This window comes from Pelobates fuscus, chromosome 9, assembly GCF_036172605.1.
Source record: "Pelobates fuscus isolate aPelFus1 chromosome 9, aPelFus1.pri, whole genome shotgun sequence".
NCBI classification, from domain to species: domain Eukaryota; kingdom Metazoa; phylum Chordata; class Amphibia; order Anura; family Pelobatidae; genus Pelobates; species Pelobates fuscus.
In genome coordinates this window covers 140,111,386-140,255,564 of record NC_086325.1, presented here as the reverse complement: position 1 = coordinate 140,255,564, position 144,179 = coordinate 140,111,386, and the positions used below count along the sequence as shown (strand labels likewise).

The 144,179-nt window shown below is 42.9% G+C and overlaps 2 protein-coding genes across 2 annotated transcripts; both read right to left on the bottom strand.

The window, feature by feature from the left end:
- Nucleotides 1-30,477: 30,477 nt before the first annotated feature.
- On the bottom strand, nt 30,478-85,971 carry AK1 (adenylate kinase 1). Its single transcript, XM_063432580.1, has 7 exons — nt 85,848-85,971; nt 69,158-69,197; nt 51,021-51,056; nt 50,564-50,727; nt 50,062-50,178; nt 49,114-49,305; nt 30,478-30,664 (listed from the first exon to the last, which is right to left on the bottom strand). The coding sequence occupies exons 2-7, from the start codon at nt 69,162-69,164 to the stop codon at nt 30,596-30,598; spliced, it is 585 nt and encodes a 194-aa protein (XP_063288650.1). The 5' UTR covers nt 69,165-69,197; nt 85,848-85,971; the 3' UTR covers nt 30,478-30,595.
- Nucleotides 85,972-94,391: 8,420 nt separating this feature from the next.
- On the bottom strand, nt 94,392-137,044 carry LOC134573683 (adenylate kinase isoenzyme 5-like). The gene is made up of 8 exons (XM_063433465.1): nt 136,652-137,044; nt 128,006-128,183; nt 124,651-124,815; nt 123,487-123,659; nt 121,577-121,690; nt 121,116-121,307; nt 95,668-95,758; nt 94,392-94,504 (listed from the first exon to the last, which is right to left on the bottom strand). The coding sequence occupies exons 1-8, from the start codon at nt 136,814-136,816 to the stop codon at nt 94,392-94,394; spliced, it is 1,191 nt and encodes a 396-aa protein (XP_063289535.1). The 5' UTR covers nt 136,817-137,044.
- Between the last annotated feature and the right edge of the window lie 7,135 nt (nt 137,045-144,179).

Genomic DNA, 144,179 nt, shown 5'->3' with positions numbered 1-144,179 from the left:
GCCCCAAGACCGAGAAAAAGATTCCAATTATTGAAGAACCAGATGATTAGGAAACTGGCAAGCCTGTGTCTGTAATCCCTGTAATGGCAGCGTCTACAGGGGATAAGGGAGGGCCACTTGCCACAGTGACTTTGCCCATTGAAGACCATCCTACTACATTTCTAGTTGACACAGGTGCAGCCCGTAGTGTTCTACGAGAACAAGACCTGCCAGACCCATCCTTCCTGTCCAGTATTGATGTCTCTTGTGTTGGAGTGGATGGCCAGCCAAGACGTAGCCCTTTAACAACTCCACTACGAGTTGGCTCTAGCCTGCTTGCTCGCTTTGTAGTATCCTCCACATGCCCCATTAACCTGTTAGGTGCTGATGTTCTCTCACGCCTGCAAGCATCCATCACCTTTACCCCGGATGGGCAGGTAGAAATGTTTACACCTCTGTCTGTATCAGACACTTCAGCCCTATGCTCTTTGCCTCTGATGCTGCATATAGAAAAGCCCCGTGAGGAGGCAGCAGAATTAAGGTCCAATTTCCCAGAGGAATTAAAAACACAGGTGCCCGCTAAGTTATGGTCCTCAGGCCCAGAGGACATAGGTCACCTAAATGTTCCCCCTGTGGTGGTAAAGCTTATTTCAGGAGCTAAGTTACCAAGAAAACCACAATATCCATTAAAACCAGCACAGTCTGCTGCAATTTCTGTCCACATCAAGGCACTCTTGGGGAAGGGTGCCCTTGTCAAATGTAAATCTGAATGCAACACCCCGTTATTTCCTGTGAAAAAGAAAACTCCAAAGGGTGAGCCAGAGAAGTACAGGATGGTTCAGGATCTCCGTGCTGTTAATGAAGCTACCGTCCTAGACACCCCTCTTGTACCAAATCCTCATACTCTGCTCTCCGGAGTCCCACCATCTGCAAAATTCTTCACAGTTATTGACCTGGCCAATGCCTTTTTCAGTGTCCCACTGGACCCATCCTGTCAATACCTGTTTGCTTTCACTCATGAAATGCAACAGTATACCTGGACTGTCATGCCCCAAGGGGCACAAAATTCTCCAAGTCAATTTGCTAAGGCCATGGGCACCATCCTTGACCCATGGCAAGCTGAGCACCCAGAAGTTGTCCTACTTCAGTATGTGGATGATCTACTGCTGTGTGGAGATGATATTCCCACTACTGAAAGGTGTTCAATCAGTCTTCTTTCCTATTTGGCAGAACAGGGATGCAAAGCTTCACTCATCAAGCTACAATTCTGTCAATCTTCAGTGATCTTCCTTGGACATTGCCTATCTCAAGGTACCAGACATCTTACTCGGGACCGGGTAAGAGCTGTTCTGGACATTCCACCTCCGAGGACTTCAAAGTCTCTTCATGCCTTCCTAGGCCTCATTTCCTACTGCAGAGCATGGATCCCAGAAGCCTCTCTGCTTATGCAACCTCTCTATGACGCTCTTAAGTCTGACCCGTTTTGTCTGACCAATGACGCCCTGGACAATTTCGATGCTTTAAAACGTGCCATTGCTTCAGCTCCTGCCTTGGGCCTACCTGACTACTCCAAACCTTTCAAATTATTCGTCTCTGAAAGACAAGGCCATGCTACAGGAGTCCTCACCCAAACTAATGACTCAAGAGGCCGCCAGAGGCCTCTTGGATATTTCTCATGTCAACTGGACATTGTGGCCAGAGGGACTCCTTCCTGTCTCAGGGCTGTTTTTGCTGCGAGAGAACTCATAGAAAGAACCTCAGACCTGGTCCTTGGCCACCCTCTGGTTGTTTTGGCCCCTCATGACATTTCTGCCATCATCAACCAAGTCCAGCTCAAGCACGTGTCTCCAGCCAGACATCTGCGCTTACAGTGTCATCTTCTTTTGCCTGACAACATTTCCATACAAAGATGTCAAGTGCTTAATCCGTCCACTCTTCTTCCACTCCCTGAGGGGGGTATCTATTATGGATTTATCACGGATGAAACCTACATTCACCTGCTCTGTGGATGTATCAAGAAAGTCATGCATCCACATTTGACATTTTATGAAGGCGAAAAACCTCTCTGTGAAGGCCCAGATCACGCCTTCTGCACCATGTGGTACAAACCGAACATTACTCCTGAACCTTGCTATGAAGATGAGCTTTACCACCGGACCGATGTAAAGCTCACTGCACAAGACTTCTATTGTGACTCTGAAGGCAATAGCATGGTCTTGATCCAGCTACCTCAACAACTTAACTACCTTTACCGTCATTGGGATACTGCTATCCCACATATTCCTGTTACCAAGTTGAAGACAAGGTCATGGAATGATCTTGGGCCCATGGCAAAACTATGGGCCACCATGAACGAAGAACAGCTACAGGAAAATGGTATTGTCAAATACCCAACAACTGACCTTCTAGAAGCATGGCCACGCCATTTCCTGGAAAAGGAATTCCAAGATCTGGTCATAAAGAATGATTATGACCCAGAAACACCTCATGACTGTTTTGAACAGATGAAAATGGAAACAGTGCACTTACCAACTGTGCATGAGAACCCATTACCAGATCCGGATTTTACCCTGTTTGTGGACGGATCGAGATATGCCGATGAAGGTGGAACATATCACACAGGATATGCCGTAACCACAACAGATGAAGTCATTAAATCATCATCCTTACCGCCAGCAATGTCTGCGCAAGAAGCTGAATTACAGGCTCTGACTTCAGCATGCAAAATTTCCGAAGGAAAACGTGCCAACATCTATACAGATTCAAGATATGCCCTGGGTGTGGCACATGACTTCGGCCTAATTTGGAAGACTAGAGGATTTCTTACCACCGCCGGTACACCAGTCAAACACAGCACTGCAATCAAGGAGCTAATGGATGCCCTCCTACTCCCCAAAGAAGTGGCCGTTTTGAAAGTTAAGGCCCATGGGAAATTGGATACAGATGAAGCAAAGGGCAACCATTTGGCTGATCAAGCTGCTAAGTTAGCGGCCAGGGATCTGCAGGAAGTGGATGAAGAAGTGTCCGGACAAGAAGAAGAAGAAGAAGAAGAAGTCCCTATTTTTGCTTTGCAAACTCTTCCTACTGATTTGCGAATTTTACAAGAACAACAAGCTGCAGTCACTCCTGAGGAAATCCAGAAATGGAAAAAGAAAGGAGCTGTCCAAAAGGACGGAATATATTACAACAACTTCAAATTTTGTCTTCCCAGAAATTTATACCCAGCAGTGGTCCAATGGGCACATGGGCCTGCACACCTGTCAAAAGAACTGATGGCCGCCCTCATACAGAAGTATTATGAAGCACCCGGAATCACAACATTGATAAGCAACTTCTGCAAAGCCTGTGTTATTTGTGCAAAATGCAACCCGGGAAGACCAGTCAAGGTGCCTGCAAAGAACCTGGCAAAGCCCATGTACCCCTTCCAACGAATTCAAATTGACCACATCCAAATGCCCAAGAGTGGGCCCCATGAATATGCACTAGTAATAGTGGACATGTTCTCAGGCTGGCCAGAAGCCTACCCAGTGGCCAATATCACTGCAAAGACAACCGCAAAGCGCCTAATTACAGATATTGTATGCAGATTCGGACTCCCAGAAGTCATTGAGAGTGATCAAGGCCCAGCCTTTACAGCAACTGTGACTAAAGAAATTTGGACTGCTCTAGGGGTGACTCTAGCCTTCCATACCCCTTACCACCCACAAAGTAGTGGTAAAGTGGAGCGCATGAATGGCACTCTAAAAACCAGAATGTTAAAAATGTCACAAGAAACAAAGATGCCCTGGCCAGAAAGCCTACCAATAGCTCTATTCAGTGTTAGGCACACACCTAGAGGGAAGCATTCACTGTCCCCATATGAGGTTCTATTTGGGACAGCACCCAGACTAGGTTGTTATTATCCGCAGCAGTTGCAACTCCAATCAGATGTTTTAGTAGACTATGTAACTGAACTTGCAAATGTCCTAAACAAAATACATGCCCAAGTTTTCTCTTCAATTCCAGATCCCGAATTGGATACAGGTTCCCATAACCTACTCCCCGGAGATTGGGTCCTGGTTAAGAAGTTTGTGCGGAAAAATACCCTAGAACCGAGATTTGACGGTCCATTCCAAGTTCTCCTGATTACCGCAACCTCCGTCAAATTGGCCGGTAGGCCAAATTGGATCCACGCTTCCCACTGCAAGAAATCTCCTGCCCCAGAGGAGGCGAATATCGCACAAACATGTATCTCTGGTACATCTTCCCCTTAATTAGCCTTATGAAGGCCCAGCAAGTAGCCATTACCAAAGACATTAGTGGGTACACCTTCTGGTATAATTCATCATGCACCCAGGTGGCTACTTATACCTTTGACTACTGTGATATTGTAGAATGCCCATTTCCCACACCACAAATCCAGAGCATCTATAGAGATATCCCTCATTCGAAAGACCCATATGTTTGTGTAGTTGACAAGCAATGGGGGCACAATTGTGACCATTGGGGGGCGGCGGGGTGGAATGCCGGGCCTGCCTGGGGTTACAAACCAAAAAGTGCCATAGCTAAAGTAGATGATCGTGGTAGATCGCTTCTCCAGAGAATGACTTTGAGAAAGCCTGGGGGGAGCACACCAATGAAATTAATCCTTAACATTGAGCACCCAAGCCCAACAGATGCAGACCAGTATGTGATGGGAATGTACTGGAAAAGGGGTTCCTACCAGAAATTAGGGCATTTCTACCTCAAAGATATGTGCAACTCTTCTGAGTGGCAAGGGGCCACCCATATGGTCCCTAACCCATTAAAACCCCATATCCAGACCTTTCAGGACATGATGGCCATTGCTAACCCCACTTTTGAAGATACCATGGCCGCTGAAACAGGTTTTAATGATGTAAATTTATGGTTAGAATGGATGAAATATAATGCTAATAAGCATAATAGAACCGCATGTTATGTGTGTGGAGGTGCCCGGCCTCACCTGGGTACCGTACCTTTAATCCTACCCGTAGATATAGAAGAATGTGTTTTAAGCCTTTTTGCCTATCACTATAATTTTAACAGGTCCATATGTATTGCATGGACAAAGGAGTATCCTCTTCTAGCCAAAGACGTCAAACCCCCTGATGGTATTACCGTATATAAAGGTAATTACACTTGCTATGCCATGTACGATGGTATTGGTAAATTTGTAGGTAACTTTTCCAAAGGCTATTGTGCTACATACAGAACTGTCCCTGTACGTTTGCTGCAACATCACACTAGGTCACTAGGGGACATTTATTGGTTGTGTGGGGATTTACAGCTAAGATCCAGAATGGACACAGAATGGTGGGGAGAGTGTACTTTGACTAAGGCCATTATGCCTATACATATTATTTCTGACACACACCTCAACACCCATGAGTTCAGCCACACTAAGGTTAAACGTGACGCCCCAGTGAAAGGAAGTTTTGATCCTCATGTATACATTGATGCCATTGGAGTGCCCAGGGGGGTGCCCAATGAGTTTAAAGCAAGAGATGAGGTTGCTGCAGGATTTGAATCAATTTTTACCATAGTTACCGCAAACAAGAATCTAAATTGGATAAATTACATTTATTATAATCAACAGCGTTTTGTCAATTACACCAGAGACGCCCTCCAGGGGTTGGCCGAACAGTTGCAGGCCACATCCCAAATGACTTTCCAGAATAGAATGGCCCTAGATATGATCTTAGCCGAAAAAGGAGGGGTTTGTAAGATTTTGCCCGACACTATGACATGTTGTACCTACATCCCAGAAAACACAGGCCCTAATGGTAAAGTCACACTAGCTATAGAAAAATTAAATGACCTGTCTGAAGAGTTAAAAAGGAATTCGGGGATAAAAGATCCCTGGGAAAGATGGTTTGGTTGGATGACAGGATGGCAAAAGGCTTTAATACAGATTGGTATGGCTATACTAATTTTTCTTTTTATTTTTGCTCTTCTCTTTTGTTGTGTCCTCCCATGTCTGAGAAAATCCCTCATGAAGACTGTTGACCAAGCAGCACCCACTTTGACCCATCTCGAAGTTGATGACCAAGAATTCCAAGACATCAACTCACCCTGTCTGCCGCTGCAAACATTCCCTTTTATTGATAAAGTGCAGGAATTCTAGGAAGGGACTAGCTCAGGGACAGCATCTGTCAGTGAATGGTAAAGGCCCCATGTGGAGAAGTGGTGGGTTAGCTGCCATGGGATACCCTTGGGTGTGAAGCGTTCGAGAGCCATACTGACGGATGGTTAGCCTATTAGGGTCAGATCTAGGGACAGCCTTGCACTTTGCATTAACACCTAGCTAGCGGCCACGGGGTTTCTGTGCCTTTGGGTTAACACGTCTTCTGATACTAATATAATAAAGTTTTATCTCTTAGAATCTAACATTTCATAGGGGGGACTGATGTGGAATTATTAAAAATCTTTATTGTACTTGTATTGAATTATTGTACTAACTCCATTTTAACTTTATACTGTGACTTCGTCCTCCATTTTGTCCTCCTAACCTGACTTCTTCAATCCTCCATTTTGTCCTCATGACTTAACTTGTTCATTTTAAAACTACATTACGTGACTGAACTTCTCAACCCAATTAATACAGTAGACAAAGACCGTGTTTCCTTCAAGGACAAGTACCAGGAGGTGCTGGCTACTCCTTAAGACTTGCTGGCTACTCCTTAGAGCTTGTAAGATAGTACAGTTTGAAGGCCACAGAACACAGTAGTAATGAAATGTTCTATTCATAAGAGACCTTGCACCTGGACATAAAGCCTGATATCATTGACCGTGTAAAATGACGCTTAGGACCCCTTGTCCCCCACCCGTGTCCAGAATAATCCCACCTCTGATGGGTGGGCACGGGACTAACCTCTTAATTTTACGAACCAATAGGTAAGACACTAACCCCGTCACTTAACAATTAATCCAATTGATGATGTTTATTTGCTGATATTCTAATAATCAATGATGACGCAAAATGCCTCTTAAAAGGGCCTGCGCGCCCGCTTTTTCTTCACTTGCCAATAAACTTTCTCGAAGTTATTTTAACCTGAACCTCGTGTGTCAGACTTAATTACTTCAGCGTATATACGCAATTTAATTTTATTGATTTGGACAGGAACAGATAGACTTTGAACATTTTGGTTTACTTTCAAAAAGTACCATAACAATGCTGCGAGACTAAATATTTGATATCTGGTTCGATTTTCGTAAGGAACAAACGAAGGTCTCTTTCAGTGATATTCAGACGACTTCTCTGTTTGCGCATAATATGATTTCTCATTTGTGCGTCAGCTCATCTCCTCTCCCTCCTCAATTCCCCTCCCCACCTTTTATTCCCCTTTTTTTCTATTTTTTAACCGTCCTTATAGCAATGCCCAGTAGGAAGGCTGAGCTAGGTAGCCCACTTACTATAGTCCACTATAACATACAGACACACACACAGGACACACACACAAAGACACAGACAGGCACACATACAAAGACACAGACAGGCACACATACACACACACACACGTATGTGTGCCTGTCTATGTCTTTGTATGTGTGTGTGTGTCCTGTGTGTGTGTGTGTCCTGTGTGTGTGTGTCTTGTGTGTGTGTGTCCTGTGTGTGTGTGTGTGTGTCTGTATGTGTGTGTCTGTATGTTATAGTGGACTATAGTAAGTGGGCTACCTAGCTCAGCCTTCCTACTGGGCATTGCTATAAGGATGGTTAAAAAATAGAAAAAAGGGGAAAAAAAGTGGGGAGGGGAATTGAGGAGGGAGAGGAGATGAGCTGACGCACAAATGAGAAATCATATTATGCGCAAACAGAGAAGTCGTCTGAATATCACTGAAAGAGACCTTCGTTTGTTCCTTACGAAAATCGAACCAGATATCAAATATTTAGTCTCGCAGCATATACATACAAACAGACAGGCACACATACAAACAGACATGCACACACACATAAGACATACATAGACACACACACATGCAGACACACAAACAATGACACATACATACAAAGACAAGACACACACACACACACAAGACACATACAGACACACATACGACACACACAAGACATGCATACAGACACGCACATATACAGACACACAAGACACACATACATACACACACAAAGACACAGACAGGCACACATACACACAAGACACATACATACAAACAGACACACAGACATGCACACACACATGCAGACATACATAGACACACACACATGCAGACACAAGACACACATACAATGACACATACATACAAAGACAAGACACACATACATACAGACACACACACAAATATATACACAGACAGACACATACACACACACAAGACATACATACAAAGACACACATACAAAGACACATACAGACACACACACACATATATACACAGACAGACACACACACAAGACATACATACAAAGACAAGACACACATACATACAGAGAGACACACACACACATATATACACAGACAGACACATACACACACACAAGACATACATACAAAGACACATACAGACACACACACACACACACATATACACAGACACATACACACACAAGACATACATACAAAGACACATACAGACAGACACACACAAGACATACCTACAAAGACACACACACACATTTCCCTGGGGTCCAGTGGTGGCTCAGGTGGATGGGAGTCAGAGTTCCCACTCTGACTCCCTGGTGTTCCTCCCGCGCGGCTCTCAGTTTTAGCTGGGAGGAGTGACCGGGGAATCACTTCCTCCCAGCTCTGATGTCATCACAGGGGGCCCGGTCGCGCTGTTAAAGCGCCCAGCGCTGACCGGGCCCCCTTACAATCCGCATCCATCGGGTGGCCCTGACAGCATGGGCCACCCGATGGACACTTTGGAAGGCGGCCCCGGCGGTTTACCGGGCGGGCCGGAGCCGCAAATGGTCACAGCGGTACCCAGTCGCACGGGTACCGCCGGCTCGCATCCGCCCGCCCGATCAACCTGGAAATCCCTACCGCCCACCTGGAATCCTGAAACGCCCACTAGTGGGCGGTAGGGACCAGGTTGACGAACCATGCATTAGATGATGCCCTCAGCCGTTGCAATATACAGATGATGTGAAATGGAGACGAAATTCCATCTTTTGCAAATGATTGGCAATTATATCAGGCAAATTAGTCCCTACTTTGCTTCATTTATATCTTTTTACTCAATTTCAAAATTGCAACACTATCTTTTCTAAACAATTCTATGTTTATGGAAAGCACAAAAGTGGTGGAGACTGCTTGAGGTGGTGTCTTCGTCTTCACTGCTGCTTCTCAGTATCTCTTCTTCTAATTCTCCCGAGATGGCTGGGAACTCTCAGTTTAGTAAATAAACCCTTCTAGAACACATTGTTCGTTTTATTCAATAAAAAACAAAGACTTGCTCTGTAATCCGAAAACACTGACACTAATTAAGATTATTGAGCCGAGCACTCATGGGAGATTGATGATTAGCAGCTGGTACAATGCACCCGGCACTGTCAGAACTGGAAGTAGTGTGTGCCAGCATGATAAGGTACATGAGTTTAATCCGTATCATCTAATATTCCAATAAAATACATTAAACATCTCAAAAGCAAGTCTGACAGAACACAGACTCACGGACAACTCCCTGTTCTTGTTTTCTTTATTTCAGGTAAATGAGATAAGAAAGGATATAGCTCATAACTCCCGCATCTGAAAACAGTTCCACTATCTATACATTCATTGTCATATTTCCTGCTATACGCAAAAGGAACATTACAATCTGCGTAATTTATTTAGATTGGTTTGGAATAAGTATAGGGAAACCATAAATAACCGGTTTCTATTATCAAAACATGGTATCCTGCAACAAACAAGCAAAACTTAATTTACTTAATTTACTTAGTTTTGTTTTAAAGGACACTCGAAGCATGGCACTGGATAAAATATGATTTAAACGTCTTTAACTTTCACAGGGGCACTAATAATCAAAGAAAACAAAATTAATAAATAAGAGGAACCAGCCATTAAAAATTATTATATTTATTTAGAAATGCCTCAACTTCATATTCTTGGATACGCTTTTCAAACGATTTAATCATTTTAGATGAATTTTTAAAATTATTTTAAAAAATATATTTTTGAATATGGGGATGGGTGGCCGTCTTTGAGTCCGGAATGGACGTGTGAGTTTTGAGCTCTCTCTAAACGGAGCAAGAAACAGCAAAAAATCAGCTACCTTTAACAAACCAAACATCAAACATGATGGGAACAAAGCCAATAAAGACCCAGGCTAAACTAAATCAATTTTTGCTACCAGACCAGCAAGGTTCATCAAAATTGTGGCATCCTTGCCAGCATCAACACAGTTACGGCACAAAAACAGGCCATGGAGAAGTCCTTAATAGCAGTGGCCTTACTAAACTCGTATGAGTTCGCCTCTAAAATGAAGAGAAAGCTGCAAGACCTGCATAAAGACATCCAAGCAGATGTATCAAGCCTCACCTCGGAACTGATCCAAACAATCAATGATCTGGGTGATCGGACGATTGAACTCGAAAACAAAATGGATGACATGGCTGACTCACAGAATCTTATGAGGGAGAAACAAAAGGAACCATGCAGCACAGCAGTTTCCTTGGAACAGAAATTTGCCGATCTACAAGACAGAAAATGGCGAAATAACGCAAGAATAAAGGTGATACCAGGTAAAATACCACCAGTGAAACTAGAGGTACTTGAAAGGGCACCTACGGACTTTGATATGGAAAACATGGTGAATTTTTAATATTCACAGACTTCCTAAAGGACGTTATGCTCTGGCAATGGTGTCTTGTCAGGATATTTATATCGGCAGACATTTTGTGCTATGATAGAAATTAAAAGTGTATATTGCCAGAGTCACTCAGAACAGAGCAGACTCCATTTTGGATTTCAGGCTAACAAAGATACATGAAATTTCTATCCTTTCTGTAACACTAACCACTTAGCCGGAGCTAAGGAATGTATTATATAAACAAGTAAAGTGATACAATGAGGCAGGGGGATGGATGCTATGTCTAGATGTTAATGGAATAGTAATAATTCTAAACCCAGACATTAGTGACAGAGAAGATTAAATAATTTAATTTTAATTTCTAAATTAACAAGATCCCATTGTAAGTTAGGGGTCAATTTTAGTTTACAACTGTCATTTTAGAAATTACAGCAGGAATTGTCGACACACTGTCTGGAGAAAACCCAAAGAAACTATTTGAACTGACAAGTAAACTTAAGTTATGGCAGCCATAAAGATAAGCCAAATTACGTCAAAATCGTCATCAGGAAAAGTTAACTGTTTCCTGGATAGGAAAGTTTAGGCGATACTGCCCTCTATGGACCAAATACCTAAATTTCTATATGCAGGGTGACACCACCTTCAATTTCCTATTGGCTTATCAAGTAATGACGAACAGAAAGTCTGGCCCTTTAAAAATCAGGATCATAGGCTAAGTAAAAAGGAAGCAAGCGGGTCAGAGGAAGCAAAGGAGTCAGTTGGAGTTTGGGCTTTCAGATTCGGGCATGCAGAGAGAGGCCTATGACAGACATTCACTCTGAGGCTAACACTCAAGCAACACTCGCATACTTCCATGCAATCACTCATACAACCAATCCTGGGACTACCTACTCATCTGATGAGAACATCTACTTAACTGGTAATTATGCTGGTTTTATTTAATTAATCTAAATTAATTAAAAATCTAATAGCATGATATATGACTGGATAAATCACGGTCAGATTTCGATAATTAGAAATCTTAGTTAACTAAAGAATATATAGTTATAAACATTCCATTCTGCAGGTGGAATCAGGAATAATTATATATATTAATGTGATTTATCACATGTTAGCATACCGTTATTTTTATCCAGGTGTATTGATTTGCTCTAAAATAAGATAAGATATCTTTTTAGGCAAATTAAAATTTGGCTTATAGAATATGGTAGATTACTCTTATTGGATGGTTCCAGGAAATGATTAATGAGCTGGTTTAAATGTTATTTTAATTAAAATTACATGAGAATAGGTATTATATGCCTAGGAGGATCTAGCCAGCATTGAAAGGGTTATTAGTTAACTGTTAGCCAAAGTTTTATGGCCTTTCGCTGTGCTGCGTGAAAGACTTTCTTTCTCTGTGAAGCCCCTCATAAATCTTGTCTTGACAATTGCTGTGTTAAATATCTCATTCTTCAACCTGCCAGAACAGCAAGGAATTTACCAGAGCATTATGGCACAATACACATTTTCACAGATTGATCTCATAACACCATGAAATGGTGCAGAGACCTCAGACCAGTCACTATAATCCTTTATGAAAACAAGAAACTGTAGAGATGGGGTTTCCTCAATAAAATTATAATACTCAGGAATGGATCTACCAAAACAATAACTGAACAGGATGAAGGAAAGAAGCTACTGTCACTGTATGACATTCTCCTGCAATTGAAAGCATCTCCCTGAAGTGCAGAAGGGACCAAACCTACAAGGAAATGGACAAAGCAGCCTCAATGCCCAAAATATCTTCTCCTCGAAGGTTACCAGGAAAGCACATATGGTGCTCAATTATGTAACTATATAACTAATTGCTTTTTCAGTTTTATATTTTGCCATATCTCAATAAATTCATGTTGGGAATTATTTGGGTTTAATATGCATTGATGTTCATTCTCTGATGGGTTGCTCTTAGGGGAGCTCTATTGTTTTTTCACTACCCTCGAACATTCTGTGGGTTTCACAAATCTGCCGAAATTACGGGTGAACCAAAGCTGACAACCACTCTGTATTATACCTCATTTGGGTTATGTAATTGTTTAATTATGTTCATGTTTACGTTAATTTTCATTCTTTCTAATAAGACCTTCAGGCAGGTATAGATAGGTATACATGGGGCCTGGGCATCCTTGGCCTTCCCAGCATAAACTGCAAAACAAATCACAGCTCAGATATATATGAAATGATGGGAGAAACACAGGGAACAACAGATCTCCCGGTATTTATTGCCTGACACCTCCATAATTGCAGTGTATGACAAATGGCAGTAAAAATGTTGTTACTCAATATAAAAGGACATCATTCAGCCCAAAAATGCAGATTTCTATGGGAAGAACATATTAGTCTCCTGAAGGCAAATAATATTTGACGTTTGCCTCACTTTGCCAGAGGGAGGACACCTAGATTCCAATGTACCCTTACATTTATCATGCACATAATACTACTAAGATCAGGGGCCCTTTAATAATTTTGCACAAGTGTCCACAGTGCAATATTCACTCTGTCATCAATGACACCAGGGGCAGATGCAATATAATGATTGGGTCCATCAGAGGATAAGAGATAGTATTACTAAATATATACCTACCAAATGAGGACCCTCTTCTGGTACTTAAAGGGACACTATAGTCACCCAGACCACTTCAGCTCAATGAAGTGGTCTGGGTGCCAGGTCCCCCAGGTTTTAACCCTTCACATGTAAACATAGCAGTTTCAGAGAAACTGCTATGTTTACATTTGGGGTTAATCCAACCTCTAGTGGCTGTCTTCCGGACAGCCGCTAGAGGCGCTTCTGTGACGCTGGGTATGAAATTCGCATCCAGTATTTAATACCATTCTTAGTAAAATATCTTCAGCTTAGCCCACATACTGTATAGTATGTGGAGATTTGACCTTGTTATTCAACCCAGAGGTGAATTCTAACACCAGCTCATCAAGCTAAGATAGTGAAAAGGCTAAGTATGAAATTTAGACTGTTGATGCATGAAAATCACCTATATGATGTATGACAGATGTCGGATCCAACAGCAAGCTAATATTCGTACTACTCCATGTACACAACAAATATAGTCGTATAGATAATTTTTTTTTTTTTACAAATAAGCAAATCCTTAATAAGGCGAAACATATGTCCTATGGGACTTTTACATGGTCAGGTTACTGAGAAAAGGTGATGTAGGGAAGCAGTGCCTTCACGCCCTTCAGTAATGTCCTCAAATCCAATTGAGTATAGGGTAATATGAAATGATAAGAAGACAATAAAACAAAATCTAGTGCAGTATTTTCATTGCTGGTGATATTAGATGAAAATAAAGAAACACACTTACAATTTTTTGGAGCTTAAAATCACCTACAGATGGATTCGCTTGGACGGTATGACCCCGTCTATGGATATGCTGGTATAGGTCCTGGTCCTCGGTTAGGAGATATCCTCAGGCCTAGCAGCGGTGGGCAGCAATTACAAGTTACTGGGGATGTTTTCTTTCAGTGTTTTGTATTTCAGCAGCACAGGTACCCCAGCAGAGAAATATAAAAACAGAAAATAGTTTTCTCTGATAATGTATGTAATGTGACTTTAAAATGGCATTTAGTAAAAAAATTACCTTAAAAATCATACCGTCCAAGCCAATACATCTGGAGCTGATTTTAAGCTCCAGAAAATTGTAAGTGTATTTCTTTCTTTTCATCTAATATCACCAGCATTGAAAATACTGCACTAGATTTCATTTTATTGTCTTCTTATCATTTCATGTCACCCTATACTCAATTGGATTTTGAGGAAATTACTGAAGGCGCTGCTTCCCTACATCACCTTTTCACATTTATCTACAGCCAGAAGGAAGAGACTCTGGTTTGGGAAGTCCGAGCACCCATTGCACAAGCGCTAGAAATCCAATTTCTTCTATCCATATGGTCAGATTACTGCCTGCTGATACATTAGATACAAATAGGACCTTCAACCCCTATATTCAATAAATAGCTTTTTTTTTTTTTTTTTTTTTTTATTCTTTATTTTTGTTGTGCAGAAAAATTTGACAGACATGTCTGCAGTGCCACAATAGTAGTAGCAGGCAAGATTAGGCGAACAAAAGATGAAGTTGCACATTTTGCTAAAGTAACATATTAATACAAATTATGTTGTTAGGTGATTAAAATTCAAGAACAGTATAAAATTACAAACGGTTTTATAACCTAGCGTCTTCGTGGTGTACAGCAAGAGAACTACACGTGTAAATAATAAGTCGGAGTGTTGCAATGTGAAAATAATAAGTCAAGGGTAAAAAGGTCGTTGTAGTATGAGCTCGGACTGTGTCACTCGTAGTTTGGCTTGGGGGCCGCTCTGGAGTGGAGGGGAGCAGGGAGGCTGTCTGGCTTTTCGTGGTTAGTGTTTTGTTGTCCTCTGGGGTGTATGTTAGGTCAGTGTGGTTATCAAAGTATGGTCCCCATCTATGTGGTCGTTGGTCAGGACTCCCCGCTGCGTAAGCCGATGAGGCTCCATGTCTCTGAGTAAAGGTATGGAAGGCATGGAAGGGTCAATAAATTGCTTTTAAAGGACTTTCTCCTGCAAACCAGTGAAACAAAACAATACTTAGAGACTAAAGTTGAAACATACTTTGGAGAAAACAAAAATCCAGACACCTCCACAGGAGCATCCCTTTGGTTGGCCCATAAGGCCATTATAAGGGACAAGATCATAGCATATGCATAAAAAATGGCAGACTATGACAAACCTAACCGCAAAACTACAAACACTAGAGACTCTACATAAAACCAAGCCCAGCTAACAGATACAACAATCAATCTGCAAGATACACCTAGAACACACAGGATTTATTCAGAGAAAACTAAAATCTACATTTTATTCGGTGAGCAATAAAGCAAGTAAAATGCTATTTAAAACTCAATAAACTAAGTAAACAAACTGCAGCGGGAACAATACCATACTTTGTTGACGACACAGGATGAACAAACTTAAACCCACAGGCCATAGCTAATATGTGCGCAAAATTTTACGGTGCCTTAAAATAATTTAGGAAAATGTGAGGCAACTCATCAACCTCAAGCAACGGAGATAGGTTTGTTTTTAAATACATTACAGCCACCCAAAATTACACCCTCTCAAGCAGAGATGCTAACGGCTCCAATTACAAGACTTTAAAGCACTAGGACTGTTACTGATATTTGTTATTCATATAGCAAACCGGCAATTAGTTTACTTTGTTCTGTTTCATTTAATCTGGTCTTTAAAGTCACAATTTGATTGTGGCTTAACCGAGCACTTCAACTGTGGACCGGCTATTGGTGTACCTTCTTCTGCTCCTGTTTGTTTTAGCATACAATATTGTATATTCCACTAATGTGTACTTCTGATTTTTCAGAGCAATCACTGCCCATAGTTTCTTTGTAACAGGACCTAATTCTGGTTTCGGGATCCTGGTTGTGGTACCCTATCATCTTCCTATGGGCTTGTTGATACCCATGTGGTAACGGGAGGAGGCTGTGACTGGGCAGTTGCTGTGTATTGGAAGGGGTGACTCTAGAAGGTTTTAGCCAACAATACATGGGAAACCTTCAGATGGATCCTAATGAAGGGGGGGTAGACCCTCCTCTCCTCTGCTTTTATAATTGTCTTGTAAAACGTCTTGTTGTGTATCATTTTAAACTCTATCCCTGACATGGCTCCCTGACCTTTGCAAGCAGTGTCTTTGGAGAGTCCACCCATAATTGAGCACATCGGTCATCTTCACCATATTTGGTGAGATATCTCTTTGATATCCTTTGCTAACTGTTACAGCCACACTTGTTGAATATTATCAATGACCTGATATGATTTGTAACCAAGAGGGCTGCACTCACCTGAACATGCATACGTTATAGGGTGCTGCTGGGGCCAATTTATAAAACATACAAAATCCAGAGCACTCGCTCATTCGCTAAACAGCAATTCCATGTCTCACAGAATGTAATAGTTTTATTTAAAAACACCTCACCTAGGCAAAAAAATAAAGGAAGTTTAGTTTCGGTACATGATCATGCATTTCATAAGCCTGCCACAACGTCAATGTACCCCATTCTTGGCAGGCCCTATCCTAGCAACCAAATGTTTTCTCTTATGAGAGTAATCTACTTACTTGGGAAATGCTTCCTCCTGGGGCCCTCTGCAGGTCAAGGCTATTACATCCTGTAAGACTTGAAATTGCTGTATAGTGAATGAGTGATTGCGCTGGGTTTTGTATGTTGTATAAATTGGCCTCAGCAGCACCCTATAACACATGCATGTTCAGGTGAGTGCAGCCCTCTTGGTTTCATTTATACATTTGGGAGTCCAGGCCAACTCCTTGGTTTTGCACCCCTACCTGTCACAGGATCCTCAATCTAGGGCCCCTATTTAGCCTTGACCTAGCAAAATTCCAGGAGGAAGAATTTCCAAAGTAAGTGGATTACTGCTACAGTAGAACCTGACGAGAATGGGGTAGAATGGGATAAAGATCTTGTATTCCACTAATAGTTTCACCAACTACTCAAACCACCCCAAACTACTCTGCAAAATGCTATTTAGATGGCACTTGACATCATAGACACTTTCTCTCTTTTTCTGGTAATGCCAGGAATTGTTGGAGGGAAGGTGGTATGGAGGGATCATACCCTCTCATTTGGAGGGGATGTCCAAAAATTACTCCAATATGGAGGGAGTTACATCAAGATATACATGAACAAGAAAAAGTAACTATCACATTCCAACCAGAGTGCGCCCTCTTGGGCTTATATCCGAAACGTATAGGAATGGCCCAAGGTGAAATGATATCTATTATTATTTTGAACATTAAAAACACTAATAGCATGGAACTGGAAATCCAAAGACACAGCTTACACAAGTTTTCCCACATTCAAAACAAATTGAATATTACTTTCATTTGGTCAATGGTTTGGAGACATACGGGCCATGTGGGGGACTGAAGGAGGATACACTGAAGTACTGATCTAGATAATACTTAGAAAGGTTTGCAGGAAAGCGTTGGGATCGACACCACATGGTGCTATATACTGTTTAATGAAAAAAGAGAAATTTGTTACTCATATGGTTAATGTTTCTATTTCTTACTATGTTTTATTTTTTTTTAACTTTTCTTGGTACATGGAGAACTGAAATTGCAGTGTGTGTACAATACTTGTTAGGTGAAACCTCATCTATGATTGTCCACATGTCACTATAATAAAATATATATTTTCTTTATATTGTGGCATTTTAGCTTTTTAAAAAGGCATTGTGTCCTACTTGTAAGGAGCTGTGCAATTAATTATTTAATTTTCTACAATTCAGATTTTTTTTTAGCAAATAAAGGTCAATCAGTTGGGGTCTGAAAAAGGATGTGACTTCCTCAATTAAATATTATTTGTGGTCTGAAAAAGATCTCTTGTCTGTTGCCTTTGCAAGCCCTCCCCTTCTAACCTTGCCCAGATCTCGAGCAGTGAATGAAGCAACAGTCCTGGACACCCCTATTGTGCCAAACCCACACACTCTGCTCTCTGGGGTCCCACCTTCTGCAAAATACTTCACAGTCATTGATCTGGCCAATGCCTTCTTCAGTGTACCCCTGGATCCAATCTGTCAGTACCTATTTGCTTTCACACATGACAAACAACAGTATACATGGACTGTCATGCCCCAAGGGGCACAAAATTCTCCAAGTCAATTTGCAAAGGCCATGTGTTCTATTCTTGATCCATGGCAGTCTGACCATCCAGAGGTGGTCCTGCTCCAGTATGTGGATGATTTGCTGCTCTGTGGTGATGACATACCTACAACAGAAGAATGCTCAATTAATCTCCTTTGCTATTTAGCAGAACAAGGATGCAAAGCTTCACTTCTCAAGCTACAATTCTGTCAACCTACAGTTATCTTCTTTGGCCATTGTCTATCTCAGGGTACTAGACATCTCACTCGTGACCGAGTCAGAGCAGTACTGGATATTCCACCCCCAAGGACTTCAAAATCTCTACATGCCTTCTTAGGCCTCATTTCCTACTGCAGAGCATGGATCCCAGAAGCCTCTCTACTCATGCAACCACTCTATGATGCACTCAAGTCAGACCCATTCTGCCTGACCATTGAAGCACATGACAACTTCTGTACACTAAAACGTGTCATTGCATCTGCTCCTGCTCTTGGCCTACCAGACTATACCAAACCCTTCAAATTATTTGTCTCTGAAAGACAAGGCCATGCTACAGGAGTCCTTACCCAAACACATGAATCAAAAGGCCGTCAAAGGCCTATTGGATTTTTCTCCTGCCAGCTGGATATTGTGGCCAGAGGGACCCCTTCTTGCCTTCGGGCCGTTTTTGCAGCCAGGGAACTAATTGAAAGAACTGCAGACCTAGTCCTTGGCCACCCTCTAGTTGTCTTGGCTCCTCATTTCTGCCATCATCAACCAAATACAACTCAAGCATGTCTCTCCTGCAAGACACCTCCGTCTTCAATGTCATCTCCTTTTACCTGACAACATTACCATACAAAGATGTCAGGTTCTCAATCCGTCCACTCTTCTCCCACTACCTGAGGGGGGTATCTACTATGGGTTTATCATGGATGAAACCTACATTTTCCTTCTTGCTGGCACCATCAAGAGAATGCATCCTGATTTATCCTTTCATGACGGACAAACACCTCTCTGTGAGGGAGCAGGATATGCCTTCTGTACCATGTGGTACAAGCCAAACATCACTCCTGAACCTTGCTATGAAGATGAGCTCTATCATCAGGTGGAGGTGAAACTTACTGCACAAGACTTCTACTGTGACTCTGAAGGCAACAGCATGGTCTTGATTCATCTACCTTCAGAACTCAAATACTTGTATAGTCATTGGGACATTGCCATCCCACATGTCCCTGTCACCAAGTTGAAAACAAGATCATGGAGTGATCTTGGGCCCATGGCAAAATTATGGGCCACCATGAATGAATCACAGCTACAGGAAAATGGCATTGTCAAATACCCAACAATTGACCATCTGGAAGCATGGCCACGCCACTTCCTGGAAAATGAATTTCAAGATCAGGTCATAGTGAATGACTATGACCCAGAGACACCTCATGACTGTTTTGAACAGATGAAAATGGAGACAATGCATCTACCAACCGTGCATGAGGATCCATTAGTAGATCCTGATCTCACTCTGTTTGTGGACGGTTCAAGGTATGCCGATGAAGAAGGAAAATACCACACAGGATATGCCGTAACCACAACAGATGAAGTTATCAAGTCATCATCTTTACCACCAACAATGTCTGCACAAGAAGCTGAATTGCAAGCCCTGACTTCAGCATGCAAGATCTCAGAAGGAAAACGTGCCAACATCTACACAGATTCAAGATATGCTCTGGGCGTGGCACATGACTTCGGACTAATTTGGAAAACAAGAGGATTTCTTACCACTGCCGGTACGCCAGTCAAACACAGTTCTGCAATTAAGGAACTAATGGATGCCCTCCTACTCCCAGAAGAAGTGGCCATTTTGAAAGTAAAGGCACATGGGAAACTGGATAAAGATGAAGCAAAGGGCAACCACTTGGCTGATCAGGCTGCTAAGCAAGCAGCAAGAAAATTGCAGGAAGTGGATGAAGAAGTGTCCGGACACGAAGAAATTCCTATTTTTACCTTGCAGACTCTTCCTACTGACTTAAGAATCCTACGGGAACAGCAAGCTACAACTGCCCCTGAAGAAATACAGAAATGGAAGAAGAAAGGAGCAGTCCTAAAGGATGGGGTGTACTACAACAACTTTAGATTCTGTCTCCCTAAGAATTTATATCCAGCAGTTGTCCAATGGACACATGGACCTGCACATCTGTCAAAAGACTTAATGGCTGCCCTCATACAAAAGTATTATGAAGCACCTGGAATTACAACACTGGTCAACAACTTCTGCAAGGCCTGTGTCATTTGCGCAAAATGCAACCCAGGAAAACCAACCAAAGTGCCCTTGAAGCACCTGGCTAAACCAATATACCCATTCCAGAGAATTCAGATTGACCACATACAAATGCCCAAGAGTGGGCCTCATGAATATGCACTAGTAATAGTGGACATGTTTTCAGGTTGGCCAGAAGCCTATCCAGTAACCAACATCACTGCCAAAAAAACAGCAAGACGTCTGCTCACAGAAATTGTATGTAGATTTGGACTACCAGAAGTTATTGAGAGTGACCAGGTCCCAGCCTTTACAGCAACAGCGACTAAAGAAATTTGGACTGCTCTGGGAGTGACCCTAGCTTTTCACACCCCTTACCACCCACAAAGTAGTGGCAAAGTGGAACGCATGAATGGCACCCTAAAAGCCAGAATGCTAAAAATGTCACAAGAAACAAAGATGCCCTGGCCAGAAAGCTTGTCAATAGCTTTATTCAGCGTTAGACACACACCTAGACGGAAGCACTCACTATCCCCATATGAGATTCTATTTGGGACTGCACCCAGACTAGGTTGTTATTACCCTCAACAGCTACAGCTTCAAACTGATGTTTTGGTAGATTATGTAACTGAACTTGCAAGTGCTTTGAACAAAATACATGCCCAAGTTTTCTCTTCAATTCCAGATCCCGATTTTGATACGGGTACCCACAACCTGCTTCCCGGAGATTGGGTTCTGGTCAAGAGATTTGTGCGGAAACACACCCTGGAACCAAGATTTGACGGACCATTCCAAGTTCTCCTGATCACTTCAACCTCCGTCAAGTTGGCTGGCAGGCCACATTGGATCCACGCTTCCCATTGCAAGAAGACTCCTGCACCAGAGGAAGCAGATACCGCACAACCATGTACCTCTGGTGCATCATCTCCTTAATTAGCCTAATTAAGGCCCAACAAGTAGCCATTACTAAAGATGCCAGTGGGTATACCTTCTAGTACAATTCCTCATGTACCCGTGTGGCTACATACACTTTTGACTACTGTGACATTGTAGACTGCCCATTTCCTACGTCACAAATTCAAACTATCTATAGAGATATCCCTCATGTAAAGGACCCCTATGTTTGTGTAGTTGACAAACAATGGGGGCATAACTGTAACCATTGGGGGGCTGCAGGGTGGAATGCTGTGCCTGCCTGGGGTTACAAACCCAAAAGTGCCTTATCTAAGGTAGATGATCACGGTAGATCCCTCCTCCAAAGAATGACTCTAAGGAAGCCTGGAGGAGGTACACCCATGAAATTAATCCTAAACACAGAGCATCCCAGTCCAACGGATGCAGACCAATATTTAATGGGAATGTACTGGAAGAAAGGTTCCTATAACAAATTGGGGCACTTCTACCTAAAATATATGTGCCACTCCCCAGAGTGGCAAGGGGCCACCCACATGGTCTCAAATCCATTAAAACCACACATCCAGTCCTTTAAAGACATGATGGCCATTGCTAACCCCACCTTTGAAGATACTATGGCCGCTGAAACAGGTTTTAATGATGTTAATTTATGGTTAGAATGGATGAAATACAATGCCAACAAACATAACAGAACCGCATGCTATGTGTGTGGTGGTGCCCGGCCTCACCTTGGCACCGTTCCTTTGGCCTTGCCAGTAGATATAGAAGAATGCGTTCTGAGTCTTTTTGCCTACCACTACAACTTTAATAGGTCCCTCTGCAAAGCATGGACAGTAGAATACCCTCTCCTAACCAAGGATGTCAAACCCCCAGATGGTGTTTACAAGGGAAACTACACCTGTTATGCCAATTATGATGGAATTGGTAAGTTCTTGGGTAACTTCTCCAAAGGGTATTGTGTCACTTACAGAACTGTCCCTATGCACCTGTTACAATTCCATACTAGGTCATTAGGGGATATTTACTGGTTGTGTGGGGATTTACAGCTAAGATCCAGGATGGACAAGGAATGGTGGGGGGAGTGTACTTTGGCTAGAGCCATCATGCCTATACATATTATCTCTGACACACACCCTGACATACATGAGTCCATACACACACCAGCCAAGGTTAAGCGTGAAGCCCCAGTAAGAGGCAGTTTTGACCCCCACATTTACATTGATGCCATTGGGGTGCCTAGGGGGGTGCCTAATGAATTTAAAGCAAGAGATGAAGTTGCTGCAGGGTTTGAATCACTCTTTACCATAGTTACTGCAAACAAGAATTTAAATTGGATCAATTACATTTATTACAACCAACAACACTTTGTCAACCACACCAGAGATGCCCTCCAGGGTTTAGCCGAACAATTGCAGGCCACATCCCAAATGTCCTTCCAGAACAGAATGGCCTTAGACATGTTTCTAGCTGAAAAGGGGGGTGTATGTAAAATACTGCCCGACACCATGACCTGTTGTACATACATCCCAGAAAACACAGGTCCTAATGGTAAAGTCACCATGGCCATAGAGAAACTAAATAAGCTCTCTGAAGAGTTAAAAAGGAATTCTGGGATAAAAGATCCCTGGGAAAGATGGTTTGGTTGGATGACAGATTGGCAAAAAGCTTTAATGCATATTGGTAGGGCATTACTAATTTTTGTTTTTATTTTCGCTCTTCTCGTTTGTTGTGTCCTCCCCTGTCTAAGAAAATTCCTGCTGAAGACTGTAGACCAAGCGGCACCAACCTTTGCACATCTGACAGTTGATGACCAAGATTTCCAAGATTTCAACTCACCCTGTATACCGCTGCAAACTATCCCTTTTACTGATAAAGTGCAAGAGTTTTAGGTAGGGAACCAGCTTAGGGACAGCGTCCGTCTCTATGGAACTGACTGCCGTGCGGAGATGTGGTGGACAAGCCACCGCGGGATACCAGTGGAGTGAAGAGATTTCCTGACCGTATTGACGGATGTGCTGCAGCCTATTAGGGAAAGGAAGGGACAGAATTGCACTTTGCAATAACACCTAGCTAGGGGTCACGGGGTTTCTGTGCCTTTGGGCTAACACGTCTTCTGGTATTAACAAATAAAGTTTATCTTTTTTAGAGTCTAACATTTCATAGGGGGGACTGATGTAGAATTATTAAAAAACCTTTATTAAACCTTTATTAAATTTTTGCACTAACTCCATTTAACTTCATTATATGACAGATTTTCCTAACAGCATTTAGAATATTAGAAAGAGAATGTATTGTATGTATTTTCTAGAAGGATATGACTAACACCGGAATTATCAAGTTCCTGTAACATGAAACAAAGTATACCATAGCTAGCCCATGAGAAACTGCTCTAATGAAATGTTCTTTCATAAAAAAGGCCCTGAACCTGACCCCGAGTCTGACATCACTAACTACCCAAAATGACGCCCCAAGCCCCCTCCCATCGAGTAAAGCCTCGTGCTGAGTAAGATGGCGCCTGAGCCAACTGTCCACACCCGTGTCCAAGATGACGCCACCTCTCGGTGGGAGGACACTTAGCCAGCCACTTAGTACTTGAGCCAATTAATAATATTGATGGGTGGACATTGACATAGCCACTTAACACCTAATCCAATTAATGATGTTTATTTGTTGTTATCTTGATATTCAATGATGATGTAATATTGCTCTTATAAGGGTCTGCGAGCCCGCTTTTTAACCAGATGCCATTAAATTTTCTCGAAGTGCTTTTAACCTGAACTCCGTGTGTCAGTGTGAATTTACTTCTGCGTATACGCAATTTAATCATCTCAGATTTGGACAGGAACAGATAGACATTTAAACATATTTGTTTATTTTAAAATAATCTATATCAATATAGCTGTCCAATCATAGACTTCCCAATGCAGCTCAATGAGAAGTGTTTGCAAAGCAGATGTTCTGAGCAATTGCTGCCTCTTGAGTTTAGTTCCCCTGAGCTAACTAAACCAGGAAGTAACAGAACCTGTTGTCTGATTGACAGCCAAGGGGCGTCACAAGTTTAATTTATAATATTGCCAGTTTTTTATTGAAATCTGCACTTTTTATGAAATTTATAAAAGAGGACAAACTCTACACACATAAAGCTTTTCAGTAAGCTAAAGTAATTTAGGGGTCCAGAGTGTCCCTTTAATGATTGACGTAACTGGTTTGCAACGCAGTTAACCAGACAGTGTCCCAGACAGAAGGGGAAAAAACAAAAAACGGTCTCTTCATTAGAAGAAGCAGATGTTTAAAAAAAACTTTTAAAAAATAACTTTTTGTCTCTTTAACATTGTCTGTTCTAAAATAACAATAAATAAACACCATACCTGGTAATCGTCCAACATGAGTCACGCTGAGCGATTGGAAAACATAACATTTTGATTTTCCACATATGTTATGGCTATAAAATGTCATTCAGAATAGTGATGGAAATTTCAGGAATGTTTAATAATTCTAATAAGTATAACAAAGCACAAAACTGCGGAATCGGGAAACGACCAATGCAGCCAACAGCTAAAACTGGACTTTTTAGTAAATTATAAAAAAAAAATGTTAAAAAAAAATGAAGAGATTCATGGTCAATTATTGTGTGTATGTCTTGTTTACTAAGACAACCATTTTGTTCTGGTAAGCTATGGGAATAAAAAAAAAATCATATATAAAAAAAAAATATATATATAATGAAAAAGAAATCTGCTGTAAGCGCACTGATTTTTAAAATGATTTTCGGAGGCTGAAATTACTCTAACCACTGCGACCACTTCATCTTGCTCATGTGGTTATGGAGCAAGGACTTTGTCAGTTCAACGTTCCTGCTCCCAACGCTGTGAGTTATGAAATATTTAGCAAGTTTTTTCCTCCTGTCAGTCAGCTGGAAACGTTAGCTTCTGGCTCAATCATTTTTTTCCGAATTTAGTTTGTTACATTTGTACAACTTGAGTTGAGCTGTCTTTGTTTCCAGGAAAGATAATTGAGCCGAGGACCACGCACACAAAGGCTGCAGAGAGTTTAAGGGTTACTCCAACCACCATGAGCACTTCAGAGATTTGATGCCTGAAACACTGCACGTTCAGAGTTAATTTCATTTCTGTGCTGGGGACTGGTTGCACCCCTAGCAAACACGTGACTTAGGCCGTGCTGGGAACAGCTATTTAAAAAGGCATTTGCATGAATATAACAAGATCATGTTGTAAGCAAGGTTAAATCCCTTCTAACTCCAGGAAACCCAAATATCAATAGATACCTGGGGCTCCCCTCTGTCCGCTGGGGACATTTTTAGTGCCCCAAGACTTTTTAATGTGCTGCATGCAGAGCTGACATACAGTAGCTCTACTACAGAAATGTGCTCTTTACTAGCACACGTTTTATGCAACACCATACAGTCAGAACATATTGGTTTACGGACTGTCTGGATGTTGAACTTGACCAGGAAACGATGTTGAACTTGTATTTTTCTAAAATGGCCTTTCTTTGGGACTAATATATAAAGAAGACTAAAGTTTCTATGTAAGCTACAAGGTCACATGATAAGCAGTAGCCAATCAGAATAGAGAATTCCTACACTCCCATGAGGTCCCCATTATTTTTCTTCCCCTGGAGGGAAATGACCTCGGTATATTAGTTCCTGATATTCTAGAAAGCTAACTCCAATAAAATTATGTCAAGGTTCTTTATACGCGGTACACCTGTGAGTTCATGCAGCCTAATTTATGGGTAAGCATTCTCCATAAATATGAGTATTTAAATTTTATTTTAATTGCATCATTTGTATTAATACTACCGAGGGGAAGGTTTATTTTGGTATTCAGCAAGTCCTGGGCATCATTGCATGGTTGGCATTGGGCTGCGTGTTGACACCAATCCCCAGGGGAAGTTAATCTAACGCCTAGTATTCCCCAGGTAAGTTGGGAATCATTTTTAGATATGGTGTTAGTAATGTGAATGAATTATGAAATTCCAAAGGTGTTGCTGGGACAGCGACTTTGGGGGCTGAAGACCCAGGTGTGATCTCTACAGTTTGTGAAGGGTCTGGGGGATATTAGCTCAAGTGCCTTTGTGGGTCTGGAGGTTTCCCTAAAAGTCCCAGGCTTGTAATTGACTTTTCTTGGAACAACAGCAGCTTCTCTATTTTATCAGACATTCAGGGTTATTAACATATTTTTGAAACCAAAAAAGAAAAGGATCAAAAAGGAGAATAAAAAAAACACATTGTTACAAATCTAGCCTTGAATAGAGGTGTCTCCTGCATCCAGTGTTTCAGCTGACGGATAAATACTTTGTGTCCATAAATATCACCGTTCACATGAGAACCCACTCCATGATGAAAGTGGCCAACACATCTTTGTAAAAGAACAATACTTAGTTTTTATTTTGATCCCAAATAAAAGTACACACACAGGAACATCATACGTGTAGATGAAAGCCAGCGGGCAGATCTCCAAAAAAGCTTGACACGTTTCATGCCCCAAAGGGGACTTACTCATAACTCGGGACTTTGCAACATTGTGTATTGTCTGTTGTCATGTGAAAGGGGTAGTGATACATATGCTGGAAATATAACTGCCTATAAATCAGTGATATTGGTACTTCTATACAATTTGTAAAATATATATATATAAAAATATAAAAGAATAGTTATATTTGTTTTATATAAATATGTACAGCACTAACACAACAGTATATGATTATCTTTTATTGTAACCTTGCTTGGGCATCACCCTTTTCAACTTCTGTTTCCTGTTTTGTTAGAATTCATTGTTTATCTTGGTTTATCTACTAAACAACACTGCAGAATATGTTGGTGCCATATAAATAATTTAATTGTAGCAGTACTGTACTGTAAGGAATAATTGGTCATCTATTGAGATAAAGAGATGACACTTACAGATGTCCAAAGGATAAGAAATTGAATTTACTTGCGCTATCAAATTCAACAAGTTACCATACAAAGGTTTGTTTGTTTTTTTCTACTAATGCAGGATAGATATCCAAGGATATAGTTGTAAATTGGACACTCCAAGCACCATAACCAATATAGCCTCCCTGTATTGGTTACGGTGCCAGGACAGCCCTCGCACCCTCCAAGAGTAAGTGGTCAAACCATTCTAAGCATACCTATGTCCTACCAGTCACCCACCGCCTCCTCCCCTCTGCCAATAAGTTTGCAGTTAGCATCACTGTGCCAAGCCCGCATTGTCAGCCGAGCGACAGAGGCAAGAGCTACTGGCAGCAGTGGAGGTGGTGGTATGCACCTGGCACAACCCACGTAAGTTGTCAAACCATTGCTAAACTGTTTTACTACTTACTCTTTGAGGGAGTCAGGGCACTCCTAGCACTATAACCATTACACTTCCATTTAGTAATTTATTACAGGACCAGGAAGATATCTAATTGCGATTTTGGAGTTTACAATACATTTTTTTTTATTTTTAGTGGGTAACTGAAATTAAATTCAGATTCCATCGCCTCTTTTTAAACGAGCAGCGTGTACACAGGATTGCAAAATTTTAAACTTCACGGAATCGTTTTTTCTGTGCCTGATTTACTTTGTCACTCAGCATTCATGTCATCTATATTTATATTTAGAATTGCACTAACCTTAGTACTGTTGAAGATATGGGACATTACATCAGCCTGCTCACCAAATCTTTCACAGAGTATCCTACACGGTATCTGTAAATTGGTGTGTGATTTGCTGGTGGGTCTTGGGAGAACAGTTTATTACGAGTTCTCACCACATGTTAAGTCAGCTATGTGGTTTACAGGTTGCAAGCTTGTTAATAGGTAAGTTGACTCATTACAAATCCCAGGGCCCCCTATCCAGCTCTGTGCTGAACCCCCCTTTCCTACCCCCTCCTATTCCTAACCCTTCCTTCTTCTTTACTCAGACAGGTCATCACCTGACCGATAAAATTCTTGAGAGGTGGACATCATACAGGCAACTTATGACCCAAGATGACAGTAGGTGGACACATGGAACTGGGACTGCAGGTGGTTTACCACAGACGAGGATAGGGCACCCCAGTCGATGGCTAACAACCGCCATGCACATGGCCCCAAATAGGCTCGCACCCACCGTGACACACTTTATTCAAGAACTTCCTCCTCCATGAATAACTGTATATTCCTGGAATACCTAGCGGAACCTATGTCTCACCAATGTTACCAATGCTGATTCTATCATGGTCAAACTACTGCTTATGTTTTTTTTTGTAAGCCACTGTATATGTCACTGTCTACCACTCAAACACAAATAAAGAATATATAAAAAAAAAATCCCAGGGCCCACACCTATATATTGTGCCATGTTCCTTTCTGTAACTTCCGTTGGGTACTTATTCCACACTTGAACCATTGATTGTAAAGCGTTGAGGAATAAGTTGTCACTATAAATGCCAAAAATAATTATGGACATTCTGTGGACACGTATGAAAATACATTCTGTGGGGCTGTATTAGAATGACTTCCTTGTTAGTTGACAAGTTACATACAGAGAGACAAATGGTGTATTTGTTGTGCCTCCAATTCTCAGAGACAACCAACTGTTTCAGTACTATTTCAACATCTCATACCATTGGCTGCTTCTGAGCATAACTCCTGTGATCACCAGGGTTTTGGTGACCCATGTCGAGCAATGGTCTGCCATAAACATTGTGAGACAACACATACAACAAATCTAACGCCTACTGAACCAGAACCACTGCTAGGTGAAAGTTAAGCAGCATTGTATGGAATTCATAAGGGTCTATTTTTAAATTCTGGCCTTGAGGTACCTTGTCTCTCCATTTCTGATGGGATCCTAATTTCCGAAGTTAAATAATAAACCAAAACATAGACTGGATTATTCACTATACGGAAAATTGACAAAGCACTGTAGACCAAATTAGCTGAATAGGAAATGATATAGTTTAGTTAGGAACAGTAACAGTATTGAATACCCAGCTCTTCTTAGTGTTTCATTTATTGACCAGGGAACATCTTGCATGAGTTAAAATGCTGGAGATTCTTGAACAAATAAAGCTTTTACACGTTGGGTTTGATGGCAGATGGGCATCAAGGTCTGTGTGCTGGAAGAAACAAGAATTGTTTGTAGCCCATAATTAGGTCAAAATAATCTCAGTTTATTAACGTTTGTTGCTGCCAGAATTGCAGTCAACTGGAAATGAAGCAGAATGAGTTTTGCTTTTTAACTGATTTTCAATAGCACTCTCTGCTGCAAATATGTGGCAAGTTGTTCCATACTGGAAATGTCTCAAAAGATAATGCAGATTCCCGCCTATTCGTCTTCCTTTCTACCAGTCCCTACACCCTGTTTCTTCATATCAAGGTCAAAGGTGGCCTTGCAGCTTTTTGCAAGGATACACAATAAACTCTGGAGGAAATATCAAACTGTGTGCTTCAAGGTTAACCCCTCGACCAAGAGCATCAAGGATCTTATGATCCTGTCATTTTGACTAAAGCCACGCGAACAAATAAACGGACCACTCTTGGTCTCCGAGTGACACATTCTTCAAAAGAGATTTTCCTGTTCTAGAAAGGAATGTCTTCAGATTAGGGGGAGGAAAAAAATAAAAAAAATAATAAGAGGACACGTCAGGAGCCAAGATATGAGACCTTGAATGTTTCCTTGAAAATAGTTTACTGTTCAAGAAAACAGGAAGAGAGCGAGGATATCGGTACTCTCGGGAGAGACAGAGGGGGATCAGGGTTAAACTTGCACCTTCCTCCAGGATGGAGGATAAATTCTTTAGCGTTTTTTGAAGGATGGAGTGACGTCAGAGCCCAGTCATAGGCAGACAGGAATGAGATTAGGAGAGACATAAAGCATTGGTGTTTCACATCAGTTTAATGAGCATTATTGAAATTGGGGTTCTTTTGGATGGTTGGACAAGGTTGGGTGTATATGGACTTAAATAAGGCAAATGTTGTTGGTTTTCTTGTCTCATCATTTAAGGGCGTCTAGTGCTCCGCTGACTTGCGCGAAGACGTCATCCACACTGCCCTCTGCGTTAATCTGTAGAAGAGAAAAAGAATACACTTTACTTTTCGTTCTTTTCACCTTATGCTGCTCTTGATTTATTTATATGTCAGATATTGAAGATACAACATTACGTACCTTCACCTGCCTATAAAATAACGCCAACAATTCACCTATTGAACTACTAGATGAAAATAGCATACCATATACAGTGCCCCCCCACCCCCCACTTCACTTTTTACCTATTTTGTTACATTACAGCCTTAAGTTCAATGTTTTATTAATCTGAATTTTATGTGATGGGTCAGAACACAATAGTCTAAGTTGGTGAAGTGAAATGAGAAAAATATATACATAAAACTATTTTTTAGAAATAGAATACAGAAAATTGGCATGTGCGTATGTATTCACCCCCTTTGTTATGAAGCCTTGAAGTCAGACTTAAAGATTGCTGTTCACAAGCGCAAACCATCCAACTTGAAGGAGCTGGAGCAGTTTTGCAAGGAGGAATGGGCAAAAATCCCAGTGGTAGGTTGTGGCAAGTTCATAGAGACTTATCCAAAGCATACTTGGAGCTGTGATTTCCGCAAAAGGTGGCTCTATACAGTTTTGACTTCAGGGGGTGAATAGTTATGCACATTGACTTTTTCTGTTATTTTGTCATATTTGTTGTTTGCTTCACAATAAAAAAAAAAAAACATCTTCAAAAATGTGGGCATGTTCTGTAAATTAAATGTTGCAAATCCTCAAACAAGCCATGTTAATTCCAGGTTGAGTGGCAACAAAACACGAAAAATGCCACGAGGGTGAATACTTTTGCAAGGCACTGTAGCTGTACTCACCAAATATTATTTGACAGATTCTTTATATTAATTACAAAATTTTAAACCTCTAACGACAAAATATAGATAACATACAGAAATCCAAATTATAGTTGCTAGAATAAACACCATATAATCAACATTACACAAAAAGCAAATTATGCAGTGGATTGGGATTTGTATAAATGTGTGTACCATGTTACCAGGGTAACGTGAGCGCCCATGCTATCTGCAGTGGTACTCTATGTGATGCAACTGCGATCTAAGGGATAGGTAGAGCTTAAGAATTGGATTTCAATGTTGCTTTAGTTGTTGTCTAGATCTTCTCCTTACTGGAGTTGTCAAACATTGGTACACAGCAGCTTTTGGACTACAATGTCCATAATTCTCTTCCATCCAAATGGATTGTGCGTGTTGTAGGACAACAATAGTTGGGCAGGGTCAAAGTTCACCACCCCAGTTTTGTATTTTGATTCCTCATCTGACTGTTCATAGTGAAATCTTCTAAGTCAAAATGTCTGATGGATCAATTACGAGATCAATAAAACACAGCAACATTTTATTATCTCACCCCATGCTACTTACCCACTGGGTATATTATGAAGACCCATTTATTTATTTCTAGTGCACTTGAATTATTTTGCAGTTGTGCACACAACTCCTAGGGTTATCCACTAAAGTGAGACCTATTGTGAATTTAGACATGGTTATTCACTGAGGTGTGAATTGTTAGGAATGTAACGTGAATTTTAGAAGAATTTCACATTTTGCACCAAAATATCACCTGCTATGTGTTTATGTGGTCAGTTGTGAATACAGAAGAAGGCTCTGGTTCCACTCTGCCCATAATACAGAGGTTTATGGACTCGGCTCTCCACCTTTGGGGCTTTCTCTCCACCGTTCCTCTATCTAAACCTTTTCAGGGTATCCCATTGCTATTCTTCCATACTTCATACTGCATTTCCCCTAACTCTACAAGTTCTTACGAGTTCCTACATCTCCCTGTCCCATATTGTTTTTCTTCTCATTCCCACTTCTTTCTAGAATTTGATTTTTGCAGAGACCATTTTCTCTCTCTTTTTTTTTTTTAAATTCTTTATTTTAATTTTTAATGCAGAGAAGTAAAGACCGGCCATTTATTTATTTATTACTGGTATTTATCATCCAAACATCATCCAGACCAGACTACGTGTTTTGCTGCAATAGGGTTCACATGCTGCACAACTGACTATACTACTGAATTTCGACTGTCGAATAAGCATGTCCTCTGTTTGTGTTATGTACTATGCTTTTCTGCCTATGGTTGGCACACACTCAATAAAACAGAATTACAAAAAAAAGAAAGGATAAGGAAGAAAAAAAAAAAAAAAAGGAGAACGAGGGTCTGATTCTTGAGGAGTTGAATCCTTGGGAAACCTCATTCTAGCATGTGACTCAAGAACGGTCCAGAGGGATTTCGGAATCATTTAGGACCCAAGGATCCTAAATCGTATAATAATTCTACAGTTTCGTGCAGCTTGGCTGTCAATTTTGTACCATCTTAAAATACTTTTTACTGTAATTGAGGGAAAGTTTGGCGTTGAACCTTTCTAATTCCCAATGGTACAAAGGTGGGCAGCAGCGTGGAGACCCCCAATGGCTGTGAAGATATTTTTCTGTTCCAGCAGCACCACAGAGACTGCATAGAGTCAGCAGGAACTACTACAGTTCCCAAATAACAAAATAACTAAGGCTTCAGGGTCATCCAACTACTGCTTCTTCCAAGTCTCAGGCTTTCACCTCTCTCTGGGATAACAACAGGCTGGAAAAGACTGCAAATCTTCAATGCTGGATGTTCTCATTGGCTTCAATCAAAAAAGCATCTGAATGTTGCTGTGTTGTTGAGGACCACTAAATGGTGCTTTATTCCAAAAAATAGCAATAATGTTCGTTTTTTATTGGGCACTAATCATCAAGGTGGTCCAAACTTGTATTTACCCTCATATTCAATGAAAAGTTACATACAGCAGCACACTCCACACACGTTGCATACAACCAGCACATACCACACACATTACAGAGAGGCATCACAGAGAGGCAGCACACACATGTCACATACAGCCAGCACATACACACAGGGCTGCAAACTCCTGGCTCCTCTGCAAACCCCCAGCACGGTTTCCACCAGCGCTGGGAGGATGTTATCTGACATCACAGGAGAGGCAGGCAGACAGTGCGGTCCATTAGGGGGCGCTGTCTGTTAGAGTACCGAAATGCGGTGTGTTCCACGTTGTGCCCCATTGCTCAACCCCTTTATAGGAGTACTGACTGTCACCTCTGATGGAGACTCAGACAAAACGGTCTCGCAAATGTAAAATTTGAAGAAATAAAAAGCTACAAAAATTTTTACAGTTCAACTATCTATTTTGCCTTAATAATTGATATTCCCTAAATCTGGGTTGGAGAATTTTACCAAAGCAGCTATTTTCGCATACATTTTCCAATTCACTTTACAACCCGCTAGAATTCGCCGTTTTCTGAAAGAAACCCTTTTGATTTTACTTTTTCTAGCTGTTTAGCTCAAACAATGTAAAGATAAAATTTTGTGAGCACAGTGAAAGCGAAATCTGTCATATATTTGGCGTGACACAGTCCTTCTCACCATTCTGCATTTGCTACAGCAAGGCGTCAAGAATAATCGCAATTAAAGACGCTTCATAACTGTCTTTGTTTCTGGTATCATGGTGCACATGCCCCAGGAGGGAGATAAGATGGAATAACTTGCTACACACGTCTAGCCGTATGTGCTAGTGTTGGCTGATGGTTCCATAGTGTCTTACGTTATCACATTTCCTGGATTATGGAATGGCTCCATACTCCTGTCTTTTTGCTTTGACATATGGCTGTGCTTCAAAATTCTTGACCTTTTGTGATCTTTATTGTTTATGACACTATTCATATAATAATATTTGAATCCTTTCTTCTTCTCTCATTTTTTTAAATGGGTTTAAAGGGATACTATAGTGCCAGGAATACAAAGCTGTATATTTGGCACTACCGTTGCCTCTGCCTCCCCCTCCCTCGCTCCCCTCTTCCCCCAGCGTTAAATAAAGGGTTAAAAACCCTTTATTTACTTACCTTACCCCAATGCCCATGTCCCTCGGCGCTGGGTTGACTCTCCGCCTCCTCCAACGTCCAGCGACAAGCGGCCGCTAAAACAAAAGCGCAGCAGATCCAAAGCATAGCGTGAGGACGTCGGGGAGGCAGCCACTGGAGGCAGACTTAGTGCTGCAATGTAAACATTGCCATTTCTCTGGAACTACAATGTTTAACATTGCAGCACTAAGTGCAAAAGGGACACAGCACCCAGACCACTTCAATGAGCTGACGTGGTCTGGGTGCAGATAGTGTCCCTTTAATGACAAAGTTATTTAATCATATATCAGTTATATTTCTGATAACAGAAATTCAGAAATTAAAAAGAACAATTTATTTTGTTATATATATATATATAGTTTATAAATGGTTCTGTTTTCAGTTATGTTCGTGTTGTTTTTTATCTTTTTTTTTTCAATGCTAAGAAGAAAAAAAAAAACATTATTGTTGCTTCAAAGATTGACATGAAAAACAACCCTCCACGGAACTCTTCAGGATGTTCCACAGACTATTACACCAAGGCTGCCCTGCTGTTGACGCAATTCCTTCTGCTGAGCAATGACAGGAATTCCAACTGTTATTCTCCCACAAGATTCACCACATGAGGGCGCTGATCATCCCACCTGGTTTTTCCATACTTCTCTTGACTCCAACATATTGCTTGCCTTACTAGTTTTTTTTTTTTTGATACATTAAGAAATGCACTATATTTCATATGGAATAAACTACCTACGGTATGTACCGCCCCATCCTCCTGGCTTCTCATAGAACCAGCGGGTCCAATGGTCTCACTGTTGGTAAAAGTCATGGACTCTTCAATTATAAAGGGATGTATATGTGCATCCTTTCTTGAAACAACAGGAGTAACATGTTGGTGTACTATCCAGGTACCACCCTTATTTAGGTTCTGGAAAAGTGGTCACAATCGTTCTAGGAAGTTGTCTTGATTTATTTATTTTAATGATATAACCAAGTCCACATCATGGGACTAAGAATGACCTGTTCTATGGCACATATGATCTGTAACGGATCACCTGGCACCCCGACTGGGCACCTCCGTTGATGAATGCTCCTAGTGCTTCCTGAGGGCTCCAAGCACTCCACTTGGCTCCAAGCACTCCACTTGACACCATAAGCACTGCAGACCCCACATACCGCTGCAGCTTGGTTGGGGTCTCACCGTCTCCTACCCACCCTGGACCTACGACAAAGCTCCAGGCTCCAGTGGGTGAACCTCTCTTACTTCAGAGAGCGAAGCAGGCACAAGCTCTTAAAAGAGCTTAGTGATTATAGCCAGGGGAGTATACAGCGTATAGACAAGGCTCTATGTTGAGGGTAAAACAGGAACTCAGCAGTCTGAGGGTTTATTGGCACTTATATACAAGTTTTCCCACAAGGTTACCACCCACGTGGACCTTGTGGTACACAGGACACAAAGTTGTAAAAACCAATCAGGACAGACTTGTACATTTAAACACTCCCAAATACTGCACACAATCCCTCCCCTCTGCCTGTGATATAATTACTGAACACAATGGACTAACTTAATTATCACAGGCAGGAAAATATAGAGTTTTATACAATATTCATAACTTCCAAACTATACATGCAATTTCCACAAGAGTTACATTTTCTGAACCGGCATAATCTGTGAACAAACATATTTAAAAATCATCTGAATTGGTTCAAAAGATAGATGGAAGTCCTATTTGACCGACCGACGACCACCACTGGGTGCATTCGACTAAACAAGATGGCCGCTGCCACGTGTTCGACTATACGAACAGCGACCACCCAGCCGTTCAACAATTTGCTTGCGGTTAACCACCAGCCTGGGGGGTAAATTGGCCGCACACTCCACATACAGGTGGTCCGGGTGTTCGGTAGTTTGTTCGGTAAATTCCATTTACCGAACCACATAGCAAAGAGACACGAACAAGTCTTTTTACAAGGGGAAAACAAGGTTTTAACACAGGGGCCATAATCACAAGGCAAGAGGCTGGCAAGCAGGCCTCTCCAAGCACAAGTGGCAAAGGGCACTTTGTCACATGATCCTTCTTTCAACTGCCTTTGACCAATGACCATGGTATATTACAAAGTCGGCTATAGACCTAGCATGGTGTAAGAGACCAAGATTTGAAAAGATCTCATCTTCTGTGCTGGAAGACACATTGGAGATGATGATTGGTTTGTTCGATTCAGCAACTGATCTCTCAGCAATGGAGTGCCCCAAAGCTTTTTGTTTCCACAGCTATTTTTTAATGAATAGGTCAAATCCTTAGAAGAACTTATGGATTGGATTTCCATAGATACAGTAGTAGAATTGGTGACGGTCAGATGTACGGTTTCTTCTCTAATGATCTGACAACCACAGACATTGCCAAATGATCAGGAGAAGACGGACATCCTGAATGTAGGCCTCAAACTTTATCTGGATATGTGGAAGAACCTGCCCGATCCTCTCCTACCAACAGCCTTGTCAGTGGTAAAAAAAATATATGAAAATGTTAGACAGGAGCCTGACATGTGCATTTGAGATGAGTGTCCATGTCTCAGCTTCTATTAAATTACTAAAACATTGTTGCAATGAGGACTGCACATTTTTGTCATGACCAGACCTGCAATCACTGGTAAATTAAGCTTAATAAACCTAAAAGTTGGTTATACAGCACTACCTTTGTAGATGTGAATAAACTGCTTCAGGTGGAGCAACTATGTTGCCCAGGCAGTCCCCGCATGTTACAGTTATACTGAGGGGGGTACCAGGTTCCCGAAAAACCCAGAACTTAAACTTGAAGGACAACTTGATGACCCACTGCACTGACAGAGAAAGATATGTCATGACTTATCCGCACCTTTGTAGGTTATGTCCCCTCCTCTCTAACAATGAATAGTGTGCTGCTGATGCTCTGAGATCACAATGAAAGCATAGCCATGGTACCTAACTCATAGAGTGATGTGCATTCATGTTCGGTACCCTAGCACTGCTTCCTTACAGTCACCTGGAGGGCATCACCCACACCCCCTATACTTCTAATCTCCCATTGTATAATACGTAGCAGCTGCCTGATTTATAATGAAAAAGAAAAAAAAAACTCTAATACTCATTTGCCTCTCCACTCCACCAGCTGTTGGGATCCCCATCCAGGGCTTTAGCCCCCAAAGATCCCCCCTAACACAGTCAATGGATACACACCATCACTCTACAAATTGCATTGGTTTCCAGTGAGGTTTTGATTGTGATTATCGTATCAGACAGAGTGACTCTCCTACCAGATACCATCGTCAGCACCCCTCCATGGGCCTACATTTATCCACATTACTCTGGATGATAAAGCCTTCTCATTTACTACTGTCCAGATTTGGAATTCTGTAACACCCAGATGTTCAGACAGCCACCAGTTTCTCTTAGTTCAGGGTAAAATTCAAGGTACATTTGATTTTTGTTAGGATTTTTTTAATTTCCCCTAAATTGTTCTCCTCTAGTGTTGATGTTAATTATGTGACAATATTTTGGTCCAGTCTAGCTACCTCACACAAGTTAGTAAAATGCTTCCTTTGGTAGGTTAAATATAAACATAAAGTATGATTGATTTTCTTCATTTTTTCGATACTTTTGTCATCTTGGGTCACTTCAAAACACAACAAATTAACAAGTTTGGGGTTTCACTTGCCATTAAAGTCCACGTTGACTTGTCTATGACAAACAAGATAACTACCTACTGAAATCAATATGTAAGTATTAGAACAAACTCACTGGAAATCCACCAAAACAAAATCACAAGAATACAATGTAAAACGTGATAGTGCATCTAAGTTTAGTTCCCTGGCTTTTTTATGAGACACATTTCTATTTAACCTTCTGGTCAGCTGTCCGATGTCTCTTAATACAAGGTTTAAAAGTGTGTCTATAGTAACCATGGGTTATGTACATTTCTAATCACACTTTCTTTTGTTTTCCTTCAGTGTTGTTATATATACACCCAACTGAGACATTCTCCTGCTCCTAACTTTAGATATAATGCTGATTTTGTATGCATTGTTCACTTTATGAGTGTTCCAACACTGAAATAGTTCTGAATGGGATATTTATAACAACCACACACCCAGCACTTTCAATGCAAACTGAAAGATGTGCTTGTCATACAAATTCCATTCTTAACTGTTACTTTACTAAGTCACTAGCAAAAATCTGCTTAGAGTGAACATGTCTTATGTGTACCTTGCTGATTTGAGTTATTATCTGCTATAACAGTTATTTGGAATATAAAAGGACATTATAGTCACCAAGACCACTTCAGCTCAATGAAGTGGTCTGGGTACCAGGTCCCCCAGGTTTTAACCCTTCAGATGTAAACATAGCAGTTTCAGGGAAACTGCTATGTTTACATTGCAGGGTTAATCCAGCCTCTAGTGGCTGTCTTCCTGACAGCCGCTAGAGGCGCTTCTGTGACGCTGGATGCGAAAATTGCATTCAGCGTGCAGAACGTCCATACGAAAGCATTGAGAAAAGCTTTCCTTTGGACTGTTTGAATGTGCGCGCGGCTCTTGCCGCGCCTGCGCATTCCGCTCCTCACGGGAGCCGATGTCTGAGTGGGAGCAGAGGTCACCAGCGCCGTGGGAGCCCAGCGCTGGATTAAAGTAAGTAACTGAAGGGGTTTTAACCCTTTTAGCGCCAAGGGAGGGGGGCCCTGAGGGTGGGGATCACCCAAGGCTTGTTTTACTGACACTTTACAAGTTTGTTTTACTGACACTATAGTGATCCTTTAAATAGATTGGTTTTGTCCAAAAAAATTGAAAAAATAAATAAAAATAAAAAAACACATTTAGGGCTATCCACTAAATTGAGAATGTAGGTCGAAATTTGTAGGTCAAATCTGAAAGATTTTAAAACTTGACTACGGTTCCTCTTTAACTGTTTTTGTCTAACGAGCATTTCTAGACTTGTGCTCCAATCCCTATCAGCTGTCCTGGTATAATCACATGCCTGTCAATCTATGGACCAACAAATTAAAGCATTTGGATTTGATTAACAAAGATTTGTTCGTCCATGTAACATACCTCCCAAAATTTTAAATGGATGTTTTCATTTCAGGGGTGGGAGCGTGGATGGGACCAGGGACGGAACTGTTCTCAAAAATTTTAGATGACTTGCTAATAATTTATGCAGCTAAAATGTAATTTAGCACAAAAACAATGTACGGTATCTTATTTGAACAGACGGATTTCTAAACCCATTTATTTTAGTTTAAAGACACATTACTGTGAGTATTATTGCTATGGACCTCTGGTATACACTACACTCATACACACCAACAACATGGATCTCCTACAAAAGCAGTACATTGGGATTGAAAAGAGAGACATAGGGATTTGAGCCCAAAATAGGGCCACTCGGGAAGTATGATGTATTAACAGGCATTGTTCAGTGCTGGTGGAATTGATTTGTGCACAAGCCTAGTGATGTCTCCAGAATGTCTGGCTTAATTTCAGCAAATCTCTATCATTATTCAGACAGGCCTTATTAAGGAGTATCTTGGTTAATTTATTATATGTCATGAAGAAAAATCACCCGAAAACTGTTCCTCGTCAATTGTCTTCAATAGCTTGTTCAGTTAATAAAGTCACTCAATGTGTGCTGTTATGTTTGCCTCCAAGGAGTTCTAATCAGTTCTATATCTTAACCGTATCAGACATATTGTGTGTTCTGCACCCCCTTTTTAAGAGAGAAGAGAGAAGTGCTTGTGTTGAAGCTTTACTATTTTCCTATTGTGGGACAATTCATTGTGGGGGTCCCAAAGACCTAGACATGTTTATTAACCCCTTTTATTTGCCAAAGATAAAAGATAAGTTAAACAGCTAGCAAGCTGAGCCCCCAATGCAGTAAACTTGCCAAATCTTTCCATTTCCATTTAGCAATACACGCTAGCTAACCTGCACCTATTTCTGATATATCACTGACACCTAGTGGTCCCAGGATAGACTACACTAGTCTTTGGAAGCAATGTTTCAGACTGACTGAGGGGGACTATTGCTAAATATGAACATGTTGTCGCTAAGCCTTTGGGAAATATGATAGAGGGATCCATCATTAATATAAAAAAAAATTTTCGGGTGACCCTCTGCTTGTTCGTCTTACTACCTCTCCTTTCCACATCTCCCTCAGTATGGAGGTCTAGCAGAAATTGAGATAACACAGATGTATCTTTAAGAAGTTCCAAGGGCGTCAGGCTCTATTACCGAGCCTCCTTGTTGGCTTAGGGACTAAGACTACTCAGGGCTTCCGCAGCAGCACCTACCCCTATCTGGCTCTCCTTTAAGGATGCCTGTATATACCCGACACAACTAACTCGGGCTATGTGGGTGGGCGCCCCGACTATTATTAAAAGGCCGATCTTACAATGTACAAAAACATTACTGCAGGCATGGAGGACATGGGCCTCAACCATAATGGACCCTAGGGAACTAATCAGGCTTGCCCCAATAACAGCACTGCAAGCCCATTCTCTCGACCTAGACACCCACGGATGGCAGGCGAAGGGCATCATGAGGGTAGACAACCTGTTCACGGGAGACACGCTGAAACCATTCCCGACTCTGCGTGAAGAATTCTCCCTCTCCCCTAGAGACCTATTCCTATACCTGAGGGTCAAAAACATTCTACAGACCAAAAAACAGAGGGTTGGGACTACACAAAAGCTCACAACCCACAGCCCACAATACCTGCTGACCTCCCGCACTGTCAAGCCCCTCTCACTCTGTTATAACGCCCTGTGGGAAGATGCTACCCCACACAAGATCCAGTATATGACACAGTGGGAGAGAGATATAGGAAGGGACCTCACTCTACAACAATGGCACAATGCCATTTCCATTACCAAGAAAGCATCAAGCAGCCTCTCCATGTGGGAAGCATATAGTAAAATCATAATGTGATGGTACTTGGTACCTATGAGATTGGCCAAGATTTGTTGGAGATGCGAAAACGCCCAGGGTACCCTACTGCATGTCTTTTGGGAATGCCAAGATATTAAACCGCTCTGGTTAGGCTTGCAAGCTTTGATCGGCAGGCTAACCCACACTTCCCTTCCACTGTCACCCGAGGGATATCTGTTACACATTTTGCCCACTTTATATCAGAAAAACCACACGCCCCTGATCGTAAACCTACTAACTGTCACTAAGATGGCTGTAGCCTTTCATTGGAAGAATAAATTGAACCCCTCCCTGGAGGAGATCTCAAAGAGACTAGACAATGTCTGTTTATATGAGCGTATGGCTCTAAAGATGAATGGGAAAGTGCAGCAGCATGAGGTGCTGTGGCATGATTGGCTCACGCACCGAGGGACACCCACAGCAGGCCTGGCCCAACAGCCACAACCATAATACACAAGTCTATAAACGCAATGAGCACACTCCCCTGCTCAACCTCCAATATAATACCCAGGAATCCCAGATCAAAGTTCTAAGTTTGGGTGATTTTAACTCCCCTTTGTTCCCTCTCCCTCATTCTATGATTACCTGCCAGATGTGGGACAAACTCTTGTTAGGCCATGCACTAGATACACAAAAGTGCCATGGCGACTAAACTGGTAGCTAAAATCTGACTCACGAAGGTCACACAATGCACTCACAGCCCGGATTCACACCGAGCAACAGCACAGCATGAAGCCCATGGAACAACGCAGTAGGAGGAGTGGGCCTTGACAGAGCCAGGAAGTGGGCAGGTGCTAGTGTTTGGGGGTTGGATTAGTTTAATGGAGCTTGGGGGCGGAGACAGGGAGTATAAAGAACAGCCATTTTAGAATAGGGGCCATTTTAATCAGAGCCTTTCTTACCTGTAAATTGTGTCAGGTCGGCGAGGTTCTTTTTCTTTGTCGTTTCTGCAGGATTATGGCGTCGCTAGATGAGATTCTGGATGGTGTTCGGGCAGCGGTGAAGGACAGAGGACTGGATTGGCTTCATCAGCAGTTGGGGACTGCCGGGCCTGCTCCTGCGGTACCGGCCCGTCGACCGGCAAGGAGGACGAGACCACCTCAGCGTTTGAGCCCGGGCGCTGGGCCTGCAGCGCGGCGGCGGAGGAGCCCTTCAGCGGGAAGTGGGGTGACCGACGGTCTGGGTGAGCCCCGGTCAACAGAGCCAGGCAGGCGCACGGCTCGCTCCGGTGGGCGCGGCAGCGGCCTGGCGAGGACGGCCGCGCAGCGCATGGTGGCGGATGGATCTAAGCCACGCGGTTCCGCGGCTGGCAGGAGGAACGGTCCGGGCGGATCTCGGAAGACGGCCGGGACGGAGGCCAGGCTGGCTGGGAGACATGTGAGCGGCGGCACAAAGCGGACACATCCCGGTGAGTCAGCCACTAGTGCGAATGCTGGGGGGCAGGGGTGTGATGGTGATGGCGGATGTATGACGGCCCCTCAAGCTGTGGGGGGAGGCCAGGACAGCAGTGTGAGGGCAGGGACGTCGCAGGCTGAGGCAGGTCAGGGAGACAGAGGCAGGGACAAGGGGACCTCACAAGAAGCGAGTAGGTCTGGGCACACGGCAGGCTGCCAGGATAGCGGAGATGAATCGGACATGGGGCAGACGGCCGAGGAGAGGCCAGGCTCGGCACTGACAGTTGAGGGACAGGGTGCTCAAACTGTTAAGCTGGTTAGGGATGTCAGCGGTAGGCGGGAGGGCCCATCTGGCCGCTCCCAGGGTCAGCTTCATGACAGGGAGGCCTCAGGGAGTGAGTGGAGAGCAGAACGACGCTTCTCTGGCGTCAGGCGCAGCGTTTCGAAGAGCAGAGCAAGGAGTTCAGGGAGCAGGGAAGGATCACCTGCGCGGAGCGGGTGCAGCTTAGCAGGCTCATGTTGCAGGAGGCGTGATTCCAGGGATAGCATGAGGAGGAGTCAGCGGAGAAGATCGGGTTCGCCGGGAGAGAGGCTCAGTGATCGGTGGAGGGGATCATCTCGTGAGGGCAGTCGCCCTGCGAGACGCAGCGTTGCGGAGGAGGATTGGGAGGAACGTAGGGAGGAAAGGCGGGTGAGGAAGGTTCAGGACAGACTACCCAGATTTCCTTCTCCCTACAGGTCTCGGAGCAATACCCCTACGGTCTCGAGGCGAGTCCAGGCAGATGGGAGTCGGCGACAACGGGATTCTCCGGTGCCTGAAAAGGTGGACGGAAGGACAGCGCCTCTGCAGCCAGTTACGGCCAGAGGTTCGAGTGGTGAGTTCTCACACACACGACACCCAGGACAGTTGTTAAATGATTTAAGAACATTCTTAGATTCTTGGTCTGGGAAAGAGGGGTCGCCTGCGCAGTTCGGGAAGGTGTGGGCACGTGAGAGTAGCCGGGACATAGCTACAGGGCTCGGGGTTACACAGCTGTCCGTGCATGGCGGAGGTGAGTCCGGAGCCGGGGCTGATTTGTCTGGGTTGGAAGGAGGGGGCGAAGAGCGGGAGGTAGGTGATGTCCCGGATGCGGCGCGGCAGAATGTGCACGTGTCCTTCGCGGGCCCCCTCGGATGTCATTTAAAAATGGAAGTGAAGGAGAAGATATGGAAAGGTGAGTTTGTGGAGATATTTTCCCTCCTTCCCCTAGAGGAGTTTTTAGACTTGAAGGAGGAGGATAAGAAGGATGCTAAAAAGGAGGAAGAGGAGAAAAGGCGGAGGTATCGCAAGATACCTAAGACCTTTGGGAATTGGTTGAGGGCCTTCTGCATTCTAGCTAGCGTAATCGGGGAGAAGGCGCCGGGGCGTTGCTCAGAACTATTTTGTTATTTGGACGGGATAGGCGACGCGTACCGAACCTACGGAGGTTTGGCTTGGTGGAGGTACGACGAACAATTTCGTCAGCGGCTGGCAGCGAATGCGAGCATGCGGTGGGACCAAATGGACCTGCCGTTATGGATGCGCCTTATGATGGCCCAGAAGGCGGCGCCCTTTCCTGGGGCAGCCGGCACGGCCTCAGGGGCCGGGTCGGCTGGGCAAAAGAAAGGTTTCTGTTGGATGTTCAACGAAGGACATTGCAAATGGGGAAATAATTGCAGGTTCCGGCACGAATGCTCAGGCTGCGGGGGGTCCCACGGTGTCAACCGTTGTTTCAAAAAGGGTAAGTCTGGCGGGGGAAGCGGGCCCGCAGGGGCGGCAGCCACCGCAGCTCCCGTTGGGAGCGTCTCCGGTGAAAATAGACGCGATGTTGCCTTGGCTAAGGCGATACGTTAACAAGGAAGATGCTATTTTCTTGTGGCGGGGTTTTCGGGAAGGGTTCTTTATTCCCTACGTAGTTAGGGGACCTGGTACGTTATGTGGGAATCTTAAGTCAGTGCGGGAACACCCAGAGGTGGTGAGGGACAAGCTAAGTAAGGAAGTGCAACTGGGGAGGATGGCAGGGCCGTTCTCGGCACCGCCATTGCCCGATTTGCGAATATCCCCGTTGGGCGTGGTCCCCAAGAAGGAGGCAGGCAAATTCAGGTTGATTCACCATTTATCGTACCCAAAAGGGGCTTCGGTGAATGATGACATCGACACGGCTCTTAGCTCCGTCTCTTATACGTCATTTGACAAGGCAGTCGAGTTGGTTCGGAGGCTGGGGCATGGTGCACTGATGGCAAAGGTGGATGTGGAAGCGGCATTTCGACTGCTCCCGATACACCCGGACTGCCATCATCTGCTCGGGTGTTGTTTTGAAGGGGAATATTTTGTTGATCTGTGCCTGCCTATGGGGTGTTCGATCTCGTGCGCCTATTTCGAGAAGTTTAGTACCTTCTTGGAGTGGGTTGTGCGGACGGAATCGGCAGAGGGTGCGGTGGTGCATTACCTAGATGATTTTCTTTGCGTGGGCCCGAGGGATTCGGACCGCTGTAAACAGATATTGGACGTGTTTCAGTGGGTGGCGCATAAAGTAGGGGTCCCCTTGGCGGAGGACAAGACGGTGGGGCCTACGACGTGCCTTAGTTTTTTGGGCTTAGAAATTGACTCCTGTAAATGGGAATGCAGGTTACCGGGGGACAAATTGTCACGGCTGCGGGAGCTAGTGGCCACGGTAGGGAGGGCCAAGAAAGTGACACTGCGAGGGCTCCAATCGCTGGTGGGGAGCCTTAATTTCGCGTGCCGGGTCATACCCATGGGGAGGGTTTTCTGTAGGCGCCTCGCGCAAGCTACGAGTAAGGTGCGGCTGCCGTCGCATTACATTAGGGTTTCGGCGGATATGAAGGCAGATTTAATGGTGTGGGACCGGTTCTTGCAGGATTTTAACGGAACGGTGATTTTTCGAGAGCCGGCGGCATCGGGGGAGGTTGTTGGTTTATACACCGACGCTTCTGGCAGCGTAGGCTTTGGGGCTTACCTGGGGGGTCACTGGTGCGCTGAGCCATGGCCGGAGGCCTGGAGGCAAAGCTCGCTGATTAAAAATCTGGCGTTTCTGGAGCTATTCCCGGTAGTGGTAGCGGTGAGTTTGTGGGGACGGGTGTTATCCAACAAGCATATTATATTTCACTCAGATAACATGGCGGTCGTACAGGCGATCAATAGTTTGTCGGCGTCGTCCCCCCCTGTTTTGTGTTTGCTGCGGCGTTTTGTCCTTCTTTGTATGTCTTCTAATTTGGTGTTTAGGGCTAGGCACATCCCTGGTATGTTGAATGTGGTAGCTGATGCGCTTTCTCGTTTTCAGTGGGAACGATTTCGGGAAGCGGCGCCGGAAGCTTTGGCACAGGGGCAGGCTTGCCCTGGCGAGATGTGGCAGCTCGGGACCGCATGCTTGGGGAGTGTATAAAGAATTCTCTTGCGCCGAGCACGTGGTCTGGCTATGTCAAGGTGTGGAAAGAATGGGACGAGGCGGTACAGCAGGTAGGGGGTGACAGTTCGCAAGGGCAGAGGGTGGACGTGCTGTTGTGGGTACTGTGTCGCTTGTTTGCTAAACAAGCGTCGCCGGCCGTGATAGATAGGTGCATGTCCGCCATGGCGTTTTTGTTCAAGTTCAACGGGGGGAGGACATTACGAAGAATTTTCTAATACGCCAGGCTTTGAAGGGCTTTAAGAAGGGTAAGAAGCTCGCGGACCCGAGGCGACCGGTGTCGTTTTCGGTTTTGCAAAACCTGTTAAGTGTGTTGATTGATTTGTGTAATTCCCCTTTCGAAGTGACACTATTTTCCGGGGCGTTTGTCTGGGCGTTTTTTGGGGCTTTTCGCATTAGTGAGCTGGTGAGTGCCAACAAGTTGGGGAACGGCGGTTTAATGTTCAAGGACGTGGTCGTGGGTATTGATCAGGTGCAGATATGGCTGCGCCGGTCTAAAACGGACGTGTACGGCAAGGGCCGTGCGGTGGTACTGTATGAGTTGCCAGGATCAGAGTGGCAAAAGGTACTGTGAGGTGCGGCCAGAAGGTAAGAGTTGTTTCTTTTTACACGCCGATGGTTCAGCGTTGTCGAGATTTCAGTTTCTGCGGATTTTTCGAATGGGTCTGCAGAGAATGGGTTTAGAGCCGAGTCAATTTGGGACGCACTCCTTTCGCATTGGGGCAGCGACGGAAGCTGCGCGTTTAGGTCTGGGGGACGAGAAGATCAAGCAAATTGGGAGGTGGGAGTCCGTGCGATTCCGCTCGTATGTAAGGCCTGATATGTTGGTGTAATTGCTAGGGTGCAAGTATCTGGGGATGGGGACGTTGCCTTTTTCTGCCACTAACTTTGTCTCTTTTCAGGTTTGAAAGTTTGGTTGCTGGGCCACTCGTATGTGTACTGGGCGGAGAAGAGGGCCGCAGTTCGCAGAAGCGGATCACAGCTGGGCTTTCCTTTGGAACGAGTGACTCTATGTTGGTTTGGTTTCAGGGGGGCAAGTTGGCAGAGTTTGTGTAAATTCTTGTTTCAGAAAGTGGTTGGAGGGTCGGTCCCGGATGTGGTATTGATTCATGGAGGAGGGAACGACCTAGGTGGGATTCCACAAAGGGAATTGGTGAGAAGGATGAAAAGGGATGTAGATCGGCTGAGGGAGCTGGTTCCTGGCGTGGTGGTGGTGTGGTCTGAAATGGTGCCACGTTTTGCGTGGCGGCACGCCAGGGACCCGGCTGCAATAGCTCGATCGAGGGGTAAGGTGAATAAGATGATGTCAGTTTTCATTAGACGTTCTGGGGGCGTAGTGGTGCGTCACAGAGAGTTGGAGGGCATGTTACCTGGGTATTTCAGGAGGGACGGTGTACACCTGTCAGATGTGGGGAACGATTTGTTGAACCTTGGGTTCCACGAAGGTATTGAGCAGGCCCTGTTTAGGTGTGGTGGGGGTCGCACATGCGCTTAAGGAGGTCAAGCCATGTGCTGTGGCGGAACAGGGCATAGTAGAAATTGGAATTTGGCGTAGAGTTTGGACTGGACAGGCCGAGGTGTAGGCCTGATGGAATTAAGGACTGGTTGGTTCTAGCTCTTCGGTGGCGACGAACCTGTGGGTGTAGGGGTGTCTGAGGTACACCCCTACAGTTAACAATATGATGTGGGGCCTCTTTGGTAGGCCGTGTTTCAAGTGAATTGTTATTTGTTATATATTGTTCAATTGGTGGGGTCATTGTCAGGGGTACTGTGTGGGGGGTATAGTAAGTTAATGTATAGTTGGACAATGACCCCAAATTATGTTAATTTATGATAATTTAATTAATAATTTAATTAATAAAAGCTGTGGACTTTATACTCCAACAGAATTAACTGTGTCCGTGTCTTATTCAGTTTAAGGTTATAGTACATACGAATATCGTCTGTACAAAGGTTTATATAAGAATTTAGCACATGCCGAATAACGTCTGTGCAAATGTCAAGTAAATACATGTCACCGTATTGTATGCTCCTACTGTAATGACCTGAAAATGTGTTGCCCTACATATGGCTGTAATTCAAGCAAAGTCAACAATGTTCAATGCTGATATTATTGTTTGTATGACAACCTTGACAAAACAAAATAAAAATAAATATGTTTAAAAAAAAAAGAAGTTCCAAGGGGGCTGTGAGTAGGGCCACTGGTATACTACATTGTACGGTGAAATCCTTAGTCAATACAATCGCTGCATTGAAGAGGAGAAATACATGCAACACAACAAAGCATACAACTCTATAACTGCACCATTTTTTCAGTCTCTGCATAGAAGAGAGACTCGAGCCAAAGGTTGTTATTCCATCACTCTATCAGTGGCCACCTGGATGGATGTTCACAAAAGGCCATACCTTTGCATAGATGTTTTTTTATTTTTTTTTTATTACCATGCCACCGGCTAACTGCTCTCTGCAGCATATATGCCAGGGATAGACAACCTTCAGCACTCCAGATGTTGTAGACTACACCCCCCGATGTTTTGTCGGCATTAAGTCTATAAAAGCATTAAGGGAGATGTAGTCCACAACATCTGGAGTGGAGAAGGTTGCCTACCCTTGAGATAAATTACATTTTGGCCTGTTGATGAGACCCATACAGGTGTAAAGAACATTGGTGTAGTCAACAGCATTTCCTGAAATAATTTAATACTATAGAGATATAATATGAAATCCACTGTATTGTCTAGCCTTGGGATAAGTACCTTTCGTACAATGCCTCTTCCTTCATACATGGCGATGACTGGTTCTGTGGCTTTATAATAGGTCTCTAGCCTCTTTTTGATGGTCTCCTCGTTGTCGTCTGCCCGGCCGCTGGTCTCACCACGTTTCAGTAACCGTTTAACCATTGTGTCTGCGCCAGCATCGATGTAGAGCAGCAGTGATGGGGCACCAATCTACAGAAATATTGTTTACAAAATATAGTTACTTTCCAAATCAATAGTCATACTTTAAGTATAGCTTACATGAAATTCAGACGGTCGATCATATTTAAAGTCAGCAATGAATATGAACAACCAGCAAAGCAACGTGTAATCCTAAATAATTCCCTTTATGTTCCTTCAGAGTTTAGTACATGGTAATAAGTTGTACAAATGAATGGTTATGGTATGTTTAAGTTTTTATGCTGTGACCTTTTACACCTTTAAATGCCTAATATATTGCATACCCCTGAATAATTAATTTTGTGAATAGGTTCCTATAATTAGCAATAATACAATCTTGACAAAGAAGGTGAGTAGATATCAAGACAAGTTGAAATACGAAAACCAATTTCCCAGAGAAACCCTGGTTGGATGTCATTGTCAAGGGCAACATCCGGCACTCCAGATGTTGTAAACTACATCTCCCATGATGCTGGGAAAGCATCAGGGCAGATGTGGTCCACAACATCTGGAGTTCCAAAGATTTTCTACCCTGGTCATAGACTGATCAAAGTGTTCCACTTTAAAAATTCATTTTACTTCCAGTAAAATAAGTGTAAAATATTAGAAAAAGCACATCTAGAGCTGTCGTTTGCACTAATAAAGGATATCCACTTCTTACATCTAGAAGTAAGGTCACACTATTCGACCACAAATATACAAACATTTCTAATAATCATGAGAACAGGAAGTCTCACGGAAAAAGTTGTCAAACTGCACATTACTCACTTTCTTCTCAAATTCTACTCCTTGTTTGACCTCACGAGGATACCCATCGATAAGAAATCCTTTTGACACGTCGGCTTTTGCAATCATGGCGTCTCGTAACATGTCCAGCACTGTGTCCTGTGGACGGAACAAACATCTTCACATTTTGCTCACTGCAGTACAACAAACACTTTAGCAGACAAATTGGGTAATTGTTTAATTTTCGTCTTTTATATTTTCTGGTTTGTAGCCTTTATGTGGCAAGGTCACTGGACGCCATAGGTCGGTGTTTATAAAATCCGTAAATAAAACAGATGATCAGTTACTGAGAAACAGACAACTCCCAAAAACAACAATATATGAACTAAGCTGACTTTCAAAAGGGCAGTTATGTCTTGAACCAGAACCATTGAATTGGATTTCTATTGTATGTTAACATACATGAGATATATTTGTTACAGATTTGCTTTATGAAGCCCTGTATTTTCAAGGAAAAATATCTTAAGACCCTTAAATGACTTACCAGTGGTACCAGCTCTCCTTTCTCCATGATGGCAGATAAGGTCTTCCCTCTTTCTGTGCCAGAGGAAACCTCAGCCCTGAGTAGGTCACCGGTAGACAGATGGGTATAACCATATTTCGTTACAATCCTTTCACACTGTGTCCCTTTGCCTGAACCCGGTCCTCCTACAAGCAATAACGAAGTACAAAGTAATTAGAAACACTGATGTGAACGTCAAGCATATATTCAGGAAGGAAAACATAAATCAGAGAGGATTAATACTATTTACTGATCATACGATTCCCTATATATGGGAATAACAGGAATAACAGGAATATGGCTATATGTGACATATGTCTCCAAAATATGATTTCAAACGTTTAGATAAATCCATGTGTCCAGTCTGGCTCCGCAACAACATTTACCCTTTTAAAAGGTGCCAGTTTGCAGTGACGGATTTTACTAATGAAATACTCACCGACAACGAATATGATTTTGCTGTTCTTTAGTTTTTCTGAGGAAGAAACAAAAACAACATAATAAAATTAATAGAAATCACAGACAAGTGACACGAACACACAGATTATTACATTGTTCATAATAGCGGATGAACGTAACTTCTAACAAGGTGATAACATGTATTGTTACATACAGTGACATATTAACATATAGCTCTAATCCACAAAAATTAACACAAAACAGAAATAATAAGTAATAATCATGCACAAACTATAGACAGCATATTCAGTAAACGTCTGACATAAACCTTGCACAGACAGGGCTGGATTAACATAGGGGCTGATAGAGCTGCAGCTAGAGGCCCATGTCCATGGAAAAGGCCCATTGTTTAAAAAAAAAAAAAAAGTGTCTTTTTTGTTTGTTTGTTTTTTTTTTTTTTTTTTTTTAATTCTTTATTTATTACAAGGTTGCAACACCATATACAACAGTAGTAAAAGTGTACATACAAAGAACTTAACATTTTCAGGCATCAGCGAAGATAGGAATATGGCAAAAAAACAACAAAAAATAAGCAGTCAGTAATGGTGAGTATGGTGAGCGAACATCTGCTATGAAGGTTCATATTTAGAGATGGTGTTTCACCTAATTTTAAAATATAAGTATATATAAAACAAAAAGAAAAGAGAAAAAAGAACATTTGACTGGCAATATCACGTGGGTCATGTTAAGCAGAGGAGTACTGTCACAGTTTCATTAGATTCAAGGCATATGTAGGTATATTCCCCTCCTCCAGCCTTGAGCGTGTGTTTGTGTTTGTTTGTTTTTTATGTATGTAGAGGAAAAAACTTGTGTGGACTGGCTGACAATGAAATTAGTTAAAGGGAATCTCCAGTGCCAGGAAAATAATCTGTTTTCCTGGCACTGGAGGGTCCCTCTCCCTCCCACCCACCAATCCCCAGTTACTGAAGGGGTGAAAACCCCTTCAGTCACTTACCTGAGGCAGCGAAGATGTCCCTCGTCGCTGTCTCCTCCTCCGCGCCGCTCCTCCTCTGCATTGCGTCGGCCGGTGGGCGAGACTGATCCCGCCTACCGGCCGAGGCAATGCCGCGCATGAGCGCTCCCCATAGGAAAGCATTGAGAAATAATTTCAATGCTTTCCTATGGGGAAATGAGCAACGCTGAAGGTCCTCACACAGCGTGAGGACGTCCAGCGACGCTCCAGCACAGGTTTCCTGTGCTATGAAGGAGGAAGTGACCTCTAGTGGCTGTCTACTAGACAGCCACTAGAGGTGGAGTTAACCCTGCAAGGTAATTATTGCAGTTTATAAAAAACTGCAATAATTACACTTGCAGGGTTAGGAGTAGTGGGAGTTGGCACCCAGACCACTCCAATGGGCAGAAGCGGTCTGGGTGCCTGGAGTGTCCCTTTGAGGTAAAGCTGACTTTACACATTACTGCTTCAGTCTCTAACACTGATGCATGTTCATTTTCTTCTTCACTCACTACATCCACCTTTTCACTGTCCCAGACTGTATAACAGACGCTTCTGCCTGCTAGTAAGAAGGTTAAGAGAGGAGTGGACAAGTGAGTGCTAGGGGGCAGTCCTTAGAAAGCGTGGAGGAAGCGCATCAATAGATCATGGCTTTTGGGGCATGTTTGCCCCTTTGGGCGGTTCTGGTTACGTGACTCGCGTCAGTTCGCTACTCTTTTACCCCGACATTCTGCTCTACCAGACCTGCTGATAGGGAATATGGATTTATGTGAAAGCGAGAGAATGGCATAGCGTATGCGTTTTCGTATAGCTATATCCTGTGAGTTTTCCTCCAGCACCACCTCCACCAGATACACAACGCCTGGGAGGTATGACTTTTAGTGTATTCTGTCCATAAGATTTTGTAATTAGGCCCATCATAATTGTCAGCACCAGGCCCAATGGGCTCTTAATATAGGCCTCTGCACAGCAAATCTCAAATACATATGCAATTATAAAAAAATAAAATAAACAACAACAAACAAAAATAGTTTGCCCTTTTAGATATATACAACTCTATATGTAGATGTATGTTACTCAGTGAATGATAACTTAATAAAAAACATTAAAAAAAATAAAATAGCTCTTAATCTCATCAACTGCACCAAAATCGGAATAAAAAATTCCAGATTATAAAAGTGTTGTGTGCCAGTCAATCTGCACGTACATCAGAAGCCATAATTACATAGAAGTATTCCAAGGCCTGTCATTATTCTGCTAATTGCCCTTCAGATGCCGCTGGCTGTTTTATACGGTAATTGTATACAATATTGTAATTGGTTGGAATATAGCCATCCATGAAGCGCCATATAAAATCTATTTACTTTTACTGCAATACTGCACAGTGGGTAAAAATAAATAGGGGTAATTGAGACAAAACAATATTACATGGGGGCGGGGCCTGACTGCGAAGGGGAGCAGACGCATGTCGCTGCTGCTCCCGCTAATCAACTCGCCTAAAGCCGATTATCGATCACCGGAGGCAGTAAACTGGAGTCCCGGTGCTCCCAAGCGTTAGGGGACATCGAGACCAACATGATGACACCACGCAAGTGGTTCTGTGTTCCGGACCCGACCCACGCAAGTTTGCGGCCTACAAGCATGGTAGCGGTGGGAGAGACGGCCGCTCCCCCACTGCAGACACACACGGCAAGGCAAAGCTGGAAACCCCGTTCCCCCCCAATGGACCGGTGGGGGTTATCCCGGTCCCCACCGAAGCGACACACATGGCTATGCGGAAGGCATCTACCCACTCGGGCTTGGGCTCCGGACGCACCGGGCCTAGCAACTCTGCAGAAGTCCCTAGCCTTGATTTAATATTCCAACAATTCATGGAAAAGCTGGACAGAATCTTTGCAGCACCCCAAGTACACAACGTAGGTACAGAATGTGGGCTGGGGAAACAGGGACGGAAAGGGCCTACTACGGGCACCATATACCCTTCAGCGCTAAAATCTAGCACCGACCGCCCTCCCGGGCCGGGGGTCACCAGGAGGCTAACTCCACAGCATCAGCCACATCGCCGGAAGCCTAACCGCCGCTGGCGGCGACGAACCACCGGGGCTATCCGAAGCGCCCTCACAGGGAAGAACTCGGCCCCTTGTGGCACCCGAGTTCGTGGAATCAGGATGCAGACCCCACACGGAGCCCGGGGCCAAGGGGAGACCCGACCGCCCCCACACCCCCCCCGCACTCAACGCACACAGCCCCACACCGGCAGCAGACACGGATGGAGGTTCTCGTCGGGAACTGCCGGAGAGGGCGACTCACCAAGGCATCATTCCGACCACGATACCTGGCCCGTCCAGCCAGCACTCAGAGCCGGCATAGGCTGAGCATACCGAACTGTATGTACGATACTCCTGCTAACCTCACAGTGGAGGCAAGACTGGACTCTGTCGGACAATTTATCATTTAACAACTCGTTAGCAGTATAGTGCTTAAGCATGCAGTATTTGCCTTCCTTTGAATATTACTAAAAGATACTCACTGCTCACAATGCTAATGAGTCTTAAGCTCCCGTTTACAAGTATATAATACCTAGACTAGACCTCCAGCTAAGACTAACTAAATTTGTATACCAATAATACTTCTAGTATATAGCCTGTCCCACCTGTTAAATGACACATGCGACCACAACAGCTTTAGGTCACCTTCTCTATTTGTTCAGCTTGAATGTCTAGGCCTCTCCTTATACTTTGTCGATGTACATAAACTTGTGTAGCAGTGTTCCATGCCTGATCAGCCTGACACCAGCTCAGAATACCTGTTTAGCCAGGTCGTGGGCCCCATAGCCTGTTTATCTCTCTGTTATTTCCATGCCACACTAAGCATAGATTGTATACCGTATGTTAATCATCAGTTATACGCTTGTTTCTTTTACTTTATCGCTGACGGTATCACCGTATAGTCTAAAGCTACCTTTCTCGTTACTACTTTACGCAGGATCTTAACTATTTGGAAAGCGTACTTAATAAAAAATAATGAGGCTCCCGATCGTAGGAGATGTACTACTGTGTTACAATGATCCCACTATGTACTTTTACTATGCATCCCCTCCTCTTCATTCTGTATCCCATTTAACCCCTGCCTCAATAAAAGAAAGATTGACAAAAAAAAAACAATATTACATTGTACAGAATGTTAACTGGGACTGCAAAAAAATCACCAAAATCACCAAAAAACTACAACTTCAAATGTGTATTCACCAGAACATCAAAACCCAATACATATACCTAGAACACCAATATGGTATATCATCAGGGCCCCAAAATGCCATTTCCATAACACTGACATCCAGTATCGCCACAGTTTACTAATATACCCATATCAACAGAACCCCAAAATTTATATACGGTCACACCGGACCATATAGCCAAAATCTCATGTTACTAGTTTTACAAAGCTCCTAAATCCCACATGCAGAACATACATATTATTATTATTATTTTATTATTTATATAGCGCCATCAGATTCCGTCGCGCTGTACAATGGGAACACACAGGCGTGTGCCACTCTCTCGATAAGTAAGCTGTATCCTGCAAACTACTGAACTATACACCCCACACAAGGCCATTGCCAACACAGTATATCCTGCCAATATTTACATATCTAGGGATCTACAACACACGAGGATAACAACAACGGGATTACTGAACTAAAGCAGGAATTGTCGGGAATTCAAAGTTAATTTACAATTTTTGGGCTACTACGACTGTCAAAGTGGAAGCACAGTGGGGTTCAGAGATTTGGTTTTTAACTTGGTCTGAAGTGTGAAATTCATGTTAAATTCTCAGCAATTCTAACTATCGGGAGTAAACTCTTTAAGTGCTGGACTGGCGTAAACCCTGTCCGTGCGTCCTTTTAGATGCTGGCTATTTCCAGACGTTAGTTACCTAGCTCTGCCGTCTTCTGGCTGCGACCGCCGCATGCTATGCACTTAGCGTTTGAGCATCCCATGTCTGTCCCTCTTAGTGAAGTCTCGGATCAGTTCTGTGCGCTCTAGCAAAGCTGTTATCAGTGGCACTCTCTCTACCAAACCCTCCAATTAGATCTCTCTCATGCCAGGCTTAGACACTACCCTGTCTTGCTTAGCCCTCTCTTCAAACACTGAAAAAATGGCGTTTCTTAACCTCCTTTAAAAGAAAACGAAAAGTTATTTGTCTCTCTGCTGTTCCCTCTGTCTGCTCCTGGCTCTTCCCCTTTTCATCTGGTCAGTTGTGCTCAGCCCATTGCCTTGGCAACATCTGCTACTACTTCATAATGACTGCACAGTAACCCAGGGCGCTGGGCAGTAAACAATCCCTGCAGCAGGCAGTACAACCAGTCACACCTCTCACAACACAAACTGTTTGTACTGCTCTACTGTCAACACTTTCCCTGACATTTCAATGAATGCCGGAATAAAGTTATTCTCATGTCTCTGGTACTATAACTTGTCAGAGACAAATATTTAAAATAAAATAAATAAATAAAAACTAAACCTTCGGGACAGAGGTGGCAAAGCCTCATGGGAGTTGTAGTACTAGTAAGAGTATAGATAAAACTTTTGGCCACCTCTACTTCATGCTCTAAGCCTCAATGTATGACTGCTTGTTTATGGGCTCATTGTATTGTACAGCGCTACGGAACCTGTTGGATCCTTAAAAATAATTATCATTTAAAACATGTGCTCCTGCATACACTTTGAGCATATGATGGATTAATAACTACTTATTATAAGAGATTTCTGGCCATAGTGGACACTCTAGGACTTGTGGACTCGATTTTGTGTGACCCTCAGCCAATGCAAACTGCTAGCTGAGGATACTGGGTAATGCAGTTCAATGACAGTAAGAATGCCAAGGGTTGCCCATCTTGCTTGTAGCCACATGCAGACTTAAAGGAATCATATGTCAGGAGCTGCAGGGTGGAGATGAACCAATTTGCTGCATACGGTTCTATTTAACCAAAGCTTATCTATAAATAGGGCTTGCTTGGTTTTAGGGAGGAGATGCGGTCTCTCTGCTGTTACTTGAGCTAACTCTTAAAATAAATTCTCAAATTTAACACTAAATGGTAGAGAACAGAAAACGGAGTTAGAAAATACAGGCTAAAATAGTTTATTTGGAAAAATCCTCCAGATTGGCTTTAGTAACAGGTCCGTGTTTTTTTTGTTTTTTATAGCCTTAATTTTGCTCTGTAGTTTTCAGCTCACTGCATTTCGATGTTAATGAATGGACCCATGTATGTCAGAGAGTTATGCTTTGGGCACTCTTATTAAATGAAGTTTGCCTTGTTTGCAATAAGCAGGACTGTGGAATGGTAGGGCCGCCTCTAGGTGTTCAAGCTGACTGTGCCCATCGTCTGGAGGCTGCAACTCCACGCTGCAAGCCTGTTTAAAACAAACTAAACACTATATGTAAATCACAGGGTGCAAAGGCAGTGATAGTGCCTCCAACCCATCCCTTAGTGGTCCTCTTCCCTGTCCATTAGTGTTCCTCTCCCTTCCCCTCTATGTCCCTTAGTGTTCCTCTCCCCTCCCTTCCCTGTCCCTTTAGGTTTCATCTCCCCTCCTCCTTGGTGTTTCTCCCCCACCCCCCTCAGTGGTACTCTTCTGTCCCTTAGTGTTCCACTCCCCTACCCTCCATGTCCCTCAGTGTTCCTCTCCCCTCCATGTCCCTTAGTGTTTCTCTCTCCCCCACCCTGTCCCTTAGTGTTCCTCTTTCCCCCACCCTGTCCCTTAGTGTTCCTCTCCCCTCCAGCTGGGTACAGGAAACAGAAGCTCCTGTACCACGGTCCGCTCCACACGGCCATGCTACACTGAGTGACAGGTAGGAGGGAGTGCTGTGCGCTTCCCTCCTGCCGGTCATTCTTATCTAGCGCTGTGGTGGAATCTCGGTAAAAATAAATTTAGTAGGCCGAGATTACCACGTGGCATGTGTACGTGCATATGCTGACGTATCGATCAGTTGGTTGCACGAGGCAAGATACGATCAGTAGTGTACGGAGCATGTGCAAGAATACAGGATATAGTATTCCCCCTCCTCCATTGTGCTGGACAAGCCATGCGGTCAAACAGGAAGTTAATTCTTATTTGTATTGATTGGTTAAGAGAATGTGCGGGTGGAGCTTAATATGGGAGGAGTTATATGCCTATATAAGGAGCCTGCACTATTGTCCGGGGCTCAGAATTTGCTGTATTTTGGTGACGCTAGTCCCTCTGAGTCCCGATCGGTGATCCAATAAAGAATCTCTTCCTTCCTGAAGAAACCTGTGTCCATCTCTCTGTGCTTGGCTTCCGTCAGTTTCTCCGGTATCATTTGGTGCATTGGCCGGGAAGCTCATCGTTCAACGGTAGCTGAGAGGCAGAGGCGTGAGACGGTCTATCTTTGCCCACGTTCTCTACGGCTGCACCCCTGAACTTCTGCGTGGACCTCCCTTCGTCTCGGCGCCACTGGTCTGTTGTCCAGGAGATCATCGGCCTCTACGTGAGAAGTGCTGGGGTGTCCCCGTCGATGAGTGTGAACTCAGGTTCAGGAACGAGGAGGTAAGACAACTGCTGTTTTAGACGGCAGGACCCGCTAGGGGTATACCGATTGTGCGGTAGGCCCAAAGGGGTTTTTGAATCTGTATCTGCCCCCTCTGTCGGAGGGAAGGAGCGAAGGCGCACCGCTCGATCGAACGCTCTTTAGTCAGACCGTTTGATTCTGTTAGTCAGGCAGGGCGCTCTGGTGTAAAATAAGCCCTAGCCGGACACCGGTGTCTTGTCTAGACTAGCGTTCTAGGGTGTATATTTTGTTCGCTAGGTCGGAGGGACCGGGAGACTAAGCGGCGTCTGTGTAAATTCGGTTCGCTAGTTCTCATCCTATCTGGGCTAAGTGGGAAGGCGTGTAAATTTGGAACCCACTAGACTTTTGATAGTACGACTAAGAGGCGTCTGTGTAAATTCGGTCCTCTAGCTCGTTGTATAGTGCGACTAAGAGGCGTCTGTGTAAATTCGGTCCTCTAGCTCGCTATATATGTGGTGATTGGGCAGTGTGGCTAACCAAAACGTATGTAGATTGTTTTTAGGTAGTCCATTCAAGGTACTGGCCAATAGTTTAGTTGGGAATTGTAAATGTGTTAACGATTGTTTTAGTAAAGTGTATATCTTGTTAGATAGCGCGAGCTCAGTCGTCTAGCGAGAGTGTTAATAGTGTGTTGCTGTATCATAGTGCACGGTACCATAACCCTGTATATTTACTGACATTGCATAATAAGTACTAATCATTGTCGTCCATTGCATGTTTAACACCATAACCACTAATAATTGTATTGTGACCTTAACTTGTGCTTTGACCTATGCTAACCGTACTGTAACCGCTATTTGTAAAAGACGATGTTACTGGGGTGTGTTATAGACGGGTAATTCATATATAGAGAATTATAGCGTGGGTGACTGTATAGTTACGCCAAAGGGCATAATATTGATTATATAGTGACTGGTGTAGCAGCTGTGTGTGTACGGGAATTCCCTGAGTGTTTATTGTGTTATTGTGTACGTTTCACTTGGTAACCGTACCACGTGGTGCTGTTGCCAAAGGAAACGGGTGTGACTGTTGAATAGTACGCGTGTATAGTAATCGTTGTCAACGACGTTCCATTGTTAAAAATGGGTGCGTCGCAGTCAACGATTCCGGATCCCTTAGGATGTATGGTTAAGAATTTTAAAAAGGGATTCAAAACCTGTGATTTTGGGGTTAAGATGTCTTCTGTGCGTTTAGTTACTTTGTGCACTAGGGAGTGGCCTACTTTGGTTGCGGCATGGCCGCCACGTGGCAGTTTGGATCTAACTCTGGTACAGCGCTTACACGTGGCTGTATCAGGTAGGCCTGAACTTTACGGCCAGTTTCCTTATATTGACTGTTGGAGACAGGCCGTAAATGACTCGCCAAAATGGCTCCAGACATGCCACGAGGAGCAGTGTCGCCTCATGGTAGCTAGGACTTGTTCGTCCACTAGGACTGGTGTTAGGCCCATTTTGGACACGCCCCCTGAGTCCGAGATCCCTTTGCCGCCCCCTTACTTTCCGTTAAGAGGAAGTGACGCAAACGCAGGAAGTCCTGCACCCCTCCCCTCATTACCCTCATCCACTTCCGCTTCCTCCTCCAGTACAGGATCCACCCCCCCTCGTACTAAATCTCCCCTTCCGGAACCAGAACCCACCCCCATTAGAAACGAATATCCTGATTTGGCGCCACTTCAGACTTCCGGTCAAGCTTCATCTAGCTCGGCTCGAAGTGTTCTATTTACGACCTTTTCCCAAAACCAACCTCCCACATCCCCATACCCTATCTCTCCCCGACCGGAAACCATGACTGACGCTTCCCTACGTAGCCCCATCCAAACCCGACAGTTGACTGGTGCCCAACAATTGGGCACAGTTGACTGGTGCCCAATCCCGGGTCAGCTTATATCGATGCCGCAGGTCAAATGGCACACGCTGACCCAGTCTTCGTATATGTCCCATTTACCACTACCGACCTTTTAAACTGGAAGACCCATAATTCCTCGTATACTGAGAAACCACAAGCTATGACTGATCTGTTCACCTCAATAGTACAGACGCATAATCCGACATGGGCTGATTGCCAGCAGTTACTAATGACTTTATTTAACAATGAGGAAAGGACAAGAATAAATCAAGCAGCCATTAAAGCATTAGAAGATAGAGCCCGTGCTTTGAACCAAGCTAATCCAGCAGCATGGGCCGCAACACACTATCCCAATACCGATCCCGATTGGAACGTAAATGGTGCTGATATGGTTCAACTCAGAGCCTATAGAGACGCTATAATTGCTGGCATGAAAGCAGGAGGAAAGAAAGCCATTAACATGTCGAAGACAGTTGAGGTGATTCAGAAAAGCGATGAAGCACCCAGTGTCTTTTATGACCGATTATTGGAGGCATACCGCTTGTATACCCCCTTTAATCCGGAAGACGCAGACAATTCCCGAATGGTTAACTCCGCCTTTGTCAGCCAAGCATACGGAGATATTAAGCGCAAGCTACAAAAGTTAGAAGGGTTTGCAGGTATGTCCATCACCCAACTAATGGAGGTAGCAAATAAGGTCTATATGAACAGGGATACAGAAAGTAAGAAAGAGGAGGAGCGCAAGATGCGTAAAAAGGCTGATATGCTAGCGGTAGCGATCGCAGGCGTAGATAGACGGGGCCCAGATAGAGGCGATAGTAAGTGGAATGAGGAACCTCTAAGTAGAAATCAGTGCGCTTACTGTAGGGAAGAAGGGCATTGGAGAAATGAGTGTCCGCGAAGAGAACAGTCTGAGAAAGACAGACCTAGGACAGGTTATGGAAATTTTAGAGGCAGAGCGAGAGGTAGAGGAGGCCCCGGAGGGAGTAATGGTTATAGAGGGAGTAATGGGAACAGAGGAAGTGTTAGGGAAGATAGATATATTCCAGCAGCGCAAAGGTCCCGCGATAGAGAGGGTAGGGACTTCGTAGGATTGGCTGACACGGTCATGGAGGACTATTGATACCGACCGGGCTCCATCCCCCTTGGTCGAGCGGAGCCTATGGTCGATGTATCAATAGGGGGGAAAAGGAGTGCGTTCATGATCGACACTGGTGCTGAACATTCAGTGGTGACTAATCTAGTTGCTCCTCCATCTGGAAGGACTATTACTGTGATAGGAGCAACTGGAAGAAGTGCTGAAAGACCGGTTCTTAAAAGTCGACTCTGTACATTGGGAGGCCACGTAGTAAAACACCAATTCCTTTATATGCCTGAATGTCCAGTCCAATTGCTGGGACGTGATATGCTATCAAAATTACAAGCGCAGATTACGTTCCTACCAAATGGAACAACATCTTTAAAGTTTAATGGACCTTCAGGTATTATGACTTTATCCGTACCAAAGGAAGAAGAGTGGCGACTTTATACAGTCTTGACTAGCCAAAACCCTAGGAGTGATGAGACATTGTTTAACATACCAGGAGTTTGGGCAGAGAACAACCCACCAGGACTGGCCCGCAATATTCCACCTATAAAAATTGAACTGAAACTTGGGGTTTATCCAGTGAGCCTAAGACAATACCACATCCCACAGAAGGCTAAGAAGAACATCCAATCCTATCTGGATAAGTTCATACGGTATGGTATCCTAAAATTCTGTACTTCCCCCTGGAACACCCCATTGCTGCCTGTTCAAAAGCCCGGTACAGATGAGTATCGACCTGTACAGGACTTAAGAGCAGTCAATGATGCGGTTGTTAGTATACATCCAGTTGTACCCAATCCATATAACCTGCTTGCTTTAATTCCGGGCGGGGCTACTTACTTCACAGTCTTAGATCTCAAAGATGCCTTCTTTTGCCTCCGAATTGCCGCAGAAAGTCAATGTATTTTCGCTTTCCAATGGGAGAACGCTGTAACGGGCTCAAAACGCCAAATGACTTGGACAAGACTGCCCCAAGGGTTTAAAAATTCACCTACCCTATTTGGTTCAGCCCTAAGTCAAGATTTATTGGATTTCGAGTCTATCCCAGGAGAATGTGTATTGTTACAATATGTAGATGACTTGTTGATAGCAGCAGTTACAAAAGAAAAATGTCAGCAAGCAACGCACGATCTACTACATATTCTCTGGAAGGCAGGATACAAGGTGTCTAGAAAGAAGGCTCAGTTGTGTTTGCCAACTGTCAAGTATCTGGGATTCCATATCTCTGAAGGTCAAAGGATTATGGGGCCAGAGAGAAAAGAAGCTGTCTGCCAAATACCAATACCCAAGAATAGAAGACAAGTGCGAGAATTCTTGGGGGCAGCGGGCTTCTGTAGGATATGGATTCCCAGCTATGCGATACTAGCAAAACCTCTGTACGCAGCCATCAAAGGTACAGAGCACGACCCCTTCTTATGGACCCAAGAACAGCAAACGGCATTTGAAGATGTGAAGAAGGCTTTGATGAGTGCCCCAGCATTAGGTCTACCTGATCACACACGACCATTCTACTTATATGTACACGAGCAAAGAAGAATGGCTGTGGGAGTATTGACACAGTACTTGGGATCATGGCAAAGACCTGTTGCCTACATGTCTAAGCAATTGGATGCAGTGGCCAGCGGACTTCCACCTTGTCTAAGAGCCGTAGCTGCAGCCGCCCTGCTAGTAGCTGAAGCCGATAAACTCACTCTGGGTCAAGAACTTTATGTACGAGTTCCACATGCAGTACAGACGTTGTTGGATTACAAAGGAAATCATTGGTTTAGTAACAGCCGTATGACCAAGTATCAAGCAATGTTGTGTGAAAACCCAAGAGTGCATTTAGAGACTGTAAACACCTTAAATCCAGCTACCCTTTTGCCACAACCTACTGAAAGTCAACATGATTGTTTGGAAGTAATGGATGAAGTATTCTCAAGTAGACCAGATCTTCGTGATTTTCCCATCCAGAACCCCGATGTTCAATATTATACCGACGGCAGTAGTTATGTGAAAGAAGGGATCCGCTATGCAGGATATGCAGTAACAACAATAGACAAGGTGATAGAAGCTCGGCCATTGGCAAAAGGAACATCAGCACAAAAGGCAGAATTAATAGCACTAACACGAGCGTTACAATTGGCTGAAGGTTTAAGAGTAAATATCTATACGGACTCTAAGTATGCGTTTTTAACCACTCATGCCCACGGAGCTCTGTATAAAGAAAGAGGACTACTGAATTCAGAAGGCAAAGAAATCAAGTACGCAGCTGAAATCCTACAACTATTGGAAGCAGTGTGGGAGCCGAAAGAAGTCGGTATTATACATTGTCGAGCGCATCTGAGAGGAGATGGTGATGTAACTAAGGGAAATCGGATGGCAGATAGTGCAGCTAAGCGTGCTGCTGAATCAGGAAGACAGGAGTATGTGGGGCATATAGCTGCTCTAATACCAACCCCACTGTCTCAATGGACTCCAGTTTATACAACTCAAGAAGAGGAGTGGTTAAAGACTGAACCGGGAAAGTATTTGGAGAACAAGTGGTATCAGCTAGAAGATGGAAGAATAGTTATACCAGCATCGCTAGCGGTAGAAATTGTCCAAAATTATCATAACGGGACACATTCTGGGAGAGACAGTACTGAAGAATCTCTCCGGAAACATTTCTACATACCAAGATTGTCCAATTTGACTCAGGCCATTGTACGCAGATGTGTAACGTGTGCTAAGAATAATGCAAGACAAGGACCAGTAAAGCCACCAGGAGTCCAGTTTATGGGGGGACTCCCCATGTCCGATCTACAAATAGACTTTACAGTGATGCCTAAATCGGGTGGACATCGTTACCTGCTGGTAATTGTGTGCACCTATTCAGGCTGGGTAGAAGCATGTCCTACTCGTACAGAGAAAGCAGGAGAAGTTGTGAGATTCCTGCTACGAGAAATAATACCCCGATATGGACTACCCTGTTCTATAGGATCGGACAATGGTCCAGCTTTTGTTCACCAGTGCCTACAACAACTGACTCATATGCTTGGTATAAAGTGGAGGCTTCATACTGCATATAGACCCCAGAGTTCTGGTAAGGTAGAGAGAATGAATAGAACTATTAAGAACCAGTTGGCTAAAATGTGTCAGGAAACCCAACTTAAGTGGAACGTTCTCTTACCTATAGCTCTATTGCGAATCCGCAGTACCCCTACCAGAAGGATGGGCCTCTCTCCTTTTGAAATTATGTATGGGCGACCACCTCCCGTACTTGGTAACTTAAGGGGGGATTTGAGTCAGTTGGGAGAAGGAATTACCCGGCAGCAGGTTGTAGAGTTGGGTAAGACTATGGAGGAGGTACAGAAATGGGTACAAGATAGATTACCTGTGAATATTTATCCCCCTGTTCATAATTATCATCCAGGAGACCAAGTGTGGATTAAAGAGTGGAATAATGTACCGTTAGGGCCCAAGTGGAGAGGTCCTTATGTTGTTCTTTTGTCTACCCCTACAGCGATAAAAGTAGCAGAAGTGACTCCGTGGATACATCACTCCAGGGTTAAACCAGCAGCAGTCGATTCTTGGCAAGTTACAGCAGATCCAGAGAATCCCTGCAAGATCCGGTTGAAACGCACTACTCAGTCGGAGTAACGAGGAATTATTGTGGATTACAAATTTTATTGTTACAGGTGTAAGTGAGAAGGCCATAATAAAGCCTGTCCTCTTACCATCACATAGTGTATAAGCCAGGAAAGTCCCGAAGGGACACCTGTGAAGACGAGCAGAACTCCATTCCCTGCAGCCCTCACATCCTGGAAGCTGAGGTTCCATCGCACGGACGAAGACTGAGGATGACGGCGAAAGATGTGCTTTTGATTGTGTTTATTTACATGTGTTTTTATATTCAGGAAGGTAGAGGTACCGACACTCCTAGCTGTGAGGTATGCATTAAGACTACGAGAACAGGTAACCATATTTCCCAAACCCTAATTTGGCATTCACAATACGAATGTAAAGGAGATGTATCAAGATGTAGATACTTAAATATAGACTATAGTGTATGCCATTTAGGAGTAGGAGAACCTAAGTGCTTCAGTCCGGAGTATCAGCCTCGTACAATTTGGTTGACTCTCAGGAATGGAGATCCTCAGGGGACCCTAATTAATAAGACGGTGTTAGAATCCGTATATTCTTCAGGTGTTCTGCTATTTGATGCATGTAAGGCGATATCAAGTGGTAGAAAGCCGTGGAATGTATGTGGGGATCTTAGATGGGAGAGGACGTATGGATCTAACGATAAATATATTTGTCCCAGTAGTAAAAATAAATATGTGAGTCCTAGATGCCCAAATAAAGACTATAACTTTTGCCCATATTGGTCTTGTGTGGGGTGGGCGACTTGGGGACAGACAGTAGATAAAGACATGATAGTGACTAAGTTGCCGACTAGCCCATATTGTAAGTCTATGGAATGCAACCCAGTCCATATACTTATTAATAATCCCGACAAGTTCCTAGATAAGTATGGCAATTTATTTGGGTTTCAGATATACGGGACGGGTTTAGATCCTGGGACATTATTGTTTATAGGGATAGAGACTGATACGGTATCCTCCCAGACTCATCAAGTATACCACTCCTTTTATGAAGAGATGAGTATAGATAATAAGATCCCCCATAGCGCTAAGAACCTGTTCATTGACCTAGCTGAAAGTATTGCCGGTAGTCTTAATGTTACCAACTGCTATGTGTGTGGAGGTACTAACATGGGAGACCAATGGCCTTGGGAAGCAAAGGAGGTAATGTCCGGTTCTGAGGCAGTTGACCAACTAATATCTGCACCAGCCGATTATCATTTGAGTGTTAGAGGTAAATCTGAGTGGAGATTAAAGACCTCCATCATAGGTTATGTTTGCATAGCAAGGAAAGGAATAATGTATAATACTTCTGTAGGAGAATTAACTTGTCTAGGGCAAAAAGCTTATGATGATGATACAAAGAATACAACTTGGTGGTCGGCTTCAAATGTCTCAGAACCATCTAACCCGTTTGCTAGATACGCCAATTTAAAGGATGTGTGGTTTGATTTATCCATCACATCTACCTGGAGAGCCCCAGCAAATTTGTACTGGATCTGTGGTAAGAAAGCCTATTCGGAGCTGCCACAGGACTGGGAAGGGGCATGTGTGTTGGGTATGCTCAAACCATCCTTCTTCTTGTTACCGATTGAAACAGGTGAGACTTTAGGTGTTAAAGTGTATGATGTGAATCATAGGAAGAAAAGGGGACCCTTAGAGATAGGTACCTGGGAAGATAATGAATGGCCTCCCCAGCGTATCATAGATTATTATGGGCCAGCCACGTGGGCTGAGGATGGTACCTTTGGTTATAGAACCCCTATTTATATGCTCAACCGTATTATAAGATTACAGGCGGTGGTTGAGATTATCACTAATGAAACATCACAAGCGCTCAATCTCCTAGTGAAACATAATACCAGGATGAGGACAGCAGTATACCAGAATAGATTAGCCTTGGATTACCTTTTGGCAGTAGAGGGAGGTGTATGTGGGAAGTTTAACCTAAGCAATTGCTGTCTTCAAATAGATGATGAAGGGCAAGCAATAGCTGAGCTTACTAGCCATATGGTTAAACTAGCGCATGTGCCTACTCAGGTATGGAAAGGGTACAATCCAAGTAGTTGGTTTGGTAGCTGGTATGAGTGGTTTGGAGGGCTTAAGGCAGTGGTAGGTGGAGTCCTACTGATTTTACTGTTGTGTCTACTCCTGCCGTGTCTTATACCCTTAGTAGTTAGGTCTGTGCAAAGCCTGATAGGAAGTATAGCAGAGAGGAAGGCTGCTGCACAGATAATGGCGATATATAAATATAAGGCTCTAGATCAGGGAGAACCACTGCAGGAAGATGAATGTTGAAGATTCACATCATAAGATAAGTCTGGTCTGGTTCAAGGTAACTTGCGGTGTAAGCAAAACCAAGGTTATGTGATGCCTCAAGTAATTGTAAAATATCAAGAGGCATCAAAGGGGGGAATGTGGTGGAATCTCGGTAAAAATAAATTTAGTAGGCCGAGATTACCACGTGGCATGTGTACGTGCATATGCTGACGTATCGATCAGTTGGTTGCACGAGGCAAGATACGATCAGTAGTGTACGGAGCATGTGCAAGAATACAGGATATAGTATTCCCCCTCCTCCATTGTGCTGGACAAGCCATGCGGTCATACAGGAAGTTAATTCTTATTTGTATTGATTGGTTAAGAGAATGTGCGGGTGGAGCTTAATATGGGAGGAGTTATATGCCTATATAAGGAGCCTGCACTATTGTCCGGGGCTCAGAATTTGCTGTATTTTGGTGACGCTAGTCCCTCTGAGTCCCGATCGGTGATCCAATAAAGAATCTCTTCCTTCCTGAAGAAACCTGTGTCCATCTCTCTGTGCTTGGCTTCCGTCAGTTTCTCCGGTATCAGCGCCCCCTGGGCGGTGCGTCCTGTGCCGCCTTATGGACACGCCAGCCCTGTGCCTGGGAGTGTGTGTTTATGCATTTCTTACTGAGTGTGTCTGTGTCTCTGGCATTGTGTACATGTGTTTACGCTTTAGAGTGTGTGTGCAGTTCTGACGGACTGTCTCTGGCATTGTGTACTTGTGTATGTGCGTGAACATCCTTGTGTGTGAATGTGTGTCTCGCAGAGTAGGTGTGTGTGGTAGTTACTTGCATTGTGTGGAATTGAGTCTACTTGTGGTCTTTGTGGGTTGTGTTTATGGTGAGGCTGAGTTTCTTGTGTGGGAGGTAACAGTGTATGACAATGACAATCTTCAGGGGGTGAGTGTGACAGGGTGAAGAGAGGTGAGTGTAACAGTGTGATGAGCGTGAGTGACAGGGTTAGAGAGGGTGAGTTGGGAGGGTGGGTGAGTGTTACAGGGTTAGCATGGCCCTCTGTGAGCGCAAATGCCGGGAGTCACTTAAAGAGCACTGGATCCATGAGGGACCGCAATAAGACCACGGACCACAAGAGAAACATTTTTAAAGGGCTGTGCAGGGAGATCTTTTGATTTCTCTGCCGGCTTGAGTGCGGCTTGTTCAGAGCCTACATGGCCGCCTGATCACTTTATTGGTAATCCTGAACTTTGGTATGCTACCTGTCAACAACTCATCTATTTATCCAGATAGACTATTTTTGAATAAAATTTGCTCTGCCTCCTGTTGGTTAAAGGAAAATGACACAGATATTTTCTGACCAATAGGAACTTTCAGAATTAGAAATATCTGCTGAATGGTGTTTCTATCACAGCTGTTAAAATACTCTATTTATAAAATGCCAGGACATTCCGAGCTCAAACTTCATTCTGTTCGAAAAGAAAAGCTGCAGTAAAATTATCATTTTTTCTTCAAAAAAAAATAAAATAAAATAAAAAAAAACAGACAGGGCCCACGTTACCAATCTTTATCTACGCAAAATAAAAAATACGTTTCTAAAGTAGAAAGTATTTTTCTCCATATATGATTCTTCACCTTGGGCTACAACGTTACTCCTCTTCACATTTAATTTGGGTGGAGAACAGCTTTTAAACTCATTTGCACTAGAAGCAGCCATACAAACGAAAGCAGCACAGACAGATAGTCAGAGACAGGAAGCAGTGTCTACAGTCTTACCTGCCATTTCTGTTGGTTCTGGGGAGAATACAGTCTCTGGCTGCAGATAGAAAAAGATATGATCAGAACGAATCAATCATGATCAGGAGAATAATCATTCTGGTTTTAAACTGCGTGATCTATGTGCCTCTCCATCCAAATAAAGATGATAAATCACTGGATTCTAACTGACTTAAGCAGAACAAGCACATCTCTATAAATAACTCCATTTATTGTGTGAAACTCACCTGTAACTGGTATTAATTGTTTCTTCATGCGATGCTCTATTTTCTTTATAATGTATATTAAAGATTTAGCAATTTTAATCACAATCTCGTTCAGTCCTGGCACAGTCAAGGCACAGATTGCTAACGAGGAGGAGAAATATAAATTTGTTTCTGTTTTCTTCTCCTCCTCCACTTAAATGGCTCCGTCCTGGCCACTGATTATCTCCATATCTTTGAAGATATTTGATGCAAAATGTGACTGAAGGATGCAAAAGGTGTGGCAGAGGAGAACTGAGGAGAAGAATTACTAGTGACATCATGTTCATGTGACAGTAATAATACTATGACCCTACTGAATACGATGACAGTATACTCCTGCCCTCGCGGAGATTATCCACTAAATTTTCCAGGAAATATTATTTCTAATCACTTCATACAATGTGTGCCTTATATATTGTACACCAGGACAAGATCTGGGATACAACAACCTATGATGAAATTCTACATCCACACTGGTATTCGCTATAAAAGTGTATGAGACAACATTCTTAAAATTGTAGTAAACGCTGACTTGCACATTTCAGGATAAAATAGTTGGAGGATTTTTCCACATCCACTATTTGGGCCTAAATTTGTAGAAATTATGACAAATCCCAAATGTGAATTATCACATTAACATAAAAGGGTACTTTTATAATGGTCCTATTAGCACATGTTTTTGATTTTACAAAGATGGTGCAAAGACAGAAACAGACAGAAACAACAACAGACACACAAACACAGAGAGAATAAAGAGAAATTTATAGATACAAAGAAAGGACTTTGCATCACTTAAACACATCCGTTAACATCCACAGGAATAAACCTAGGTGGCTATATTACACAGACAAACAGACAGATGATAGACAGACAGACCGATAGACAAACAGACGATAGACAGACATATGAGTTACTTCTGAACAGAAAGGCTTTCACTTATACCGTAATTAATAAATATGTAAATAAACAGGCAGGAATGTATGTAATTGCAGAATATAAGGTATAAAAATACGCTAATACATACAGAAGGATGCCAAATGACCACAGTGAATGTCAGTGGGCAGGACACATGTTCACCTCACACAGAGCATCTCCGTCACCGACAGGTGAGAGAGAACAGTCTATAGATGGTACTTAAGCAGCAGTAACCATGACAACCTCTGCCAAATTGTTCAGGTGACAAACAGCAAAGGGAAGGAGAGATACAGTAACGGGAGGTGGGTAACCAGATGCAGCATGACGCAGGATGGGATGGGATGGAGCCAGAGGAATTCTTAACCCCTTCGTATCTATGATATATTTCACAGATGGCTTTGAGCTACTCTTTCACATAAGCCATAAAGATATGGCACTCAGCCTTCATACAATGTTAAGGAATGACAGCACAAGTAACACTTCAAATTACATCAACAGAACTATCTCTGGTAAGATAAACAAGATAAACAATTTGCTGGTACAAATACCCTCCAAATAATTTAACAAAAAGTGGAATTTCAATCTATTACTAGCCACGTAAAGCCTTTTCCACTTTTCCACCATTTCTCGCTCCGACAGAGAGATAGTAACCATATTTACTAATCAGATCTTCCCCGCTTGTCAGGTCGGACATTAGGAGAGGGTGGTGTGTATGGGGGCATGGGCAATCTGTGGCCACATCTGGGTTGCAATAAGCATCACAGATGGCCAGGTGCCCAGCTGTTAAGGCAGTGTGTCATCCTGGCACGCAGGTCAGCCAATGATGGCTTCCCATTCGCCGAACAATGCTGAAGTGCTATGGGTATAAGAGCCCAGAATTTCATTCCACCTGCAGTTTGAGTATGTTTAAACTTACATTCACACACTCACACTGCAATTTACAGTAGTTCGCTCCACACAGGGTCACAGGTGGCAGGTAATTGTCAGAACTATTCGAAAAGTGTGCATCACACTAGGTCAGTGGTTCCAAAACCAGTCCTCATGGCCCACCAACAATCCTGGATTTATGTATTTCCTTGTTTCATTCCAATGGAGATATTTCTCTGTTTCATGCTAATGGACAAAATCTGGACTGTTGATGGGTCTTGTCGATTGGTTTGGAAAACACTGCCCTAGAGCGTTGTGCAATTTGACCACCATACCTCAAAGTATCACAATTCTGGTTGGGTTCTTCCTAATTGGACCCCATGTCCCACCATGCCAGTTTACTGCTCTTTTTTAAACACACTTATAACACAATCTATACACAATTACATATTCCATTTAACCACTGTGTCCCACCATGTTGAACATGTGCGTATGTTAGATGAGCATACTCTGTTCCACTCCAATTTCTGTATCCCAGGGTCATACTTCTTAACAAGGGAGATGTTCTTTCAATGAAAAGTGCTACATTAGTTTGCTTTTCCCTGCATTTTATGGCAAACATGGGTTGCAATTCTACAGGCATTAAAACAACTTTAGCTTAATGAAGTAGTTTGGGTGTATAGATCATACCCCTGAAGTCTCACTGTTCTATTCTCTGCTATTTAGGAGTTAGATTTATTTATGCAACCCTAGCCACAGCTCCCCTGAATGTGACTTTCACAGCCTGCAGTAAAAAAAGGTTTCATTTTCAATCGGATGTTAACTTGCTTTAGTAGTTTTTACCTGTTGTTCTGTAAATTAAAACCGAGTCACACACAGGAGGGTCCTGCATGGTCTAAAGGTTATTGACAGAACAGGAGATAATACATTATACATTAAACAGAGTATGCAATAAAGGACGTTTAAACATTAGATCTCACTTTACAGGAAGTGTTTAGGAAGGCTGTGCAAGTCACAGGGAGGTGTGACTAGGGCTGTATAAACAAAGTTAATTCCTAAATAGCAGAGAATTGAGCTGACCACAGAGGTACAATATATATACCATAACTGTTTAATTCAGCTAATATTGTTTTGGTAACTATAGTGCACCTTTAAGTTTCATCTAAGCATTTTCTAAAAAAAATCCAAGAAGTCAAGAAAAGCACATATAATCTTTTAGGACAAATAAATCAGAAATTTGCGCCTATTTGTCCATGCAGTTATCACTACCTGTTTCCTCTAAACTGCAGAGCTTCTAAGCGCAGCACAGTACAGAAACAGCTTAGAGTAACGACTTCCATGTATCTATCAGAACACGTTTAATTTTGCTATTTCATGTAAAAGCCATTTCTATTAAGGCATTACGCACCCCTTAGGAAGCATTATCTAATTAGAATGTACACAAAACGAATGATTAGCGTGCACTTACAATGTCAGCAATCTAATTAACAATAAATTAATCTGTAGAACAGCAGTATTTAGATTTTGTCTGACGGTGGGTGCATTTTCCATTTTCACACAGGGCGCCAGTTAGTCCCGGGTTTTTCTTCAATTTAGAACTAATTTTATAATCCTTGAGAATAACTGTCATTTTGCTACCAGCTGGATTCTATTGCCCTTGACAAATATCACTGTACAATGTCCCGTATTTACCTTACACACATCAAGAATAATACACTAAACACTGAAATGTAGTAAATTAAAACCTATTTGCAAAACAACTGTTATTATAGCCAGGATTTGATTATAGTTGCAGATTTTTTCCAAATCAGCCTTTTTACCCTAAATTTTGAAATGCAGTTGCAAAACGATTCAGTGCTTAGTGAATGAATTCTTTGTCTCCACAGTGCAGGGACGCAGAATTATCTGGGTTTTCACTAAAGTGAGAATTCATTGTGAATTTGAAGTCCGTTTCAATTCAAGGGAAAACTAGCTGATCTGGAAACATGGCCTCAAATTTTAAATTTATTTCAAATGCACTTTGAATTTCCACTTCAGTGACAAACATTCTTCCTAAAATAATTATAATCAAAATCTGTATCATTCATATAGTAGAATTAAAATGTTATATATTTATGTTTGTATTGTTAGCCTTTATAGAATTCCCCTTTGCCCTCCTGTTGGAGAGATTAAAGGGTGCCATATTCTATATTTATTAGACATCTGCACCAGTGAAATTTTCCTTTCGTGCAAATGATTTCGTACTGAATAAAAATTTCATTCGCCAATCCCGAATTTCGTCCGTAAACCATTTGTTTTACGAACGAAATTCGTTAAAAAATAATTTGTTTTTCATCCATTAGGATGAAAACAGCACTGCGCATGCGCCCCAAAAAAAAAGAGAAAAGCAAGGAGGGAGCCGGCAGCGCTACCAGCTCCCTCCTTGTAATATAAACCATTCCACCCCACCGCTCCCACACTAAAACCTATGGGGATCACTATTACCCCCATATTAATAAAAGGGAGGTTAAATCCTCCCGTATGCCCCTACTCAAGGCATGCTGCGAGTAGGGGCATGTCGCTTAAGCTATTGCTGCCCAGTCTCTAGTGCAAGAAGGGTGGACCTAGCAGAGGATAAATCCTCCCGCATGCCTCTACCCGTGCCAGGTCCCCCCATGTAGTAGGGGCATGTTGCCTAAACAGCGAGTAGGGGCATCTGGGAGGATCTTAAAGGCTCCCCGTACTAGAAGCTCTGCAAATGGGATAAGTTATAGAAAAGTTGATGAGCATCAAAACTAGCTGAGATACTTCCTGGTTTGGCAAATGTTCCCTGCAGAAGCTGCAAATAATTTAGATTTTGCATCAAATATAACTTATTTTATTGTGTTTTTTCCTTGCATAGGTTTATGATGCATCACGTATAAGGGATTAAAAAAAGACTATCAGCTCCTGCCTGGAATTTCTTCTTAATTTTGAATTACTTCCAGGTACAGTGAAAGCTCACTGCAGAAGCTGCTAATATTTGAGATTTTGCATCAAATGCAGGAACTTCCAATTTAACTTTTTTTGTGGATGATTTGTAAAGTACCATGTATGATGGATTGAATAAAAGAATAGATCGGCTCCATCCTAATTTCCTTTCGCTTTGCTTGCTGCTCAGGACAGGAATGTGTCTATCCTAAACGTTAATGGACTTTACCACCTCTGCTGGAACGCCCTTCCATACATCTACAACAAAAATATACTTTCTAATAATTACCATACTGACATCCTCAGCCAATATCCCACTTGCCCTCCTCTATATAACATAAAACCCTCTATAACTGAAAGTTAATTTATAACGCTTAAAATGATAGATTTAGATTGGGTCGTTGTCTACAGTAAAGCTCAGTTCCCCTCTGTGCCCTCCAGTGTTAAGATTCCATTGAACTATAAAGCTCAGTAAAGCCACAGATCCTACCTTGAAGTCTTCGTTGTTTTCTCTGGCTTACTTTCCCTGCTATGAGCTCCTGTTGGCAATACGATCAGTCCGTAATGCACTTTCTATCTATATTTAATGAGATGAAAGTGTAAACCGAATTTCTGAAAACTCTGACATCAGAGTTGCCATCTCGATTTCTACTAAAATATATCTCTCCAGAATCTTAGTCCTCTTGATATCTACGAAAAGGTTAGTGGAATCCTATACCATTCACCTCCAAAGCAATAAGGAACATAACAATTATCTCTTTCCTCTAGAGCATCAAACTCTGTAACGAAGCACTATACTAGTGGTTCTTAACACTCTGGGTCTCGGTCTGAAACGCCTTTTCCTACGCCATTTCTGTTTCTCCTTATTGGCTGAAACAAGGTATCATTCATCAGGTCACAGGCAAACGCTCAAGATAAAATGTTTAGTGTAACAGCATTGTATTGCCCAGTACAATGGAATGGAAACACTGCCAAATTAAGGAAGAGAGTGTTGTTGGTGTTTAACAAAATTTATTGTCACACATACTATTTTGTTGTGGGCTTGACCAAAAAGTAACGCTTACGAAGTATGGTGTGGGGAGGTGCCAGAACCGTCATTTAATGTAGACCTGAAAAGGGCAAACCAGTTTAATTAATTGATAGGACAGTTGCAGGGATGGAATCGGGGGGTGAGGATCACATTACTGTTGTGCTCTGTAAAGCAGCCCCTGGTCCCACCCACAAATACAGGCTAATTACATCGGCCTTATACTTAAAGAATTGGTTACTGAGCTAACTTTGCAATGGAAAAACGCATCTTGGAGCTAAATCCATCTACGTACACAGCAGGTGCGGATCCAGAACCTAATCTCGGGAGGGGCACTGGTACACAACCATGCGCATTAGAACACTGACTAAAAGCTGTGCATTTAAAACTCTAAATTTTAAATGAGGACATTTAAATTACGGTGACATGTTGTGAAGCATTGTGGGATAACAGGTGCATAGGCTAAGAATTTACACATTAGATTGGATTAGATTGGGTTGTATGGGTACGATATATTAAGCAATTAATAGTTGAAAAGATTTCACTCTGATAAAAATGACTTGTTATTTGAAGCACAATGTTGAAGCTGGTAAATAGGCTCCAATGAAGAACACAGGCATTTTGCCAATTACTAAACATTTATTAAAACCTCTCCTAAATGTAAGACTTTTAAAAGATATGTTTCATTAGTCCAGAGAAAAGAGCTCTTTTTCGTGTGTATAAATATATATTGCTGTTTAGTGGATAGGGGAGTGTGCTAGATCTTGTGTATTGTGTGTATATATATATATATATATATATGTTTGGAACAAATCCTCCATGCAAATCATACAGATAGCAAAGGTCAATGCAAGATTCTATTATTATACAGAGAGGGGGATCTGCGGGTATGTGTGAGGGGTAAATAAGGGGTTAGGGAGTTCCCAGCATGCATTGCTAGCCAAAGGCTATCCTTTGAACTCAGACTAAATGCAGTTGTGGGCAGAATGTAGGGTCCTGACATTTACACCTGCTCTTTTTCAGTGTACCCGCTGCTATATACACACACAGGGCGATATTTAATCCTGCAACCTCACGCACACCGCACAATAAATCATATAGGCTATCCCGGCTAAGCAGCCACCATCGTTACCCCATGTGCTCTTCCCAGCACTTCCACTAATGATGTATAACAGGTCTAGCTCGGAAAACCTAATTTAATTTCTCATGCCTGCATTCTGCGGCTGCGTGTACAGCAATGGTCACCTAGCTTTGCAGACACAAAAGATTTTCGATAACATATTTGTACTACCAGGGACGAATTTACCCTCTCTGTTGCCCTAAGGCCAGTTTCTTCAATGCGTCCCAGCTTGTCTTATACGTGAAGCGTAGTATATGTGATTGGATGGATGAATGTGAGTAGTTTGGAGTATTACGGGATGGTAATAATTATTAGGTGGGTGGTTGGATGGCAGTAATTGTAAGAAGGGCTGGGGTAGGTGACATGTTATGTGGCTAAGTTTAAGAATGTGAGAGGTTGAGTGGGTATGACTGGGAGGTGAGATGGGACTATCTGACTGGGTGGATAGGGGACATGATCAGTTCAGAGAATGTGGCTGGTTGGCTGGCTGAATGGCAATGTGTACGTAGGAATATGGTAGCGCTAAGGGGTGGGCAATATCAGTGGAGGTGGACATGAGTAATGTGCAGAGACAGAAGGGACCTGTAAACCTGTAAAATTGCTGCTGAAATTACTTCATAAATAAAGTCTCTATTATCAAGAGGAACATGGAAACACAAAGTAAGGTCATAATAGCAGAGCTCAAAAAAATACTTATAGGGACACTATAGTCACCCAGACCACTTCAGCTCAATAAAGTGGTCTGGGTGCAATGTCCCTCAGGTTTTAACCCTTTAGATGCAAACATAGCAGTTTCAGAGAAACTGCTATGTTTACATTTGGGGTTAAGCCAGTCTGTAGTGGCTGTCTTCTGGATAGCCACTAGAGGCACATCTGCAAGGCTGGAGCCATATTATGCCTCCATCACGCAGAGCGTCCATAGGAAAGCATTCAGAAATGCTTTCCTATTGACAGCTTGAAAGCACGCGCGGCACTTGCCGCGCATGTGCATTCGGATCCTGTGACGTTGGACGGCTCTGCTGACGTTGGCGGGGGAGGAGAGGTCACCAGCGCAGAGGGAGCCCGGCGCTGGAATAAGGTAAGCTGCTGAAGGCGCCATGGGAGGGGGACCCTGAGGGTGGGGGCACCCTCAGGGCACTATAGTGTCAAGAAAACCGCTTTGTTTTCCTGACACTAGAGTGATCCTTTAAATTGGCTACTTTTTCTAGTTTTCTATTCAGGTTTTACATCTTCCCGTCCATTAGTCCACTATTCAAATTTTAGTGAATAAACTTCAGTGTTATTTGTGATTTTGTATCCAGGGGCATAGTGGTTATAGTCCCAGTAGTTCCTTGCCACCATCCCATGTTAAGTAGTCAAACTGTTTTAGTAAAGTTTGACAACTTACCTGGGATCTCCCAGACACCTGCACTATACTGCACCACACTATAACTACTTTAAGGAGCTGAAGCAGTTACAGTGCCTACAATGTCCCTTTAACCCCTTAAGGACCAAACTTATGAAATAAAAGGGAATCATAACATGTCATGTGTCCTTAAAGGGTTAATAGACAGCTGTGATATCACGCTGATTAATTTAGAAAGCACTACATTTAAAGGGACTGCATCAAGATTTTTTACATTTCACATTTACATTATTGTTTAATACATTCTTTTTATTTGCATATATTGGTTTTGGGAAACACAACTCAATTTGAATGTTTCAATATAAGTATATTGTACATATTTTGTTTTAGCAACATAAATCAACAGACACAATCTAAAAGAATGTTTCTGATACCCTGCATTTTGTGCCTGGTGAAATTATTACAGATGAATGGAAATTTAAGGTGATATTAGAGAAGAAAGACCTCAGGAGTCTGCAAAATGTCAGCGTCCATAAAGTTTTCTCAGTCAAAAGATTTGCAGAGCATCATGGGAGTTTTAGTTCTGTAAGATGGCAAAGCTTTTCATATCAGGAATACTTTATGGCTTTCTAATTAATGATACAATATTTTAACTTTATTTAATGATGCAAAATCTATTTAAAGGTTTCCTCAACTTAAAGTAATTGCAATATATTGGTTTGATCTACCATACAAGCTCTGCTGCTAAAAGGATTGTTTATGTTTGCGCACAAATCTAGCTAATAAATCTGATTACTGGCTTAATAGTCTGTAAAACACAAACATATTATACAGTGCTGGGCAAAGGGGCATTTATAAATTAGTGTTGAATGATTGAAGTCATCCCCTGTCTGTAAAATGTGCATGTGTTACTGGGAGAAGGGTATGGGGGGTGGAGAGGGTCTCGCAGCTGCTCAATACACACCAAGAACCTTTGCTCTCTGTCACCTATCCAACCTTATAAAGGTCACATTACACCCTGTCTGCAAGTCCCTTCCTAATAAGGTCATGATGTCATCAGTTCCCATCCCGTTATAGGATCTATGTATGGATCAGTCATGGTATCCGTCAATCTAAGTGTACAAACAGGCGTCTTTGAGCAATGCATGTCCAGACGTTAGTACAACTTAATATAATTAATAATTAAAATAGAATTAATTAATATTAACTGTCCTGTAAACAAGCAGGTTATGTTTATAGAATCCTGTACTGCATGTTGCATCAGTGATGATGTCATCAGTATAATTCCTCGTAATTAATGGATTATACTGCATAGGTCACCACTGTGCAGTCTGGGGAGCCTAATCTCAAGCAGAACCAAGAGATTAGTGGGGCTTCTTTACTTCCTGAGCTTAAATGAATGGCAGCAGCTGAAATAGTTTACGCCTGGGACTTCATTTTGATCTTTCCGCTGTTTAGTAGATAACTTACTCAAAATGAATGGATCTGAAGCCAATTGATTAATTATAGATCTATTAGCTTTGTGTTGTGGAAATTCAGACACTTCCAAATTGGGCCAAATTTCGGACAAAACTTGAATTGTTACAAAAAGGATTAAACAAGTCTGCTCCCTACACTACCCGTAGCCCAACAACTTAAAGGACCACTATAGGCACCCAGACCACTTCAGCTCAATGAAGTGGTCTGGGTGCCAGGTCCCCCTAGTTTTAACCCTGCAGCTGAAATGTTTATATTGAAGGGTTAATCCAGCCTCTAGTGGCTGTCTTACGGACAGCCCCTAAAGGCCGCTTCCGGGATTCTCAGTGTGAAAATTGCATCAAACTCACGCAGCATGAATTCATATCCCCATAGGAAAGCACTGAGTAATGCTTTCATATGGGTGGTTTGAATGTGCGCGCGGCTCTGGCCGGGCATGCTGACGTCACTCGGGAGCTGACGTCAGCAGGGGAGGAGAGGTACCCAGCGCTGAGGGAGCCCGGCACTGGATTAAGGTAAGTGTCTGAAGGGGTTTTAACCCCATCAGCCCAGCGGGAGGGGGGCCACGAGGGAGGGACACACACCTAATAACCCTATAGTGCCAGGGAAACAGATTTGTTTTCCAGGCACTGTAGTGCTCCTTTAACACTAACCCTAGTCCTAACACTGACCCTAGGATAAAAATATCACGTAATATAAAAGAAACATAACAGTGTGAGTGTGTATTAGGATGAAAAAACCCACCCCAGGCTTATGGAAACATTTACAAACCACTGGACCTTAATGTCCAAAGGCATTATTTTACCATAATACATGCTTCACACACAGTATTTAAGAATCTGTGAAATACAAAAAAATATAATTTGCCTAATTTTATATTTCAATTAAATGTTAAATCTTTACAATTATTCTGGACAGAACACATAAGTAAATAGGTTAATACATGCAAAATAAGTAGCTTTCAGAGAGGCTTACTACAATGACCTTACATCCATTCGGTTTGATGGTCTGGTTGGGAACCACTGCTCTAGAATCCAAGCTTATTTGAGCAGGGCCTCAACACCCTCTGTTCCTGTGAATACCGCTCGTCTTGTTCTCTGTTAGTCATAGTCAACCTATTGTACAGCGCTACGGAATTTGTTGGCGCTTTGTAAATAATAATTATAATGCTCTGCAATTGTCACCTCTATAAGGTCAATGTGCAGTCTGTATCACACCTGTGAATTATTTAGTTCTAGAAGTGGCAGTGAAGACACCTAGGAGGGGAAACGTGTTATCTAAAGGTGCTCGCATATAATGTCAATTTATCATATGGGACTTAATTAACGTTTACCGCTCAATAGATATGAGTATCTCACGTGAGCTGATCTTCCTGCCAGTAGCTCCTGTAGCAAATTAATAGGAGCACTGTATAATACAAAGGGCTTTTTCTACCAATCAGTAGCAATGTAACTATAGTAGCAATAGTAGCTACGGCAGTCTGGCTAATGTCGAGTACGTTTTCTACTGCTGGCTAATCATAACAGAAAAGAACAGTTGGTATATGTCAAAGCAAAACAGGTGATGTTCTGGATCAGATTGTTACATAAGGAGCAGTTACCATGGAAACCAATAGAATGTCTATAAATGTACAATTTGCTCCAGAATACCTTCAGATAAATATGGCCTTATCTAACCGTTATTATAAGGTGGATTAGTGGCTATCTGCACTAGGCACCACCACATAATTTCACTGACATGGATAAGGTACCTGGAGTGTTCTGGCACCGTCCCACTGTCCACTGCCAACATTGAATAAAGGCCCAGTGGGAGCTCATGGCTCTGCCACTGGAGAGTAGAGGTTTCTTTGCATTAACCATGCCACGTCATACCAGCCATGGGTGGTAGGGGTTGGCAGAGAGATCTCTCACAGCCTGTCATTATCGCCCATCAATACTCTGGCTGCTGCGGAAGCATTCATCGGAGCAATATACAGGGGCAGGGCTGTGGCTGCAAAGGGACCCTCAATCAGTGTTTAAAATGCTTGAAAACTATTGAACAATAAACACCATCACTATCATCAATTCAATGAGCTAAAGTGGTTAGAGTGCCTGTCCCTTTAAGTGACAGCGTAGTTCAGCAAATGGAATAATTAGCAATCACTCCAATTAGGAAAGTCTGCATTGTCATATTGACATGATAGGGGAGGTTGATTAGAAGTAAAATAGAAATAAGTTTCATTCTACACATATCAATAAACTCCAGTACTGAAAAGGTTAAATATAGTGTGACTTCAGCATTACAGGAAACAAATAAATATGTTCTCAATGTCTTGGGTGCCACAGGGGAGAGATGAATGTAGTCCCTGAAGTATAGAAATATGGTAAACTTGTACAGCTTCGGAATCGAAAAACTAAATGGCAGCACAGTTCAGCGTTAGCTAATTCGGTGGATAGGTCATTAGACCTAAAGCTGTGTTGAATATGGAATATGGGTAAAGAGATTATCATTACAACACTGTCAACCCCATGTAAATCCTATCGGACAAAACACAGTTCTTGTTTTTTTAGCCAAATCTTTTTTTCTGTGCACAGATGTATCACAGAATTTACATGTGATTTTACATCTGCAAATAATTTCTCAATGTAAATTACATGTGATTTGGATGCAATCACTATATCCATGAAGTGCCTTTTATTTAAGAACAAATGTGAATTTCGCTTTGTGCATTTTAAGAGGTTTCTGCTCAGGATGGCCATGACTTTTGAGTGAATTTTACATGGCATTTTCTCACTCACACAGAGCAGCTTCACCAATGTGGATAGTACTACGGGCATAGCGCTCGTTCTCAATGTCATCCGTGACTGATGGTTTCTGCCAAGTGCAGAAACGCAGTAACACATTAAGTAACACACAGTAGTTTGTGTGGTGGCTTTACACCACTTGTGCATGCTTTTTGCTACTGAGAGTTGTCTGTGGAAGCTTTGGTGTTATTTGCAAGTATGTAGCGTTTTTTTGAACAAAAATAATGCAACCCACACATTTTTTTTTAGAAGAAATGATGCGGAAGACGCATTTTTCACAGATATTGCTAGGAACGGGATAAAACTGGGTGTACCATACCATTTTGCATACATGCAAAAAGCATGTACTTAAGTTTTGTGTGATGTGTTTGTGCTGCCGCTTGACGTAATGTGGTGTGTCTGTGTTTAGTTTCCTCTTCCCTGTGACTGGTTTTATAAAGACCGTAAGGCCTGGAAAATAAAGGGTTAGATCAAGCTGGGAGTGTGACGTTTCTTATAGTGTTGATACTGAAAGTACAGAGTTTACTACAATCATCTGTTTCCTCCTCTGTCTGTACCTTTCCCCTACTCCGCAGCACCGTTCAAACACTCCCTGTACCTTTCACCTCTACTGCACCATTAAATCCATTGCTCATACTTTCATTTCCTATCCTGCGCTGTTCTATTCACTTCCTGTACTTTCCCCTTTTTCTACTGCAACAATCATCCACTTTCCATTGTCCTTACTTTACTACACCATTCAGTTCATACTTTGCATCTTTCCCTGACAATACTGTACTATTAACTTTCCCTTCCGGATGTTTCCTCATTAGTGCAATCCTGTTTACTTCCTGCACCTTTCCTCTACTCTACTGTACCACTCAGGTAATTTCCTGTATATTGCACCTTCTTCACCTGCACCATGCAACTCATTTGTGTAACTTTTCCCTAGTCTTCCCTACATTCCCTATACGCAAATTGTCCTTTCTTTCTTAATGTTATATTATTCAGGAAATGTTTGCCTTAAATCACCAAATACATTGTATTGATAAAGTAGGACAGACAGACAGACAAATATAGAAATAGATATAGACAGAGAGAGAGAGAGAGACAGATATACACAGAGAGACAGAGAGAGAGACAGACAGAAAGACAGATAGATAGATTCTGCTAAATTAAAAACACAGATACATTGAAATCCTAAAATTAGATGATGCCAGTTGGAATGTATGTTGGATATACTGCAATGTACAGATAATCACTGCAAGATCTAGCCTGGTGTAATTAGATTTAACAAAACCCTGGAGAATGTTCAGCAACTCGTAAATGGGATTTAAGGTATGCTTCCAGCACAGCAGTAATGCTTCCAGCACAGCAGTAATTTAAGAGTTGCAGGTCTGAGTAAAGCTTCATATTAAACCCTTAATACTGGCATGATCTGTGGTCACTGGACAGTATCAGAACACCTGATCAAAGCCTTTTACTGTCATACACATGTTATCCACATACAGTATACAAACTACTGAACATTTAATAAAGTTGTGGTTAAGGTTAGTATCCCATATATTTGTGAAAAATTATATTTCTAATAGGGCTAAATCTAGTTCAATAGCATCCAGTGTGCCAAAGTTAGCCATTACTAAACTAAAATGTGATATGGCGGGTATTCTATATTTCCTACCTGTTCTATGTTAAATGTTGTATATATTGTGTATTAATATTGTTTTTGTATTTTATTGTACCCTATTGTAACAATGCAATGTTTTGTGGACCCAGGACATACTTGAAAACAAGAGAAATCTCAATGTATCTTTCCTGGTAAAATATTTTATAAATAAAATAATATTGACTTGAGACGCACTTCACTTGGTCCTCCTAAAAAGCAGGTTTAAGGAATTAAGAATGGACCTCTCACTGGTGCTAACTGAAGCTCAGCCTGGGGTTTGCACGGTGGCAGAGTGTATAGAAAGCAATTACCATAACACTTTGGTAGCAGGGATGGCATCATCGGGCCATGTGTGCTTGGGCATCTACAGAGACATACCATAGGGCATGCATGCCCTGGGCATTCCTTCAACAGCGATACAGGTTCTCATGCAACACTGCAGGGGTCACATTATTTTACATGGTAAGCTCTGACTGTGCCAGGACAGGTAGGCGCACAATGTTAATTAATACAAAAAAACCTTGGGATTTAAAAAATAAATAAATAAAAACACAATTAATAGCTAACACTTAGGTATTGGTTTGTGCAAAAATTGAACAAGTGACAGTTCCAATTACGGGAACTGAAACACACAAAACCAAAACAAAATCTAATTTTATAGGAGAGCTGTCACTTATCTGGAATTTACAACATTAATGGGTCAATCTTAGTACCATATCCACTGAGTACTACAGTGGTTATGGTGTCAGGAATCCTGAGAGAGTACTCCCAGGTAGGAATGAAACTGTTTTTGTCCTCTGTTTGGACAGTATTCAAAGGCCAAGAGCATCACTAGAACTTAATGTTTAGTGAATGACTACAATATGTAGATAAAGGTTTCACAGGGTTATTCACAAACAAGGGTATTCAGTAAACGGCAAACTGTAGTAGATTAAGATCCAAATAGTGCTATAAGCAAAAATAACAGATTTGGAAACTCTAACTCAGCTAACGGCTCATCTTGGCCACTCCAGCCTTAAAGGACCACTATAGTGCCAGGAAAGCATACTCGTTTGCCTGGCACTATAGTGCCCTGAGGGTGCCCCCACAATTGATACAACAAATAAACATAAATATTTTATAAAGAAAACAGATTTTGTGCAGTTAAATATTTGAGAAGTGACACCTCCTTCTCCATCACTATGTCCATTCAAAGACGGGAATGTCAACTGCCATGTTGGTGGTCTAGAAAGGAACTTGAAAACTCTGTCCAACCCTACAAACCTTTGCATTAAGGTCTCTGTCAGCATTTTCCGAAACACTAATGGGTGTATTAGTATAACGTAATAAAGTATGTGTCCGAAAACAGTAGAGAAGAGGACTGTACCTCCATAACCACCCATGAAAAAGGGGTCCAAAGAATGCAGAATGTATGTTTCTCTTTCCAGTACTTGTGGCTTGGTCACAACTGAATATCCTAATGCTAAACCATGTTAGACTCTCCTTGCCAAAAGGAAAATGCTTTAGACATTAATATGAAAACAACAGAAAATACAAAAAACTATAGAGGATTGTGTCCATGAATTGCAACCATCTCACCTTAGTACATCTGCCCCCTTTACCGACATATAACCACAAACTTACATAGTCTTCCATTAAGTCTAACCTTAGCACAAGGATATGAAATAGAAAAAAAAATTGCCTCAAAGGGGTAGGAGTTAAGTACAGGACTCCAAAGGCAATCAGCTCTTTAGGTCAACATTTGCGGTGCCAAATTAAATTGGTATGGTACTTTTGGCACTTTCAAAACTATTTATTTACTTATTTTTTGGCGAATTCTAGGAAATTAACGTACGTTGCCCTCGAATCACCAATCTTAGTTGTCTATACCAAAAATGTATCTTTTCATTCTAACATGAAACCACTTCCCCCCTAACCTTCATGGATGCTTCTTTTCTCTACATTCCCTTCCTAAATGTCTGTTGTCCAACCCTATTAGCGAATCGTTATTCTGAATTGAACGTGATTAATTATGGTCCATTTCAACCGGTCAATGCTTGTGTGCAGAAAACTGAATGCCTATACCAAGCAGAGCATGACTGAGACCAACAGGTGGTGGATCTCCAGAATACACAACGTCTACTTTTAACTCATGCACTTATTAACAGGACTGTACTACGAATTCTATTTGCAGCCAGTGTGGGTTGTAGCTCAATAATTGCATTAAAAAGGAATCTAAGGCCAGGTTAATACATAACATGAAACAGCAAGTCATATTTTGGTTCCAGCAAAATAAAATGCAACCACTGACTGCCTGGGATTGCTGTCTCTGTACTGACCTGTCAGTGCTTATGCAGGGGGAGACAGCAATGGTCAGAGAGAGGAGAGGGCTTGGTATCTTCAGGCAGCTGCCCTGGGTATTTCTGCCTCTATATATAGCTGTATGGAGCAGTGCATGCTGGGAGAAGGATTTCTCTACATATCACAGACTGTAAAGGACAGAAGCCTTCCAAGATGTGACCTGCATATTAATGTGAGCGTAGGCACGAGGGAGGGGAGAGAGGAGGAGAGAAAGAATAAGTAGTGAGCCTCAGATAGGAGAAGGAGCCGAGCTGCTGAGCAATATATTAACCCATTTACTGTATATACGAGAGCGTACAATGTATACGCATACTGATAATAATTATCAGTTGTTACATTGTGTAACCCAACCTTACTACACATTTATTTATCATTATAATCATTATTATAGATTTTTTCTCCTGCATATTCAGCATTAGCGTTCAGTGAACTTTATCCTGCCAGTGCAGAACTATGTAAACAAGGTATACAATTTGTGTCTCTAAAAACGGTCTGTCTGCATAATACAGAGTAACAAGGATCTCTCTATATAATGCGTAGGAACATACCGGTAATCATATTGTCTGAATCTGTCTATGTATTGCAGGAATACATGGATCTGTAAATGAACTGCAGGTTAGCATATCTGTATGGTGCAGAGTAGCATGCTGGTGAATGAACTGCAAACTAGCATGAATCTGTGCTGCCGAATAGCCTGAATCTGTCTGTGTACTGCCGAATATACACTGAAGAGCAATCTGAATCTGTCTATACACTGCAGAGCAATTTGAATCTGTCTATATACTATGGAGCAATCTGAATCTGTCTATACACTGCAGAGGAATCTGAATCTGTCTATACACTGCAGAGCAATCTGAATCTGTCTATATACTACGGAGCAATCTGAATCTGTCTTTACACTGCAGAGCAATCTGAATCTGTCTATACACTGCAGAGCAGTTTGAATCTGTCTATATACTGCAGAGCAATCTAAATCTGTCTATACACTCCAGAGCAGTTTGAATCTGTCTATATACTGCAGAGCAATCTGAATCTGTCTATATGCTGCAGAGCAGTTTGAATCTGTCTATATGCTGCAGAGCAATCTGAATCTGTCTATACACTGCAGAGCCGTTTGAATCTGTCTATAAACTGCAGAGCAATCTGAATCTGTCTATATACTGCAGAGCAGTATCTATCTGTCTATGCACTGAAGAATACACTGTATTTACCGCAGAGCAATGCAGGTCTCTATATACTGTAGAGTAGCATGGGTCAGTTTTCATAATGCAGAGTAACACTGATTTTTCAATACGTATTATATCAAAGTAATAACAGGAAGGATACAATTAGCTATTACTAGTTGTTACCCAACTCAATGGTCATTTTGTTTATTAACTTCAGATAAATGTAAGTTTGAGGACGTTTTCAGCCTTGCAGCTAATTGTTCCCGGCCAGATGATAGTAGCAAAGGGACTGTCACTACTGTTAGCAACATAGAAAGGGTTCCAGGTATATTTTCTCATTTTGCTCTCATCAGCAGGTTAGAAATGTCACATTTACTTGAAGCCTTAATAGAGATGTATGTATACTTCTAATTAAATTGACTTATTTTATTAATTGCCCGATGGGAATACGCATTCTAAAGCTCTCCTGCAACTGTCATCAAAACAAAACACTAAACCCTCGATGAACACTATCCTAGCAACCTACCTTTCTACATGAACCCTTACCTTTTGTGTCGCTATACCCCACTCCCTCTAGCATGTAAGCTCATTGAGCGGGGCCCTCAACCCCTCTGTTCCTGTGCGTCAAACCTGTCTGGTTACAAATACTTGTCTGTTAGTCCACCCATTGAACAGAGCTGAAGAATTTGTTTGCGCTTTATAAATAATATAATAATAATACTAACACATATTAAAAAAAATAAAAATTAGGACTGACTGAATTCAGCATTGAACAGCCCTAAAGTCATTGTGTCTGAGGCACACCTGGAGGTGAATTAAGGCACTATGCAATGGCAGATTGCTTTAGACAGAGGTAATACAGTCTAAGACAGGTCTTTCAGAGAAATGACTTACAGTTGAATAGAATAGCGCACTGAACTAATGTAACAATTGGCGAGCCAACTGTTTAAAGGATGTGGGGTATAATTACACAAGAGAAGAAGATAAAAACAAGATGCGAAGAAGCTTTATCAACATCAGACATTCACAAAGCTTTTTATCTAAACTGTCTGGGTTGTTTTATAACTATGCTGGAGATGTTAATTAAAGGAACGTATATTATTTTTAACGTTAGATGTGTTGCTTTCCCCGTTTAGATTACTGGATCCCCCTCTTTTAAAGGACCACTAAGTGCACTAGAATCGTTTTCAAGGCAACAACCGATTGAAACTTGGTCATGTGACCGAAATCTTGTTCGTTGTAAAGCATTCCATTCCATTCTTTCCTAGGCAAAGTATTTGATTGGTTGCACGCTCGGTGCTCCCTGCGCATGCACTTCACGTCTCCCAATGATTCTCTTTGAGAAGCATTCGATTGGACCATTGGCAAGACGTCGATGCCTCCCCTGGTGGTGGAGTGGGCAGTAGCACTTAGTGAGTCTCTGTGTCAAAAAAAGGTAAGTAAACCTTTATTTTTTACTATTTTTATTGCAATTTTTGGGGTGCCTACAATCTCAATTTGGACTGGGGCACTATATCGTTAGGAATACAGGTTTTTTTTTTTCTTTAATTCTTTATTTAAGAGTACAGGCAGACAGAAATGCTTTCAGTAGAGGATTACAATGCATATGCGTAAATGTACAATTGTTCAATAGTAGAGAATACTGTAATATTGTTTCAACAGTTGTATTACAATGCAATAAACAAGCATATGTCTAGCTTACACTTTGTTCCTGGTACTTCAATGCAAAAACATATACGTGCAATTTACTGTATACCATCTTGGTTAATTCATTCTCGTGACTCCAAAATTTACATTGTCCCAACAGAACAAACAAAAAAAATAAAACTAAAATAGAGAGGAGAAAAAAAAAAAAAAGACAGAATAAAGGGAATTGGTGTCTTTGCAGGGGGAAGGGGAAAGATTTTATATCAGATAAATATCATACTATATATTCCTCCCATGGTTGCCATTCTTTAATAAATGCAGGCTCTGTGTTGCGTACCTGAGCTGTCAACTAGGAATACAGGTTTGTATTTCTAATGCAACGTAAACTCCACTGCCCAAATAATATTAATAATAAATTATAATAATAATACAAAAAATAAATCACAGTTTAGTGGATTATAGTAATAGTCTTTGCAAGGTAGGTGCTCTGGGCACTTGTCTGCTTTTTGAATATAGCTCCATTGAGCTAATCACACCAGGAAGTAACATGACCTGTTGTCTGCTTGAAAGCCAGGGAGTGTGACCAGTATCATTTATAAAAGTTTTATTTCTATTGAAATCTGCACTTTCTGTAAAATGAAAAAAAGAGGACAAACTCTTGACATATAAAGCTTTTCAGCAAGGGGTGAATGTGGAGCTAGATGCCCAAAAGACAGGGCTAAGCACAACTTAAAAGAGCTCCAGAGACGAGACAGCCAGGTACTGCGTTACCTCTTAGGAGGAGATGCAGTGTTTGCAGCTTGAGACAGTTAAGACTGAATAAAACAAAAGATAACAGTAATAATAACAGCACAAATCAAAAAGGAAACTTCGAACTGCACTGTAGTATTACAATCCCTGTGTAAATCAAGTCCCTGATGTTGGGATTGGGTTAGGAGCAGGGAGAGGAGGGACAGTGGTAGCTAGGTCCGATGAAGGCACCTGTAGACCCAAGGCCTGAAGTAGAGCTGATGATTCGGCCGTAGTGGAGATTTTATGTACTGTCCCTTTGTGTGTTACCACAAGGAATCTTGGTGACATCCACTGGTATTCCAATCCGGAGACTCTCAGTCGGCTGGTGACTGGGTGTAAAGATCGTCTCCATTGCAAGGTGGTCAGGGTTAAGTCTTGGTAAAATGTGAGGTAAGAACCTTCAATTAAGAGTGGCGTCTTGCCTCTCAGGGCCATCAGTAGGATTCTCTTGTCGTGATACCATGAACAGCGGACAATAGCATCCCGAGTCATAGATGTAGAAGCCCCCCGAAAAGTCCTGTTTGGTGACAGGTTCAGACCTTCCGTGGGTATCCAATGGTGTATGCTCCTGTCTTGGGTACCGCTTTGATGAGTCGGTTGGTGAGTAATCCAGATGGGCCTCCAAGGCCGCATGGCCCTCTGGCGCTACCCTTTTGGGTTGTGGCAGTCGCTGGAGCATGTCTCCGATATCCTTCAACCCCGATAGCAATTAAAGTTGGGAAACGCTAGTTCTTCCGTGCCATGTCGGATTGGAGCATTGGCTGTGGCGTGCTGCGCGCGGATCCTAACTCAGGAGTTCCGGCAGGAATCAGGCCGTTGAGTACAGTCGCCAAATCGAGGCCCAGAGGTGGGTAGTAGGCCCCAGATCTGCATATTTTTCCTCTTTGACTTAGGAGTGTGTAAAAATGACATATGTTGTTGGGGTTTGTAAGTGTAAAGACAGGCGATCAGCTCTTATATGCTCGATGAGGCTCCCCAAAAAACAAGCTTTAGCGGGAGAATATTACTGAGCGAGGTCAAATGGCGTCTGCTCCCTGTCAAGGTCAGGCTCTGCCTCCTAATAAACATTATTTTGTGTCATCTGCATTATTTTATTTAAATACAGATTAATCCTGTGTCACCTTAATTTTATGAATTTCATAATTGATTCAATGCTTTCCTATGAAGAAGCTCTAATGTGCGTGCACTTTTTTATCAAGATTACTAAAATGATTATACTTTACATGTAAGATCTACTTTAAAATGTATATCCTTCAACACCCTCTGTTCCTGTCCGTCCAACTTGTCTTGTTACAAATACGTGTCTGTTAGTCCACCCATTGTACAGCGCTCGCTACAGAATTTATTGTTGCTTTAATAATAATAATAATAATAATATAAAATATATAAGTAAATGCAGCGTTACCTACTGAAACACTGCATGTACAGGCTCCTTGCACCATGACCACTTCAAAAAAACTGAAGTGGCCCTGGTGCTTGGACTAACCGTTTAAAGGGGACATTCAATGCCCTATAACCATTTCATCTCATTGAATTTGCTATAGTGTTAAACAATTCTAAAACCGTTTAAACATGTGATGATGATCCCTGGCTACTCACACCCTGGTCCCCACTGGAGGTATTGCTAAAGCAGAGAATACACACTTTCCAAGCCATATCAATTCATACCAGCAATGGTAAGCTGTGATAGGCTGAAAGCGGGAAACTGAGACTCGCAACCAATAAACATGCTCATTGCTGCTCAGGCCAATGCTTCCTCATTGCCTAATGCAGCACAGAGATAATTATGCTGGGGACTCTTGTTTAGTATTAGAGCATTCAAAAAACATTTTACGCTGAATGGAAGGATAGCGCCAGGAATCTCCAGGCACTATAACCACTGCAATGCACCTAGTCCTAGAGTGTCCCTTTAATTTTTTTCTCAATTACATATGTAACAGGCAGGACTGATTACAGTTTCCATGTGCCAGGGCGTAGTATGGCAGAACCCCCTGTCCTGGATGAAGACATACTCTGTTCTTACCGAGCATCTGTTTAGAACATATTTTATAGCAGAAATGTCATACATTCTGTGCGTGTGACAGCTTTTCCAAGCAGAAATAATCTGATTGAAGCTCTAGATTTAAATTATAATTATTAAAAAAATACATTTGCAACCAGCCATCAGAGGGTAGCTGGCAGCTTTGTTGAATAGAACAGATAAATCCATTGTTCAGAAAAAAAACCCATCAAATAAGATTTATCGGCACCATTAGCAACTCTGTTTCTTATTCAAATGTAGCAGATTCAGAGTATCGAAATCCTTGCTTTTAGGAAAATCTCAAATTTTACCAGCATCGACAGTTACACAACATGTTAATTCTTTCCTTCAGTTATACCTGGGAACTCTCCACACTTTCAACCCAGAACGTCCATGTTTAACTGTAAACCAAAACAACAATAGACAGTTGGGCTAACTACACCTTAAAATCTTGTGTAATTCATATAAAATGATTATTTATTACTGGTCTTTATAACACTCCAACATATTCTGTAGCGCAGTACAATTGGGGGTGGGGGGTGAGGGGGGTGGACAAAACAGTACATTATACACAGACCAGTACAAAATGAAAAAGCTGAGCTGAGTTCTAGCAAATGTTATGTAGAAAAGCTACGGGTGACTTATTTAAACTGAAAACAATAATACAGACGAGGGATGATGTAGGGAAAAGTCATTGATATAGACTTTGTTAACTAACTAAGCTCATGGCATTGTGATTCAATTATTTTATATTTCTTTTGGCCTCAACTTAATATTGTTGGATGAGGTTTACAAATTACTTAATATTTTTGGATACACTTTTATGTTTTTTTTTTTTGTTTTTTTTTTTAATTCTTTATTTTTATCGTGCATAGTTTAGACAAGGTACATTTATGCCGGCCAGTGCCACAACAGCATTCTGCCAGGATTTACACGTACATACAAAGACTGAATGCGGCATGAATAGATGGGTGCACATTTTGTATATTTAAGACGAATCAAGCTTGTAAAACAGGCATATAGAATAGGCTTATAGTACTGGCTTATAGTACAGGCTTAGAAAACAGGCTTATATAGCAGGCTTGTAAAACAGGCTAATAAAACAGGCTTAGATGATTTATCTGATTTATCTAGGGCAGTGCAAGTTATTAAAGTTATGCACATAAAAAAGATGAGTCCATCTTTTCGCTTGTTGAGAGTGGTGAGTGTGTAGATTTCCTTGCTGCTGCCCATTCCTCAACGGGAGCTAGTTGGAGTGCAGGAGTGTCTGTCTGGGCGGCCGAGTCGGCAGTGTCGCGTGGTGGGGGTCGGGAAGCAGGCTCTGGCTGTCGCCGCGAAGTCCGGGATTCCAGCACGCTTGGGGTCGGTAAGTTTAGGTGCGGTTGTGTTGGGGAGCCCCTTTGCCTCACCTCCGTCCGTGCTTCCCCGATAGTTTCAGGCAGCTGAGCCTTCATAGTTTCAGACTTTGCCGCCATTTCGGTTTTGCCCGCCATTGTCGCCATTTTGGAGATGGAGGGTCTACCTCGCTGCAGGCGCCTGGGGTTGCGGGAACAGTCTCCTGGGACCGGGATGACTCTCACCGGTCCAAAGGGGGGGGAATACGGGGCCCCTACCACGTGGCAGCAGAGATCCGAGAGGAAACCGCAGGGCAGGATAGCGAGGTGGCGGCCGTCCACCTCACTCACCGCCCGGGTAGGCCCCAGATATGGCGGTGCCGAGGTGCCTTTTCCGAGGGCAAATCGCTTGTAGGCAGGTTGGCATCAGCACCAGCCCCTCCTTGCCCGCAGGACCGTTGCTTCCAGACTGCAGATAAGTGGTTTTACAAGCCTTAAGGTCGTTTAACTGCAGGAGCTCGCCTTGTGTGCAACCTCTCAGCATGGCGGTCAGGCCCCGCCCCCACACTTTTATGTTTTAAACATTTTTATTAGATTTTTTTTTCAGTCAACAGCGATGCACTATGTACGCTAGCAAAATGAGAACAATACAGTACAGCACAAGAGACATGACATAATGAAATCAAAGATCACGTCATACTACACGAATACATCAGAGTATATATCATACAAGCACTTATAAAGCATATGGGGGTAATTCTACAAAAGATAAAAATATATTATATTTTGTTTGTACATGTTTTGTAATACTGTTTAGATATTTTTTTAGGTTGTGATTGTCACTTTACACACATACAAGCACTTATAAAGGCAAGTTATGAGTAAAGGATCCAATAGGTGTCACTATAAAATATAAAAAAACTAACTACAATCTAAAACAAGATATGTCGATCATTACGTCCGTAGGGGAGACAAGACGACGGGTGCGGGAGAGAAACCAACGACAATAAGGCAGTGGAATAAATATCAAGGTCCCGGGAATAAGGATCAGTGAGCTCCAGACCTACACACAAACTTAGAAAACAATCAGAGGTTTATTAAACAGCTACCATTCCGTTCACTTGAAAGTATTTCGAATTTTACGTTTAACAGACATTTCTAGCAAATTAATAGAAGGTTGCCATGATTTGAAGAAATGTTTAGTCAATTCATCATTTTATTTTTCAATTAATTTATTTATTTTAATGGAGAGATCAAATAGACCGTCTCAGTGAGAGAGAGCTGAATGGGGCTCTCTTAAGACACACGAATGTCTCTCGCTAAGGTCTATTTGCAGTTATAATTCACAGGCTCACAGCTGCTATTACCCTGTATTCTGAGCACTTATGCTACGGAAATATATCTACTGCTAAGCTCTGCTAGATATACAAATATAGAGAGTCATGCTGTGTGATATCATTAATGTCAAAGAGTGTTATGTTGTATTCTTTATCCCACACACATTTTTACATACAAAATAACAGATATTGACATGTAAGTATTTATGCTGCTGCCTGACGCCCCCTAGCGGGATGTGAGAGGAATGGCAGTTACCTGTTCTGTCACATTTGTAGCTTTTTTGTCCTTCCTGTGGTCCTTGCTAGAAGACGAGGCACGGAAAGCCTGCTGCGAGAAATCTGGAGCACGGAGGGAATGGCAGAGGGAGGAAAGAGGGGGAAAAAAAGGTCAATAAATAAAGCATGATGTCCTAAGGAAAGGACATTCATTTCTAGTCCCCATAGATGACAGTGTAAATGGATTTTCCACGTAATCTCTAGTGGTTACAGCTTCTCCATCATCAGACATTTTAGTTCGTAACATTATCAGGGTTATTCACTAACGTGAGAAAAGAAAGTGAATTCAAAGTGAATTTTAAATTTAAGGGCAGAGTAGCCCTTAAATTTGAAAATCTTTTGTAATTATCTCTTTTTTAAATACCGTATATATATATATATATAGAGCACACATAATGCGAGGGTCAATTCACTACACCCTGAATTGTAAAGAATTGAATACGAAATTGCTAAATTTATGCAAAAAGTGTTTTTTTTTTTTTTTAACAAATCCTCCAATTCGGCAATAGTCAAAACGTAGGTATTTCAGGCTTTAAATGTGAATAGATGGAGATATTTTTTTCCAGGTTTTTCTCCAAATCTATACATTTGCTAGCGAAACTTCTAGCACAACATATAGATGGAATTTCAAGCTCATTTAAAAGAGCTACAGTTGTTTTAACCATGACAGTTTCACTTTAAATGTGAAATTAAATTTGAATTCTTACTTAAGTTAAAAAAAAAAACCTTCATTCAGCAAGTCAATTGGCTAGCACTTTTTATTTTTTATATTATCTATATAGTTATCACCATAAAGATCTATGCACTTTTTCACATTAAGCTTTTCAGCAAGCTAACGTGCTCTAGGGGTCTATAGTGTCCTTTAACCCCTTAAGGACCAAACTTCTGGAATAAAAGGGAATCATGACATGTCACACATGTCATGTGTCTTTAAGGGGTTAAAGTTATAAAATTGCAGGTTTTGATTGGCAGACAAATGCACTGATTCTGTAGCTTTTTATAGTGAAGGTATCTAAGGAGTTCAATTTATGGAAATGACGATTTAATAAAAAAATGTTCTAAAACTGCAGCAAAAAATATATTTATATATATAAATAGTTTCAAATTGTGGTTTTCTAGATCAACAACAGAAACAGATCTGAAAGTCTGAACTAAATATATTTGAGCATTTTTTTTTTTTTTACCTATATTACTATATATCTAAGTAACCTGTTAGCATAGCTCACCTTGTAGTCCCATGCACTCTGGGAAGAGAAGGCCTTGCACGGCACAGCATATATCTTCAAAAATACAATTCTCTTCTCTGTCCGCATCAAACTGTTGGGAAAAGTACAAAGAAGATCATTGATTTAAGGGGTCACAAAATCTCAATGCTTTGAACTGAACGATAGATTTCTCATTTATGATCCCTGAGTGCTCTCTGTGTGGTCCCCGTGCTCTTAGCGTAGCGTGAGCCCATATAGTGATGCACTCACACTATGCTTTTTGGGAACAATTCCCTGGTGTTCCAAAAAGGGGGACATCAGGGAACAAATCTGGGATGGCAGGAGAGGACACTAAAATCAGGACTGTCAAGCCAAAATCAGAATGCCTGTCTTAGTGAATAACTCTGGAAGCTTGGAATTATTACATTTCTGGATATTTTCTAACAATTCCCATCTAAGTACATAGCCTTGTCTTTATATAAAATAGTGTAGCTTGAGAATATGAGATGTGTATGTAAAAGGCCTGGGACACAGCTCCTTTTATTGACCTTAGAGGGCTGTATTTTACTGAATTGGTTTAGTGTATCAGAAAAGGCTTGTTCCTAAATATTATGTGAATTAATATAATCTGACTCAGGGCACTATTTCTGTTCATGGCTGGATTAGCTATAAGGCCACCGAGGACACAGGTAGGAGAGGGGCCGCGCAGCCGGTGGGGAGAGCACGGAGCCAGCCCATTCTCCTGCCGAAAGGCCAAGACGACAGGGGAAATCTTCTTGTCCGGAGTGGAGGCAGACAGCAACATCTTCCACCGGATCACCAGGGATCAGAATCCAAGGTAAGCCTCAGGAGGGAAAGGAATAAACATCAGTTTTTTTTGTTTTTTTTTATTCAAATTTTTTTTGTAATAAAGTCAATATCTACCCCCACTACAGCTAATAACCCCACATTATCACCCCTACACTCCATTATTGCCTCTATCTCCAACTCAGCCACTAACCAACTCACTGTAGTCCCTATCCCTCCACTACAACCACTATCCCTCATAGACCCAATCTCGCACTACAGACCCCCCAATACAGCCTTCACCACCTTACTACAGTTCTCTGTCCCCCCACTTCAGCCCCTATACCCCTACTATAGCTTGTACCCCCTACTATAGCCCCTATCCCCACACTATGACCCCTATATCACCCATTACAGACCCTATATCCACACTTCAACCCCTTTCTCCCCCTCAACACACACTCCAGCCCCTATAATCTACACTACAACCACCCAAATCTCCCTACATACACTCTAAAGCCCCAATTTTCTTCTATATCCCCAAAATAAACCCTAGTGTCTCTATCCCCCAATAATCACCAATAAACATACACACTACAGCCCCTATCCACATCCAGCCCTATTTACATTCACAAACACATACTACAATGCAAACAGACCCCCACACACATTACACAATGAGCAGTGTTTCCTTTACATGCACAACCCCACAAGCAGCAACTCTAAAAACAAGCAACACTACAAGCATCACAAATGCAACACAAGCAACAGCCACCCACATACACGCAACACCACAAGCAGCACATACATACACACACCCTCTCCCAGCACTTATCATCCAGCCACCCACCTAGTTACGGTACATTCAATCATACCCCAAACTAGTCAGATTAATGCATCCTTTCTATACCCCAAACCTTTGCATATACTTATATTTATCAGGGGGCGGGGAAGCGCATTGAGGAAACTGGCCTTGAGGCAGCAAGGAGGGTAAATCCAGCCCTGTTTCTATTAAAGTATTAATGGACATTTCACAGAACAAAAAACAGCTGTTTTGCTTTTCTTAAAAGCCTTGACAAATTTGATTGTTGTTTAGAGTAATTTTGACTTTTTGTGCATATTAACACCCACTAGCAGTCATCTGTTCTGTGACAATAAATAAAATACTTGCTGAATTTGTATACACTACGGTCACTGTACTTCCTACTCTTTTCTTGCTATTCTTATTGGGGGTGGTTGCTCTGAAGATTACTTATTAAACCAAAAAGAAAATATAACTGTTAAATAAAATCAGAACTGCTAGCTATTCAGTTTATCTGATGCGTGATGCATTGTAAACATAGAAAGCACGTTGAGGCTTTAAACATAGTAATCTAGGTTGAATAAAAACTTCATGACTAATAATGCCACATAATTGCGGCAACATTTATTCTTGATTTTATCATGGCAATCAGACTTCTCTATGGATCAACAACCCACATACATATTAATTATATCCCCGAATATTGTGTTTTTACATAAAAACATCCAGGCCAACCTCTTTATGTAGAGAATTCCACATCTTAATTGATTTTACTGTAAAGGATCATTTCCTCTACTGTAAAAATGCCATTCTACCGGTTTCAATTGATGACCTCTTGTCTGTTGTTTATTTCTGCTAATGAACAGGTTACATATATCATTTTGTACTGACCCTGTATACATTTATACAGTGCTATAATATCCCATGTGAGGCGCCTCCTTTTTTTTTTTTAGAAAACAAATGCAGTTTTTCTAGCTTTTGTGCACAACTAATGTTATCCATTCCCCATGTTAATTTTGTAGCTCACCTCTGCACATTTTCTAGTTCTGTCTTTAAAATGGAAGCTCAAAATGACATCACATACTCAAGGTGGAGTTTTACCATTGATTTATAAAGAGGAAAACTTATATTTTGATCATGTGCATCCATAACCCTTTCTACAAATAATAGCATGTTATTAGCCTTTCCAAAGGCAGACCAGCATTGCACACTGTTGCCTAATTTATTATCTATAATTGTTCCCTAATCCTTTTCATTTCATGTTATCTCTTAAAGTATAAATTGATTGTGGGTTCCTTATTCCAAAGTGCATGACTTTACATTTTTTCTGTTTTGAAACTCATCTGCCTGTGGCCTATAAGGCTTATTAACATTTCTGGCAGCATATGGCTTTACAGCAGGTATTACCATAAGGAAAATCATGCATTCCCATTTTGGTCAGCACCTTGGACAGGAGCAGATCACTATTGGCATTCACTTGTGGTTCAATGTGCTGGACTGGTAACTCCGCCCATTGGACCACCAATTTGCAATTAGAATTCTCCGTTGGCTCTCACACATCTCATACATTGTCTCTCCTCCACTGAATTGATGCATAAACAGTGGCAGGAACTACCGCCGGTGCAACTGGTGCAGATACACCGGGGCCTGCACCCTGAGATGGTCCATCAGTAGCCCCAAGCAGTTAGGGTCAACCGATTGGTATTTCTGAAAAGGGGCTCGGTCTTGTGCCACGAACCTCTAAGAGCCTATCACTCTTCTCTGTAACTCTGTCCTCTTGTGGTTTTCATCTTATCTCTCCTTTTCTAATGATACCTCCTCACCTCGTCCTGTCTCGGTTGGAGTTCCCCAAGGATCCGTCCTTGGTTCCCTTCTATTTTCTCTTTATACAGCCTCTCTTGGCAAACGTATTACCTCTTTTGGATTCCACTACCACCTGTACGCTGATGACACCCAGATATATCTCTCCTCCCCGGACCTCTCCCCTGCCGTCCTGCAACGTGTCACTGCTTGCCTTTCTTTCATCTCTGACTGGATGTCCTCGCGCTTTCTGAAACTCAATCTCTCTAAAACTGAGCTCCTTGTCTTTCCTCCTCCTAATACTGATCCTCCTCTTTCGCTCTCCCTTCAAATTAGTGATAGCCACATAAGTCCACCCTTGCAAGCGCGCTGTCTTGGTGTCATACTTGATTCTGGCCTCACCTTTGAGCCTCACATTCAGTATGTTGCCAAATCCTGTAGATTCCATCTTAAAAACATAGCCCTCATCTGCCCCTTTTTTACGCAAGACGCTACCAAGGAGCTTGTCCATGCTCTAGTACTTTCACGCATGGATTATTGTAACCCTCTCCTAATTGGTCTTCCCAAATGCCATATTGCACCGCTACAATCTGTAATGAATGCTACCGCCAGACTGATTTTCCTCTCTAGTCGGTCCTCTCACACCTCACTCCTCTGTCAGTCCTTACATTGGCTTCCTGTATTCTATAGGAGTCAATTCAAGGTACTAACCCATACCTATAAAGCACTGAACAATTCTAGTCCCTCTTATATGTCTTCACAGATCCATAGGTAAGCCCCTTTCGGTCTCTCTGCTCTGCCTGTGACTTTCTCCTGTCGTACCCGTACAGCCAACTCATGCTTGCAGGACTTCTCGTGGGCGGCTCCCTTCCTATGGAATAGCCTGCCTACTGCCATCAGACTCTCCCCTAGTCTTCAATCATTTAAGAAGCGCCTTAAACCCCATCTCTTTAGGAAAGCTTATGGCCTCCCAGAGTAACCTCTACCTTACATACCTGTCTCTTGCTCTCTTCTAAAGTGCAGCACTACAGTCTCTCCTCCAGCTCTGCTTCACTCCTTCCTTATTTGATTGCTATTTACTGTCCTAATGGGTTTTATACCCCCCTCCTATAGACTGTAAGCTCGTTTGAGCAGGGTCCTCTTCAACCTATCGTTTCTGTAGGTTTTCTTGTAATTGTCCTATTTATAGTTACATCCCCCCTCTCATAATATTGTAAAGCGCTACGGAATATGTTGGCGCTATATAAATGGCAATAATAATAATAAGAGCCTGGCCGGGTCCCTTTCACATTGGCATGCTGGGAGGAAGTGAGATCAGATTAACTCCTGCAAGCTACAGGAAGAGCCGCATGGGAGGGAGAGAAGCCACAACAGCAGTGGGAGGAGGCAGCACAAGAGGAGGGGGAGAGGCCCAGCTCCAGACCCACACTCCCATCCGACTGAGCTAGGAGCAGGACTTCAGGTAAGCCATAAACATTCTGACACATATGTGTGTATGTATTTGGGTCAGTGAGTGTATGTGTGTGCCAGTTATGTGTCATGGTGTTTGTATGTGTCAGTGTGTGTATCTATGTGTATGACAGTGTGTATCTGTGTGTGTGTGTGTCTGTGTTTATATGTGTGTGTATCTGTAAGTGTGTGTGTGTGTGTGTGTAAATGTGTATGTTTATCGGTGTTAGTATGTATGTATGTTGCCATGTATGTGTGTATATGCATACATCCCAGAAATCCAACACCAACACAACATGCAAACACACCCCTACAACGCAAACATTGAAAACACACCCCTGTATTAAAACACCTAAATTATATACAAACACCCCTTCATTCACATACCAACATTAAACACAAATGTACACCTTCATTTAAAAGCAAACACTACATACAAACACACCCCTGCATTGAAACGCAAACATTAGACAAAAGCACACCACCGCATTCCAATGGCACCAGTATATACAATTACACCTATACATGCACACATGTACAAAACATGCTTACACTCAAACACACAAACATTGCTTACAAATAAAACCCTGCAAAGATGGACAAATGGTAGATCTTCAGCTGGCATAGCACTGTAGGAGTTGTACGACAGATAGGTATCTACCCTTTGCCCACCCTTTCGCTAGTAGAGGGCCCAATAACATTTCTAGCAACAGGACCCGCTCTAAATTAGTCCCGCCACAGCATAAACACAAAATAATGAATTGGGATGAGTGTTAATGGATATTTGCTAATTGATCAGTTCTCATCATCATATGCAATGAGTAAAAGTGCTGATTGGGGATACACTACTTTTCCAACATATCTGCGAGAGTTTATAGGAAAAGGTAAAACCTCATAGTCTATAACAGATAAGCCTCTAATAGTAAACAAATAAAACTATATATCTCAGCTACTGTCTGAAAGGCACAAACAGGGCACCTTATGCAAATCAGCTTGCTTGTGTCACTATCCTCTTCTACAATATAACGTTTTTCTCTTCTTCACAGGTTTGCTAGCATTTAATCCCATATTTCCAAGTTGAGTTGAGTAACTATTGATGTTAAAGGGTATAAACTCACTAGCAATCAACAAAAGCAAGGCGGATTCTAAAGTATTCTTTCCCAAGGACATCCTTTCCATTAAATATGTTTGGCCTTGCCTGGGAAGGGCGCATGGCTTTTAGCTTTTCTTTTTTTAATCAGAATTTATTTGGTTTTGATGCCTGAGGCCATGCAAGGTTCGTTTGAAGCTACTTCAAAAAGCAGTCTCTCTATTTCAATCCTATGGAGTTCCTGGTCTTTCTCTTTTGCCCTCCCAATTGTTGGGTATAAAGAGCCATGACACTATTGCAGTTCATGTGCCACTGTGCCACCATCTTTTTTATCCCACATCACTGTCACAACAGTAGTATCCACTCCATTACATCCTTCCCCAATCGAAACAAAGGGAGGAATCATTGCTCTCCAACATTTTATAATTCCCTACATTCAGGCGAGTGTTGGCCTGTGTCAGGGTACCTGTCGTCTCTACCTCTGAGGAGGTGAGACACTTGGACGTTCTTCCTCCCAAAAGGGTTGAATCATTCCTCGCGGTTCTCCCGGTCGTTTACACGCCGGCCGCGAGGTATCCACTTCCTTTTATGATGCGGCGCTCAGTAGCCGACGGCATGACGACAACCCGTCCCGACCTGTCAATCAAGTCCTGAGCACGAATGAGGACTCGTCGGGGGCGTGATTACCTATCTGGAACCAGGGTATAAAGTAGGGCTTTCTACATTTGTTCATTGCCCTGTCGTGGTTCTAGCTTGTCTAGTCACTCAGTGCTCTTGTTATATTCTGTCTCTTTGGTTTTGACCCGGCTTGTTTGTTATACCTCGCTTACCTCTATTACCCTTGACTCGGCTTGTCTCTCGCTTACCTGCTCTCTCGTTCCTTCGACCTCGGCTTGTCTCTAGACCATTCTTTACTTTCACCTACGTTAGTCCGGCCATTCTAAGGTCCGGTATACGTACCTATTACCTGTTTGTACTCTGCGTGTTGGATCCCTGTCCCGATCCTGACATTACGACAGGGCCATGGATCCTGCAGGTACAAACACTCAGGTTGGTTCTTCCGACTCTAGGTTTGACGCCATGGATCACAGAATGGACCAGATGGCTCTAGCGCTGCAGGCCTTATTATCTCGTTCTAGTAATCCACCAGAGGAGATGCGAGCTACGTCCATCTCTCCTGTAAGTTCAGGTCTAGAAGTAGCCACTGTAGGTGCTTCTTCCCGTATTACCCCTCCTGTACGTTATGGGGGTTCCCCGGAGAAGTGTCGTGGTTTCTTAAACCAAATTGGTATTCATTTTGAATTACAACCCCGCTCCTACCCTACAGATAGGGCGAAGGTTGGATTCATTATCACTCTACTCATTGATAAAGCTCTGAGATGGGCCAATCCTCTGTGGGAGAATGATAACCCGTTAGTCTATAATTATAATGCTTTTGTCGCTGCTTTTAGAAGAACTTTTGACCCTCCAGGTAGAAGGGTCAATGCAGCTAGATTACTGTTGCGCCTTAGACAAGATAACCGAACCCTTGTGGATTATGCACTAGAGTTCAGGTCATTGGCGGCAGAAGTTAAGTGGAATGAACAGGCTTATATAGACGTATTTTTAAACGGATTATCAGATGTAATTCTAGACGAGGTTGCTACTAGAGAGCTCCCTGAAAATTTAGAGGATTTAATTTCTTTCATTTCTCGTATTGATGAACGTTTAAGAGAGAGACAGAACACTCGAGATAGTACTCGTAGATCTTCCTTTAAACTTGCTCCCTTATTTCAAAATTCTCAATCCACAATTCCAGTTTTTTCAGAACCTATGCAGATAGGCAATACTCGCCTCTCAGAAGAGGAGAGACAGTACAGGAGAAGGGAGGGGTTGTGTATGTATTGTGGAGTAAGAGGGCATCTACGCCTAAATTGTCCTAATCGCCCGGGAAACGCTTGCACCTAAGTTTCTCTAGAGGACAGGCCTTGGGTGTTTCTATTTTGTCCTCTATACACAATTATAAAGAGCACAGACTTTTGCTACCTGTTTCTTTAGCTTGGGAGAAGGGAGTACTAAAAACTATGGCATTGATAGATTCCGGAGCTGCTGAGAGCTTTATCGACCAAGTTTTTGTTACTAAACACTCTATCCCATCCCAGCTAAGGGACACTCCTTTGGCCGTTGAGGCTATTGATGGTAGACCATTGTCTGAACCTGTTATTTCTCGTGAGACCATACCTGTTAACTTGACTGTTGGTATCTTACACGAGGAGGTTATATCTCTTATGCTTATCTCGTCTCCTTCTGTTCCTATAGTCCTGGGGTATCCATGGTTAAAGAAATATAACCCTATTATTGATTGGGAACTAGGGGAGATAACCTCATGGGGTCAGGGTTGCCAGAGCAGTTGCTTACAGAAAGTCTCACCACTTTGCTTAGTTAATACACCGGTTAATTCTACCCAGTCTACAGATATGCAAATACCGCCCCTGTACCTGGATTTAAGGGCAGTTTTTGACAAGAAGAATGCTGATACTTTACCTCCACACAGGTCTTTTGATTGTAAGATTAACCTTCTACCTGGTACTATGCCTCCGAGGGGCAATGTATATCCTTTATCCACTAAAGAGAACTTAGTCTTAGAGGAGTATATCCGTGAGAACCTAGACAAAGGATTCATTAGGAGATCCTCCTCCCCTGCCGGGGCAGGTTTTTTTTTTGTGAATAAGAAGGATGGCACGTTAAGACCTTGCATTGATTATCGAGGTTTGAATAAAATAACTATTAGAAATGCATACCCGATTCCTCTGATTACTGAGCTCTTTGATCGTTTAAAGGGTTCCAAGATTTTCACCAAGTTAGATCTCAGAGGGGCGTATAACTTGGTGAGAATTCAGCAGGGAGACGAGTGGAAAACAGCGTTCAATACCCGTTATGGGCATTATGAGTACACGGTAATGCCCTTTGGGCTTTGTAATGCACCGGCTGTATTTCAGGATCTGATCAATGAAGTTCTTAGGGAATTTCAACATGATTGTGTTATTGTATATTTGGATGATATACTAATACACTCTAGAGAAATTGAGACCCACCACAGACAAGTCAGAAGGGTATTGCGCAAACTTCTACAACATGGGTTGTACTGCAAATTGGAGAAATGTAGTTTTGACCAATCTCAGATAAACTTTCTTGGTTACGTGATTTCTGGGGAAGGCTTTAAGATGGATCCGGATAAACTCCAATCTGTTTTAGATTGGCCATTACCCAGGGGTCTCAAGGCCATTCAGAGGTTTATTGGATTCTCCAATTATTATAGGCGCTTCATTAAAGGATACTCTTCTATTATTGCTCCTATTACTAATATGACCAAACAGGGGGTTGACACTAAGAATTGGTCTACTGAAGCTCTCGTTGCTTTCAAAACACTCAAGGAACTTTTTGCTTCTGCACCAATTTTAGTTCACCCCGATACGACTTTGCCTTTTCTACTCGAAGTAGATGCCTCAGAGACAGGTATAGGTGCTATCTTGTCTCAAAGGTTAGGTGTGGATAAACCGTTACATCCATGTGGTTTTTTTTCCAAGAAATTATCTGGGCCTGAAAGCAGATATGACATCGGTGACAGGGAACTACTAGCTGTTATCATGGCTTTGAAGGAGTGGAGACATTTATTGGAAGGGACTTTACATCCTGTTACTATTTTGACGGATCACAAGAACTTGTCCTATATTGGGGAGGCTAAACGCTTGTCCGCCAGGCAAGCTCGTTGGTCCTTGTTCCTCACTCATTTCAATTACGTGCTCACTTATAGACCTGGTTCTAAGAACTCTAAGGCCGATGCTTTGTCTCGCCAACATGAGCCTTCTACTATATCTGAGACGGTTTTGTCTTCTATAGTTCCCAGGTGTAATATTATCGCCAACACGAGCCTCAGGATTCATTCTCCGTTGCTTGCCGAGATCATGAAGTTACAACATCTGGCTCCTAGACAGGGTCCCGGGGCACGGTATTTTGTTCCTCCTGAACTACAACGGGAACTATTAGAATGCTTTCACAACAGTAAGGTGGCTGGGCATCCTGGCATTCGCAAGACGTGTTCCCTAATATCTAAAGATTTCTGGTGGCCTTCATTACGTAAAGATATTAGGGATTTTGTTGAAGCATGTGAGGTCTGTATGAAGACTAAACGACCTCAGACACTTCCATGTGGGTTTTTGCATCCCTTGGAAATCCCCAAGAAACCATGGACCTGTTTGGCCATGGACTTCATTGTAGATTTACCTGTTTCTAAAAAACAGACTGTGATTCTCACGGTGGTTGACAGGTTTACTAAGATGGCACATTTCGTGCCCTTACCTAAACTTCCATCTTCCCCTGAATTGGCTGAGATATTCGCAAGAGAGATTTTTCGGTTACATGGGATACCTTCCGAAATTGTTTCCGATAGAGGTTCCCAATTTATTTCCCGTTTTTGGAAATCATTCTGTTCTCAAATGGGTATCAAATTGAATTTCTCTTCTGCCTATCATCCTCAGTCTAACGGAGCTGCTGAACGCACCAACCAAAAGATTGAACAATATTTGCGTTGTTTTGTTTCCGAACACCAGGACGATTGGGTTGGTCTGATTCCTTGGGCAGAGTTTGCACACAACAATCTCGTTTGTGATTCTACTCGTTCTAGCCCCTTTTTCATGAATTATGGCTTTCATCCTTCCATTCTTCCCTCGGTTTCTCCTTCCCAAGGGGTACCGTCGGTTGATGTTCATGTTGCCAATTTGAGGAAGTTGTGGGATCAGACTCGACAAATTCTTCTGCATAACTCTATGTTGTTCAAGAAACACGCTGATAAGCATAGAAGGGCGGCTCCAGTCTTTGTTCCAGGTGATAGAGTATGGTTGAGTACCAAAAACATTCGCTTAAAGGTTCCTTCTATGAAGTTCGCTCCTCGTTACATTGGTCCTTACAAGGTTCTGACTCGAATTAACCCAGTTGCGTATCGTCTGGCTCTTCCATCTGCCTTACGCATTCCTAACTCCTTTCATGTTTCCTTGTTGAAACCTCTAGTATGTAACAAGTTTTCCTCCACTGTATCCTCCCCTCGCCCTGTTCAGGTTGAGGGACAGGAGGAATATGAAATTAACTCCATCATCGATTCTCGAATCTCTAGGGGGAAGTTACAATATCTGGACCTGAGGAGAGGTCTTGGGTACCTCAGGAGGATGTGCATGCGCCTCGCCTCCGCAGGGCTTTTCACTTCCGTTTTCCATCTCGTCCCGGTTCCTTCCGCCCGGTGGGCGTTTCTGAGAGGGGGGGTACTGTCAGGGTACCTGTCGTCTCTACCTCTGAGGAGGTGAGACACTTGGACGTTCTTCCTCCCAAAAGGGTTGAATCACTCATTCCTCGCGGTTCTCCCGGTCGTTTACACGCCGGCCGCGAGGTATCCACTTCCTTTTATGACGCGGCGCTCAGTAGCCGACGGCATGACGACAACCCGTCCCGACCTGTCAATCAAGTCCTGAGCACGAATGAGGACTCGTCGGGGGCGTGATTACCTATCTGGAACCAGGGTATAAAGTAGGGCTTTCTACATTTGTTCATTGCCCTGTCGTGGTTCTAGCTTGTCTAGTCACTCAGTGCTCTTGTTATATTCTGTCTCTTTGGTTTTGACCCGGCTTGTTTGTTATACCTCGCTTACCTCTATTACCCTTGACTCGGCTTGTCTCTCACTTACCTGCTCTCTCGTTCCTTCGACCTCGGCTTGTCTCTAGACCATTCTTTACTTTCACCTATGTTAGTCCGGCCATTCTAAGGTCCGGTATACGTACCTATTACCTGTTTGTACTCTGCGTGTTGGATCCCTGTCCCGATCCTGACAGCCTGACAGGCAAGCACAAACTAATGATCTTTTTTGAAATGAAAGTCAGATATCAGTGTGACTGGTCTTACTCACAAAGAGCATTGGATTTGACAGACGGAGGTTGCCAGAGTTTCAATGCGTGACATGAAATATCTTTCTTCAAAGTCCATGTGTCATGTCTCGATGGGACACAGTCTCCATTTCCTATTACTTCATTGCCATTAATGACAGCTGCCATGAATGTCATGAGCACTATCCCATCTCACCCTACGGTCACTTGTACACCTCTCCAGGGACATCATACAGAATTATAGTCTGGCAGTCTTATTAGTACCAGATACTGCAGTCCACTGGAAATGTCCCAGTGGATCAGTCCAGTTCTGGAGAATACTGAAATCACAGACTAGTATCGCACGCACATAGCCACACAGTACTGGGCTGGCAAAGGCTCTAAACTACTACTACCTGCTTCTACACTCCATTAGTAATGTACCATCAGACTTCCCATCACATATTTAGGTGCTTTAATTCACAGAAATGTTTTGCCATGCTCCAATCTACAACCCCTGTGTTGTGAACCATTGCCAGTCCCCATGCCAACATGGCCCTGGTTGCTTACCTATGTGAATTTCCAATAACACGATATACATATACTCCCTCATATACAGACGTTTGCTTACATGCACCCATTACACTGACATTGGCCTGGATATTTTTTCTTCCTTTTCCTCTAGCTTAGACAAATGTTTCCAGGAAAATGGATCTACTAAATTCTCATTTATACACAGAAGTAGCACCATACAGGGAGTGCAGAATTATTAGGCAAATGAGTATTTTGACCACATCATCCTCTTTATGCATGTTGTCTTACTCCAAGCTGTATAGGCTCGAAAGCCTACTACCAATTAAGCATATTAGGTGATGTGCATCGCTGTAATGAGAAGGGGTGTGGTCTAATGACATCAACACCCTATATCAGGTGTGCATAATTATTAGGCAACTTCCTTTCCTTTGGCAAAATGGGTCAAAAGAAGGACTTGACAGGCTCAGAAAAGTCAAAAATAGTGAGATATCTTGCAGAGGGATGCAGCACTCTTAAAATTGCAAAGCTTCTGAAGCGTGATCATCGAACAATCAAGCGTTTCATTCAAAATAGTCAACAGGGTCGCAAGAAGCGTGTGGAAAAACCAAGGCGCAAAATAACTGCCCATGAACTGAGAAAAGTAAAGCGTGCAGCTGCCAAGATGCCACTTGCCACCAAATTGGCCATATTTCAGAGCTGCAACATCACTGGAGAGCCCAAAAGCACAAGGTGTGCAATACTCAGAGACATGGCCAAGGTAAGAAAGGCTGAAAGACGACCACCACTGAACAAGACACACAAGCTGAAACGTCAAGACTGGGCCAAGAAATATCTCAAGACTGATTTTTCTAAGGTTTTATGGACTGATGAAATGAGAGTGAGTCTTGATGGGCCAGATGGATGGACCCGTGGCTGGATTGGTAAAGGGCAGAGAGCTCCAGTCCGACTCAGACGCCAGCAAGGTGGAGGTGGAGTACTGGTTTGGGCTGGTATCATCAAAGATGAGCTTGTGGGGCCTTTTCGGGTTGAGGATGGAGTCAAGCTCAACTCCCAGTCCTACTGCCAGTTTCTGGAAGACACCTTCTTCAAGCAGTGGTACAGGAAGAAGTCTGCATCCTTCAAGAAAAACATGATTTTCATGCAGGACAATGCTCCATCACACGCGTCCAAGTACTCCACAGCGTGGCTGGCAAGAAAGGGATATAAAAGAAGAAAATCTAATGACATGGCCTCCTTGTTCACCTGATCTGAACCCCATTGAGAACCTGTGGTCCATCATCAAATGTGAGATTTACAAGGAGGGAAAACAGTACACCTCTCTGAACAGTGTCTGGGAGGCTGTGGTTGCTGCTGCACGCAATGTTGATGGTGAACAGATCAAAACACTGACAGAATCCATGGATGGCAGGCTTTTGAGTGTCCTTGCAAAGAAAGGTGGCTATATTGGTCACTGATTTGTTTTTGTTATGTTTTTGAATGTCAGAAATGTATATTTGTGAATGTTGAGATGTTATATTGGTTTCACTGGTAAAAATAAATAATTGAAATGGGTATATATTTGTTTTTTGTTAAGTTGCCTAATAATTATGCACAGTAATAGTCACCTGCACACACAGATATCCCCCTAAAATAGCTAAAACTAAAAACAAACTAAAAACTACTTCCAAAAATATTCAGCTTTGATATTAATGAGTTTTTTGGGTTCATTGAGAACATGGTTGTTGTTCAATAATAAAATTAATCCTCAAAAATACAACTTGCCTAATAATTCTGCACTCCCTGTATATTTAACATTACGAGGCGATATCAGAAGATGGGTGGAAAGTGATTGGTGCACAGGTGACATGATTTACCTATGTAATGTAAAATCTCCATCTCCCATACACCAAAAATCTTGTTGTAACCCTTAAAAATCTGCAGTCGATTCTATGCACGCTTTTTTTTTCTTATGATGTCCCTGAGTCAGCCAAATCTAAACTTTAAAATGGAAGAGCCTTGAAACTGTTTGTACCACCTAAACAAATGACAACTACAATGACCTGATATAAATAGCTTGATGGGAAGGAATAAAAAAGTATTATATTTTAAGTAGTACAGCTGCAGAATGAATCATGACTTAGCATTTAACGCCTTCATTAGGTTTGAAAAATGACTTGCCTCTGCAACATATTATTCTTTGGGAAAAAAATATATAACCAATAATTATTTTTTTTCTGACAAGCACGTTCAGCTTCCCACGTCTGATATTGCTTTTGGGTGTCTGTGCACAGTAAGCCATAAAGAGGACATTCATTAGAAAGCCTGTGCTGAACTACCAACAATATAAGACCCATTAAATTGGGTAATAATTATATCTATACCCCAGGCCATAGTTCAAATTGACGGAAAATCTAATATAATAGTATCTGTTCTGTAATATAAGACGGTAATCTCTGATTAACCCTGATGTAACTCAGATGTATCTTCAGCTGGTAGCGTTAAAACTCATCCAGAACATAGGTAGGCAGGCAAAACTATCTGTCCCCCTCCTCCCCCCGCCACAGGCATGACTGTATGAAAGAAGTCAGTGTTAGGACCCGCTTAGGGGGGTCTGCCTTGACGTTGGCAGGCGGGCATTCCCTCCAATGGCCATTGGAGCAACTAAATGACCTCCATTTGTCTAAATATACATAGGGATTAAGGAGAAAGCGCAGGTAACGTTTTTCTTTTCTTTGGTTTTTACTATATATTTGTCACGACAGTGACCCCTTCTCGCAGAGTGTAACCTAACTATAGAACGTATACCGGACCTTAGAATGGCCGGACTCACGTTAGAGTAGTCAAATGGGATAGCCAGAGGTCAAGGGATAACAGAAGACGGGATAACGATAAGCAAGCCAAAGTACAGGGAACCAGAGAGTAGAGTAGTCGAATAGAGAAGCCAAAAGTCAAATACCAGGGTAGAATACAAATATCACAGAAAGTAGCACTAGGGGAACCAGCAAGAACCACACTAGGGCGTCTTACTGCTGTCAGGGCAGCCCTTTTATAGTGTGGTGTGTGTAGCCTTAAAACCACGCCCCCAAAAGGTCCGGGGGCGTGGCCGCGTCAGGACCTTGTCGGCTTCAAGCCGACGGCAGTGGCGCGCATGCGCCGAACCTAGAAATTCCGAGCTGAGTGAGCGCCCGGCGTCAGAAGTGCCTTGCCGCTCAGTGAAGAAGGATGCTGTGCTGCGTGGGTCCGAGGAGGTCAGGTAAGGTATCGTGACAGTACCCCCCCCACAAGGACCGCCCTCAGGGCGGTTAGAACGCCTCCTTCCAAACAAACGAACCAGGCGAGGGGCGTGAACATCAGAAGCGTCCACCCACGAACGATCCTCAAGACCATAACCCTTCCAGTCTAAAAGGTATTGAAGTTTACCCCTAGAAAAACGAGAACCCAAAATAGACCTCACTTCATATTCGTTTTGTCCCTCCACAACTTCAGGAAGAGGTACTACGAGTAAACCGATTACAAATTAATGGCTTGAGAAGTGAGACATGAAACGAATTCGGTATTTTCATATTAGAGGGTAAACGAAGACTGTAACAAACAGGGTTGACACGTTTGAGAACCTGAAACGGGCCAATGAATCTGGGAGCAAATTTCATAGACGGGACCTTAAGTTTAATGTTTCGGGTACTTAACCACACTTTATCCCCGACCATGAACGTGGGGGCAGGTCTCCGATGCCTGTCCGCATTAGCTTTGTACACACTAGCCCTTTGAGTCAAGATTTGTTTAACCCCTAGCCAAGTCTCCCTCATATTCCGGACAGTGTCATCCACACTTGGCACTCCCGTAGAAGGGACGGAACTTGGTAGAGTAGTAGGGTTAAACCCATAATTGATAAAAAAGGGGCTGTGTAAAGTGGAATCATGGACATGATGGTTGTGAGCAAATTCTGCCCATGGTAACAACTCCGCCCAGTCATCTTGATGAACCGAAGTGAAACAGCGGATGTATTGTTCCAGGCATTGGTTCATCCTTTCCGTAACACCATTAGATTGGGGATGATAAGAAGAGGAAAGGTTAAGGTTGATACCCAACTGTCCACAAAACGCTTTCCAGAAACGAGAAATAAATTGAGGGCCCCTATCAGAGACAATATCATGGGGTACCCCATGTAAGTGGACAACCTCCCTTATAAATATAGAAGCCAGTTCAGAAGAGGTAGGTAATTTATAAAGAGGGACCAAATGAGACATCTTGGAGAATCTGTCAATTATCGTTAATATGACAGTGTGGTTCTTAGAAGGAGGTAGGTCTACTACAAAATCCATGGCAATACTCGACCACGGAGTCTCCGGAATAGGCAAGGGCATGAGGAGACCTAAAGGACGACCCTTAGGGGATTTAGTAGCGGAACAAATATCACAAGCAAGGACAAACTCACGAACATCCTTCTTGTAGGAAGGCCACCAGAACCGTTCCACCAGCAATGATGTGGTTTTATGTATCCCTTGATGCCCTGCCATTTTGGAATCATGCATGAGGGATAGTACTCTGTCCCGATAGGCCAATGGCACATATAGTTTTCCTTGTGGAACAGTCAAGGTAGTGCGATCTTGGAACGTAGATAGTTCCTCTATTAATCCCGATGAGACTCTAGCATAGACAGTGGCGACGATACGATTCTTAGGGATTAAAGAGGACATAACTTCGTTGGAGGATGTAAAAGGTTCATGTTGGCGGGATAGGGCATCAGCCTTAATATTTTTTGACCCCGGCCTATATGTAACAATATAATTGAAACGATTGAGATATAGAGACCAACTTACTTGTCTGTCAGACATTTTCTTGGCTTCACTGAAGTAAGAGAGGTTTTTATGGTCTGTAAAAATGGTAACAGGGAGGGGTGACCCTTCAAGCAAGTATCGCCATTCTTTAAGAGCAGAAATAATTGCCAACAACTCTCTCTCCCCTATATCGTATCTTTTCTCAGTTTCTGTTAATTTCTTAGAGAAAAATCCACATGGGTGCAATGGTTGATCATCCGAAGGTCTTTGAGATAGTATCGCTCCTATCCCTGACTCAGATGCATCTACCTCCAGTATAAAAGGATGGGAAGGATCAGGATGCCGTAATACTGGCGCTGAAGAAAAGGCTTCTTTTAATGAATCAAAAGCTCTCTTAGCTTCTGGGCACCATTCCCTGTGATTCCTTCCCTTCTTAGTCATAGCAGTAATAGGGGCTGTTATAGAAGAAAATCCTTTAATGAATTTCCTATAGTAATTGGCAAACCCCAAGAAGCGTTGGATTGCTTTAAGTCCAACTGGTAAGGGCCATTGCTGAATGGCCTCTAACTTTTTCGGCTCCATTTGGAAACCCGTACTAGAAATGATGTATCCCAGGAAATGCACTTCTTCCTTGTGGAATAAACATTTCTCCAATTTACAATAGAGACCATTCTCTAATAACTTTGAAAGAACCAATCTGACATGTTCATAGTGTTCGTTCATGTTTTTAGAGTAAATCAGGATATCATCTAAGTATACTATTACAAACATTTGTAAAAAGTCTCGTAACACATCGTTAATGAAGTCCTGGAAGACTGCTGGGGCGTTGCATAACCCGAAGGGCATAACTCGATACTCATAATGACCATAACGAGTATTAAAAGCAGTCTTCCATTCATGCCCCTCTTTAATTCTGATTAAATTATATGCTCCCCGCAAATCCAGTTTAGAAAAGACAGTAGCTCCTTTCAACCTGTCAAATAGTTCAGTCACTAAGGGGATAGGATAAGCATTACGTATAGTAATCTTATTTAACCCTCTGTAATCAATACAGGGTCTTAAATCCCCCTCTTTCTTAGATACAAAGAAAAACCCAGCGCCCGCAGGCGATGAAGATTTAGTGATAAACCCCTTCTTTAAGTTCTCAGCAATGTATTCCTCCAATACTTTATTCTCGGCTATCGACAGGGGATAAACTGTACCTCGTGGAGGCATAGTGCCGGGCAACAATTCAATAGAACAATCATAGGGACGATGAGGAGGTAATCTTTCTGCCTCTTTAGGTTCAAAGACATCTTTAAGATCAATATATTGGTTGGGTATTTGGGTGGTCAATGGTTCCATAGTAGGTATATTGATCAAACCCACTGGTTTGATCGGAGTAATGCATTTACTGTGACAAGATTCTCCCCATTTAAGAATCTCCCGCTTCTCCCAGTCAATCGAAGGATTATGCTGGGCTAACCAAGGAAACCCAAGTATTACAGAAAAAATAGGGGATGTTATCTGTTGCAGGGTGATAACCTCCCTATGAAGGAGACCTGTAGATAATACTAAGGGAATGGTTTCCTGGGTAATAAGAGGTATCGACAGTGGTCTACCATCTATGGCCTCAACGGCCAAGGGTGCAGATTTTCTTTGGAATGGGAGATTATTTTTCTGCCCGAACAAGTGATCCACAAAATTCTCGGCAGCCCCAGAATCAATTAAAGCAAGGGTGGATACTTTCTTTCCTTCCCATTCTAGAGTAATAGGTAGAAGAAGCCGGAGATCTTTTTTATCATTGAAGGAGGACATACACATAACACCCAAGGCCTGTCCCCCCTGGGGACTTAGGTGCGAGAGTATTCCGGCTGGCTAGGACAATTCACTCGTGTATGTCCCTTCCTGCCACAATATAAACATAAACCTTCCCTCCTACGGTATTGTCTCTCTGTCTCAGACAATCTTGTAACCCCTAATTGCATGGGTTCTGGAGGGGTAACTGTTGGGGTTTCTGACGAGGGATAAGTCAGAGCAAGACGTTCCGGCACCCTCCTAGGTCTCTCTCTGGTATTCTGCCTATACCTAAGGCATTCGTCAATATGAGCCAAATATGTTATCAATTCCTCTAGAGTGTCTGGTAAATCTCTTGTGGCCACTTCATCTAAGATTCTGTCAGACACTCCATTCAGGAACACATCCACGAAAGCTTGTTCGTTCCATCTGACTTCTGCAGCTAAAGTACAGAACTCCAAAGCATAGTCTACTAGAGAAAGGGTACCTTGTCTTAAACGTAACAAGGATTTGGCAGCGTTAGTCTTTCTGCCTGGGGGATCAAAAGTTCTCCTGAAAGCTGCAACAAAGTTTATATAATTAAAGACAATTGGGTTGTCATTTTCCCACAAGGGATTAGCCCAGGTTAAGGCCCTATCTACTAACAGGGTGATAACATACCCAATCTTAGCCCTATCGGTAGGGTACGCTCTAGGATGGAGTTCAAAATAGATGCTTATCTGGTTCAAGAACCCCCTGCATCCCTTAGGATCACCCCCATACCGGAGAGGTGCTGTAGCCTGATTGGAAGTGCCTGTAGGTAGCACTTCCATGGGATGTTCCTGGGGTCTCTGACTAGGAGTCTGCTCCTCCGGCTGGAGATAAGCAGTACGGTTAATTAACGTCTGTACGGCGAGAGCGATCTGGTCCATACGATGGTCCAGTTCCTAAAACCTATTGTCAGTACCAAGCCCAAGAGGGTTAACACCTGCAGGGTCCATGGCCCTAGTGTAATGTCACGACAGTGACCCCTTCTCGCAGAGTGTAACCTAACTATAGAACGTATACCGGACCTTAGAATGGCCGGACTCACGTTAGAGTAGTCAAATGGGATAGCCAGAGGTCAAGGGATAACAGAAGACGGGATAACGATAAGCAAGCCAAAGTACAGGGAACCAGAGAGTAGAGTAGTCGAATAGAGAAGCCAAAAGTCAAATACCAGGGTAGAATACAAATATCACAGAAAGTAGCACTAGGGGAACCAGCAAGAACCACACTAGGGCGTCTTACTGCTGTCAGGGCAGCCCTTTTATAGTGTGGTGTGTGTAGCCTTAAAACCACGCCCCCAAAAGGTCCGGGGGCGTGGCCGCGTCAGGACCTTGTCGGCTTCAAGCCAACGGCAGTGGCGCGCATGCGCCGAACCTAGAAATTCCGAGCTGAGTGAGCGGCCGGCGTCAGAAGTGCCTTGCCGCTCAGTGAAGAAGGATGCTGTGCTGCGTGGGTCCGAGGAGGTCAGGTAAGGTATCGTGACAATATTGGGGCTGATGTGTGTTGTAGTCCTTGCTGCTTAAGCGCAGGACTTCTCTTTTTGTATTTGTATTTACTTTGCATCACACAGCCTGGTTACAATGCTGCTACCCATCCCATGTGTTCCCTATTAAGGGTTAATAAGTATAGGGGTGTATATAAAAAATACCCCTTTCTGTCTCATTAGAGATATCTTTGCCAGAAGCTCAAGGAAGCAGGCTGAAGGGTCAGTGTTAGGACCCGCTTAGGGGGGTCTGCCTTGACGTTGGCAGGCGGGCATTCCCTCCAATGGCCATTGGAGCAACTAAATGACCTCCATTTGTCTAAATATACATAGGGATTAAGGAGAAAGCGCAGGTAACGTTTTTCTTTTCTTTGGTTTTTACTATATATTGGGGCTGATGTGTGTTGTAGTCCTTGCTGCTTAAGCGCAGGACTTCTCTTTTTGTATTTGTATTTACTTTGCATCACACAGCCTGGTTACAATGCTGCTACCCATCCCATGTGTTCCCTATTAAGGGTTAATAAGTATAGGGGTGTATATAAAAAATACCCCTTTCTGTCTCATTAGAGATATCTTTGCCAGAAGCTCAAGGAAGCAGGCTGAAGGGTCAGTGTTAGGACCCGCTTAGGGGGGTCTGCCTTGACGTTGGCAGGCGGGCATTCCCTCCAATGGCCATTGGAGCAACTAAATGACCTCCATTTGTCTAAATATACATAGGGATTAAGGAGAAAGCGCAGATAACGTTTTTCTTTTCTTTGGTTTTTACTATATATTGGGGCTGATGTGTGTTGTAGTCCTTGCTGCTTAAGCGCAGGACTTCTCTTTTTGTATTTGTATTTACTTTGCATCACACAGCCTGGTTACAATGCTGCTACCCATCCCATGTGTTCCCTATTAAGGGTTAATAAGTATAGGGGTGTATATAAAAAATACCCCTTTCTGTCTCATTAGAGATATCTTTGCCAGAAGCTCAAGGAAGCAGGCTGAAGGGTCAGTGTTAGGACCCGCTTAGGGGGGTCTGCCTTGACGTTGGCAGGCGGGCATTCCCTCCAATGGCCATTGGAGCAACTAAATGACCTCCATTTGTCTAAATATACATAGGGATTAAGGAGAAAGCGCAGGTAACATTTTTCTTTTCTTTGGTTTTTACTATATATTGGGGCTGATGTGTGTTGTAGTCCTTGCTGCTTAAGCGCAGGACTTCTCTTTTTGTATTTGTATTTACTTTGCATCACACAGCCTGGTTACAATGCTGCTACCCATCCCATGTGTTCCCTATTAAGGGTTAATAAGTATAGGGGTGTATATACAAAATACCCCTTTCTGTCTCATTAGAGATATCTTTGCCAGAAGCTCAAGGAAGCAGGCTGAAGGGTCAGTGTTAGGACCCGCTTAGGGGGGTCTGCCTTGACGTTGGCAGGCGGGCATTCCCTCCAATGGCCATTGGAGCAACTAAATGACCTCCATTTGTCTAAATATACATAGGGATTAAGGAGAAAGCGCAGGTAACGTTTTTCTTTTCTTTGGTTTTTACTATATATTGGGGCTGATGTGTGTTGTAGTCCTTGCTGCTTAAGCGCAGGACTTCTCTTTTTGTAACTGTATGAAAGAAGACTGACCTGCTGGGTAGGGCTGGGTACACTTCTCAAAACATACAACTGTTTAAACTACTGTATACGAAATATCCTGGCATTAAAAGGGAACTGTAATCGAAAGTACACTGTAGTGGTTATGGTGCTATTAGGAGTGCTTTGACAAAGATTGGGGCTGCCTTGATACTCAAAGCTGCCCCCTCTATAGCCGCATTAATAATGTAAAATTACATTCTCAGTGTGAATCAATCTATTCTGAGTGTATAGGGTCAACCCGCCCAGAGAGCCCTTAATCTAATCACTGCCATCCAGGATGGACATAATTCTGATTCGTTATGTGGAAATTAAATGTCTACATTGTGACTGTGGCTGCAGAGAGCGGCATATTTGGGAGAGTGGGGACAATCACAGAGCTTGCCACAGATCTGCTCCAAAACTGTCTGCTCCAAAAACGACAGAGGGAAACTCCAAATGTGGACCTCCTCTTATTATGACGTTCTTGGACTCCCCTATTCTGGATGGACCAGGAGGTGGAGGTCTTGTCGAGGAATGGAAGGGGAGAGGATATGGAGGTCTTCCTAGGGGACGGGGGTGTCTTCTCATCCCACCCAGTGCACGCTCATTAACTCTTTCCTCAGTTCTCTCTCCTCCACTTTCTGTTCATTCTCAATCGTGTCCTGTCCCTCTCTTCTTTCATCTTTCTCCTCTGTCTTTGAGTTTGAATGATTTGCAGTTTTTCTCTTTCATTCATATTGTCTTATAAATATGCTTCATGTGCGGCTCTTATTATTATTTAGGTTTGAGCAACCTTTCTTACCTGTTCACTATTTTTCAGTGTGATTCTAGGAGGAGAATGTTCATTCACTGTAGTAGAATGTTGTGCTGTTTCAATGTCATTCTAGGTGGAGAATGTCCATTCACTGTAGTAGAATGTTGTGCTTTTTCAGTGTGAATCTAGGAGGAGAATGTTCATTCACTGTAGCACAAGCATGTCAAACCCACGGCCCACAAGGACTGTCTTTGCGGCCCTACGACCACATGCTGGTTTTATAGCAGAGTAGGCACCTGCTTTCCCCACATTGTAGGTGCCTACTCTGCTAACACTTACCCGGCCTGGGAGGGTGGCCAGTGAGGGAGCTCAGTGTTCCTGCTCCTCACTGCTCCCTCGCGCGTGCCGTCTGTAGTGAAGCCTGTTGCCGGAATATGACGTCATATTCCGGCACCACAAACCGCGCAAGGGAGCAGTGAGGAGCAGATAAAAGGACCCACATTGGCTCCAAAAGTTACGGAGCAATAAAGAAAAGTATGTGTAAGTGTGTGTGTGTGTGTCTGTCAGTGAGTATGTGTCTGTGTCAGTGAGTGAGTGTGTGTGTGTCTGTCAGAGTGTGTGTCTGTCAGAGTGTGTGTCTGTTTGTCAGTGAGTATATGTGTCTGTCTGTCAGTGAGTATGTGTGTGTGTCTTTCAGTGAGTATGTGTGTGTCTGTCAGTGTGTGTGTATGTGTATGTCTGTGAGTATGTGTGTGTGTGTGTGAGTATGTGTGTGTGTCTGTCAGTGAGTATGTGTGTATGTCAGTGAGTATGTTTCTGTCTGTCTGTCAGTGAGTGAGTGTGTCTGTCTCTGAGTGTGTGTGTGTCTGTCAGTGAGTATGTGTGTGTGAGTCTGTCAGTGAGTATGTGTGTGTCTGTCAGTGAGTGAATGTGTGTCTGTCAGTAAGTGTGTCTGTCTGTCAGTGAGTGTGTGTGTTTCTGTCAGTGTGTGTGTATGTGTGTGTGTATCTGTCTGTCAGTGAGTATGTGTGTGTGTCTGTGAGTATGTGTGTCTGTCTGTCAGTGAGTATGTGTGTGTCTGTCAGTATTTGTGTGTGTCTGTCAGTCAGTGAGTGTGTGTGTCTGTCAGTTTGTGTGTCTGTCTGTCAGTGTGTGTGTCTGTATGTGTGTGTCTGTCTGTCAGTGAGTATGTGTGTGTGTCAGTTAGTATGTGTGTGTGTCTGTCAGTGAGTATGTGTGTGTGTTTGTCTGTGAGTATGTGTGTGTCTGTCAGTGAGTGTGTGTGTGTGTGTGTGTCTGTGTGTGTGTGTGTGTGTGTCTGTATGTGTGTGTCTGTCAGTCAGTGAGTATGTGTGTGTGTGTATGTGTCTGTCTGTGAGTGTGTGTGTCTGTCAATAAGTATGTGTGTGTCTGTTAGTGAGTATGTGTGTGTCTGTCCATGAGTACTTCTGTGTGTGTCTGTCTGTGAGTGTGTGTGGGTCTGTCTGTAAGTATGTGTGTGTCTGTCAGTGAATATGTGTGTGTGTCTGTCAGTGTGTCTGTCAGTGAGTGTGTGTGTGTGTCAGTGAGTATGTGTGTCTGTCTGTCTGTGAGTGTGTGTGTCTGTCAGTATGTGTGTGCCTCAGTGAGTGTGTGTGTGTGTGTGTGTGTCAGTGAGTATGTGTGTGTCTGTCAGTGAGTATGTGTGTGTGTCTGTCAGTGAATATGTGTGTGTGTGTGTGTCTGTCAGTGTATCTGTCTGTCAGTGAGTATGTGTGTGTGTCTGTCAGTGAGTATGTTTGTTTGTGTCTGTCTGTCAGTGAATATGTGTGTGTGTCAGCGGGAGGATCAGATTTGGCACAGGGTGGTAGAGGGGAGTGCTGTGGTTTAGTAGAGGGGGTGACTGGGATTTAGTAGAGAGGGTGCTGTGGTTTAGTAGAGGAGGGTGACTGGGATTTAGTAGAGGGGGGTGCTGTTTTTTTTTATACTCTAATTTTAAAAAAAAAAAACACGTTTCTATGAAAGTTTTTTAAAATTTATTTTTGTGGCCCACATAAACTTAAACCTTGTTTATGTGGCCCGTGCCAGACTTTGAGTTTGACATGCTTGCTGTAGTAGAATGTTGTGCTTTTTCAGTGTCATTCTAGGTGGAGAATGTCATTCACTGTAGTAGGATGTTGTTTTTATTACAGTGTCATTCTAGGAGGAGACTGTTGTGCTTTTTCAGTGTGATTGTAGGAAGAGAATATTCATTCACAGTATCAGAATATTGTGCTTTTCATTCTAGGGGGAGAATGTTCATTCACTGTAGTAACATACAGTACATTTTGGCAGAATGTTGTGCGGTCTCTATTTAAGTACATGACCAGAAGGTAAATTCATTTGTATAGTCCGTGGGCAAGACAACTAATGATATATATCCACCTACCATAGATTGAAAGCTTGTTTGAGCAGGGCCTTCCTCTCCCCTTTTTCTTATTTTAGAGTTCTGAGTATAAATACTACTACTAATAATAGTTATGACTTCTCAGTGTAAAAGTAGAAGGAGACATTCAAGTTACCGTACTTTGATAGAATGTTGAGTTTAGAGGTAGAAGGTATAATAAATATTTTCCATTCAGCAATTTGGGCCTAAATTGTGAAATTTGGCTGTAAACTCATCGGTCCGTCGCTAAACCTCTTGGTAATTGTGTTCATGCATGTCTGAAATGTAAGTGTACGCTCTAATGTCCCTTACCCTGGCGATGAGCCCCTTGTCCTGGTAATATTTTACAATCAGGGGTAAATTTTGTTTAAAGTTCTCCAGTCTCCTGTCGATGGCGTGAGCATTATCATCTGGCCGCCCTTGCTGAGCAGATCGTCTCTCTAACCTTTGCCGTAAACGCTGGCTCGAGCAGGCCAGGAAAATCACAAGGTCCGGAATACCAATCTGCAGAGAGGCAAAAATCATCAATGAATCACTCAAGGGTTATTTTTTCATATTTATGCTGTGCTGTCTTTTGATTGATATCACTCTATAAAATGCCTGGATCGCAACTGAATTCATTTTCTTCAGTGTAAAATTAGAGCTAATTTGCATAAAATATTGTGCTGTAGGAAGCAGAGAAACCATCTGACTAACGAAAATGTCCTGCAGGGGAATGGAGCGTTCCTTTAAGAATGGTACATCTGGTGAATTTAACAGTGCTTAGGCCATACCTGTTCTTCAAACGTAAATGCTTGTCCTATGTCCCTTGGAAAACCATCCACCACAAAACCACGTGCGTCCTGATGATTTATAAACTGTTGTTTTAACTCCTCAATTGTTGTTTCCTGCAAGATGAAAACATGACATTGAGAACACTCGTAACATAAGATGATGAGATTCCAATGTTAATTGTATTGTTTTCGACTGATGAAGTGCTAACGTACATGATGATGGGTGCAAATACGTGGTGACTAACTGGTTTCCTAATAGATTTTAAGGTGAGTTTTTCGTCAGCTGTTTTTTACCAACAGGTCAAAAAGAGATTTATTCACTAAACAGTTGTGAACATATTTCCGTGTTCGAAGTATAAGACGTGGGGAATTCTAATATGATGTTAGATTGCTTCTTGCCAATCTACATGAGATATCTCTGTGTGTTTTAATGGTCAATTAAAACGCTTTTATTGAACCTGGTAATATTTTTTTCTACTTCACAACAGTGAACTGTAAATTGAAAACTGATTTAAAAAATTGAGGCCCCCAAAAAAGCAAAAATTATCCAACTTTCCTTCAGTCGCAGTTTGGGTATGAATTCTGCAATTAGGTTTTGATTAACAACCATTTACTGTTTAGTAAATAAACCCCTAGCTGTCATAGCAAACAGCATTGAAGATAAAATCTCTCAGAAAAAAACGAATAAGATTTGTTTTGTGCCTTTAGCACACTCCAAGGCTGGCCTATCCGACAATCAGAGTTAATCCGTGGTTGCTGAACCATGTCCTTATTTTTACAATGCCAGGAGATGAACCCAGCTCCTCCAAATTCACACTCGTTTACACCAACACAGTCTATTAACTATTTAATGAGAGATGTAGGGTTTCTACATTCACCATGTTTTTCGGGGGACATATATCTTTAATTCATGCTGATGGTGATCACAGGAAAAGAGTTGGCATGCAGTATGTATCATTTGAGGGAAATCAGTTAATTAATCAAGCTAATGCCTGGATTTCGACTTATTTAACGACTTGAATCAATGCCTTAATACAAACCATAAAGGATGTCTTCCGATGACATGGGATTATAAATAATAAAAAAAATGTTTTTAAATTTGAGACAGCTGGCAGTTAAGTAATAACAGTGTTTCACATACAAATCCTATTTAATAGGGCTTGATCGATGTGCCTACAACAATATTTAATACTGTATAGTGTGCACATGATAACGTTTTAAATTAAGAGATTTTAGCAGGGGAGTGCTGGCAAGGATTGGCCACTGGCACAGGGTCTGTGAGTCTCTGGATCACAGTACTATTCTTCTGTTGATTAAAACCATCAGAATGTGCATTGGAATGCTGGTTGGCAGAGTACTGAAGCAGGGAGGCATCAAGGCCTTTGCTAGCTCAGCACTGTGTGGGTTTGTTCTTCGGCTGGTTGGCAATCTCGTTGCTCTGGTCTGAGCTGGAGCGTCGTAGCTGAGATAATTCCCATGAGACCGCAGTACCTGAGGAGACCAGGCCACCAGACTATGATGACTATGCATGGTGTCCTTGGACATGATGAGATAACACAATGCTCAAGACACTCATCACACATGCTGGTGGCAATGGACTCCTAGGAAGCAGAATTGCATCTCTTAGGTACTCAAAATCTCCGAGAATGCTCCCACATACTGTGCAAGAATAGTAACTACAGCAAGTTCCATATGCCAAATCCATATATTCCATATTCTGAGTACGTAGGACCATCCACAAATAGATCTCTGAGCTTTTCGGGCAAAAACATGCCATGTAAATGACTCTAGAGGCCAAAATTTGCTAGCCCTTCCCTGAACATCAGGATCTTGATAAAATCCTGTTTGAAGACTAGGTGAATTTATGCATTACAGGTGATGTTTGAAAATACTGAAAATAGCACACATACAGGAGGAGCGAGTTCTCCCTTAGAGATAATCTGGGCAATTAATTCCCATTTGCGGTCACTGCTTGCATGGTGGATCAGCTGTTTGCGCAGAATATCGCCAACAGAAATACAGATAAAACCAAAATGTGAGGCCATCTTGGTGCTCTGAGTTCCTTTCCCACTTCCAGGACCACCTGAAACAAAGAAGACAGAAATCGATCAAAACCTTTAACAGGACCAAATGCCACCCAGCCTTAGAACTGGGTGATGTTTTTTTTTTCTCAAGGTCAAAAGTAGGGTTATTCACCAAAGTACAAACTGTTTGAAATCCAAAATAAATTTCAAATATTAGGCCGAAGTAGCCATATTTGAAACATTCTTCAAATCAGATTGTTTTCAGCAGGGCTCTTTTAGTCTAAAATTTTAAACTTTCCTGAATAATCCTGTTTACCTCAAGTTTTGTAGTGTACGATTAGATTGTCATTGTCACACAGAGTGAAAAACATCCCATTTTGATGCTATTTATACCTTCCTAATTGAGCCCTTCTTACTCATGTCTTGGAGATAAAACCACATTTGCCACAATATATTAGAGTTTCTACGAAGACTCATTTTAGATCCACCTAGTTACCACTGCTACACTGGAATTCACGATGGGCTATAAAAGGTCCAATATAGAATTATTTCAGGTTCAACAGGTTTGACAATATCTCCCTTTCAGGGTTTAGCAGTGGGATGGTTCCCTGCAGATGGGTCATAGGCCCTCTGCATCTAGTGTGCGCACATCAATCATAATAAAATATTCTACAGGTGATATCACAGGGTTCTAAACAGGTCTATGAAAACTCCAAGCACATCCGAAAAACTATTCAGAAGCCAAGTTTGGTGCATTTTAGAACATTTGCACCCTAATTCTTTATAGTCAACCTTCTGCTTTTAATCTTTATATGATATCTGTCACCTGCCTTGACCTCAGACTGAACTACTGACCTAGATTCTAGCTCTCTGGCTAGTCCCTTTGATCATTCTCTGCAGATTTCATCAGATACTTTACGGAACCTATTAATGTGTTCTCTCTAACTTCTTTTGTTTGATCATCAAAACTAAGGACAAATAGAAGCAGAATTACTGTGTAGCCCTTTAGATCAATTTGGGACCAGTGAGTACATTCGCTCCCCATCTCACCTATAACAAAGATTATTTTGGGTCTTTCTCTGTTAGGGTCAAATACATCATATTCCTGGATAAGTCCTGAAGACTCTGTCATATCTGAATCACTGTCAATGGAGAATTGTGACTGGATAGGAGGCAGGCGCTCATAACGTCGTATCAATGGGGGAGGAAGGACCTCTGAAATAAAAGGAACCAGAGAAACTGCAACATTATATTACTACATTATTAATTACATTACTACATTACAGTACCAGGGGCTATTTATTTAGGGATGATTTGGGAGATAATCAGAATCACAAGATCTGCCTATTGTCCAAGAACAAAACATGTCATTCATTTCATTCAAAAAGAAAACCAGGCAAAAATGAAAGTGCTAAAATAAAGAAAATTTTAAAAAACAATAGAATTCTGTAAGAACCTTTTTTTTAAAAAAAATTTCTTTATTTAGGACAAGCACCAACAAAGCACTGAATTACAAATCTTTTGAACATTACATATAGTAATAATTTTACAATAATGTAACAGTTGAAAACCAAAAACATATTTACAACAAGATACAACAGTCGAGGACATGTTCGGGTGGACAACATATTTGGACAAAAAAACAAGACAATAGCCCGCTATAGGCAGAACAACACATTGGTCTTCCTTTTCACTAATATGGCGTTCGGGTAGCCGTAGTATTTGTACATAACACTTTGAGCGTCTCCTGGGCAGGGCATTACCATTTGAAGCAGTGACTGTAATAACCTTTTAAACAATATATGGTTTCTTGCAACAGAGGTTTAAAATAAAGCTGGTAAAAGATGCCATCTTACTTTTCAAACGGAATATAGCTTACATTAAAGGGACACTAGGCATCCAGACATCTTCACCTCAATGAAACGGTCTAGGTGCAGTGTCCCTGTCCCCTTAACCCTGCAATGTAAAACATTGCAATTTTAGAGAAACTGCAAGTTTTAAATTGCAGGGTTAAGACAAAATTTAGTGAATGTCTTCCAGATAGCTACTTAAGGTGCTTTCTGGCCTTTCACAGAGTTTAAAGGGACACTATAGTCACCAGAACCAGCTTAATGTAGTTGTTCTGGTGAGTATAATAGCTCCCTTCATGCATTTTCATGTAAACACTGCCTTTTCAGAGAAAAGGCAGTGTTTACATTGCCCTTAGGGACACCTCCAGTGGCCACTCCTTAGATGGCCACTGGAGGGGCTTCCTGGCTCAGGGCTGCACAGTTAGCAGCCCTGACATTCAGAGTACCCACGCTGTGCATGGGGATGCTGAATTTTCCTCATAGAGATGCATTGATTCAATGCATCTCTATGAGGGGGTGCTGATTGGCCAAAACGGCATTTGCCACCCCTCCCTCCTTGCCGATTTTAGCCAATCCAATAATTTGCTAAAAATTGGCAATTTTGATGATGTCAGCGCGGGCAGACCCATGGAGAGCTTAAAATAAGGTGAGTTTTAACCCATTCTGAGGGCCTTAAAGGGGGTGTGGGGGGGCAAGCAACCTAAATGGTGGGATTTCACTATAGGGTCAGGAATACATGTTTGTGTTCCTGACCCTATAGTGATCCTTTAACTTCATGGAACGATGCTGGCCGTCATCATGCAAAGCGCCTTAAAAATTCCCAAAGGAAAACATTGAATTAATGCTTTCATGGGGGGCGGGGCCGGACCGCCGAGCTGGACGGTCGCAGGCAGTAGGAGCTCCTGCTGCCTCAACTTTAAATATGCCGGAAAAACTTAATTTTAGCCAAGAAACGACCGACCACCATCACGCCTCAAAGCAGAGGGCTTGCTGGAGCCAGGGTGAGGCTGGCTTTTTAAGCTACAGTCCCCTGGAGGTGAAGACTGCGATACCCAGGCCTTCTCCCGCGGTGAGTGGAGCGGACGGCCGACGCACCACTATCCCGCCACACAGCACCCAGACTGGGGCTCGAATTTGAGCGGATCCGGCCCTGGTCCCCCCCCCTATGGACCGGGGGGGTGATCCCGGTCCCCACCCGGGGGCATAGCAGCCAGAAAACACAGGCGCCGCGGACACGCTTGAGGGCCCGACCGCACCGCACAAGATGGCGACTGCCAAGTGCACTGAGGGCACTTAACAAGCACGGGCCCAAGAAGCCTGAGATGACGGAGGCCTCACTCTCCCGCAGCTAGCCAAGCGATATCTCACCTGACAGAGCAATAAATCGGAAGACAGACAGCAGCAGAGGCTTACTGGACACGGAGTAGCGGAGACACCAACCTGCAGGGACTCGGCTCCATACCCACGAGTCTGCCGCCAACCGAAGGGAGCCACACGCCAGAAAAAGCAAACCACCCAATGCCGATCCTGAAGACCGCTCCACCCGACTCCCAATAGTGGCAAGCCCAGGCGACACATCTGGAGAGGTACCCCAGCCTGCAAGACTACCAACACTGGGCCGCGCTGAAGGGCTGAAACCAGCACTGGCCGATTAAACGCTCACGGCCACCCATGAAGCAACAGACCCACCATGACAGCGATTCCTGAAGAATATGCCGCTATACGAACTCTTAAACGGACTGGGTGATATTATGATATAAGCTGTCTGTAGATAGCTGCCTGGCTTTAACATATATAACGCTTACATGCTACTCTGACCACAACATACTGTTTACACCTCACTCATCATAACATGTATCATGCTAGCGCTTAGGGCACCCTACCAGTGCAGAAACTGCTAGCCAGCCTGCACTCACACCTCGCCTGCAACAACTATGTTTTAGGCCATACTGTCTATTATGTGAACCCACAAGCTGCCTGTAATTCTAGCACCCTTGCCTCCCCGGGTGAGTCACTAAGGAGCAATCCTGAATAAGCAACATCAGCACGCAGAACACAGCGCCTACACACGTGTACCGCATCTACTTGTTTAAATAATTTTACATATAACTTGTATATCCTGCCTGCATAACTCATATAACCAAACAACTTAATATTGTTGTACATCTTCTTATCAGAACGCGACCTTTTAAAAAAAAAAAAAAATGTGCACATACAAACGCATACCCCAATGTACTTATTGTCTGACCAACACAAGGATTGCCTTTGGGGTACCCCGTGTAAAGCTGTAACATCTTATGCACTGCAAAAATAAAAAATTTAAAAAAAAAAAAAGAATTAATGCTTTCATATGGGGAAGGCGTAATGTGAGACAAAGCAAGATGACCACTTGTTGGACTTTCGTCATTTTGCTAATATATGAATCCAATCATAACAGCATACACTGGAAAGGATAATGTGGGGGAAAATCAGATACTTTTTAAACACAACTTATTTATGGGAAATATTGCAGATCAAATGCCTGTTTTACTCCTATGGATGATGCAGTCATTTACCTGGTCTGTGTGCTGCTTTCTTCCCAGCCCCTCCATTAATAGGAGGCAAATTGCGATTCAGGAATGTGTCCCATTGCACTTTTTCAGGGCCCCCCAAATCCCGGACTCTCTGTAGACATAGTTCCAGATAATTGATGGGGTCCTCTGGTCGGTAATACATGAGGCCAGTGAGCAGGCTCTGTAGAAAGAAAATGCACATTTAGAAGAAGATTACAAACTGGTCTCTGGCCACACTGGGACGTGTGCAGTTGGTGAGTTAGAAAATGGAATGTAGGGAGGCAGAGGGGATAGCTAGTTAATGTGGGGTGCCTGAGTAGCAGATACATACTTACAAGTTGACGCTCGATTACAAAGAAAATAGTTGATAATGTAATCATGGGTAAAGATATATGGGAGCATTGGTTGCATGGTTTTACCCCGATTAACATTACAAGTGTGTCATTAGATGAACATACCCTCATTTAATTTAACTAAGTGAATGTTTGATGTGTTCCATTAATGCATCAGTGGCATTTATCTAAAGGAATACCCTAAGCACCGTAACCACTATTCGTGCCAGAAATGCCTTGTTGCCACCCCAACATCCGACATCAAACCGTTCTAGTACAAGTTAGTACAGTTTGACTTTGCCCCTTTAAAATAAGGCAGAAATAAAAAAATGAACATTCAATTGAAATTGTGCTGGACATTGAGTTTATTCAGTCATGAGGCCTACATGACAACGTTTCGGCCTCTGGGAGATAGTTATACATATATACAGCCATTGAGAGTTTCCCTCCTGCTTCCCAAGAGTGACTTGCGTGGTGTAAAACTTAGGTGGTCCCATATTTACAGGCATATCATGCCTGCTCAAGGTGCCACCACAGCACATTGAGATTTTAATTTTAATCACTGCAGCTGTAAGGTACGGACTGAGATGATATTCAATCAGATTTCTTTCATTTTGTTACTAGATTATTACTTTACTATAATTATACTACCATTGTTACATATAGTTTACTACAGTAATATTTTGTACTTAATGTTACATGTAGTTATTAATAATCTGGCTGTTAGAAATTTGGTTGCCAAATACTTACTTGTTTATAGCAAATGGCTAGCCTTCTCCATTCCCCTGCCCCCCTCCCTCCCACCCCCCCATGCATGAAGGTCTTTTAATTTTACTCAGCTCTACCCACCCATCCATGTTCCTTCTAACTATATAGCATGCTCTTGCAGCTGTTCTGACTCATAGCCAATCACCTCCTTATTCCTTTCACATGAGGGGCTTCCTGGCTCAGGGATGCAAAGTAAGCAGCCCTGATGTTTAGCGTCCCCACGTTCTGCATGGAGACGCTGAATTTTCTTTATAGAGATGTATTGATTGAATGCATCTTTATGAGGTGGTCCTGATTAGCCAAAACGGCATCTGGCCCTGCCCCGTTCCGATTTTAGCCAATCCAACGCTTTCGATATGGGAAAGCATTGGATTGGCTAAATATCGGCCATTTTGATGATGTTACAAAGGGAGCAGACCCGCTCGGCACTTGAAATAAGGTGTGTTTTATACTTTTATAGGGGGGTTAAGGGGGGGACAAGCCACATAAATGGTGGGTTTAGCACTATAGGGTCAGGAATACATGTTTGTGTTCCTGACCCTACAGTGATCCTTTAACTCTCTCTGCTATCACATACAAATCCCCCGCTACCTCTTGACTCATCTCCTCAGTTTAACCTTTAGATTGTAAGCTCACAGGCCAGGTCCTCTACCTGTTGTATCGGTCTGTTCTTATTGTGTTTGTCTTTTTCCCATTTGTACAGCGCTGCGGAATTTGTTGGCGCTTTATAAATGCCAGTAATGAAAAAAATAACGTACGTCAAATCCTGCCCTGACTCCAAATGACCATCTTGAGTCTAAATGAGAAATCAATATTTTACGGTCTTTTATTTAAATGTGTATGTAAAGTAATGGATGGCCCTTCTAATTCTCTAGGACTGGAGCCCATCATTTTCTATACTGGCATGTCGGCCTTCATGAAGTGCATGAACACACGTCTTTCACATCAGTTTCCCTAAAGACTTAACATGATCTCGCTGCTTTTAGTAAACCTTCACAGTGTGACCTTCAAAGGATTGCAGGACATTGGCGTGTTGATATCTTTCTGTCCTACCAAATCAAAAATAAAAGGAACTGCTTAGCAAATGTATGAATCAAGGTGCCCTGTTCTGGAGCAGTTTTTTTTAAAACCAGCAAGTAGATAAACAGTTCTAGTTAGTTTGATCGCATGGAAACGTCATCTAAGTCACACTATTCAGCACTCTTACAGTGATGGTGAAACACAAAGTATGTAAATTTGGAATGGTCATCTACAGGCCCATGCTCAGCACCGGTGCGGGGAGCACATTGCATTAGGTTGGGCACCCAGATTAAATGACCATCTAACTTTTTCTAAATAAATACTAACTTAAAAATGAGGCAGAAAAAAACATTTAAAAAAAACTTTTAAACCTGGTGTATACAGAGACAGACTTATTTTTTTATTTTTTTTAAACATTATAAGCTAACCTAAATAGATACAAAAGTAATAAAAAAATACCTAAACAAGGTCACAAGAAGGACAATTGTACATGCTTTTTTTTAGGGTTACCCAAACTAATAACACTATTTTGGATGGAGTGAGCCTTGCTGGCATGGTCCCCTCGTGTTAAAAAAAAAAAAAGAAAGAAAGAAAGAAAGAAAGGATAATCCTAACTGCGATCCCACGCCAAGGCCAAGTTCTCTCTGCAGTCTGATCCTCCGATGGTGACATCACTCCCCCTGACCGCATGAGACGGACATGCATGACAGACATGCATGAGAATGTGCTAAGAAGAGGACTTGGGCAGCAAGGAGATTGTCTCTGTCACCACCATGCTACGCGTGCTAACAACAGACATACTATATGCACTGATTTAACATTAGTCAGCCAGGAACTCTTAATGACTAATGACGCTGACGGAAGTTATTACACTCTTTATCTGCACCCTTGCATGACATTACATGGCACGTTCCGACGAAATGTGTAACAAAGACAAACATACAAAAAGTAATCTTTGCATCGGGTAGAGGGGGAGTGGAGGAAAAAAAAGGATTTTTTTTTTAGAGAAATCCTGGACGCGTTTCGCGTCTCCTCACAGACGCTTTAACATGGCTTTCAATTCCACATCCAAAAAGAGAGAACACTGGCCTCCATGTCTGTAAATCATCGTGGGATTATGTTACAACGAGCCATTAGAGCAAAGGCAGAAAGACTAATGGCCCTCTGGATCTTATTCTACTCAAAGCAACACAATCACTTTGCGGGATTTTTTTTTTTTTTTTCAATTAATCCTTTCCCCCCCTCTTTTGACCCTTGGTTTTATTTATTTTGTATTCACCTTTTTCTTTTTTTTCTTTTTTTCTGGTAATGCATAAGAAAAAGTAGTAATCTTTGGCGATGGGTGGAGCTCAAGCAAAGTTCTTTATCAGTTGCCATGGTAATTTACCCACAGTCCAACAGTCCAAAGACTCCAAAAAACTACAGACATGGTGGACAGAGGAGAACAACATGGCGCTGCCCTGAAACTGAGATCCAATTCAAAGAAGAACAGATAACTACACTGCTCAAGAAAATAAAGGAAACACAAAAATAACACATCCTAGATCTGAATTAATTAAATATTCTTCTGAAATACTTTGTTCTTTACATAGTTGAATGTGCTGACAACAAAATCACACAAAAATTAAAAAAGGGAAATCAAATTTTTCAACCCACGGAGGTCTGGATTTGGAGTCACACTAAAAATTAAAGTGTAAAAACACACTACAGGCTGATCCAACTTTGATGTAATGTCCTTAAAACGAGCCAAAATGAGGCTCAGTAGTTTGTGTGGCCTCCACGTGCCTGTATGACCTCCCTACAACTCCTGTGCATGCTCCTGATGAGGAAGCGGATGGTCTCCTGAGGGCTCTCCTCCCAGACCTGGACTAAAGCATCTGCCAACTTCTGGACAGTCTGTAGTGCAACGTGACGTTGGTGGATGGAGCGAGACATGATGTCCCAGATGTGCTCAATTGGATTCAGGTCTGGGGAACGGGCAGGCCAGTCCATATCATCAATGCCTTTGTCTTGCAGGAACTGCTGACACACTCCAGCCACATAAGGTCTAGCATTGTCTTGCATTAGGAGGAACCCAGGGCCAACAGCACTAGCATATGGTCTCACAAGGGGTCTGAGGATCTCATCTCGGTACCAAATGGCAGTCAGGCTACCTCTGGCGAGCACATGGAGGGCTGTGCGGCCCCCCAAAGAAATGCCACCCCACACCATTACTGACCCACTGCCAAACCGGTCATGCTGGAGAATGTTGCAGGCAGCAGAACGTTCTCCACGTCTGTCACATATGCTCAGTGTGAACCTGCTTTTATCTGTGAAGAGCACAGGGCACCAGTGGCGAATTTGCCAATCTTGGTGTTCTCTGGCAAATGCCAAACGTCCTACACGGTGTTGGGCTGTAAGTGGACGTTGGGCTCATACCACCCTCATGGAGTCTGTTTCAGACCGTTTGAGCAGACACATGAACATGTGTGGCCTGCTGGAGGTCATTTTGTAGGGCTCTGGCAGTGCTCCTCCTGTTTCTCCTTGCACAAAGGCGGAGGTAGCGGTCCTGCTGCTGGGTTGTTGCCCTCCTAAGGCCTCCTCCACATCTCCTGATGTACTGGCCTGTCTCCTGGTAGCGCCTCCATGCTCTGGGCACTACGCTGACAGACACAGCAAACCTTCTTGCCACAGCTCGCATTGATGTGCCATCCTGGATGAGCTGCACTACCTGAGCCACTTGTGTGGGTTGTAGACTCCGTCTCATGCTACCACTAGAGTGAAAGCACCACCAGCATTCAAAAGTGACCAAAACATCAGCCAGGAAGCATAGGAACTGAAAAGTGGTCTGTGGTCACCAGCTGCAGAACCACTCCTTTATTGGGGGTGTCTTGCTAATTGCCTATAATTTCCACCTGTTGTCTATCCCATTTGCACAAGAGCATGTGCAATTGATTGTCACTCAGTGTTGCTTCCTAAGTGGACAGTTTGATTTCACAGAAGTGTGATTGACTTGGAGTTACATCGTGTTGTTTAAGTGTTCCCTTTATTTTTTGAGCAGTGTATAAATAATGGTAAGTAGCTGGGGAGGTGGTTTAGAATCATTGTGATACATGAGGCAGAAGGAAAGGAAGATGAACTTTAGAAAAGAATGTGAGTCTCACTTTAAAAGAAAGGTTATAATGTTATAGTTGGAATGAAGCTCTAACAACAGCTTTATTGTGTCCATACGTACACTGTAACATAAAGATGGGAATTTAGGGAGGGGGTCACCAAAAAATTTTTTGGGCTCAAGCCAAGGATATTTTATGACCCTAGCAACGCCCCTGTAATAAGTACTGAAATTTACAGGACCTTCATCAACGGTAATGTAACCTGCAAAGTCTTGTGGGTGGGTGTAACCTGCCGTGTGCGCAGACCTCAATAATCGCTCCCTTGTATTCCCGGCATACTGGGAATCCGTATCTCTGTGCTCTGACTCATCAGTGAGCCCTGGACCCAAGGGGACGATTACTATGGTCTGCACCCACTGGAAAAGCAGATCACACTCTCCTTGCTCAGACCCTGTCCTCCCCCGGACCGTTTTGTCACTCCCAGTCTAAAAGCCCCCCAAAAAATGCATTTCGCAGATATCCGGCAATAGAAATTCCCCATCCCTGCATTCCATTCCATCTAGCGGCCTCGCTCACTTATCCACTCCAAGCAATATCCTCAGTTTTACTGAGCACTACCCACCCTGGATTCTGCTTCTTTTATAGCATGGCTTCCCAGGTGCTTGGCATCTTCCTCTATTACTTCCTCAGTCATTACATCATTGCAATCTGTGCAAATGCTCTATGGCAATCTGTCCATTACCTTTAAATTTCCCCCTGCGTCCTCTTGTCTCAAGTCTCATAATAACGTTTAGATTGTAGGCTCAGTACTTTGTATAAAAAGGGCTTGTAAATGCTAGATCTAAGCTTACGGACAGGGCCTTCAATACCTTCTGTATTAGCATGTCTATATTACATTGTCTATCTTGCCTGGTTGTACAGCGCTGCGGAATATGTTGTTGCTACTATAGTAGTAGCTGCTACTACTACTGTATTTAAAACTGCTGCACTCACTGTACCTCTCTCTACTGTAATGTAACCTGTAAAGTGGTATATCACCATTAATGTGAAACGGACCTAGAAGCATCCACTGCCTGCAAACAGTGTAGGCAAGTTCCTCGCACGTCAACACGCTACGCAGGTGAGATCCAGGTAGTATAACTTCTGTCTCCATGATTGACAGTGCTATTAAGAAAAGCTACGAGCTCCTTTCTAGAGCCCTGTCGTGTTAAAAGGAAATATATTTTGAATAGTTAGGAGCTAAAGTGGTTTTGGTGCCTACAATGTCCCTTTAAATATACATTCACTGAATAAGTACTGTATTTGCAGTATGTTAGGTAACCTCCGCTATAAAATTGTATATTTGTATGCTGGACAGCTACACATAATGTACCTTCCTTTACGATAAGGTAATATATGAGGGGAGACGTATCAATGTTCTGAAATATTCTGTTTTTTTATTTTACCCCTAAACAGTACGATTTTTATCTTGCTAATTTTTTCCTATAAGGTGCTAAACACCTATTTGCGCATAGAAAGTATAAATTCACAGTATAACTGCTGCATGTACCGTACCCCCCTTTACCGTCATTTACCGTACAAACAGCAAAGTACACCTGTTAGATCTATGTAAATAACATCATTCATACATAATGTATTGAATCCAATTTTCCATTGCTGTGTGAATCCCAATTTGCCTAACCTCTACACACGCAGATAATCATCCACGCTGATCAAAACACATCAATTCAAAACGTACCAAACTGCGCACATTTATTTGCAGGTTCTCTCATTCAGATTTCTTGCAACAACAACAAAAAAAAAAAGTGAAAAAAATAAACATCGGGCAAATAAATGGCATTCAATCATGCTTTTTCATCCAATGAGTTTAAGAAATAGATTATGATGATAGGGGGTGAGATTATATATTAAAACAACAAATCTCAGCTTTGTGATAAATCTGGATTATCCTGAATTCTTCCTAGCAGAACTCAGATGAAATAAAGTGATTGCTTTTGTAGACCCCCTGACGCGTTTGCCTTCATCATGCCAAATATATGAAAGCTCTTTGTAACAATTAATAATAGCACCCTTGCTGTAGTTGTGAGCCCACCTGAGTTTCTTCCCCATTGATGCTATTGTGTTTGTCATGTTAATGCACATTCCTTTCATGAGGATTTAATCTGCAGCAAAGGCTGTTAGGAGGGAGGTGGTATGGTCTTGGAAGAGGGTGGCCAATTAACGATAAGGTCCAAGTACAATGGGTTAAATTACTGAGCCTTATTTATTGACCCTTTGCACTGATCAGACGTGATTATAATAGTGTATATGGAAACAGTGATTTTAATGTCACAATTATAAATAAATATACCGTAAATATCTATTCAGACAACAGAAGCATACACATGGCTAGTCAGTCCTGTGCCTCACACTTTATTGGCAAAAACACATTAAGGTTACAGGACCATTATCAACATGTAAGCTGTATCACAACACACATGAGATGATGGATAGATAGATAGATAGATATGATTCAATAGACAGATAAATGCAATTGTAGGTAGAGAGATGTGATTAGATAGATTTGATTAAATAGATAGATAAATGACATGCGATTAGATGATATATTGATGTGATAAGATAGGTGATAAATAGACATGATTTATTAGATAGACAAATAGATAAATAAATATGTAGGTAGGTATAAATAGATAGAAAGATAAATAGCTGTGATTAGATAGATGTATTGATTTATTGATACATGATAGATTTAGTTATAGATAGATAGCTGTGATTAGATATATATAGAGAGATAGATATATAGATAGATAGTCCTATTGATAGATAGACAGATAGATAGACAGATAGATAGATACATAGATAGATAGCTGTGATTAGATAGATAGATAGATGTGATTTGATAGATAGATAGCTGTGATTTGATAGATAGATAGCTGTGAATAGATAGATAGATAGCTGTGATTAGATAGATAGATAGATAGATATATAGCTGTGATTAGATAGATAGATATATAGCTGTGATTAGATAGATAGATAGATAGATGTGATTAGATAGATAGATAGATGTGATTAGATAGATAGATAGACAGATGATAGATAGCTACATAGATATACAGCTGTGATTAGATAGATAGATAGATAGATAGCTGTGATAGATAGATAGATAGATGTGATTAGATAGATAGATAGACAGATGATAGATAGATAGATAGATACATAGATATACAGCTGTGATTAGATAGATAGATAGATAGATAGTTGTGATAGATAGATAGATAGATAGATAGATAGATAGATGTGATTAGATAGATAGATGTATTGATAGCTAATGATGCACACTGTATGTTTACAATCTATGTTTGGCACACGGTAGTTGGTGTAGTTAATGCTATAGATAATTATCACACATTAATAACAGACATTGGTAACCTACCCACCTCGAACAGCCTGGGGATCTGTCTGTCTGTAAGGTAATCCTTTGCCTCCGATGTGTTCATGCTGCAGCTCCGGGTGGCCCTCGGTCTGTCCCCTCTCTGCTCCCCGGTCTGGCTCCTCTTCTCCCGGGCTGGAACATCACTCTGCTCCCTCCCCACTCCCTCCATCTTCTGAGTCTCCGAGCCCTCCAGGGCCACCTGCAGATCTCCAAATCAGTCTCCTCCGGACTGAGAGTGGTACCCACGCTGCAGCAAGCAGATCCTCTCCTCCACACTGACACTGTCAGCTCCTCCTTCACACTGCTACTGCCAGACAGCTACTCTACCAGGCAGCTACTCTCCCTCACACTGACACAGACAGCTACTCTACCAGGCAGCTACTCTCCCTCACACTGACACTGCCAGCTCCTCCTTCACACTGATACTGCCAGACAGCTACTCTACCAGGCAGCTACTCTCCCTCACACTGACACAGAAAGCTACTCTACCAGGCAGCAACTCTCCTCCACACTGACACAGACAGCTACTCTACCAGGAAGCTACTCTCCTCCACACTGACACAGACAGCTACTCTACCAGGCAGCTACTCTCCTCCACACTGACTGTCAGACAGCTACTCTACCAGGCAGCTGCACTCCCTCACACTGACAGTCAGACAGCTACTCTATCAGGCAGCTACTCTCCTCCACACTGACACAGACAGCTACTCTACCAGGAAGCTACTCTCCCTCACACTGACACTGCCAGCTCCTCCTTCACACTGATACTGCCAGACAGCTACTCTACCAGGCAGCTACTCTCCTCCACACTGACAGTCAGACAGCTACTCTACCAGGCAGCTACTCTCCCTCACACTGACACAGACAGCTCCTTCTTCACACTGACACTGCCAGACAGCTACTCTACCAGGCAGCTACTCTCCCTCACAGTGACAGTCTGGCAGCTACTCTCCCTCACAGTGACAGTCTGGCAGCTACTCTCCCTCACACTGACACTGCCAGCTCCTCCTTCACACTGATACTGCCAGACAGCTACTCTACCAGGCAGCTACTCTCCCTCACAGTGACACAGACAGCTATTCTACCAGGCAGCTACTCTAACTCACACTGAAACAGACAGCTACTCTAATACTGACAGCAGTCAGACAGCTACTCTACCAGGCAGCTACTCTCCCTCACACTGACAGTCAGACAGCTACTCTAACTCACACTGACAGTCAGACAGCTACTCTACCAGGCAGCTACTCTCCCTCACACTGACACTGCCAGCTCCTCCTTCACACTGACACTGCCAGACAGCTACTCTACCTCACACCGACAGTCAGACAGCTACTCTACCAGGCAGCTACTCTAACTCACACTGACACAGACAGCTACTCTAACACTGACAGCAGTCAGACAGCTACTCTCCCAGGCAGCTACTCTCCCTCACACTGATAGTCCGACAGCTACTCTCCCTCACACCGACAGTCAGACAGCTACTCTAACTCACACTGACAGCAGTCAGACCGCTACTCTAACTCACACTGACAGTCAGACAGCTACTCTACCGGGCAGATACTCTCCCTCACACTGACACTGCCAGCTCCTCCTTCACACTGACACTGCCAGATAGCTACTCTCCCTCACACCGACAGTCAGACAGCTACTCTAATTCACACTGACAGCAGTCAGACAGCTACTCTCCCTCACACTGACAGTCAGACAGCTACTCTACCGAGCAGCTACTCTCCCTCACACTGACACTGCCAGCTCCTCCTTCACACTGACACTGCCAGATAGCTACTCTCCCTCACACTGACAGTCAGACAGCTACTCTAACTCACACTGACAGCAATCAGATAGCTACTCTAACTCACACTGACAGTCAGACAGCTACTCTACCAGGCAGCTACTCTCCCTCACACTGACAGTCAGACAGCTACTCTACCAGGCAGCTACTCTCCCTCACACTGACAGTCAGACAGCTACTCTACCAGGCAGCTACTCTCCCTCACACTGACAGTCAGACAGCTACTCTACCAGGCAGCTACTCTCCCTCACACTGACAGTCAGACAGCTACTCTACCAGGCAGCTACTCTCCCTCACACTGACAGTCAGACAGCTACTCTAACTCACACTGACAGCAGTCAGACAGCTACTCTAACTCACACTGACAGTCAGACAGCTACTCTAACTCACACTGACACTGCCAGCTCCTCCTTCACACTGACACTGCCAGATAGCTACTCTCCCTCACACCGACAGTCAGACAGCTACTCTACCAGGCAGCTTCTCTCCCTCACACTGACACAGACAGCTACTCTACCAGGCAGCTACTCTAACTCACACTGACACAGACAGCTACTCTAACACTGACAGCAGTCAGACAGCTACTCTACCAGGCAGCTACTCACCCTCACACTGATAGTCCGACAGCTACTCTCCCTTACACCGACAGTCAGACAGCTACTCTAACTCACACTGACAGCAGTCAGACAGCTACTCTAACTCACACTGACAGTCAGACAGCTACTCTACCAGGCAGCTACTCTCCCTCACACTGACACTGCCAGCTCCTCCTTCACACTGACACTGCCAGATAGCTACTCTCCCTCACACCGACAGTCAGACAGCTACTCTAACTCACACTGACAGCAGTCAGACAGCTACTCTAACTCACACTGACAGTCAGACAGCTACTCTACCAGGCAGCTACTCTCCCTCACACTGACACTGCCAGCTCCTCCTTCACACTGACACTGCCAGATAGCTACTCTCCCTCACACTGACAGTCAGACAGCTACTCTACCAGGCAGCTACTGTCCCTCACACTGACAGTCAGACAGCTACTCTACCAGGCAGCTACTCTCCCTCAATGACAGACAGCTACTTTAACTCACACTGACACAGACGGCTACTCTCCCTCAATGACAGTCAGACAGCTACTCTAATTCACACTGTCAGCAGTCAGGCAGCTACTCTACCACACAGCTACTCTCACTCATACTGACAGCAGCCAGCCTAAAATTTGACATTTGAGTTCCGAAAAATAACTGACAACCGAATGGATGAAATCTGGAAACAAATTATGTAAATATTTAAATGATTAAATGTATTAAGAGGAAGGCCATGACTATTGGGCAAACGCCCGATAGGCTACAATGACCTTGGGTCAATACCGAAATAAAGGAATCTCGCTGGCAAGCCCCTACAAGGCCAGCTTTACTCGAGCGCCACGTCAATGATCTCCCTCACCAGTCATGCCAGGACAAGGAGATAGAGAACTTGGTGGGCATTTCCTGCAGGTACAAGTAATCAGCTCCTTCTTCTACAGAGTGTTGCTGCGGGTTACCACAGCAGTGTTTAGATACATTCCCTAGTGGCAGGGAGGGGGGTGCCATCAAGTAGAATTTCCCATCAGGATTTCCCTCTCCCTGGACCAAGATTAGCCTCAGGGAACAGGGAATAAACTATTATTATTAATTTAAAATTTATATTTTGGCCCTATCCCTTCTACTACAGCTCCTTTATCCAACACCACAGCTTCTGTTTCTCTTAGTACACTTCCTGTCCCCCAATACAGTCACTCTCTCCACCCACAGCCCCTATCCCCCTCACAACTCCTATCTCCCCACTACAACTCCTTTCCCCTAATACAGCCCCTCTCCACCCACAGCCTCTATCCCCTCACAGCTCCTATCTCCCCACTACAACACCTATCCCCCAATACAGTCAATCTCTCCACCCACAGCCCCTATCCCCCTCACAACTCCTATCTCCCCACTACAACTCCTTTCCCCTAATACAGCCCCTCTCCACCCACAGCCCCTATCCCCCTCACAACTCCTATCTCCCCACTACAACTCATATCCCATAATACAGTTCCACTCCACCCACATCCCCTATCCACCTCATAGCTCTTATCTCCCCACAACACCTATCCCCCAATACAGTCAATCTCTCCACCCACAGCCCCTATCCCCCTCACAGCTCTTATCTCCCTACTTCAACTCCTATCCCCTAATACAGTACCACTCCACCCACAGCCCCTATCCACCTCATAGCTCGTATCTCCCCACTACAACACGTATCCCCCAATACAGTCACTCTCTCCACCCACAGCCCCTATCCCCCTCACAGCTCTTATCTCCCCACTACAACACCTGTACCCCAATACAGTCAATCTCTCCACCCACAGCCCCTATCCCCCTCACAGCTCTTATCTCCCCACTACAACACCTGTACCCCAATACAGTCCCACTCCACCCACAGCCCCTATCCACCTCATAGCTCGTATCTCCCTACTACAACACCTATCCCCAATACAGTCACTCTCTCCACCCACAGCCCCTATCCCCCTCACAGCTCTTATCTCCCCACTACAACACCTGTACCTCAATACAGTCAATCTCTCCACCCACAGCCCCTATCCCCCTCACAGCTCTTATCTCCCCACTACAACACCTGTACCTCAATACAGTCAATCTCTCCACCCACAGCCCCTATCCCCCTCACAGCTCTTATCTCCCCACTACAACACCTGTACCCCAATACAGTCAATCTCTCCATCCACAGCCCCTATCCCCCTTACAACTCTCATCTCCCCACTACAACTCCTATCCCCTAATACAGCCCCTCTCCTCCCACAGCCTCTATCCCCTCATAGCCCCTATCCCCCTCACTACAACAGCTATCCCCCAATACAGTCAATCTCTCCACCCACAGCCCCTACCCCCTCACAGCTCCTATCTCCCTCACTACAACACCTGTACACCAATACAGTCACTCCGTCCACCCACAGCCTCTATCCCCTCACAGCTCCTATCTCCCTACTACAACACCTATCCCCAATACAGTCACTCTCTCCACCCACAGCCCCATCCCAACACTACAGCCCTATTCCCGTCACACACTGCAACCCCTGTCCAGTGTCCACCACATTGTACAATCCGTATCTGCCTGATATATTACAGTCCATATCTCCACCATATACCACAGCTCAACCCTACATGCGTTTCCCCCCCACCCCCCCCCCCCACCCCCCCCACCCCCCCCCATCCCCCCCACCCCCCCACCCCCCAAACCTCACAAGCAGCCGCCCCACACACAGGCATACAAGACCACAGGTAGTCTACCCCCCACACAACAAAAGCAGCCTTCCCCAACATGCAGTCTCACAAGCAGCCTCCAAATGTAAATAATATCACACACAGCCTCGCTATATACACACAAAACACCCTCCACCAAACCTGTCCCTCTTTTGTCCTCTGATCTCCACTTTAGCGACACCAGAAACAAGTCCCGTTGCACTGTGCTAAAGAAACACAGGGCATTTTCCCTATGCCAGAACTCTTCAGTAGGGCTCTGCGCATTAACTGCCCTGGAGGGGCAACAAATTGACATGCCTACTTTGGGAAGTATTATTATGCAACAAGTCCCTTCTCTGGCTCTACCCCCACCCACCCTTTCCCATTATGGGCTGCTCTGCCGTTAAATTCCCATGCCAAATGTTTGTTCCATTCTGCCCATGTTAGGAAAAGTGAAGAGTCACAAGGAGTAGCGGGGAAGGGGGATGCATAGACACTTGAGCAACAGGTAAACTTAGAAAGGTGCTTTTAGGGAAAAACATGTGGAGATGGGGTAAGAGGAGGAGTAGAAGACACTGTTGGAGAAAGGGAATAAACAGCCATGTTAGAGAGATAGGTGAGGGTGCCAGATTTGGAATATGGATGATAGATGATTTAAAAGAGGGGGATATGCGTGTTAGAGACCCAAGTGGGCAGAGACAGGGCAGAGTGCCATAAGTGAGAGGAGGAACATGGAGAATGGAAGAGAGGTCCATGAATGGGCAGTAATTTGGAGACCAGGAAGAAACCTGCATTGAGAATCACATATCACATACACTTACAAAACATAATCATTCACACCTGCAATACCGTAACCAGCACAGAACACATACTTAAATCCATAATTTCTCTAGCGGCCAGGAGAGGGGGGGGAATGATTCCCCCCACGCCACGTAAAGCAGCAACACGTCAATGGACAAACTATCTGCAATGGACTTCCATACCCTACCTAATTTCCACAAAATGTAAGAACCTTGAATTGGTTTTAGCCATCAACTTCCATAAAATGCTCTGTTTATGGTTCTTATAGTGACATGTCATTCCCCTTCCACCCCTTACCCATTCCTTCTTCACTGCTACTTTTCCTCTTTCTTTTGATGTTGTCTTTTTTTTTTGTTAATACTTTTTTTATTGATTTTCTACAATGTAGCAAAAGATATGCACTTTGACACACACTAACACAGTTTGCAGAGCATGAAATGCCAGGAGTTCCCTAGCGTCCCACCATTCTAAGGAGTCAGACTATTTTAGAACGATTTGACTTTTGCCGGGGTACTGCTGCCTGCCTCCTCTACAGCTAATCCGTGCACTGCTAGACGTAGCTCAGTGAAGACAGCTTCCGGCTCTCACAGATACAGTGATTATGGTGCTACTAACAGAGCAAATGCCTCTGCTTTTGTTAATTGTTATTGAAAGTTTTATACTTAACATTGCAAGAACTTTCCTATCATAATACATCATAATAAAATAATACAGTTACACAATGATGTTTAGCATAGTACTGTGAGGCTGCTGCCCACAATCCTCTCTATGCTAGTGTCCCATGGGTAATTCCCCTGCCTGTCAACACTCCCTTGTTTGGAGTGTTCCTTTAACTGTAACCCCACCTGCACATTGCACCTAAAAGGGAGTGCCCCTTCAAATAATTTGCCACATACAGGACCTTTCTTCACAGCTAGCAGGAAGACATTACGTGACATTAAAACTCTTTAACACAGCACAAGAGTTGAGCATACTCGATGTACAGAGTATACGATGCAGCCAGGGCCAGATTTATGATTAGGCAGACTTGGCTACAGGAGCCTGTCTTGTAGGGGGCGTCTATTTACTCAGTGCTGTCCCAGTTCCTCCAGTGTCTATGTCCGAGATCCTGGACAGGATGTGGAAGGGATCACTTCCCATCTGCCCACTGACAGTCTCTCGCACGGGAAATGTTTTGCGGGAGGAGCAGGGGCAGAATTTAGTGATGCACACTGTGTAACTGCTACAGCAGGTAGTTCTATTATCAATCACATGAGGGTGAGTACTTCGCAAATAACCCTTCAAACTCCACATGTACCATAAACACACCTTTTCCTTAACCATAGATTTATCCTTTTCCAAAATCTAAACAAACTCTTTCCTTAGTCCCATATCCAAGCACTGAAAGCCTAAACCTGAATCAAAACCCTTTAACCTAAAGGGACACTATAGTCACCAAAACAACTTTAGATTAGTGAAGCCGTTTTGTTATAGATCATACCCCTGTCTCAATGCTAAATACTCACTTAGGAGTTTAATCAGTTTTCTGTCTGTTTATTCAGCCCTAACTACACCTCCCCTGGCTGTGACAAACACAGCCTGCATCAAAACAAAATGGTTGTACTGTCAACCAGATCTCCTGCTGTGTAAATTGAACTTTAAACACACACAGGAGGCTCCTG

Excerpts from the sequence above, each read along its gene's own strand:
- AK1 (XM_063432580.1), bottom strand. Across the intron at positions 50,728-51,020 it reads CAAAATCATATTCGTTGTCG|GAGGACCGGGTTCAGGCAAA; the intron begins GTGAGTATTTCA and ends TATTGCTTGTAG. Across the intron at positions 30,665-49,113 it reads GAAGAGGCATTGTACGAAAG|ATTAACGCAGAGGGCAGTGT; the intron begins GTACTTATCCCA and ends TCTCTTCTACAG.
- LOC134573683 (XM_063433465.1), bottom strand. The coding sequence starts at position 136,816 with ATGGAGGGAGTGGGGAGGGAGCAGAGTGATGTTCCAGCCCGGGAGAAG. Across the intron at positions 123,660-124,650 it reads CAAAATAATCTTTGTTATAG|GTGGTCCTGGAAGTGGGAAA; the intron begins GTGAGATGGGGA and ends TCTTTGTTTCAG. Across the intron at positions 121,691-123,486 it reads AGGGAGAACTCGCTCCTCCT|GAAACAACAATTGAGGAGTT; the intron begins GTATGTGTGCTA and ends TTCATCTTGCAG.